Source organism: Momordica charantia (genome assembly GCF_013281855.1).
Source record: "Momordica charantia cultivar OHB3-1 chromosome 3 unlocalized genomic scaffold, Mcharantia_2.0 BLBB01000003.1, whole genome shotgun sequence".
Taxonomy (NCBI): Eukaryota; Viridiplantae; Streptophyta; class Magnoliopsida; order Cucurbitales; family Cucurbitaceae; genus Momordica; species Momordica charantia.
The window spans coordinates 871,927-1,009,411 of record NW_028275161.1 but is presented as its reverse complement, the minus strand read 5'-3'; the positions used below and the strand labels follow the sequence as shown (position 1 = coordinate 1,009,411).

The 137,485-nt window shown below is 34.0% G+C and overlaps 7 protein-coding genes, 1 long non-coding RNA gene and 3 other non-coding genes across 13 annotated transcripts; 5 read left to right on the top strand and 6 right to left on the bottom strand.

Moving 5' to 3' along the window:
* Positions 1-11,055: 11,055 nt before the first annotated feature.
* Positions 11,056-13,748, top strand: LOC111018994 (CHUP1-like protein). Its single transcript, XM_022295280.2, has 5 exons — positions 11,056-11,692; positions 12,616-12,932; positions 13,018-13,129; positions 13,268-13,402; positions 13,474-13,748. Exons 1-5 carry the CDS (start codon positions 11,153-11,155, stop codon positions 13,552-13,554), a joined length of 1,185 nt encoding a protein of 394 aa, XP_022150972.1. The 5' UTR covers positions 11,056-11,152; the 3' UTR covers positions 13,555-13,748.
* A 520-nt stretch (positions 13,749-14,268) lies between these two features.
* Positions 14,269-14,866, bottom strand: LOC111018995 (uncharacterized). The gene is made up of 2 exons (XR_002602470.2): positions 14,635-14,866; positions 14,269-14,510 (listed from the first exon to the last, which is right to left on the bottom strand). It is a non-coding gene; the product is annotated as an uncharacterized LOC111018995 (long non-coding RNA).
* A 7,782-nt stretch (positions 14,867-22,648) lies between these two features.
* On the top strand, positions 22,649-23,672 carry ATL63 (TOXICOS EN LEVADURA 63). Its single transcript, XM_088121935.1, has one exon. It carries the CDS (start codon positions 22,828-22,830, stop codon positions 23,563-23,565), a length of 738 nt encoding a protein of 245 aa, XP_087978061.1. The 5' UTR covers positions 22,649-22,827; the 3' UTR covers positions 23,566-23,672.
* Positions 23,673-32,248: 8,576 nt separating this feature from the next.
* On the bottom strand, positions 32,249-32,321 carry TRNAE-CUC (transfer RNA glutamic acid (anticodon CUC)). The gene has a single exon. It is a non-coding gene; the product is annotated as a tRNA-Glu (tRNA).
* Positions 32,322-34,993: 2,672 nt separating this feature from the next.
* On the bottom strand, positions 34,994-35,066 carry TRNAE-CUC (transfer RNA glutamic acid (anticodon CUC)). The gene has a single exon. It is a non-coding gene; the product is annotated as a tRNA-Glu (tRNA).
* Positions 35,067-46,773: 11,707 nt separating this feature from the next.
* On the top strand, positions 46,774-48,520 carry LOC111018987 (putative N-acetyltransferase HLS1). Its single transcript, XM_022295270.2, has 3 exons — positions 46,774-47,175; positions 47,260-47,826; positions 47,909-48,520. The coding sequence occupies exons 1-3, from the start codon at positions 46,993-46,995 to the stop codon at positions 48,341-48,343; spliced, it is 1,185 nt and encodes a 394-aa protein (XP_022150962.1). The 5' UTR covers positions 46,774-46,992; the 3' UTR covers positions 48,344-48,520.
* A 3,371-nt stretch (positions 48,521-51,891) lies between these two features.
* Positions 51,892-54,602, bottom strand: LOC111018988 (SAGA-associated factor-like protein). Of its 2 annotated transcripts, none has more exons than XM_022295271.2 (4): positions 54,445-54,602; positions 53,981-54,055; positions 52,359-52,670; positions 51,892-52,251 (listed from the first exon to the last, which is right to left on the bottom strand). In XM_022295271.2, exons 1-4 carry the CDS (start codon positions 54,574-54,576, stop codon positions 52,069-52,071), a joined length of 702 nt encoding a protein of 233 aa, XP_022150963.2. In that variant the 5' UTR covers positions 54,577-54,602; the 3' UTR covers positions 51,892-52,068. The 2 variants fall into 2 exon arrangements, with proteins under 2 accessions (XP_022150963.2, XP_022150964.2); XM_022295272.2 differs by having other exon boundaries at positions 54,433-54,586.
* A 55-nt stretch (positions 54,603-54,657) lies between these two features.
* Positions 54,658-54,729, bottom strand: TRNAE-UUC (transfer RNA glutamic acid (anticodon UUC)). The gene has a single exon. It is a non-coding gene; the product is annotated as a tRNA-Glu (tRNA).
* A 934-nt stretch (positions 54,730-55,663) lies between these two features.
* On the bottom strand, positions 55,664-58,713 carry FOLK (Phosphatidate cytidylyltransferase family protein). Its single transcript, XM_022295277.2, has 6 exons — positions 58,238-58,713; positions 57,176-57,243; positions 56,947-57,078; positions 56,295-56,410; positions 56,060-56,174; positions 55,664-55,959 (listed from the first exon to the last, which is right to left on the bottom strand). Exons 1-6 carry the CDS (start codon positions 58,571-58,573, stop codon positions 55,782-55,784), a joined length of 945 nt encoding a protein of 314 aa, XP_022150969.1. The 5' UTR covers positions 58,574-58,713; the 3' UTR covers positions 55,664-55,781.
* Positions 58,714-83,160: 24,447 nt separating this feature from the next.
* LOC111018969 (uncharacterized) lies at positions 83,161-88,734 on the top strand. Of its 2 annotated transcripts, none has more exons than XM_022295245.2 (6): positions 83,161-83,217; positions 83,373-83,722; positions 84,192-84,282; positions 85,332-85,458; positions 86,102-86,269; positions 88,335-88,734. In XM_022295245.2, the coding sequence occupies exons 2-6, from the start codon at positions 83,376-83,378 to the stop codon at positions 88,487-88,489; spliced, it is 888 nt and encodes a 295-aa protein (XP_022150937.1). In that variant the 5' UTR covers positions 83,161-83,217; positions 83,373-83,375; the 3' UTR covers positions 88,490-88,734. The 2 variants fall into 2 exon arrangements, with proteins under 2 accessions (XP_022150937.1, XP_022150939.1); XM_022295247.2 differs by having other exon boundaries at positions 88,338-88,730.
* Positions 88,735-90,865: 2,131 nt separating this feature from the next.
* On the top strand, positions 90,866-135,993 carry LOC111018925 (Rab3 GTPase-activating protein catalytic protein). Its single transcript, XM_022295183.2, has 22 exons — positions 90,866-91,194; positions 91,435-91,478; positions 91,847-91,910; positions 92,512-92,626; positions 92,715-92,782; positions 92,869-92,966; positions 93,214-93,385; positions 93,888-94,107; positions 94,419-94,545; positions 100,535-100,644; positions 100,730-100,822; positions 101,310-101,432; positions 101,600-101,733; positions 102,965-103,054; positions 103,167-103,240; positions 104,294-104,480; positions 104,637-104,708; positions 105,740-105,779; positions 123,474-123,754; positions 134,808-134,985; positions 135,073-135,284; positions 135,555-135,993. Exons 1-22 carry the CDS (start codon positions 91,135-91,137, stop codon positions 135,849-135,851), a joined length of 2,859 nt encoding a protein of 952 aa, XP_022150875.1. The 5' UTR covers positions 90,866-91,134; the 3' UTR covers positions 135,852-135,993.
* Positions 135,994-137,485: the final 1,492 nt, after the last annotated feature.

The window sequence follows — 137,485 nt, the reverse complement described above, 5'->3', positions numbered from 1 at the left end:
AGCTCCAAAGTTCAAGTCACTCCAAGTTCGATTTGAGGTAGGTGTTGTACGGTTTAGAATCCTTTGTGCAAGTGTACACAATCGTTGTAGCAAGTGATAAAAAGATTGTATCCACATGGATTCATAACTAAACACTTCAATATTTTATTTAAGAAAACTAAATAAACTTAGCAAAAGTATGGTTGAATACAAAGACTTTGGAATTTAAATGAAATAGTGCATAAAAAGCTTACTAACTAACTGAATAGAAAACAAATGAATACAGTTTGAATTAAACGGGGTTAACTATTGATGTAACAAGGGTAAGAGGGAAGAGTTTATGTGACTTTTTCTAGGCTCATGTAAACAATGCTACCACATTAACAATGTTGATATACTGGCCAAACAGACATGAAGTCTTCCCAGACGTCCCAGATTTTCTACTATTAAGGTTTTTAGACAAACTCGACAGCATATCAGTTCAGTTTATAACCTTGCTAGGTGAGTCCTATTCCTAAGTACCCACCCTCTAATTCAAGTAGATCTAGCATGAGTTGAAGTCAAACACTCTCTTTACAATTTTCCAAGAGTTAATAAGAAGATATCCCAACATGTTGATCAAACATTATTGACAATAAACTATTGAAAACAACTTCAACTCAATATTCTTCATCATTCCAAAGGTGTAGAAAGGGAGCTGAAGGATTAAGCTCCAAATGAGTTTTCTATCTTCTTTCCACCGAAGCTTCAGTGAATCTCCTTCTCTTCTTGTCTTCTTCGAACACTTTCAGAGCTTTCTTGAAGTGAGAGTGAAGTGATGTTTCCAAAAAGTGTTTTGAGACCTTCCTTCAATGTGAGTATTTATACCCCTTGATTTTTAGGGCAACAACAGATAAAGTGGCCCCCAGCTCTCACTTCCAGGTGATTCTCCGAGTTACTGCAGTAACTCCCAGGGTAAAGTCCTGTCACTGTCAGATTTGTCGTTTTCTAGCACTTTTTTTATTCCAATACTGTAGAATCAACAATGTTGCAATAAAATACTCAAAATTAGGTCATTGTCCCTAACTTTCAACATAATCAACAAATTTTGGAGAAGATAACAAAATCATGTAATCTTTGTACAAAATCAATGTAGAATGTGTGCTAGAGAGGCTTTCCTTAACTAATTTTCATGAGATTTTAACCTCACATAACTCTCTTTTGGAGAGTTATCAGTAGGTCGGCATCAGATAGAATTGCATACTTGAGTCATAGGATATTCCAACAAGAGGTTAAGTGGTTATAGGCTGTCGAATTTGAGGTCGGTGTCCCTTCAACTCGAATGTGCACGCTTAAGAAGAATAAGTTGATCCTCTAGACTCCTTCAGGTCGGTCCTTCTTGGTAGGTCAGAGGTGATCTTTGAGACATGTAAACCCTATCAAACTTATATAATTGGTCAACGTACCATGTCAGTTTTTACCCTCCAATTGTTGTTTTTCCCCCTCTTTTCCTAATGGTGAGGTGCCAATTTCCTTTTTCAATTATTTGTATTATACTCATCCCCAATATACCTTCATGGGCTAGACTATGTTACAAATCCTCCTATAACATAAAACTAACCCATTAATAGCCAACTAAATTTAAGGAGTGAACTTGTAAGAAAAAACTACAATAATTATAAATTATAGAGGGTGACGGTAGGAATGACTAAAATAAATAAGATGTTTTAAAAAATGGTCAAACCACAAATGATTAAATTGATATTTTTTTTAGAATTTTTCTGAATAATATTTTAGACAAATATACCATTGTAACAAATTAGGTATATGTGCTTAATTTTAACGATTTTAAATAACTAAAATCTAATTTAAAAATTAGATTAGCAAAAACATAATTGTAGGGAATCAATTGTAACTAAATAATGAAGAATGAAATTTAAACAACTAACATCTAATTTAAAATTGATGTTCAATATTTTGAAATCAAAATTTGAAGATAGATAAATAAAAAATTATTAAAATTTTGTTAATGTAGATTTTGAAATTTAATAGTTTTTCTAACCTTTAAGATTTAAATTTCTTAGGTGGAAGGAGATAAATATGATTATTGGGTCTCTAACCTTATCATTCGAAGGGTTTCTTCATCTTCTTCCCATATTCTCCTTTTTGCACACGAGGGTTTCAAAGGCAACTCTTCCGATACAAAGAGCAGCTCCAATAAAAAAGTATTTGAATTTGTGTTTGGCGTCAACTTCGTGGGTTGTATATGTCCCTCCTTTGGTAAATATATACACATATATCGAAATTATAAAGTATGATAAATGAATGTATATACGGTACCTTGATTCTTCTCCACTAACTTTGTTGCGAATGATGGAATGGATGCATATGACTATTCAAATGACCCCATAATTGATTCTAAGGTCTTCTCTCTTCTCCCCCACGCTTTGGAAAGCAATTTTTTTAGTGCGAAGTTGGACGAAAAATAATAAATGTAAATTGGATCCATACTTTGATTTCCTTGCATTAATGGGTGAGTTGTGGCCAATATTGGTGTCGCTCTTCAATTTATGGGGTCAATGACATATCTAATGTGGTTTGCACTGGTGTATCACTCTCATGTCGGTATCTACAGTGGTTTGCAGTGGTGTTACAATTTTATTTCTGGGGTTAATGTCAGTACTTACAATGGTGGTTTCGCACCCCTATTTATGGGGTCAATATCTGTATCTACCGAGTAAGTATCATCAATGATGCAACAATCGCTTCCCAACTCATTTAACAGAATCGTTATAACATGAATATGAATTGGATCTTTTACTTCAAGTTCCTTGCGTTTATGATGAGGTGTGGTTTACACGATATCTCACTCCCATTTATGGGGTCAATGTGAGCATCTACAACTGTCTGCACTAGTGTCTCACCTTCATTTATGGTATCAATATGAGTATTCATAGTGGACTATACTTGTCGCACTCTCATTTCTAGGGTAAATGTTGGTATCTACAACCTTCTGCAATGGTGTCCCACTTCCATTTATGGTATCAATATAGATGCACTTGTATTGTATTCTCATTTCTATGGCAAATGTCGACATCTATGGAAGTGATAAGCTTGAATTAAAGGCTAAAAGTGTCATGTTGTCATGCTTATTTAAGGACAATTAAGGTCTAAAATGCATGTTCATGCATATAAATTAGTGAAAATGTGCATAATCTGTGTTTAAAGACTCATGCACTTAGACGTAGGTGAATACAGGTCAAATGATGCAAATATGGTTGTTTTGTAGTAAAAATCAGGATTGTTGATCAAAATGCGTCAAGTGTCACGGTCGTACATTTTTCAACCGTGCGGCACCGTGATCTAAGCTCGACCATGGCCAGCTTTATGAGGAACTCTAGCCCCAATACACTTTTTGCGTCCTTCGTGGCTTCGTCGAATCTTAGGCTAGGTTCTTTCTTCCTCAACCGAGCTTCACTTGCATGTAGAATTCTAACTTGTCTTGGCAATGCACGTCGCCTATACGTGCATTTCAACTCTATCGCGACTCTAGCCGGCTTGCCTCTACTCTAGGCCAAGCCCCACGACTCTACTTTGCCTCTACTCTAGGCAAAGGTCCTGAAAATACGACGTCGCAACTTATTTCTAACCATCTTGGTTCTCGGCCACTCGGTCGTCCTGTTTCTACAATGAGCCAAGACATTACTGGGATGAGTTCTGACTTTTAACGGGGTCAGAACGAGCTTAAAACGTCAATCGAGTACTACCGGGAGATTCCTGCAGCTTAACTATGTCAAAACTAGCTTATTAGGTCCATCGGACTCCTCTAAGACTATTCCTGCTGATAAACTAGTCAATAACAGGCTAAACGGCCTTACCGGATACTGTCGGGATGATTCTTGTCGAGATCCGAACAAGGAATAACTAAACTTGACAACCGGGATGAGTTTTGCCTCTTACCGAGCCAAGACTCACTTTTTCTCACTTACCGGGTGCCCACCAGTACTGTAGGATGCCACCTCGAGCATCGGGATGTCATCGAGCTTCGCTGCTCACTTGGACACGTATACCGAGAACTGACCAATGGACTTGTATTTATGATCGGGACCTTTCAAACATCCATCCATCTGGACATGATCGACGCACAATGACTCTTGTGCCTGTGCTTTGTCGTTCAAGCATACCGTACCGCATAACGGCCCTTATGTGCAATCTTAAGCTCATTGGACAAGATGCAATGCTGGCACACCTATGCCGCACGACACTGTCCTTAAGATTACCATTCTCGAAGGAAGATGTCCAAGACCTTGGTCTTGCAACACTCGCCCACGTCATGACACACGCATGTGTCATGGGGTAGCTCGCTTAGGCCAAAGGGCCAAGGGGTGATGGAGAATTGACACCATGCCTCCCCCCTATAGTACATTCTAAGGCAACCTTGGTCTGGTAGGCGTGTACGTGCAAAGTGGCGAGGAGTCACTCGTCACCATAGAGTGCACGTCTAAACTCTGATTGACACGAAACTTGGCATGCTTGTATATCTCACTAACATGCATCTAACTCTAAAGTCGCCCGTCCAAACTCTAGACGAAACCCTGAATTCTAGTATGTCTTCGCCTTACATTCTCGTATGTCTTCTTCTAACATTCTTGTGCACATCCTTGGGGTGTGTGATAGGTGATGCACCATCCTCCTTGATCGCATCACTGCACTACTCTCTCGGCCCTAAACATGACCCGACGGGCGACACATTAGTGTCGCCACCACTTGTCTACTACGTGGGCGTCACAACCTACTCCTAACGTCCCAGCTTATTGATCAAAATGCACCATACACATTTTTTTGAGATACTATGTTGCACCCAAAATACGTCATTTCTTGTCCAGATTGATAAAACATACATTTCAACTTATTTTGACCAAGCATTTGGTGAAAATCACATGCCCAAGTCATTTTTACAGAGATGGAAGTCAACTTGTGTTGGTTCACAATATCTTCTAAACTCCCCAAGTTCTCTCCAGCAACATTCCAAAGATCTCTCCAACGAAGGTTAGTTACCAACTCATGAATCTCTCAACAAAATGCAATCTCCAACCTTATAAATACAAGATTCCGAGAGAATTCACCAAACACTTCCAGTTTTGTTCTTTCTCCCTAAGTTTTTATCAACTTTAGTTTTCTTTTCCAGCATTGAAGCATTGAAGCTTTGTTTAGTTCTTTATTTATATTTTTTTTCCAAGTTAATGAAAATAAATTGTTTTGTTATTTTCTCTTATGATTTCTCTTTCACCCTCTTACAAATGTCTTAGTTTCTTATCTTTCTAAATTACATCTATCATATCATTCCTGACCAACGGCAGACATCCTAGCATCTGAAAAATTTTGATATTGTTATAGACATTTTTTTGTGCCAGATATCATCATATTTATGACTAGTACACGATCTATTGTTGCGAAGGGAAGAGGTAGCTTAGAAGAAGAAAGACGGTAAAATGATAGTTGCAAAGAGAAGAGCTTAAAAACAATGGCAGATTGATGACGGGAACACCTTGACATATATTTTATAAAAAAACGTTTAAATTAATTCAAATTTACACCCAATTAAAGACTAACCTTTAATTTGTGAAAATATATTTACAAAACAACTAAAAATTCCTTAAATGTTGGAAAATAAAGTTGGTTTCAAATCCCTTAAAATGTGGTGGGTGGTTGCAAATGAGGTGCACCAAATTGATTTGTGCAGAGGGCATCATAAGCATTGGACATCTATACTATATTAAAAGGTAGGACGTAGGAAAAATATTTTTGGACACTTTTACCCTTTACTAAATTTACAAATTACAAATTATATCATTAATATATTATTACAAATATTAAATTAATTATTAATTATCCGTACTATAAATGCATGGAATATAAAAGGTTAGAATGCAAAAAGTTTTCCAACAACATAAAATTAATTTTTTCTTTAATTAAAATTCATACTAGAATTTTAAGAGTTTTAGAATTTGAAAAGCTTTTGTAACGTTTTATCCTCTACTACTATAAAAATAGGTTTCTTCTACATGTTTTTCACAAGTTTCAATACTTTTTTATTCTTAGTTCCTTCAAACATCTCTCAAAGATGATTCAATCATGAAAACATCTCGAGATATTTGTGACATAGTCATCAAGTTGCAAGGGAGGCATATGTTGAATCTACATATCTCGAATACTAAGTTTGTGACATTACCATTCCACAATTTTACAAAGTTGAATAATAGTATATGTCAAGCAATCTTCAAGAATGATCATATTTACTCTAAAAGATGAGTGTATAGTAAGTATTTGGATTTTTTTTTTGTTACTATTGTTATTTTTCTAATTAGTGTGTTTTTTATTTGGAATGTTTCTTTTTTTAGCAATTTTATTTAGTTTAGGATTTGAATTTTTCTTTTTCTTACTAATGTTTTTTTATTGTTTAGTGTACTTTTTTATTTGGAATGTTTCTTTTTTGAGCAATTTTATTTAGAATATTTGTTTAAAATATAGATAATTACAAGCTCATGTTCTTGTTCTTATTGTTGAAAAAAAAAACAATCATAGAAGTCAATACATAAAAAAATGTTTAATTAATAAATTAATTATAAACAATAATTTGTATAGAATCTTAAAAGGTGGAATATAAAACTTTTCTTCCTTTTATTTTCTAATAATACAATTTGAAGAATTTTTCTTTAATAATTTTAATTATAATATAAAATTAAATCAATAAAATAATTTATATTTAGTTAAAAAATTCAACATATATTACAAAATGTCAGCTCTAAACAAATATTTAATAAACAAACAAAATATTAAAAAATAAAATAAAGGACCCATATTAGGTTGAAATAATTTAAAAATAAAAATATTAAAATACCTATTTACTTTATTATTAATATATAATTTTTTCCTTTACTTTTAATTTATTTATTTACAAAATATATCATTAAAATGTCCAATACTTATAAATAGTACATTTTATTATTAGTAATTAGCTGTCAATAATAATAAATATATATAAAAATTAATCTTAATTATTTTTAAAAATAATTATACTTAAAATATTTTACTTGAAATTATATAAAATTTAAGTTACCTTATAATTAAAAAAAAAATTTACGTGCATTGCACGTGGTAATACTAGTTTATTAAAATGGCCCAAATCTAGCTACCCATTTAAATTATCAAATTATAAATTGTTTTTTTATTTATTATTAAATAGTTATTAATAATGATAAATGATACGATTTGGTTACTTCATATTTTGGTTACTAATTCATAAATCATTCACTAATCAATTTTTATATATTGTCATCAAATTATCAGTATTAGTTATTAAATTATTTTCACCATATTAATTCACCTTCAAATGGTCATCAAATTTTTATATTAAATTTTCTAAAATTGTTAATCACCAAATGACACTATGTGAATTTGCCAAAAGCGAGTATAGCTCAGCGCTAATTGACATATATCTCCAACTATAAAATTGTGAGTTCGAATCTCCTCCCTAACATGTTGTACTAACAAAAATGACACTATGTGAATTCAACATATTTATTATTTTCTTGAGTCCTTTTCTTTTAAGAAGAAAATTGCAATTCAATTTTTTTAAAAGTGAAATTTTATAAATAAAAAACTCGTGACAAGGTATATCAGTTTTCTTCATATCTGGGATTCATCGAATTCTAGAATGCGTTGTCTCAATACAGCAAACTTGAATCTAGATAACTTAGTTAAAACATTGTACGTTAATGTCATCTGTCCTAAATGTCAGATGTTCAAATTCATGCCCCCACTTTGTTGAGATAAAAAAATCATCATAAACTTCTCATTTCAGCTAATGACTCACTGACTTAACAAAAAAAAGTCAAAACGAGCATAGCTTAGTGGTAATTGACATACACCTACAACCATGAGATTGTGAGTTCGATCTCTCATTCCCATATGTTGTACTAAAAAATACACTTAACCAAAAAAAAAATGTTACATTTTCTAGAACCTCACTCATTTTAATGAAAATCAAGCCTTGCCATTATGGCATAAAATTGACCATTGAATAATTTTGTCAAAATTCATAAATTTCAACAAAAAGAAAGGGAGAAAAAAAACTAGCTCTTATACTATTCTTTCTCTAAAATTCTATCAATTTTGTACTAAACACATCTTTTATAATTCACATCTTTTATAATTCATTAAGCGCACGTAAGAATATTATTTTAGTGAATCTTCAAAAAAAAACATATTAGAAGGTAAATTTTACCACAATAATCTAAATTGATAGTAAATATGGTAATGTTTTTTCATAAATCTAAAGTAGAGATTGCAACACTTATCCAAATTTAAGGTTTAATCGATAAAATTGAGAGTTTAGAGTAAAATTGCATACACCTCATCAGATGTAAAAATTGATTTGTTTTCAAACGTATATAAATTTCTTAAATGATTACGGTGGAATTGAATGGGATATTCTGAACTAATTTATGTACTCTCAATATTTTAAAGACATTAAAGAATATAATTTAAGCAATTGACATTAAAAATTAAAAAAAAAATATATATATATATATATATATATATATATATATCAATAGAATTTGCGCTCCTTAAGTATTCTGTATATAGTTTTTGTATTACGTCGAATTAAGAGGAGATATTTTCCCCTCCTTTCTTCTTTACTCTGCCTCTAATTTAAATTATATATTAATTAAGCATTCAGATCTTATTAATTTTTTTAATTCAATGAGAAACAAGTAAATGAAAATAAATAAAATATCATAGTTGTTCCACTAATTCTATTTGGTATTATATAAGGAAAATACTTGATTTCTTATCCCGCCGTCATTGAAAAATTGCCAACTTATTTATTTTTATAAAAAGTCTCTAGTTTTTCATTTCTCTCTCTTAATTGTCGACATTTAATTGTGGTAAGAAAAAAAAATTTCCTAACTATTAAAGAGGCAAGTATTTTCTATTATATAATATATGAAGCATTTGGGACATACTAGAATTAAATGTAACAACACCCACCAAGAAATTTTGTTGATTTTCTTGGTTTGATTCTTCATACTTCACAACCTTCAACATTTAATGATTATGAGCTTTCCCTAATTGATGGGGAAATTAAACCAAAAAAAAAAAAAATGCCACTTTTATTCCCCATGTGCCCTCCAACAAAGCAAAGCAACCTCTCTACAATAATATTTGCTCAACTAACTCCTTCCAAGATGTGACACTTTTTACTTCAAAATTATGACAAACCTGAAAATAAATCATTTTTACTTTTCATAATCATTCAATTATTTAGTACTCCTCATTTTGAATATGTGAAAATAGGAAAGTCTCAATCATGGTATTAAATTTCCATCCTCGATATTTTTAATTTTCATGTATTCGATATCAACGAAAATGGTCAATCAACATTTTCATAGTAACAAAATATTATTTTATTTATTTGTTAATTTAATTATTTATAATGTTATTTTTATAATTTTCTAAAAATACATCTATGGACATCAACATTGATATTTAGAACTTTGGTTCGGCTTCACAATTTTGAGACAAACGCGCCCTTCAATTTGACACCTAACCCGATTAAATAAAACAAATTTGGGCAAGAAGTAATTAAAAAATTTCAATTATTTTGGTGACATGTAATTATCCAAATCATTTTCTTTTACTTTAATATTTCACTTTCAACAATCCCTCAGTGCCATTCAAACGTTTTTTCTCTCCTTTTTCCCCTTTGCTTCAGGAGTAAAAAAACTTGGCAAAATGCAATTTCATAACCCACCAAAATCTAATCTTTTCGACTCCCGTGTCTTTGAGGAACCCCTAAATTACTTGAATTGATCAGCGATGGAAACCTAGCAAAAAAACGCGATACAACATTAAACTACTTTTGGAAATCGGTCACCAGATTTATCGTTCGAAAGGTATTTTGTAATTTAAAAATTAAATTGGATAAACAATTAAACCCGACGAGAGGAGTACAATATGTGGGAGTGAGGGATCGAACTTACAACCTTTTGGTTAGAGATATATGTCAATTACCACTAAGCTATGTTCGTTTTGACACGAGAGATATTAGAGTTGGGAGAGGAAGTTGAGTAATTATAAGGTAATTAAACGAATGTTATAAATGGTGTACCTAACTTAACAAGTCTTGTTAAAGACAACCATCACTATTATGGCATGCCAGAAAGGGCAGGGAACTTGTCACCTACAATGGCCATGCATTCAAAACTTCAATTACAGTCTCTTTTTTTCTTTTTTCTTCTTCTTTAAATTATTTCTAAATTTAAGATAAAGTATCTGTTTGAGAAACATTGATTAAGGTAATTTATCTGGACAAAGAATAAAAGTATCTTATTTATCTTCATGTTTTTTTTTTTCTAAAGATACGTTTGTTGTAGCCACAATTCTTGGGAAACTTTGATTAGATAGAATGTTTACAGAAGTAAATACGAATATGGCGTATTTTAATTAAATAATTGTGAGCGTGGTATTTTTTGTTTGATGAAGGCTTCTCGACAAAGTGATGAGTCAACTTCTGATTCGAGGTAAATGTCTAGTCAGTTGAGATGATGACTTTGCAAATAAAATCTTTGCTTGTTCGAGCTCGTGTTGAGCCAAAGTTTAGTTAGGTTTCACAGAAACTGCGTATCTTTATGAGGAATGGATCCCGCCTTTATTAGGAGAGTTTTTAGAAGTGTTGTGTTACCCCATATTCAGGCACTTCGTACTTGATGTTCAACAAAATTTACGTTTGTGATGTCACTGTTTTCAAGTTAGTGCGAGCTAGGTTTTCTGAGGGTCTGTCGGGGTGACCCCGCTTGGCCCAATGGGAATAAAATCTTTATGGCACTTTTCTTTTTAGGTCCTTTCAGCGGGACAGAGGGTTCGAAATGTCAAAAATACCCTTCTTCGTGAAAATCTTCTCTCCCATTTTCTAGAGTCAACATTGCGATAAAAATTTTAGTGAAGGGCATTCCATGGAATATTTTTTCACAGAAACTTTGGCGCATTGTATACCATCCTTTCTCTGCAAGCAAGAGATTGAAAATTGAAATAAATAAATGAGACCAAAAAATCAAGAAAAAAAACTGTATGATGTTCCTGTCTCATTTATTAGAGAAGGTCGGTGAAAATCAAGAGAAAATATAATATAATGCCGCAGGAAGAAGATGAAGAATTGGCCATGGAGATCACCAGCTTGAGAAAAGAACTGCAAATTGCTGTGGACAAATCAGATTTTCTAGAGAAAGAAAATCAAGAACTCAGACAAGAATTGGGTCGTCTCAAATCGCAGATTCAGTCTCTCAAAGCTCACAACAATGACAGAAAATCCCTTCTCTGGAAGAAATTTTACAACTCCATGGATGCAGAGTCGCCGCCGGCGACTGACAAACGGGAGGCGACCAAATCATCGCCGAAACAGCCTGTTTGGGTCGCCGTGAAAGAGAGCCAGAGAATGCCGGAGGGGGCACCGGCTCCGGCTCCGGCGCCCCCGCCGCCGCCGCTTCCGACGAAGCTGCTCGCCGGATCAAAGGCAGTGCGGCGAGTACCGGAAGTGTTGGAGCTGTACCGCTCGCTGACGAAACGAGATGCGCAAAAGGAAAACAAGGCCGCTCACGGCGGATTTCCGGCGGTGGCATTCACCAAAAATATGATCGGAGAAATCGAAAACCGGTCAGCGTATCTCACTGCGGTAAGTATTTACTATTTATTCCCCCAATGTTTTAAAGATCAAGAAATTTTTTCCTCAAAAAATTAAAAAATAAAAAAAACTCAAGAAAATTGGATATTTTTTTAATAATGTTTGAAAAGAGTCGACGACGTGCTATTCTTGGAAATAGTTTGAGGGTTATATTTGAAATAAGTTTTAATTAAAGCATTATTAAAAAAAAATCTCAAGAAAATTATACTAGGTGCAAAACTATTATATGTATTTTTCAAAATATCGTTACTTTTATTTTTTAAAAAATACAAACATAAGCTCTTTTTTTTTTTGTCGGATGGGATAGTTTTTTCTTATTTTGCAAAAAAAAAAAAAATTAAGAAAATCTAACTCTCTTAAAAACTTTTTTTTTTTTGGCTAAATACAATAATATTTCGGAAAATTTTTTATTTAGTTTTTATTGTTTAAAAGTTTCACTCTAATGCTTGACATTTAAACTTTTTTTTTTTTTTTTGCGTTCGTGCCTTCTCTATTGGTGGGCGTGATAACTAATATGGTATGATAATACCAAGTTGGAAAAAAAATTAGATGAAAGAAGTTTTCAACTCCAACGAATATAACACAATTGAGAAATTTTATAACATAAGGAGCAAAATTAAAACATTTTAAATAATTGAGATGAAATTAGAAAAAAAATACTCAAAAGGAATTAAAAGATATATTAAGGCAAAACAAATTATTAGATAATTTTCGGTTTCGTGCTTATCCTTCATATTAATGAAAGTAATTTTAAAAAAAGATATCTCCGACTAAAATATCAAAACCTTGCTCCCACTTATTACATTAAAAAAAACCAATTTTAGACATAATTAGTGAATCGGCATACTTGCAAGCATTAAACAGACTTATTAGAGACAAAATTAAGTACTCTCCAAAACGAAAAACCCGGGCAGATAAAATCAGAGGTGGAAACACACGGAGAGTTCGTGAACTGGCTGATCAAGGAAGTGGAAGGGGCAGCACCAAGGGACATAACAGAGGTGGAGAGGTTCGTGAACTGGCTGGACAGAGAGCTGGGGTCGCTGGTAGATGAGAGGGCAGTGCTGAAGCACTTCCCACGGTGGCCTGAGGGGAAGGCGGATGCACTGCGGGAGGCAGCATTCAGTTACAGGGACCTGAAGAGCCTGGAGAGTGAAGTATGTTCCTTCAGAGACAATCCGAAGGAGGAGATGGGTGTGGTACTGAAGAGGGCTCAGGCGCTGCAAGACAGGCGAGAATGTACAATCTGTGGTGAGCCTATTTTTGGAGGTTGAGTGATAAGTGAGAAGTGATGAGAATTTTTTGAAATTTTGCAGGCTGGAGCAGAGTGTGAGCAATGTGGAGAAGACGAGGGAGTTCAGTTGTAACAAGTACAGAAATTTTAGAATACCCTGCGAATGGATGTTCGAATCTGGACTTGTCGGTCAGGTGATTTAAACCTTCAACGATCCAAACTCCTGCATTTTTAATAACACTTCATATTGAAATGTAACCCATAATCTCCACTTCTATTAAAACAACTTTGTTAATTTACATGGACATAATGATTCTGCCTATTGGTTGCAGATGAAGTTAAGCTCATTGAGGCTGGCCAAGGAATACATGCGAAGGATAACAAGAGAACTCCAATCAATCGATAACACGCAACAAGCAGATAATCTTCTTCTTCAAGGGGTTCGATTTGCTTACAGGGTTCACCAGGTAATAGAATGGCAAACTAATCTAATCACATGTTAGTGCACAGTGACTAACACAACTCGGAACCTATTCAGTATGCAGGCGGTTTCGATTCAGACGCTATAGCAGCATTTGAAGGACTGAAGAAAGTTGGGCTGAGTAGTCAAAGAAAATAGACTTCTGGGTTATAGATTATAGGCTTTTACTAGAAATCTGTCAGCTGTTGGCAACTTTACTAGAAAACAGCTCTTGTAAGAATCAGCATTGTAGAGCACATTGTAGAAAATGATGTGTACAAAATGCTTGATCAAGACAATTGAGGGTTCTTCTATACCTAAATCAATCCTATCCTATTGCAACTCTTGCACAATCGCAAGACAAATAGCATAACAGAATAACTATCTTAGCTATAAAAAAATAAAGTCATTAAATTGATATAACCCTCCAAGAGCAACAATCCAACTTTCATAACAAAAAATATGAAGAACCTAAATTATCAATTGGACAACTATTTTTTAAAAAAATGGTACAAGTATCCCCACCCTCAGAAATCAAAAAACCCTGTATTTTAGTTTCCTAAGGGCTCAAGGGTACAAAACTCAATGCAAATGAAAAATCAAGAAATCAAATTCCATATCCATGATGACATGATTATGATTCAATCAAATGGTTTGTTCTGAACCAAATGAATCTATGAGAAAAGATCTAGAAGACCTATTCATGGCACCTTCATCTGCTACATTTCCAAATTGAGCACTTCCAGAAATTTCCCAAGGGTTCATGTTTAAAGAGAATAGGATAGATATAACGCCGCAAGCTTAATAATAACACTACTGCTGCAGAAAATAAGGAATATTGAACAGTATATGAAAATCACTTGATAAAAACGATTAAGCTGATGAAAATCCAGTTCTCAATTGAAGACAACTAAATGTTTCTCGATCACATAGCAATAAATAAAAAAGCATTTCAAAATGGTAACGCGACAAAAACGAAGATAACATCAAGAAATCTAAACAGTAACAACAAAAACCCTAGGTCGGAGCAATCCATCAGATAATGGCCCCTACTTGGATCTCTGCCTCATCTTTCGGCGCTTACGCTTCAACCTCCTCATTCTCTTCTTCTTCCACTGCAAAACAAAACCAAAAATGATCAGAAGCCTAGAATTCACGCATCTGTAGGTCAAGCATCACTAAAAAGAAGTAAAAGTTGAAAACGAGTTCAATCTATTGATGAATCTTCAAATGAATTACCTTAGCTCTCATGGCGACGGTGTGGAAAAAGTGCGACTGCTCTCTGTCAAGTGCTGCGGAGGAACGGCTGGAGGAAGAAGGTAGGGCAACGTAGAATCCGCTAACTTGAGGAGATGATGCACTACTTATATGAAAACCCTAGTTCTAATTGGGCCTGAATTGGGCCTCAAATGGCAAACAGATTGAAGAATCGGGCCCATTATGAGTCGGATCCACTGAAGATAATATACATCCCCAGACCCCAAATCATGTATAGATATTAGCCGTAAAAAGGATGATTTGTTTTAGAAATAGCTAATTAAGAAAAATTATAAGTAAATTATCTCTCAAAATTTTAAAAATAATTATTTTAACTTCTAAATTAATTATTTTAGTTTTTGCTATTATTTTATCACTTAAAAATTTAAAATCCATTTTTTTTCCTTTTTAAGTGTAGGTATATTATAGATTTAGGCAAGCGGCTTTGCACCTCACCAATTTTATCATTTTCTTTTAAGAAATAAATATTATTAGTTACTAATTATTTTGGGTCACTTGCTCATATACCAACTACTTTTATTATTTGCAAATATAGTAAAGGGCGAGGCCCAACCCAAACAAAAAAGGAAAAGTCAATTATATCGTCAATAGAAAAACTCTCGCATGTGATATACCTAATAGAAAGTATATTACTAATATATGTAGTGTGATTGATATATTTCATATTGGTATATCAGTTATATCAATGATATACTCGATATATCAATAAGAAATCTGTGATGTTACTTAAATCAAACTCTCCAACTCGGATATTATTTAAACCAAACTCTCCGACTCGAATAAGATTTCTCAGTGTGATACTTCCTAAGATAGATAATATACATGCCCATTGTCTAGATGATTTATATATTAGCCGTAGAAAAGATGATTTATTTTTAAAGTAGCTACTAATTCAGAAAAATTATAAGTTTACCCCTAATTTCTTAATTATTCCATTTTTTTCGTTTATGAGAATGATGCTTTGTTTTACTCACATGTTTAGGAATTAATTTGAACTCTGAGTTCAATTTCAAAAATAGAAACAAGTTTTGGAAACTACTTTTTTTTCTTAATTTTCAAATTTTAGATTCGATTTTGATAACATTTTTAAAAAATAAATGCAAAACAAAGAAATATATAGGTAAAGGTAATGTTTACGGTTTTAATTTTAAAAAACAGAAAATTAAAAATAAAATGGTCATCACCGTTTAAACTTTCAAAATGTCTATTCTAATCTCTAAACTGTAAAAATATAAAAATAGTCGTTACCTAAAATCGACTCGTATGAATATATGTTGAGGGGGTTTTATACCCTCTAATTCTAAACAAATATTATTAGTATTAATTATTTTTCTATCTATTTTAGTAAAGTGGGCTCATGGGCCATTATTGTTGTGCATGCCTAATGCACCATTCTACGTCGTCCTAAGTTTCATTTCTTCCTACTCGCATTTTTTCAATGTTTATATTTTTGCCAAATCTAATATCTTTTTAGTCTTTAGAAATTGTAGGTGCTTTCATGCATGGTGGAAAGAGGGAGGGGTACGATTCTCTTCGTTAGTTGCTCAGCTCCTCTAAATGGCCTTAATTATTGCTGTGGTCGTATTCTCGACAGGTTCTGTTATTTTTAAATACAAATCAATTTGAATGTTAAACCGAACACGAACAGGGGGAGGAAGAAAGAAGGAGAAAAAAATGTCAATTAGGCAGAAAAGAATAAAGAATAATAAAATTTGGCAGCTCGTTTAAAAAATTAATATACATCAACAACAATGTCTAGTCAAAATATGTTGGCTATCACATTATCATTCAATTAGGTAAATTAACTCTGTAAAATCAACTTAGGGACGAACTAGAAACCAAATTCAAACCTCAGTGACCAATTAAAAACTAAATTCAAACTTCAAGGACCAAACATGTCACTTTTAAAACTTCAACGATGGAATCAAAACTAAATTTAAATCTCAGAGACTAAAATTGATAGCCTTTTAAACTCATGAACTAAATAGAAAACGAGTCCGACCTCAATAATGAAAAATGTATTTTATCCCAAAAAAAAAAAATTATCTTCCTAAAATTTCACTTTTTTGTTTAGTAGGAGTTCGATGTTAATTTAAAAAAAAAAAAAAAAAAAAAAAAAAAAAAAAAACCTCTATCCTAAAGTTTGTAGTTTACATTTAAGCTTTTAAGTGACACAGATTACATGGCAAGTTGGTTTAAGACGATTTTTTTGATATATGTCCGCTATGAATCGCGGACGATGGCGAAGACGTGATGGTCACGGGAAAATGGTAAGAGAAAGAGAGAGGAGAGAGAAAGTACCATCTCCTACATATATTATTTAATTAATATAATTTGCCACGTCAACAGTTACAATAAATAATTTAATTACAATTTACCACAGTAAAAAAAATCAAGTACCATTTAGAACTATTTCTCAAATTTTAGAGATCAAAAGTGTTCATTTGAAAACTTTAGTGACCAAGTTGACACCTAATTTAAACCTCGGGGACAAAAGTGTTTATTTTAAAATTTGAGGATCAAATAGACACCTATCTCAAATTTGAAGGACAAAAAAATTTTGTCCCATAATAGACTATCTTTATGGATTGGTACATATCACGTATGATATTTCAATTGAGTGAATCTACTTTCAATTTCATTACTTTGAACTCGAAATTTGAGCACTTTTTGTTGTTTGATTTTGTGGCTAGATTCTAATATTTTCGTAATTGAGTTTTAGCATTTATTTGACATAATTTTTAATGTTTTTGGGTGAATTTTTTATGGTTTATTGATTGATGCTAAATAATTTTTAAATTTAGTTTTGAGAAGGTGTTAATGGTAACACTATTCAAATGGATGAAATAAAATACAATCTTATGGTTTAAGTTGATAAAATTGAAAGTATAAAATTAAAATGACTCACTCTCTCACGTTTATGTTTACTCTTACAATTTTATTAAATAAATTATATAATTTTTTTGAAAAAAATACATTTTTTGTCTCTTAGGTTTGATGTAGGTGTCTATTTTGTCCCTAAGTTTCAAAATAAACATTTTTGGTCCTTAAAGTTTGAAAAATAGTTCTAAATGTTCCTTTGACCGCTAGGTGGCTTTCCATCCCTCTTCTCTTCCTCTCTCTTTCTCTCTCTCCAATCTCCGACCAACAACAGCCGACCATTTTTCCTTTTTAAGTCCAATACATAGCGTGAGGGTTATTGATCATTTTTTTATTTCTCTAAAACGAGGAAAAAATTATTATATGAAACTATTGGTAGAAGAGAATTTAATTGTTCTAATAACATTTTTGGTGCCTCCATTCGCCATCGAAGATGAGAGAGAAAGAGAGATGAAGAGAAGAAGGATGGAAAGTCAAATGACCATTTAGAACTATTTTTCAAACTTTAAGGACCAAAAATGTCTATTTCGAAACATAAGGACTAAATAGACACCTACACCAAACTTCTAGACAAAAGGTTCGTTTTGAAATTTCATGAATCAAATACACTTACCTCAAATCAGGGACCACTCAAATCTCAGGGACCAAAAATATATTTTTCCCTAGTTTTTTTTTTAAATAACATATATAAAGATTCATTTTCTCATCAAAGTAAATATCTTTTTTAAATTAAAATTTGAAACCACGTTAGTTTAGCTCCACCGTAATGCAGACAAGTTGTCAACCATTTAAAAGAATAAAATAAGGACAATTTTATATTATTTGATTTTTAGTTATTTTTTTCTAGGGTCTTCTTTAATTGTATTTTTCTTTTTGTTTCTTGATATCAAATATCAAAAATATTATTGACTTTTGCGGGAGATTATTTAAAACTTTTTAATGGTAGATAAAGAAACAGGAAATTATTTAAAACTTTTTAAGTTTTTTTTTTTAAATATGGTTGTAAATGAAACTTATTTTAAAAATATAGTTATTTAATTAAAAACATTAAAAATAGGATAGATTTTGAAATTTATTTTAAAAATATTGTAGTTTTAAAAAATTGAAGGTATGACACTATGTAAATTTTTTTTAAAAATTTGAACGTAGAGACCATCCAAAATATATAAATTTTTATATTATATATTATATAGTAGTTTTAGTGTAAAAAACCTGTCAATATAGTGGATATACTACTACTTTAATATTTTTATACATTAAAACTACTAAATAATATATAATATAAAAATTTATATATTTTTTTTCAAAAATAAACCGATCGGATAGTCGTCTCTTGACGTTCAAATTTTAAAAAAAATTTACGTGGCGCCACGTCTAAATAACGACCAACCTTCAGTTTTTTAAAACTACAATATTTTTAAAATAAGTTTCAAAATCTATAATATTTTTAATATTTTAATTAAACAACTATATTTTTAAAATAAGTTTCATTTACAACAATATTTAAAAAAAAAAACCAAACTTTTTAATGGTAGATAAAGAAAATACAATTCTAATAAAGTAATAAAAAAACTTCATGAGTTTCGAAACATGATTGTTTTTTATTTTCATTTTTTTTTTTGAGAAAAATGGTTATCTTACTTTTATATATATATATATATATATATTACCAAATTAATATCAAACAATATATAATCAAACCATTTATTAAGTAAACTAATGTCAAATATAATGGTTTATTATAATTTAATTGATAATATTACAGATAAATTTTAATTAAACTCGCCAAATATAGTTCTACGATAATTGATATATATGTCCAATTAAGAGATTGTAAGTTCAATCCCCACCTCTACATGTTTACTAAAAAAAATAAAATTTAATTAAACTCATCGTTCACAGCATTAAAAGATTGAACCAAACTTGTGATTTTTTTTTAATATAACATGTGGAAGTGGGGGATCGAAATCACAATTTCACAATTTCTTGACTGGAGGTATATGCCAGATATTTGCACTAAAATTTAACCATATCGCTTTCAGTCATTCCGGTGATATTTTAATAGTTTATGTTATTTTTATTTTGTATGTTTGTTAAATATATTGCTATAGTATAGTATTTTTTTTAGTACAACATGTAGAGTGGGGGATCGAACTCACAAACTCTTGATTGGAGATATATGACAATTACTGTTGAGTTTTGCTCGTTTTGACATTGCTATAGTATAATTAGTAATACTTTTCGTCTATATTTTGATAATATATATATATATATATATATTTTGATCTAAAAAGATAAAAATTCCTTTTTATTTTTTAATGTATAAATATTAAATGTATAGCCTTCCACAATTTATCATTACTTAATTTTTGTTAATTATGATATTATTAGAATCAAGTTAAATTATAAATTCGGTCTTCAATTCTATATAGATCCTTGACTTATTGAATGCTTTTTAAAAAATTTTTAAAATTTACAGACCTATTAAACACAGAAGAAATTGAAATGTCTAAATTCCTATATAAGATATACAATTTAAATTTCAAAAAACATATTAAACTTTTTAAAGTTTAAAAGCATATTAAACACAATATTGAAAGTTAAAGACACATTAGACCCTTTTTGTTCATGAAACTATTAGACACAATCTTAAAAGTTCATGGACTAGACTTATAAATTAATCTTAAAATCAAAATTATTTTTTAATTATCTTATGATAAAAAAAATAAAAACATGGAACATGGTAGTGTATATAGACGAAATCACTCTCGTTCATGCTTGCTACAACTACTCATAAGAGGACCAACACATATATCGGGATTTTTGGGCATTCCTAATTAGAATGTGAATTCCCCTTCAACATGGAAACCATCAAATCTCTCTATATTTCTACAATGATATGAATATTGTACATTTTTTTTGTCTAAATTCTTATGACTGTGTTTTACTTTTAGTTTTACCCTCAAAATGTCTCGTATCAATAGAAATATAATTGTCCTTATTTATACATCTGTAATCTTCCCCGATCTATTCAACTTTAATCTCACTCGCAACAATATATCTATCACATTAATAGTAATCAAAGACCGTATTACCCTCCCACCTCTACTATGACTGTATTATTGATGCAATTAATTAATGACATATGCCAAACAAAGGAGAGAATGGGCAAACTCTCAAGCTAGAGGCAAATCTATATGCATTAGGTCCTTAATTGAAATGAGAGTCAAGCTCAATAATTGTGTACAAAATGGTTGGGAGAGAGGTTGGTTTCATTCACATGACACCCATGAAATGTAAAAGATTAAAAAATAAATAAAAATAAAAATATTTAACTATTATTTTGGTCATTGTACCTTCGATGGTGATTCATTTTAGTTTGTGTACTTTTAAAAATTAATCATTTTGATTCTTTTTTTTTTTATCTTATTTTTAGCAATATCGAAGAATTTTTGCTGTGTATAAAATTTTATGTTAATATTTTACAAATAGAGACTAAAATGACCACTTTTAAAAAGTACAGAGTTCAAAACTGATATTGGGAAGATAAATGACTCGAATGAACAAAAATTTGAAAGACTGGGAAGTTAAAGGACTCGAATCAAAATAATATTTAAATTAAAAAAATAAAAAAAAGGAAATTAGAAGTTTGAAGGGGAACGAGGGTATTGGGATTTTCCCCCTCGTCACATTAATCTAATAATAAAAACTCACAGCCACCGCCCACCGCCGCCGCCGACCCGCCACCGCTGTGGCTGCTTGCCGTCGCCTTCACGAGTCCTCCATTTAAGCCACTTTTCTCTCTTCCTCGGATTTAGGGATTCTTTTTTTGACTTTAAATTCAACTCTCTTAAGTCTAGAGAGAGAGATGGATTACTAGAACACGCAAAAGTAGAGGAGAGAGAGAGTCTCTAAAATCTAAATTATTTTATAATAATGTTAAAATATTAATTCACTCATAAATGTAGTGTAATGTAATAAATGCGTCGACATAAAAAAAATTACACCCTTTTCAATGTAAATAAAACAAAGTTAATAATATAATTTTGGTACCTATTTTCTAATTTCATATTTAAAACTAAAAAAATGAAATTTGAAAACAATATATTCAATAATAAAAACAAATTAGTGTTTGTATTTCATGTTTTTAGTTTTTTTTAATATGTGTTTAGCAAATAAATCTCAATCTTTTAAGTTGTTAAAAATTCTGTTTGGTAACATATTCATATAGGATAAAACTTTTGTAATTACGGATAAAATATTTAGTTGAATCTCCAATATTATTAATAGTTTTTTATAACAAGTTAATAATATTGTTTTTCCATAGAGTTGAGATACTAAATATTATTAATAGTTTTTTTAACAAGTTAATAATATTGTTTTTCCATGGAGTTGAGATACTAATTTTATTTTATTTTTTAACACAAATGAAATGATTCTATTACGAAATTTCAATTTGAACAATTATCCGCCGTAGTTCAGCATATATCTCCAATCGACAGTTTTAAATTCGATCTCTCATCCCATCTATTTAATATTATGAAATCATTGCAATTAAACTCTACTGGTGGTTATACTAAATTGCAAAGATTTAATTAATTCGATGATATAATTCTAACAATTGCTTGAGTAGTAGAATAAAAATATTTTTTAATATTGTAAACCAGAACCTAACTTAAAATATATATCATCTAATAAAATTCAAGGTTATAATCTCCACCCCACAAGTTAAAAAATAATTTTAATATTAAAAAATATATAAACTTAAAAATTATTTTGGTCGCTCTTAAAAAAAATTATTTTAGTCATGTATTTTTTCTATTCTGATTTAGATTTCTGCACTTTCAAAACATCTATTTTGGTTTTTCTACTCTCAACATTTTAGTCCACATACTTCAAAATATAGTCGACTTGTATTTAAAGATTTATATTTTGTTAAACTTTTGTAGATGGGGACTAATTTAGTCACTTAGTCATAATTAAAAATAAAAAGACCAAAATGAAGTAAAAACTAAAATATTATTTAAACATATAAAACCTAAAATAAATTTTAAAAAGATTTGGGCATGTCAAGTAAATGTTACGTTACCCGCAATTTAATTCGAAAATCGAAGACGCATTTTTCAACCTTTTCGTTCACGGAAGCAAAAAATAAATAATTAATAATTAAAAAATAATAATAATAAAGATTGGTTGCGTTGCCGCTGCCGTTGCCGTTGCGATTGAATAAATTGGTTCTTTCCTCTGTAACTCGAGTTTCTTCCGGGACTGAAAATGGCGTCCGTCTCGAGTTCACTCACCGAGTTCGCTCAGAGCATTTTCTCCTACAACACCAACATCATGCTCGCCGCCCTCATTTCTCTCCTTCTCGTCGTCCTCTTCGTCCTCCTCCTCCACGCCTACGCCAAATGCTTCTTCCCCCACCCCCGCCCCCGCCGCCGCCGCACCCGCCGGAGCTCCGTCGCCGTCTCCTACCTCCTCCACCCCTCCCGCCTCTCTCTCTTCGACCTCGCCGGCGCTCCCCCATCCAAGGGCCTCGACCCCGCCGCAATCTCCAAGATTCCTCTGTTCGTTTACGGATCGGAGACGCCGCGTGCGGCGGCGCCGATGGAGGAGTGCGCCATTTGCTTGAGCGAATTCGAGGACCGGGAGCTCGGTCGCCGCCTCCCCAAATGCAGCCATGGATTCCACCTCGAGTGTATCGATATGTGGCTCGATTCGCACGCCAATTGCCCTGTTTGTAGAGCTCCGGTGGTCTGCGACGCCGCGAATTGTCCCGACGCGGCGGAATCCGGACGCGCTGGGGGAATTGGACCGGAAACGGACCGGAATTGTGAGATTCAGAGCAATGAGGGGCAAAATGGTCAATCTCTTCCTTCTTCTTCTTCTTCGAGTTCTTCGTTTGATCCGCCATTGATGTCGCTTGGAGCATCTCTGAAGCGAATGCTGAGCAAGAACGTATCAGAGGGGAGGATCTTCCCCTCCTCCAATGGCGTCGAATTGGATGTTTGACAGTCAAAGGAGATGGAGAATTTGAATATCCGAACATTGGGATTCCGCCATTTTTGTACAGATCACTTTTCACATACATTTCATTATATCTACTGTTCTTTCATCAATCTCTCACTTTGAGTTATGAAATTAGCGTTTTAAATTATTAATTCGTTAAATACAGTGTTTCGACCCAAAAAAAAAAAAAAGTAGTAGAGTGATGAAAAGAAAAAGATTGATCCAAAATTGTAAGTTCATCTTCTCGATCCTTTAAAAGTCAAGAATGGAATATGAGAGGAATAAGTTGGATTCGATTCCAAAAGTTTCTAATTCGTCTCATTTCTCTTAGGGATTCAGAACTATTGATTAAGATATATGTTCTAAAAATGCTCAACTCAAAAAATGAAGGGATGAATTTAGAACTAGTCCTAAGACTTTAACGGAGTAGCCTAGCTCACTTAGTTGACATATATTTTTAACTAAAAAGTTATTTTTTTTTTGTTAAAATTTCACTATTTTGTTGAATTAAAAAAAATTAAGCAACCTAGAAGGTAAAATTTTATATTTAAATACTATTTTGGTCCTATTGGTTTTTATTCATTTGAGTCCATGTATTACGAAAACATCCATTTTGATCCTTATATTTGTTCAGTTTAGTCCAAATACTTTTAAAAAATTGATCATTTTTGTCATTGCATTTTTATTTTTATCTCATTTCTTTGGATCGTAATTTTAATATGACACTTTAAATTTGTACCAGAAGCTTTCTATTGTTTACAAAAATTTGTGTAGAGATAAAAATTATGGTCGATCAAAATAAATTAAAATATAAAAATATATGAAGTAAAGTAGTATTTAAGTCAAAATTGTATAATGGATATGCAATCTATGGATACAATAATTGGGTAGAGTGAGAATGGTTTGATTAATGAAGGGGCAAATGGGAGTGGAGAGTTTGGACTGTGAACTAAGGCTTAAGAGAGAGAGAAAATATATTAACTAAAAGAAATAAAATAAATCAATAATTTTGGACTGTTCCTCCTTCCATGTTTTGTGGTCAATGTTTCCAGCTTCCTGCGGTGTCGTTTTTAGAGCAGAGTCAACAAAAATATGACTTAATGGAGGAGTGGGCCCCACTATCCTACGACCCCAATTTTTGTGTTTATTTTCTTGACTTTGCTGAGCCCATTGCCATTTACCATAACCCAACTTATTTCTCTCTCCTCTCACTAATTTTAGGGAGTTGCGGTTAAAATAAATATCGTAGTTTTTATTGGTTATTCTAATTTTAATTTTGATTTATTTTAGTCATGTTGGGACTACATGTGCGAGCCGCAAAAGGCTAGACCGACCGAGCCGCAAAAGGTTGGGCCGACCACTGCCTCTTAAGCCGCTCAGAAGTCGACCCGCCCTACTTGTTTGAGGAACAAACCGGTGCCTATCTTCCATCTTTGTGCATGTTGTCGCCTCCCCCAAACTTCCGAGCCTAAAATCTCGCCCATCCCCTGTTCGCTGGTCACCCAATCCAATTAAACCATCCGGTCCGACCGGGCTCCCATTTTATGCTTCAATAAGTTACATTATCAAAATTTTTGCTTTGGCTCTTATTGTGACACTTGAGATGAGATGAGGGCACGTGAATGAATCGATAATAATAGAAATTTTGAGATCATGGAAGCATGATTAAGAAACGAAAGAAGCATGATTAAGAAACGTTTAAAAGAATTGATAGTTTTTTTTACCCAACAAGTACATATTTATTTTCGTTTAGCCTACTTTAGTTGGACTCTCACCTAAAGTGACCATTTTGGTCTTTTAATTTTACTTTTAATCTTTTTTTCCGTAACAAACACGACACTACACTTAATATATTTTTTAAAACATAACATTGATTTTATATTAAAGGGTTTTCGTTATGTCTAGAATTTGTGTTAAAATTTAACAAATAAGGATTGAAATTATTATCTTTTAAAAGTATAGAACCAAAATGAACTCTTTGAAAATAGAGGGACCAATTTTTACCTAATTAATTTAGGTGTGGAAAGCAAAGTAAGTAAAGTAGGTAGGGATCTGTTTGATTAGAAACTCGAATTCTACTTTTTGTTTTCAGATTCATTGAATCAAATGAATTTAGTGAATACGCGTTTGGTAGAATTTGAAAGATTCATTTTCGAAAACTGTTTTCGGATTCTGTGATCCAAACCATAGAAATTCTGAAAATGACTTTTTTTATGTTTTTAGTTCTTTCAGATACATAATTTGAAAATTTTAAGATGCAGCATTATATTAAAATGGATAAAACTTTGATAAATATATTACTTCATATTATAAACTCATTTCATGTTTGTTAAAATTAAAACATATAAAATATAATGTATTCTAAATTATATAATATTGTAAAATAATAATTATACAAAATAACAATTTTTTAAATTGAGACTCAATTTTCTATCGTAATTCACACCCAATGGTCAAAAATGATTTCAGCCTTCAGCAACCTTTTAGGGTGGTTCAAAGATCAACTTGATGGAGGAAATTTTAACTATTTCCTAATTATGGTGTGGGCTGTTTGAAACCAACTGTAAACTACTTCTCACCTCGCCAATTGGTGATATGATATCAGAGTCCAAGACGCTCAAATGAATAACTCATCAAAAAATGGGATCTAACCAAGATCGATGAGTCAAAAGAACCACAATCTGGGGTATGTTGAGGATCCGACTACTCCTCTCATTACTGGCTTTTGGTTGGAAGAGGTAGTGGCCGCATCGTATTAAATCTAACCACCTGTTTGCTATTTTATCAAAATATATATATATATATATATATATATATATATATATAATTTTTTAATAGTTATTTAAAATTACAATAGATTTTAGTTGATATATTTACCAAACAACCAACTACCTGACTTATTTATCAAATATTGATTAGATATCTACTACTCACTTATTAGTATATATTTGATATCCGTAAATTTTCAATTAGAAAAAATGATGTAATTCATGGTTGGATTGGATATAGTATTGGAGAAATTTTGTAATTTCGCTAAATTGAGCAATATGCATGTCGATATTTTTTATTTGACATGGTGGAAGTACTATTATACCCTTTCACAAATTATTATTCAAATACCATTTAATATGAAGCAAAAAAATAAATAACATATTTAACATAAAAAAATTAATAATAATAGTGAGTTATTTTATTTGTCTCAAAATGAAGAAATGAGAATTAGTCTCAGTTCTCATCATTGTTATGGTTTACTATATGAACGGTCGTTTGTTTCGTGAGAATCAAGATGTTCATTGGATGGATATCTAGATTCTCACCTTTGTTTTGCAATAATATAGGATATTCGAACATCCACATGTCCATATGGTAGGAATCTAAATGAATTTTGGATATCATTTTGAAACATGGGTTTCCAAAATTCTCGTGTTGAGGATATCCACTCTTTATATTTTTGCACTTATTTTTTTCATCAATTTTCTTTATTTTTTTCTTAAAAAAATTCTATATTTTATTTTTATTTTTAAATTTAGAATTTAAAGAAATTAATGTACTCCGCTACATTTACATATAATATAAACTACAAATAAATTATATAATATCTCCATTTATTATCAATATTTGTTTGTCTCATGGTAGCCTGCTCTAGTTCCCTTACAAAACTTTCGTTATTAGGTTAGTCATACACTTCACATGTTATGAAGGAATTATATTATTAATAATATTTATTATCATAAATATATAATTTTAAAACAATTTTTTTACGATCGACATACCTGTGATATTTTTCCTCTTCAAAAAAATATAATGCAATGACAAAGATGAATAAATTTTACCAAAGATAACACCAATTATATGATTGTCTTTTTTGAAAAAAATATTAAAGTTGAAAATGAAATTTATATTAAATTAATATGAATTACTTTGTTTTAAACAGTAACATATAAAAAAATAAATATTAAATTAATTCAAATAAATCATAAATTATAAATTATAAGGAACCTTCTATAAATTTAATATATTCTCTTATCCCTATAAAACAAACGTAACTATCCAAATACTCTTAGATATCCTAAAATTTTCTACAAAACAAACGTGGCTATTTGAAGAAGCGAACATCTAAAATTTCAGGCATCTGCTAAAAATACCCCTTGAGAGTCCCTTTAAATTGATCTCCATGGGATAATCTATTGAATTTAATTAAAAAGAAAGTGCTTGATGAGTGTGTTTTTTCTTATTTGTAGTGTTTGATCAAAATTCTACGGAGTGGTAAAAAAATTCTTTGAACTAATATAGAGTAATTTTTTAAGTTTTCAATAATTAAATTTTTTTAGTACAATAATTAAAAAAATTAAAATAGATAAAAAGTAGCATATAATTAGCTTTTTTTTTTCCTTCTAAAGTTCTTTAAATAAAAGTATTTATCTTGAAAATATGTTGGAAAAGAAATCATAGACATCACGAACCTATAACAATTGTTTGGATTAATGAAGACAAAACTAATTAAACATATAATTTTTAGTTGAATATGAGTTTGTACTAACCTATGAAAAACCAATTGAAAGAGAAATAAAATATAAAAACATGGTTTAGGCTTTCATTCCCGTGTTTTTAAAGCTTTAAATTTAGCTTGAATTTGGTCCCTATGATTTTAAAAGCTTCAATTGGTCCCTATGATTTAGGCTTAGTTTCAATTTGATCTCTATGATTCGGTTAAATCTCATTAGTCGTCATAGATTGCGTTTTACTTACACTTGAAAAACCCACTTTTTTTTACTCAACCATAATCCCGAATAAACTCACCAACATGAACATAGCTTAAGTCATCTTGCTTGTCTAGAAGTTAGAGGTTTAATCCTTCGTTCTCATGTTTGTTGTACTAACAAAAATAAAAATAACAAATCCTAATAACCTCAATTAACACTAGTACCCAAATACAAAAGTTGTTACAGGGAAGAAAATAATCAATATAATAACGATATAAACGATTTGTGAAGTTTGACTAATCATAAGAATTTCAAACCATAGGGACTAAATCGGGACAAAATTATAAACAAAACTATACAAATCAAAAGAATTAAATTACAACTTTTAAAAGTATCGGACCAAATTCAAATTTTACTCGAACCATTAGAACTAAATTTGTAATTTAACAAAAAAAAAAAAAAAAAACTATTTTTACTATTTTCTTTGTTTGATCTTTTTCTCTTGGATGTGGCCCAAGCCCAACAGACCTAAAAGGGAAATCTTCTGAAATGTTCACAGGGCCATTTTTTTTTTGAGACATTAATAAATAGTCGGCAATCTAGCTTTATAAATAAATTAAATTGATACACAAATATATAAATACTAGAAGTAATGTAAATAAGAAAATCAAGATTTTCACATAATCAAATTTTATCACACAAAATCAACAATTACTCTATCAAAACTTACAAATTAAAAAAAAAATACAGCTCTATTGGCATTTTTCTGTAAATTATCCTACCAATTCTGTGCCAAATATATGTTTTATAATTCATTGCATGCACTTGAGAACACTTTTTTTCAAGGATTCTTCAAAAGAAAACTTATTAGACGATAAAAGTTACAAAACTTTTAAAAGTTCAAGGTAAAGATTACAACATTTTATCTCCATTCTTAAAACTCTCACTTTATTTTACTGCTCTTTCTACTGTTATTAAGAAACAAATGGAATTTCGGTTGATTTTCTTCTGCGGCATGCATGTTCGTCATTTTTGCTGTAGCACGTTTTCGTCATCTTCGATGTCGCACGCCTCCCCGCTTTTGTCATTACTCATTGTCGTTGCGGATGCACTACTAATTCCGTTCCTTCTACTGCATGTCTCCTATTTCCATGGTGTTGTTGGAAATCATCCTAGCGGGCCCTAGTTAGAACCAATCTCTACACAATATATAAAATTTGGAAAATGAGTTTTTTGAGTTTGTTTGAAGTTAGTATTGTTATATTTATATATTCTATTAGGAATTTGAATAGTTATAGGTTACATTTTGGTAATTACAATAATAATTTTTTATTTTTTTTAACTGAATTTGTCTTTAACATAATGACATTATTCAAAAATAATTACTTTATTAATAGTGGCAAATTCATTGGCCGGTGGTTTGGTTTAACGGATTTCTAAAATACATTATTAAAGTGGAGGCTGTAATAAAATAATTATAAATTAATATTAATAATTTTCAATACATCTGTTCTTAATTCTTGCGAAAATGGCACCTCTGTAATTTTTTAAATTAAAAAGGGTGTTAATATTTTTAAAAAATCCTTACTTTTTAATATAGTATAGACTATAACTTAAAAGATTGGTTCTCAAATTTCATTTTTTTTAAATTAAAAGGAAATAAAAGGTGGGCTTTTTAAAAGTTATTATGCTTAACCCAAAAGCCCAACTCATGGATACAGATCATTTATTTGAAATCGTCTCTACGCCAGGGCCCTAAATCGTCGGTCTTTTAGGATTCGTTTGGTAATGTTTCCTATTTTTTATAAAGAAAAATATAACTTCAGGTCCAACAATTTAAAGATGATCAAACAATATTTATATAATTATATTTATATTTTGTAACAAATTGGAAATTGAAACAAGAAATAAAAAACTTGTTTTGATTGTTTTCAAAATCTCTATACAATTTTAAGAATGTTTCCAAGAATAACAAACAAGAAATATAATTTTTTTTAAGAAAGAATAATAAATATAATTAGTTACAAAATAGTTAGGTTTCTTAATAAAATTAGAAATGAGAACGTTACCAAACGAGCTATTAATGTTCAACCAATGTTAAACTGGATTATTAATCAATAACATTCACTAAATTACTTAATAATATTTCATTTAAGATTTATATGGTCTCTTAATAGATGACTTGTACCTATTTTTAACATTATACCCACGGCACAATAACTATATTCTCATCATATATAGTCTTTTTTTTTAAGTAACATGGTCATGTCGTTTTCAAGAGACGACATATAATGTCATGTATGTAGCCATTGAAGTAGACTAGCTGTTTTTTTAGTAAAATCTATATAACTTCAATATATATCAAAGTCAATATTTTAAGATACGTAACTCGCTAGCATAAATAAATATATTTTTTTTTCAAATATAGTAAAAAAATTTAAAATTTTACAAATCAAAGTCAAATGTAAGGTAAATGACATAAAGAAAATTCAGACTTATGCTATATTTAAAAAATAAAAATAAAAGTAGTGACATTTTAAACTTAGGCCACTTGAAAATGGGAAAAACCTTTGCTTCGAGATACCAAATATCAAGTATATTAGTAATTTACTCATATAGAAAAAATTTGTAATGTTACTTAAACCAAAATTTTGAACTCGAAAAAAATTTATGATATATCTAATATGATGAGTATCATCCATATATTTAATGTAACTAATAGACTTGGTATTGGATATATTAGTTACATTAGTCATATAATTTATATTCGATATATGAGTTCTATAGTTGCTATACCTAAAATGAAATATATCACTAATATTGAATTCTTTACCGATTTTCAGAAGCAATGATGGCAAAATCGGGATAGTAAAAAAAATGAAATTTTATCTCAACTTAAGATCTCATTTACTTACTAAGATTCATGATAAAATCAATTGGAATGGTAATTTTATTTCTTACGGATTGTTTATTATAAATTTTATAGAATTTGAACTTTTTTTATTTGTTTGTTTATAATGATCTAGAATGAGAATATTAATTAGATATATGTCAATTGCTATATAACACCTTTCTTATTTCTAGCTAATTACAAACTGAAAAATGTGTTAGTATTATTTTAATTGAAATAATAATTTATTTATTACTATCTTATTGAAAAAGTCTTTATTATAACAATTTATTTAATATTAAAAAATAAATAATTAAATAAAATGACATCACATTATTGGAATTTTTGCTAGAAACACTATCATTAATATAAGATATTATTAAATTTTATTGTTATAATATTTGATAACAATTCTATTTCAAACTGAGAAATGTGTTAATATTATTTTTAATTGAAATAATAATTTATTACCTTTGCAAAAGAAATTTTTATTTATTACTATTTTACTGATAATAAAAGTCTTTATTATAATATTTTATTTAGTATTTATTAAAATAATAAATAATAAAACAAAATTATTAAATAATAAATATTATTTTTTTTAGAATTACTTGTTGTTTTATTTTAGAAGAGAAAATAAATTTTAATAGGTAACATTATTTAAATTTGTTTAAAACAGAACAATTTTTGTTTTATTGAATAAAAAGGAAACAAAAAGTGATATAATAGAAAATTGAACCCAAGATCTCTAGATTAAAAAGTAGATTTAGAGACGACATGCCAGAATTCAAAAAACAAAAAACACCGGTGCCATGCAACTAAAAAAGCGTGAAGTGGCATAGTTGGTCTCTTCAAAAGACGACAATTTTCCAAACATTATTCTTAGAAATAGTTTGGTAGGAGTTATATATTTGGAATAAGTTTAAAATAAAATATTATTAAAAAAATCCCAGAAAAACTATCATTAATATAAGATATTATTAAATTTTATTGTTATTATATTTAATAACAATTCTATTTCATTTATAATTTCACCAAGCGTTAATTTTTTTATAATCTAAAAAACTTTTAAATTTAAAAAAGGAAAAAGAAATTCCGTTGCCGGGACTTGAACCCGGGTCTTTCGGGTGAGAGCCGAATATCCTGACCAACTAGACTACAACGGATTTTTGATTTGTAATCAGAAATTATTTTATTCGTACTTAATAAATAAATAGTTATTTTAATATAAATTTTTTGAAAATTTTTTGACAAATAAATTTTCGTTTTTAGTCTGCTTGATAATTATTCTATATTAATTTCCTACATATATATATATATATATATATATATTTTAAAGTATTAGCTTATTTAGTACCCATTTTCTTAATATTTGAAATCTTTTGAAGGTCTTAGAAAATTTTCAACGGATTCTCGTTTCCTTAATTCTACTTTGTACTATAAAATAATTTACATTGATGATAAAATAATTAAGCTATTAAAAAAGATATACTATGCATAAGTAGTTGAAAATTTGTAACATTTTAGGAAAATTCCGTCAAAGTATAATATTGGCAACTTTCTTATGCGTATATAGTTCAAAAGATTGTTCGGAACAAAAAAAAATGTATTTTTAAATTATAAAGATTAAAAATCTAAGTCGAGGTGAAATGTTGAAGGATAGAAATTACTACAAATTCTAAAAATTCAATCATTGCATTTGCATTTTAACATGCATTGACCAAGTAATCATTAAGTTCAAACTATTGAAATTAAATCATTACTTTATTAAAAGTAGAAACATGGTCTGATGCATCTAAGTTGAAAACTATATTAAATATATATATATATGTAACAAGCACGGTAAAAGCATCCAATATATATTTATTAAGCACGGATTTGGAAATAAACGTGGTCTCTCTATTTAAAGGTCTTAGGATCCCCACATCGTTTACTGATCCGTTACGTAATGCTAATGAATATCGACTCATCTATTATGAGGATGAATTGTTGAAAGCTCCATAGGTCGGTTTGAACTTTATGAGATTCAGACAACTAATCTCATATACTTCGGCCTGACCTTTAAGAAGTGGTGAGCTATTAATTTTCATTTTCAAGATTTGTTCTTCAGGCAGAGTCATTATGATGTCTCAACGTTTCTGATCAATAGAATGTTGACACATGGCAATTGAGAAATCACATTCAACCGGTTGAGTTTAAGTATTTTTTAGACCCAACCTAACTATTCAGGTGGTAAATTTCTTCAACTCAAATAGCCCATATTAAATAATAGACTGAACTCAAGCCAACCATAAAATATTTGGATTGTGTTATTCGAGTGGCTCGTTTAAAATATTGTATAACAAAAAGAGTAAATGGTAATATCTTAAACATTTATTTACGTACTCCCAATATTACATCAAGATTCATATGTTCATGTTTATTTATATGGTAAAAAATTACGAAAAAAATTTAAAAAGTTATTTTTCAAAGTTGTTGAAGAATAAAAAAAAATCATAAAAATTAAATAAAATTAAAACAAATATATCCATATAAATTTGTAAAAGAAATGGTTAATTTTTCGTTCGATTTTATTCGGTTTAACTCAAATTCATTTTAGGTAAAGCCTTTAACCATCCAACACAAACAATATTATAACTCAATTAGTTTGGGTTAGGTTGATCGGGATTTTTCAGATCATGAGATTTTTTGAACACCCCTATTTACTGTCAAGTTCACTCAATCTTGTGTCAAGTATTTCATTCATGAATTAGTAATCTGTCTTATCACGAGAAACAATTGTTGTCCAGATTGCTTTAAGAAAACAGTAAGATATTTTCGCTCGGTTCGTATTAAGCAATTTTTTTTCCACTTATTTTTCCTATTGCTCAACAATTAAGAAAATAAATTTAAAAGGGATCACAAGCAAATTTATTTTGATCCTTTTTCAAACTCATCATAAATTTGGCTGCCGACAAGCTTTTTTCTTGACTTAAGTTGATCTATATGATTAGATATTCTTAACCTTTTTTTTATGCTTAAAAAGTGTGTTTGCCAGTTTGGAATACTTTAATTTTTCCACTGTCTGCACTAAAAGCAGTACCAACCAAAAGGGCAAAAATAAAATTTGATAAATACTTTTAGTTTCTAAAAATATTTTTAAGATATTAAAATAATATTTTGAAAGGACAAGAAAGAGATAATTAGTTACAAATATAATAAATTCTAGATTTGCTTATATAGCAAAGACGGAAAAAAAATTCAAATCAAATTCACTCACTAAAAAGATATAAATGAGTAATATACGAGGATAACTACGTAAAATATTTAACTAAGCATGTAATAAATTTTTAAAAAATTTTCATATTTGCAAAATCATAATCATATTGTTATATTTGTAAATATGAAGACGTGAGTTATCCCCTAAAAATCTTCCTATACATAAATTATTTAGACCTCTTCTCGACATTTATTTAATTTTTAATTGTCAAAATTTTACGAGTGGTTTGTTTTATTCCATACAATTTAAATAATGTTAAAAGTACTTCGCTAAAATTCTTTTCAAAATTAAGGTGTGACTCATCCATATTTAGTCTTTAAAGGTAATTTATGACATTAAAAAGCACGAACCTTTTATTGCAAATATTCATGAAAATGATATCTTTCTTTTTGTAAAGCTTACCAAAATAAAGTATCATTGAAATTACAAACTATGATTTAATATTTTTAATTTCACAAAATTGACTATAGGTTCTTTTTTCCATTTTAAAAAGAATATAAATAAATAAAAAGTCTCTTCTTCCTGGAAACAGCTGGCAAAAAATCTGAAAAATAAACGAAAAATGATAAGATAAAAAAATTCCGTTGCCGGGACTTGAACCCGGGTCTTTCGGGTGAGAGCCGAATATCCTGACCAACTAGACTACAACGGATTTTTGATTTGTAATCAGAAATTATTTTATTCGTACTTAATACATAAATAATTATTTCAATATAAAACTTTTGAAAATTTTTTGACAAATAAGTTCTCGTTTTTAGTCTGCTTGATAATTATTCTATATTAATTTCCTACATACTTATTTTTTTAAAAAGTATTAGCTTATTTAGTACCAATTTTCTTAATATTTGAAATCTTTTGAAGATCTTAGAAAATTTTCAATATATTTAGTGAATATTTTTAAGAAATAGTAATCAAATAAAAAACACAGGGCGTAAACTACTTTATTGTTGAAAAACACAAACTTGAAAGTCCTTTTATAAATAATTTTAAAATTCCATGCCCTTAAAAAAAAAAAAATCTAACCTAATATCTGATCATTATCTTTCTCATCATGATGAACAAACATAAGCTAATTAGCTTCTAACTTGGAGAGGAAATGGAGAGTTGATAAGGTTTAAATATGTGGTTAAATTAAGCATGAAATCCATGAAATTAAAATATGGTTTAAATATTATTGCTTTCTATTTTTATCCCTATACTTTTAAAAAAATGTCCATTTTAATTATTATACTTTCAAAACTCCTATTTTGTCTTTTTTTTTTCACTTTTAAAAAGTGACAATTTTAATCTCTATTTGAAAAATTTTAACACAATTTTAATGATTTGAGTTTATTGGACTCAATACTATATAAGTATTTATGGGGATCCATTTCACAGTTATAAAACTTGGCCGAAGATTCAAACCTTTTATCTCTAGAAAAATATTTTAAAACCAATTAAATTGTACTCAAACCGATTCATTAAAAAAATTGAGCCAAACATATTTATAAATTACACATAAAAACATATCAAACGAAACAAAAAAATAGATAAAAAAAATATAGGAATTATAATTAGGATACCAGTGACATCGAAGGTGGACTTTGTTATTTATAAATAGATAAGATATATGTTGAGACATACACACAACTCCACCACATATTCGATATATAACCAACAATTGACATCGCACATAATGAATGGTTGGTATTCTTAGATAAAAGTTTGTTAAGATGTGTCGAATTAGAAAGACTTCAACACGTGCTCAAAATCTATAAACTCTACAATCCTTCACTAAATTATTAGGAAGTGATGAAATGCTCGACAAAGATCTTCGTGAGAGACAACTCCTATGATTTGGTTCAACATCGGATGGTAGAGATTAATTCGATGTGACAAACAAACAAAAAACTAGAATTAGAATTAATATAATTTGGATAAAATTTCAGGGACACAACAAAGTTTTTTTTTTGTCTGTTTTTTTTTTTAGGGCATTTTCCCTTTCAAATTGTAAAGTGTGTATGGGGTACCCTATCCCCTCTCCCCTTCCCCCAATCCACATATAATATTCCAAATTTGCAGCTTTGCCTTATAAAAACTTTATAAAATTCTAAGGCTTTTTTGTCCATTTAACTTAGTATAAGTGGCAAACATTGAATTGAATTTATTTTAATTATTTTAATTTAATTGTAATAGTTTTGGACCACAGACACACACTGTTTTGTTCCTTAAAAAAAACATAAAAACTTAGGTCTTTTCTTTTTTGCCTTAATACCCTCAAATGACACCTATCCCTTTCTTTTAAGTCTTTTTTTTTCCTGTCTTTTTTCTTAAAAGGAATAATGTATCAGATATTATTTGGTAGAACTGAGTTTTTTTTTTTTTTTTTTTTTTTGGGATACATTGATAGAACTAAGTTGTTTAAGAGAGTCACTTTTATTTGTTTAATTTATCCAATCATATGATATTTTAATACGACACGATACGGATTGTTTTGAATAATTGGATTTGTTAATTAAGATTAAATTGGAAGATATTTTATAAAATAGCTTCATTTTTCTATTTAAAATTTGTGATTGAATGAATTATAATATTTGATATTCTTTATCTGCTTGAGATCAATAATTATTTTATGTAACAACAATTTCAATTATTTTTTTTAAGGCTTAAGGAAGAAAAGGGAGGGAAAATAACTTTAAATATTTTTTTTCTTAAGTAAACATGATTATTCAGACATTTTTTCTTCTTAGTTTTTATTCTAAAAAATTGTGAAGATTATAACTCTTAAATACCTCTTTTAAATTTATTATTTTCTCCTTTTGTGAAATTAAAGGAACTGAATTGAAACCAAAGTTTCAAATTAATATGTTCGTAAAATTACGATATACATCTTGACCTAAAACAGTGCAAGTAGTATATATTATATATAAACCATTCATGAAAATAAATTAACAGAGAACAACTTTAAGTAATCTTTGAAAATTGAAAGATAATAATTTAATAATTTAAATATATTCTGTTACCTAACTTTGTGTTTTTGTTAGTACAATAAATTCGGGGGTATAAAAGTCTTTTAATTCAACATGTGAGGTGGGGATTCGAACTTACGACCTCTAGGTACCTCAATCCAGTTAAGTTTCGGCATCTCACAGAGTATTGGTTATATTATATATGTTTAAACAATATTTTGTAGATTAAACCTTTATAGACATACATCCTATTGATTTCAATTTTAATAATCATTTGAAAATATATTTTTTTGTCCTTATGTTCTCATTTATTTATTCTCCTTATTAATTTAAAGGTATAACCAATTGAACCAACAAATACTTTGTTTGATCCGAAAAAGATGAAGGCCAGAATCCACGAAGTTTGAAAGAGAGAAGCTGACGTCCAAAATACCTGCCAGACAAGATTAGCACTCCGATGGGTAGTAAGTCAGTCTCAGTCTGATTTATTACTCAATGTGACAATAGTTTCGCATACCTTACTTGGGAGGCAGAGATCTCTATTTATAGAGATGAACTCCTGAAGGATTCCCGACAGTGCTCTAACAGCTCTCCAGCAATCCAAGAAATCCTGCGTGTTGTCAGAGAACATCTTGTTGCCTTTGCACTTGTGGATGTTCTTCAAAGGTCGATTCGTACCTGGGACAGGTCGGCCAGTAACAGAATAATTGGGCTCGGTTGAATAATACGAATTAAGCTGGTGAGACTTGCATCGATCCAGAGATATTCCGTTGAATCATTTCCTTAGATGTTGACATGTTGCAGGTGATAAATGACCTCCAACATACTTAATAATTATATATGATTCATAAATTTACAAAACATGTTAAAATAATAAAAAATACTAATTGTTCCTCTTTTATATCGTTATAATATTTTGAAAATTTTGATAAAAATATAAAAAATATCAACAAAATATCACTAATATAGATATAATATTAATATTAATAATTTTGAACTTACTTAAAGATGATAAATCGCTTATTTATTAATTTAAATATTCCCCATAGGAAAACAGTTTCTAGAGAGAACAAGACTAAAAAATATCTCGTGGTGTGGGTTGGAGAGAAACGAATCAAAAAGAAGTCTTTGAAAAAAGATATAATTATGATATTAAAAGTGAAAATTCAATGAATTAATTAAAATTTTATGATGGTAGTTGGAGCATAAGGGAATTAAGAATAATGGTGGCATCCACGGAGGAATTAACGACACATCAAATAATTATGAAAAGGATGTATCTCACTAATTTAATTTAATTGTTCCAAACAAAATAATAATACCTTGTTTGGTAAAAATGAAAAACCTTTCCCTCCAAAAAGAAAAATATAATATAAAATAAAATAAAAATTAAGCGGTTCCTCCAAAACCAAAAAAATTAAACTCCTCCAATCCCACAAAGGACACACCATAATTCATGCAACGAAATTTTCCCAACACACATTAATTAATTTAATTATTATTTTTTATTCTTCTTTTTAATTAATTTTTTTAAGTAATTAAAATACTAACTTAAATATAACTCAACTATTAGAATCGATATCATGGCAAAAGATTCAAATCTCCACTCCACGTGTTATTAAACTCAAAAGAGAAAAAAATGAAGTTATAAATAAACGTGTCTTTCTTTTAAATATTATTTTAGTGGGGAAAGATGAATCTCTGGTGGGGTGGTGGGACGAGCCACCAGACCCTCTGGTGGGCGAAAGAGAGAATTTTTTACATGCGTACCATTTGTAATTGGTGAATGGAGCATGGCAGAGGAAGAAAATTGATCGATAGATCGTGTCAGAACTAAAAATAAATAAATAAATAAAAAAGGATGGTTCATTGGAAAGTGATCGACAGTGAAATTACTAGTAGACCCGCGTTTTTTAGTTTTTAACTAGTTAAACTAACAAAAGTATGATATGTAAGTTTAATTTTAATATATTTTTTTAAAGGGGAAATAAAATAGTTTGGCCGACAATTGGAAGAGAAATATGAAAAGGAGGAAAATGATTGATTGTGATGGGTTAGTGTGAGTGGCTTCTTCTAAGTGTGTTTTTAAGTGAAATGATGAACTTTAAATATAATTCATTAATTCAGTGACATAGGTTTGTGCATTTACTGTGAACTATTTGTTACTTTGTTTTTTTTTTATAAATTTTTAAAGTAATATCTTTGTAGATAATGTACCAATCATACATATTTGATATGCAAGTCCACTCAAAAAAATTTAAAATTCACACGTTAAAAAATTAACAAAGAGTTGGGTTGTTCGCCAATTGAAACGATTATAATTAAAGCGAATCAATTTGTATTTAATATGTTTGTACAATGCTAGTGCTCACTCATGTGGACTTTGATATTTAGTTCGATTTATGAAATCCAATAGGTGGATAATTAATATATGAAATGAGCTAGAAAATAACACTTTGTAGACTTGTTATAGGCGAGTTTTTTATTAAATAGATAATAGTATACAACGATCAACGGTTAGATTGTGATCAACTAGATGGAGTACATTGGGAGCCAATCAAGACCAATAATAGACCAGATACAATCATGAGACTAAGTTGAGTCAATCAAATCAACTCAGTCCACCAGTTAACCCAACACAAGCTCGGCTAGAGTTGAGCTATGTCTTAGCACAAGACACACAAGATGATCAGAGATGGGTAACTAGTTATGTGTACCCTAAACTAAAAATGCCAAAGGACCTAAAACATGACAAAAAGGTATCTTGAGAACTCAAGAAACTAGAAATGTGCCTCAAATGAGCAAAATGAATCGAACTTGCTCTTAAACTCTTCAAAAGTAGCATTTTGGACATCAAACCAGTTAAAATGTTCCTAGAAGACATTTCGAGTGAACTCAAGGAACTAAAAACATGTCTCAAAAAACCCACTCCTAAATTGTTCGAAGGTAGCATTTTGGTCCACAGAGTAGCCAAAATGTTCCTAGAAGGCATTTTGGAACCTTGGAACAAAAAATGTGCCTCATGGGAACTAAAAGCGCCTAACCCAATCTAGCACTTTGTGCTTCAAACTAACTAAAAACTAAACATAACATGCCTAACCCACTCCCCAATCGCTAGCAATTTAGACCTTAAAAGATCAAAGTTAAAAACATTTGCTTCTTCAATTTCACATTTCCCAAACACACAATCACTTTCAAATTTCAATAAAAAAAAAAAATACAAGAATTAACGTGGAAAACTCTAAACGGGAGAAAAAAACTACGACTAGAGAGGAAATTCCACTATATGAAAAATTATTACAATCATATACACGTCTCTCTCCGATCCTAATTACACGAGACATTGTCTCAAAGTAAATATTGCTAACTAAAGTTGATATAGGAGGCTCAAAGTATTTCAATTGGAATGAATAAATCCAAGGTCATAGGCTCTTTTTATAGCAGTGAGCACACTCCCTCCTTGTATTTTGAACAAACTTCAATTCTAAGATTTTGTCAAAATCTAGCAAATTCCACCTTGACAAGATATTGAAGAATTCATAGCTTCAACTACATTTATTCTTCTTCCTTTTTTTTTTTTTCAGTGTGCGCGGCTCGCCTGCCTTCCTGACCACGAATAGGCTACATGGCTTTGCACTTCGACCCCTGAGAGTACCACATACAAGGTGATAGGATTCGAACCTATGACCCTTTGTACCCAAAACAGATGCGCTGAATTGTCTTCACCGACGATCATAATTCTTAGTTCAAAGAACTATAACCTACTCTACCATAAAAGTATACCACTTGAGTTATCGCCTTCCAAGATATTTCTTCCTCATTACATGTCGATAAATCTAACTAAACTTTATGGTGCAACTTCTACCTACTTGGCTCATTTGGAAGTTCTTCAACCATCGACATAACTTCCACTACACACACCCTGCATAACCGCCAAGCTAATGTTCACGTGTAAACTTGTGGAACCGCTAACATCACATCATCTATCATGGTAAAGCAGACATACCATGAGGATGAATTCTATCTATTTTTTAGAGGAATTGATCATCATCTCTCATGGCGAGAGAAACACTGTCAACATCCGACCCATAACTCTTTGATGAACCGACTCTATTTGGACAATCTTTCTTCATGTGCCCAGATTGTCTGCATCCCCAACAACCTTTGTTTTGCATGAAATTTTTCTTCTTCTTCCCGTTGCTAGCTACTAGTGTTGAATCTTCACGTGAAGTACACCCTTCACTCTTCAACCTTCTTTCCTTTAACAATAGTTTACTAGTAGCATCAGAAAAATTTAATGTATCATTCCCATACATCAACAAAGTGGAAGTGACAAGATGAGCCTGAGTGCCTTATCTTCGTCATCTATCTCACTTCGATCGCCTACAACTCAAAGATGATGCTATTGAGATTATTTAGATCATCTGAAATTTTTGTACCTTCATTCATTCGCAGCCTATGAAACTGCTCAATCAGGTACAACTGATTTGAGATGCCTACAACGCTTCAAGTTTCTCCAAATTTATTTGGCAATCAAAATTCCATGCACGTTTGCAAGGACATTCTTAGCGAAACTTATTCGTATCATGCTTGCATCTCCTCTCGATCTTCATCACTCATGCTGGATTTCTTAGAACCTCTTCTGGAACCACCGTTGGACTCTACTGGACCACCATCACAGCTTAGCTTTTCAGAGGCACCTTCACTCAATCTTCTCTTCAACGCCTTGTGTAACCTAGATTGTATCAACACATCCTTGACTTGCACTTGCCACAAGTTGAAGTTGATTCTTCCGTCAAATTTCTCCACGTTAATCTTTACTGGACTCATAAAGAATGACATATCTGCTTCACACTCCTAGCGAATCATGAAATAGTTAACAACCCACACTATTCACAAAACCGTAGCTTGTTTCAAAAAATCTTTTTTGATGTAGAAATTCAGATAATGTTGCAACCACAGAGCATACTTAGAAAGTCAAGAAACTACAAACCTAAAGATCTGATACCACTTGATGATAAAAAAAAACCCTACTTTTACCGTACGAATAAGTAGAAAATAACTGAGAAATTTAAAAAAAAAATAACAACAATAAAGAAAACACAACAATTCACATGGAAAACTCCAAATCGGAGAAAAACCGCACCTATAGAGAAAAATCCATTATGTGAAAAAATTATTACAATCACACAGATTTATCTCCACGACCCAAATTATAAAAAATACTCTCTGAAAGAAAATACCACTCAATTAACTTGAACTCGTATACTAGGCTTTCAAAACCCTAATGGATACAAAAATTTTAGAAGAAACCTAGAGGTCTGATACATAATTCCCGTCGTTGGCATAACCCAAAATTTTGTCTCAATTGTTTCCCACCAAGTGGAGGGGCATGGCTAAACTTTCTTTCCCAATGCATCACAATTTTGTTGGCGTAGATCACTTTAGCCGATGAAATCTGGTTGCATCAACATGTTTTCCAACAAAATTCCTATTTCGTCAAGTGTTTTGTCGTCGGATTCAATTTTCGTCGAGAGTGTTGTAAAAATATTCAAATTTTATTAGCAAAAGTGTTCTATGCCAATGAAACTCCTCTGCGTCAAGGAAAAATTTTACTGTGATAGCTTAAAGTTCTTGCAGTGTGTCTTGACACTAGATGATATGATTGATTGCGTGTCCCATCCTACAAGCTTTCAGCTACCTAGGTGAAAGTTAGCCATACGAAGGACCGACCACTTCCAAATTTAAGAAGATACGAAAGAAGTTCTCTTACCATATTAAAACTTTGCCAAATTTTAAATCCATGCTAACTTAGGTATGTTGGAGTGTATTTGGCAAACACAAAGCTTTATGCCCAACACCTTTTGTCTACAACAACACTTGCGTTCGACATTATTTCTACCTCAGATCTAACCGAGTTGAGGTGCATACAATCACATCATCTCGTTGTTTGTTTAAAATCATACCACGACAAGATTCAAATATTTAAGTTATATTACGATATGGTAAATTTCATTTGAGGTATACTCTCGGCGATTGAGAATATGTATGAATGTGAGAATGATAGCTTTATATCCCACCTAAGATTTTGTTGGATTGGAGTTTATCCTAAACACATGTCTTTGTCCAACTTAGAAGATGAATTTTAGGGGAAAAGTCATAACCGAATGAGACTAATTTGATATTGAAGTCTAAGGGTTTAACTAACATTTTTTGTCAACTACTTGAGATAAATGAGATAATTAAGCTTAGAGGTTAAGCTTGTTGGGAACTAAAGAAACTTTGTATGATTCTAAAGTCAAAGTCAAAATTTTCATTATGTGCCCTACATAATTAATTAATATATATATATATATATATGATTGGTTTAAACCAATTTTAAAAATATTATATAATAATGGTATCCTGGTCTAGTGACTTAATGGTCTCAAATTTAAACCTGTAAACTTAATACGAAAATCTTTGATGTCTCTCGGTTCCAAACTGGGCAGGCACAAGCCCCTAGCTATAATAAAGAGCTAAAAGAGCTTCAATTCCGTATCATTCTAAAAATAACAAATTAGAAAAATCTCTTTAACAGACAAAATTACCAGAATATATTAGGGCTGAAAAGGCTCAAATGAAAAATAAATAAATAAATAAAACATCGAGAAATCAAATTCAAAATCAATTCTAATAACAAGTAACAATCGGTTCAATTTTTTTTCCTTAAGAACTAGGAGTCGGAGCTTTGCTCCCCTATATTCAGGGGCACCCGCGTCCGCCCCAAGACCCGAACCTTAGAGACATCAAGGATTTTTTGGCGTTAAGCTCACCAAAATGTTCGAACTTAAGACCTCAAAAAGACAGTATGACTAAGAGAGCTCAAAGCCAATATGACTAAAAGACTCCAAACTCTTGTCAATTGAGCTGTTACTTTGCATAAAAAACAAAAAAATTGATCATATTTTTGGGTGATCAATTAAATTTTCACACCGGCAAGGATGCTTTTTTAAATCTATATATATTTCAATTTGGCATAGTTTAGCCAAAACGAAATCAAACAGAACCAACCCACTTACGCCTATAGATATTTAGATAAGACTCGATGTTTATAAATAAAACCAAAGGATAGGCCAAAGTAAGTTCTTATTGTGTCCTATTTTTTGTAAATGATCCTAACAGAGAGGTGGGCAAATTGTTTTGATACATTACAACTCATTAAGTTGACTTTTAAGGTAGATAGTAAAGGCATCTAGCTAGGTTCATAGTAAGAATGGGACAGTTCAATACGTCTTTTTGCTACAACCAATATATGGTATTGTTTTCTTTAGCTGCCAAAATATATAAGAGAAAAGAGAAACTTGTAAAGAGATTTAATCTTTTACAAGAAAATTTAGCCCCACCAAACTTACGTGTATGGTAAATATTCTACTCAATAAAAACACGTACATATCATCGAAGATATCTAAGTAAATAAGATGAAATTTGAATTTTAAAGTATTCATAAACTTTAAGCTTTTAACCGTCCCTCTGCTCTCCTTCTAAAAAATTTGTTACAACCCCATCTTGAAATTTTTAATTTGAGCGGTTATTTCTTAAAGTTGCATTATTAGATTTACTTGCAACGGTAGAGTTTAATTGCAACAGTATCATAAATTTAAGGATATATTTTTCAAATTATAAGTGGTAAGAGTGCAATTGTAACAATGGATATAGTTTGGACTAGGATGTTCGTGGGGCAAGATAGGGACAGGGAAGGCTTCCCCATCCCCACCCCATTTCATTTCTCATCCCACAAAATTTTGCGGGAATTGGGTGGAGACTCTCCATGGAGAATTTATAGGGATCGCGTTTCCTCGTGGGTATTTTTTTCCCGTTTAGGTGATGGGAAAAAAGTTTTCCTCATCCCATCCTGCCCTATAGGAAATTTAAATGGGGATTTTACGTCCCGTTTAGGCAGGTACCCACGGGGCTCCATCGCATTAAATGAACCTCCTTAGTTTGGGCAATGATTTTGCATATTTTTCCTATCTTTTCTTAATATATATCCACACATAAGAGATAAATAATGGGTTTTTAGTGAGTGTTATAATATAAAGCATAATGGATTGTGTGATACTTACTGATTTGTCGCATGTGGTTAGATGGCGCACGCTCCAAAAGCCCTACAAAGAGTATATTGTATCAATATTTACCACAAATATACATATTCCATTCGAATTATATATAACAAAGAATTAGAGAGAAAGATATAGGCATGGGTTTTAGTGGGGCTTCACTTTCATTTTCGAATCTAATTTTATTGTGTGTATAAAAGGAGAGAGAAAAGATAAAAGGACCACTTAAAGCCTCACACCCATGTTCATACATACAAACAAATCCAAGAAAGAGACTTCACCCTCCATCCAAATACCCCAATTATAAACTTTTTCACTAAACTTTCTGGTTAAGCTTGAGAGTTCAATTCCTCATCTTGACAGACTGTTACCATCTCTAAGTATTGTGTCTATTTTGTCAATATACTATCAAATTTACTTGATATTGTAAAAGGTGGATAGATATTAAGAATATGCAATGTCTAAATTGAAGCATAATCTAAAATTTAATGATATAATTGAATTATGCTCATCTACGAAAATAATGATATTTACTTAATTAAATAAGACACTAATTAAATCAACATGAATTTAGCTCAATCAGGGTTGATACTTGTTTCTAACCTGAAGGTCTCACCCCACTTGTCCTGAAAAAAAAGAAGGCATTAATTAAAGAAAACTAATTAATCCACAAGCACTTTGCTTACAAAAATCATGCACTAAATTTTAGGCCACGATGGGGAGAGAGACTGGTTTTTCTCTTTTTCCTGCCGGCAAGTGGCGACAAACGAGAGATGGATCCAAAAAACCAAATTCTTTTAATATAAAATTTGTTATATTAAACCCATGATTAGATTCTTAAGTAGTTTACATTACATCCACACGAGAGAAGAAAAGAGAACAGGATTTTATTTTATTTATTATTATTTTTTTAATCTGGACTATGAAACACGATGAAAAACAATACTATTATTATCACAAAGAGACATAAAAAAAATAATAAAAATTAAGGCTTTAACCAATGAATAAGAGACACGAGAATAACATATTCTTGAGGGGTGCTCCATGGCGTGAGGCTGAGGTTATCCTAACGTTGTACAAACCTCATTAATTTGCTTCAAAAATGGCAAACCTTACAAAACAAAAATCACAAATTCAATCAATAAATCTGTCTGAATTTGGAACCCCCTCACTCTTGTGTTTTTTTTTTTTCTGTAATAAATATGTTGCTGTCTGATGAGAGAGAGAGAGAAAAAAATGAGAGAGAGAGAGAAAGAGAAGGATCCCACAAATGGAACCCCACCAAATTTTGGTATAAAATGCCAATCATCAGACTCCAAAATTTCCAAGCCCCCCAAGTTTTTTTCCCCCTCCACAAAAGAGAAAGCTAAGTAGCTAGCTGCTAGCAATATACCTTTAAAAGGGTTGATTGAACTTGCAGTGTGTGTATATATATGTAATAGCTAGAGAACTGCTGTTTTTTTTTTTTTCTTCTTTTCTGTTTTTTCTGTTTGTTTCCCACGAAAAGTGGGGAGATTTTTCTTTTAAAGAAATGGGATACGGAGAAGAGATTTTGATAATAAGAAGCTACGATGGGCAATCTGCAGATAGAGCTAGAGTGGAAGATCTAGAGAGAAGATGCGAGGTAGGCCCATCTGAACGAGTTTTTCTCTTCACAGACACCATGGGTGACCCCATTTGTAGGATCAGAAATAGTCCCTTATACAAGATGCTGGTATTCCTCTTCCTCTTGCCATCCGTTACGTGTTAAATATACCCTAACCTATCAACTTAACTCTTTTGAGTTCGTTTTCATTAGGTGGCAGAGGTGGATAACCAAATAGTTGGAGTAATTCAGGGCTCGATAAAGATCGTTACGGTTCACCAAGCGCCCAAGGGCCGGGCCAAGGTTGGGTATGTTTTAGGCCTTCGCGTTGTTCCGATGTTCCGCCGCCGAGGGATTGGCTGCAGCCTTGTCCGACGATTGGAGGAGTGGTTTGCTGCCAACGACGTGGACTACACCTATATGGCGACAGAGAAAGACAATGAAGCCTCCGTCAAGCTCTTCATCAACAAGCTCGGGTACACCAATTTTAGAGTTCCGGCGATCCTCGTCAACCCGGTGAAACATTACCGCCCTTATAACCTCCCTTCCAACATCCAAATTTCCCGCCTGAAAGTCGATGTGGCCGAGTTTCTCTACGGAAAATACATGGCCTCCACCGAGTTCTTTCCCCATGACATCGACCGCGTGCTCAAACACAAGCTCAGCCTTGGAACATGGGTGGCTTATTACAAAGACGATAAATTCGAAACAACTGGCAGCGGATCAGAAATGGCAATTCCAAAGAGCTGGGCAATGCTGAGTGTATGGAATAGTGGGGAGGTAGATTAAACCACCACTTAACAATTAATCACATAAGCTTAAGTTAGTAGGGTATGATAACTTTAATCTTTTGTCAATCCAGGTGTTCAAACTGCGATTGGGAAAGGCACCATTGTCATGCTTGATATACACAGAGAGCTCGAAGGTGATGGACAAGATCTTCCCATGTCTGAAACTTCCCTCAATACCGGACTTCTACGAGCCGTTCGGATTCTACTTCATGTATGGGGTTCACCGGGAGGGGGCAGCATCGACATCAGGGAAGCTGGTGAGGGCACTGTGCCAGCACGTGCACAACATGGCGGCGGAGGCAAGGGACTGTAAAGTGATAGTTACAGAGATTGGAGGAGAAGACGCACTGAGAGAAGAGATTCCACATTGGAAATTGCTGTCATGCCCTGAAGATTTATGGTGCATAAAGGCATTGAAGAAAGAAGCAAGAAATAGCCTCCATGAGTTGACAAAAACCCCACCAACTACAAGACCAGCCCTTTTTGTAGACCCAAGAGAGGTATGAGAATATCAAAATCATATCAATATCAATAATAAATCCAAACTTAATTACTTAATCACAAAACGCAGCAAGAATCCAACATATATCAATTACTTAATCCCTTCTCTTCTCCAAAAAATCTCACCTTTTATGTACATATCATCATATATACACCAATAATAAAATGAGTTGACTTTTGAATTTGCCCCTAAAAACTCTTACTTACCTTACCTAATTGTGTTTTAAGAATTTTGTTCAATGAAGGAGAGGACCATAAAGGAAAGAACCAAACAACGATATTATATGAATTAAGATTTAAACCTAACTTACTGTAATTAAGATGATCCTTTTTTTCTACAAATGGAAATAACTAGGCTACACACGAGTGAGTAAATAGGGATCTTATTCGAGAGAGAATTAATGGTGGATGGCGTGGGAAAGATAATTGGGTTGAAAAGTGAAAGTGTAACTTTAAAAGAGGGTTGGGGGAAAGTGTTGGGAGAGGGATTTAAACCCCACCTCATGTGTAAATGTAGCTTAGATAAGTCTATATCCAGAAATCCATGTTGAGTCGAGTGGTGGGAGCTTTTATGTTGTAACTTTCACAACGGTGACAAAAAATCTTGAAAGATTTCCCTAATTAGGAGCCACCTTCGCAGTGTCCTCTGCAACTCTAAATAATAATACTTTTCGGGACAACTCAATCATCAGCCCAAAGGTGAAAGGTGGTCCTTTCTTTATTATTCCACCTGGCTCCTACCCTTTTTCTTCCTTTCTTTCTCTCTTTCCTCTCTGCCACTCAGTAAAAACTATCATACTCAGCATCCCATTCACACTGGAAAAAAAAAGAAAAAAAAAAAAAGAGATTTTGAGAATAATTTCATCTTGTTTTCTGTGCTGCTTCTTCATGCTCATAGTTTCCGTTGGAGCTGTTCATAATAAACAAAGTAGAGAGAAAGGCCAAAGAAACTATAGTAACTACATGAAACCAAGTTTTTCTATCCTTGAACAAAAAATTGATCACATTTTGGAGTGATCTCGACTTGAGTGGAAGTATGATGTGTCTCTAAAAACTCGAGATCTAGGTTGAATCTAACGGGAAGTTCATAAAGTATGGAGGAATTCTAAAATTTAAAGGAAAATAATCAATGGATCATATAAATTTCAACCTACGTACTGTAGAGCAACAAAAAAGTTCAGTTTTGAAGAAGACTTGATAAGTTTGTTTGAGAGATACAATGCCAAGACCCACCAAATAGACAACAATAATTTGATTTTAGATAATTTAGAATGCGAACAAATATTAGAAATAATGTCGAGGACTATAAATAATTTAATATGTTACAAGCATGAAGAAAAAATGCTTTCTAATTATCCGAGGCCAAACGAGATTCGATGTTTGTACTTGATTTCTATTTGGTCTCTAATGTTTAAAACTATACTTTTAATCCTTGAGGTATGGATTTAGTTTTAATTTTATCCCTACAATTCCAAAACTAAACTTTTGATACTTGAGATTTTAAGTTTGCTTCTATTTGGTTTCTAAGCTTTAAAAACGACACTTCAAAAGCGACATTTTTAATTCGTCGTTGAGATTTGAATTTAATTGCTATTAGTCTACCAAGTTTGTGGATCATTAGTTGACTTGCCAAGGAGATGACGTGTCAGTTAATATTCTCAATAAAATTTGTAGGGAATGAGAAATTCTTGGTCGGCGGCAAGTCCATCGACTTTTCTTGGAACATATTCAATTGAGTTGAGAACGACGGACCCAACAATAGTGACACATAGGTTAAATGATCCAAGTCAGCATATCTAACCTCAACTCAACTCAAGCATCAAAGAAAAACCAAATCATCAAGACCACAAGTGTCACTTTTGAAGCCTCAAAGTAGAAACAAAACTTAGACCCCAATGACCAAAAGTGTTAGTTTTAAAATCTCAAGTACCAAATAGAAACTACGTCCAAATTTCAAGGACAAAAATATCATTTTTTTAACTTCGGAGATCAAAAAGAGACAAATTCAAACCTCAAAGATTGAAGATGTTCTGTCCTTAATCATATATACTGATCAGAAAAAATATACACCAACACTCTCAAAAGTAGCATAGTTTATTTCATATTGTTATTTGTTACATTACACATTGTTATTCGTTACATTACAAGGAGAATATCAATTTCATGTACGTTATTAATTTAATCCTCTAACTATATATATTTTTTAGAGATCCAAGCAAAAAGTGACCTCTAGCATATAATATCTAAAAACTAATATGAAAATAGGGTTTATAATATATTGGAGCAAAGCCAAAATAGAAAATGAAACAAAAGCAGAAAGAGAGTGAAGTTTGTGCATAATGAATTACTTTGTGTTCCTGCCAAGGAAGGAAATCCACTTCCCGCTTTTTAGTTAGTGCTCATGATAACCTTTTCAAATGAGAGCATGTGTGCCAATAGCTATAAGGACTTCATAAAGTTTCTAATCATGATTAAAATGAAGATAATGATGATACCTTTGGTGTTTGATGATGTGTTTAATCCTGCTAATTCGAGAGAGAGAGAAGCGCAGATAGAGGACCCTTTTTTCCTCCAAATCTCCCAAAGAAACTACTTTTGCTAAGTGGAGCACCTGCACTTCATTAGTGGTGAATTTGTGGTTTATATCAATTAAAGAAATTAATCATTAGAACTTGTATTTAAGCTCCCGTTTTTGAAAATATGTTTGGGGGAGCCGCCACTTTTATGACACTTGGATGAATAATCAAAAGTATTTTGCAATTTCTCTCATACATCTAAACACAAGTGGGTAAGTTTATGGAAGCCATTATCAAACACTTTCTTTGCTATTAGCCTAAGAATTGAAAAGTTTGGCAGTCGAAAATTAAAAACAATTACATGCCAGAAATAAGAATGGTTTGTGTGAGAGAGACGTATCTGAGCACAATTCTTGTTCAATTTCCACATAGAAGAAATCAGCCATTCAGGTCTCATAAGCTTCCAAGCACTGCGCTATGGTCCCTGTAATCAGACTTGAAATCTTTGAGCAAATGGAAGTGGAGCGTGGAGACCACTGATGCAGACTTAACTAACATTCTATTTTTCAGTGGTTGAGCATAGATTGGGCAACCTTTTGGACCACCTTCCTGCAATTTGCCTTCATAAAATTGTTAAAAGAATTTCTAGCAAAAGAGCTGAATATCTTGGGAACTGTCAGACAATAAACGCAGCAAGAGTTTAAACTACCTTTATAATCTTTGTGGCCCCTTCCAGAGAATCTAATATGACAAAGACTCGGAGTTTTATGGAAACAAATTACAATATTTGAAATATTTGGTGATAGAGCGACTTCTAACTGATCCATAAGAACTACTTAATCTTTCAATATTTGAAATATTGAAGAAAAATCATATAATACGAATCCTTTAGGTATGTTGCCATGAAGAATAACTCAGACTTTCTAATTACATTTCAAGATTGAAGATATGCAACTAGATTTAGCATTTTTAACTTCCTTTTGCACTTCTTCTGTACAAGATCTTCAGCATCAAAATTTAGAACAGTAGAAAAGTAATGAACTCATAATACATCCAGATTCCAGACATATTCTTCCCATGTAATGATAACCCATACAAAGAAGTCATGTAATATAAAACTCAACATGACAGGAGATATCATCAGATTCCTGCAAGCAAATTTAGATTACAGTATGTTTTCCTAAAATGAAATAATTCGGTCATTGCTTTGTTGTTCATGGGTCTTCGGATGTACCGTTTGAGTACTCCTCGCCTGCAACACCGGACATTCCATTAGGTAACCGGTTTGCGCCAGGGGAACTAGTGTAAGGGGAATATGCAGGAACAGGACTGCCTCGAGAATACCGGCCCTGTGCAGCTGTACTACTTCTTGTTACTTTGAGACGAGCCTTTCTACCCTATAGTAGAGTTAGAGAGTTGATGAGACGAATTTAAACGAGATTTAACAAAATAGAAGCAGAATTTGTATGCAAAAACATGTATCAATCAAGGGACAGAGAGTTACCCTTCCCATGCACTTCTCTAAATGAGGGGCAAATCTCCCAGCCATGATTGATCGACCACAATTCATACAATCAAATATTTCATTCGCAACAGAAGGGTGAGTTTGTCCAAAAATATCAACTATATATTTGCCGTTTGCTTCACTACTATTGCTAGAATCAGCTACTCTTACTCGTGCCTGTGCTGAAAGTCTTAATTCTTCTTCTTCCTCTTCTAAGTTTCGATCAAGACCTAACCTTGCTATTCGATGACACTCCGATGCAACATCAACAATCACGGAATCCAGGAGATCCCCAAAGAAATTAGATGAAAGCTGCAAATATAAAGTGGAAAGCAACAGAAGTACCATTTCTATTAGTTCTGTGTCCTCCTCTCATAAGGAAGTCAAAAGTGACTACTGATTACTATACTACCATACTTGAGTTTTCATGGCAAGTTTCACGCATTACCCATAGTTAGACTAAGCCTTTTCTCATATATAAAAATAGTTAGACGGAGCTTTCGAATAATTCATTGAGTTTGACATGTTGGTTTGGGTGCTGAGAAACCACTGCTAAAAAGATCTTTCAACAAATCTAGTCGGATGTACCTCACTCTTCCTAGCAAAATCTCAGGAGAAATATCATATATTGTACACACAGAGCACAGGCCAGAAGCGTGACATATTAAGATCTAAAAATCTAGGACATAGGCATGAGAAGGACACATTTATTATAATATACATTTTTTTATATACATATTACTTCTATACATTTTAATGATTCTCATGTTCAAAAAATTTGTATTAGTTTAGGATGCTTATGCATTTATGATAGTTTCGTGTAAAAATATTCAAAATAGTTCTAAACCAGGTAGCAACTAATCAATTTTCTAAATGATTTAACATATTAATGAAAAGGAAATGTAGTCAATAATCCTTATGCATTTATATGAATTTTACTTTGGTAATGCTCATGAATGTTCAATGCATGCTTATTGTGCTTAACAAGTGTCCAACACATTTCCACAAGTGTCTAAGCATCCAACATGTATCGGACATGGAGACATTACCCAAATTGAAGTGTTCAGCTTCATAGTTGTACACACACGATTTCGGATTTTTTATAATTCTATTTCTGGAACATACTAACAACGATAAAGAAACTCTGCTGCAAAGAGTAAATAAGTAAAATATTAGAAATCCTAATCTTTTTCCCTTTTTTTTAATTGAAGTAATTCTAATCTATTTTCACAGACACCAAAATTAAACTCTCTGCCTATTCCTCAAGAAATGCTCTGGTGCAGATTGAAACTCACAGATAATGAAAATGGAGTTCAGGCTCTTTCTTCATTTCGAGCAAACAATTTGGTCTGAGTGTCATCAAACTGATGTAGGGGAAATCTGTGAAAGATAGCTTACCGGTTGCCGGTTGGGTAAGTTATTTGTGGTTAGTAACCGGTCAGACTGTTATACAAATCATTGCTCTCTTGTAACATACATATTCCATATCAATAATAATTCAAGATTTGGTTCTACACCATAAACAAAGCCATTGTAAATGTAACCTACATTTCTCATTCTTCAAATACTATGGTGCTAAATGCAAATAAGAACAAGGAGAAAAAATATAAAAAGAAAGCTACCTGGGTATGCGAAGACGCATGTTCCTCATTAGGCATTGACATGGATCTAGAAGCAGGACGAGTTCCAAAATAGGCCTAGAAACATGTCAACCAGGACAAATTTTCATTAAGCACGATGACTTGACAAATTTCAAGCAACATAAAGATTTCTCGAGGAAAATGTAGAAAATAAATCCGATTTCAAGAATCATCATAGAATTCAATAACTGATAGTGAATAAGAAACCAAACCGAAGTGCGCTTAAGGATCAGTACAAAGATTTACGTTCTTAAATCAATCAAACTTTGGGAAGCTAACGATCAAACCAAATAAAAAAAGAAAAAAAATCTCCAAAGATTATAAAACCTAGGAAACCGGCATCAAACGCAGGCATTTTTAGGAAATTGTTTATGCAAAAATTTTCGTAAAATTTGGTAAATCAATAGCGAACAGAGAAAAATGCAGAATATTACCGCGGTACTTACTGGAATGAAATTGAATTCGTAGCAAAAATCGATAGAGACTACGAATCCACACAACTTGGATCCAACCGCGCTTTGTGAAGACTGCAAAAAGAGGGGGGAGAGAAGGAATGAAGAAAAAAAAAATAGGTTCATCGAGGAGAAGAAGAGGGCACTGAAAATGTTGAACAGTAAAAAGTGTGAAAAATCGAAAAAAATTGAAAAAAAAAAAAAAGTTTCCGTTGCCGGGAATCGAACCCGGGTCTCCTGGGTGAAAGCCAGATATCCTAACCGCTGGACGACAACGGAAGTTGATGTATAAATTTATATTGAAATAGATTTATAACTTGTTTAAAATGAGTTGTCACCTTTTTTTTTTTAATTAATTTATGTTCTTATTTTTAGTCTATTCACCCGGTTTGAGCTAGAGTGAATAAAGAATTCTGAAAAATCGATCCGATCACTAAAACTTACCCAATCGACGTTAGTTGAAATTGATTTTGTAAGTTACAAAATCGATTCACATTAATCGATTTGATCGAAATAGTGATTTCCTACCGAACTTCAATTTGTTCGATAAAAAATAAATTAATGTTGAGACTACAGCTGCCTTGGAACCAAAGATCTCATTAGTGAGATTGCTGGTTTTCTTTTTCTTTATTATTTATCCAATGTTATTCTTTCTCCGCTCTTAAATTATAGACTTATTTATTTCTAACTTTCCCATCCAATCCCTGTATCTTCTTCTTCCAATCTCACTTTTGCCTCTCTCTATTTCCTCTCAAATCTCGAGTCTCTCGGCTTCTTTTCTCTCACTCAGGCATGCTAGATGCCATTCTGTATTCTTCGATTCATCTTTAGTTCTTTCTTTAGTTATTCGTCGCATATTTTATTATTTCTCTTTATGTTCTCCAACAATGATCACCTCTTATCTAAGCTATGTTCAAATCTACAAAAGCATTACTATTATAATGTAGATTTAAATATTATTTTGATCCCTATACTTTTGGTTTTGATTCATTTTAGTGCCTGTACTTTTGAAACTTTCATTTTGGTTTCTAAATTTTTAAAAAGTGATTATTTTAGCCTATTCGTTTAATTTTATGTAATTTATTTTTATCAAAATTTTTAATGTAGTCATAAATTTGTATTAAGAAGTTTCCATTAGGTATATAATTTAAGTTAAAATTTTGTACATATAGACCAAAATAGTTTCTTTTAAAAGTGTATATACCAAAACGAATTTGATACAATGGCTTCAATAGAATTTCATTAGCAATGTCTAATAGTAGTTGGTTCAGCAAAATCTATTCAGTTCATACAATAATAATATTACATGATTTGTAAGAAATCCCCAAATACTAAAAAACAAGGCTCCCCACCAGCAAAGAAGTGAGGGGAACACTGAGGTTGTCATCAATCTCAGTGCTTATGGGCAGAGACTCTACCAAAGCTGAGGCAACAGACACAACTAAGAATCCCAAAATCATTCTGCTGCTTCCCTCAAGATACCCAAATGAGGAAAAGTAGTACATATACCTGCCATACACAACACAACTTCTTATTACTAAACAGCCCAGAAAGACTACAAAGGCGATGGCTCGGTGCTCAAGTCGGGAAATGAAGACACAGAAATTACCCAACAGATGCAAGAAAACCAGCAGATGCCATTGCCACACTGCCAGCTAGCGACTTGTTTTTGTTGTAAGAGATCTTTCGACTTCCAAATCGTCTTCCAATGACATCGGCCAACCCTGAAATAGAAAGCAATAAAAATATTATGAGGCCTCGTTGTTGCGTCGGGTAAGCTCTAAATATCAAACCTTGGGGAGAGGTATTATTATTAAGTTAATGGACAAAAGTGGGAGAAGTACCATCTCCAGCACATAAGTTGCACACAAGGGCAATTGAAATGGGGGAGGTCCTCCAATATATTATACAGGCTAATGTAATTGTTGTAACATAATATAAAGGTCCCTTCAAAAGCTCCCTGAAGCATGAAACGATGCAGGTGAGATTAAAAAATAGAGTATGAAATGGGAGATTTCACTCTATACTTGTATAAGATATCAAGATGTGCACGTAAACGCTTGCGAGTCTTGACCCATGTGTGTATGCAATGCAATGGATCGTGTTCTTCGGTATTCTCTCGGAGGAGAACTTTTGATGTAATACTATTATTCGGGACATTGCACTCCTGACCATTAAATTTCAGCCACATGGAACTCGTAAATGATATTATAATTGACCAAAAAGAAATTTCAAACGGCAAACAATGAATGAAAGGAGAAACAAACAACTGGAGTATTGGATAGTTTTGCCTTTGAAAGATCCAACTGCAGAAACCGGGGCGAAGATAAGCTATTTCCTTCACTTCTAACTACCAAAAGACTCATAATAGCAAGCAGATGACGTTCCTAAGAGTATATATAGTCAGAGATTGATCTTAATTCAAAGCTCGAATCGACTAACACACAAGCACGCCAGTAACTTATTTTCCTTGACTATGTTCTCTCTGAGTTGTACCTGTAGTCTCCATATCTGCTCATTGACTTCACCGTAGCCTCATCTTTCAATATTCCCAATCCCAAGACAAGCATTCGTATGATATTGACTCCGGGAATTAGAGACGCCAATAGAGCTCCTCGTTGACCAGAACTGCAATAAGAAGTAGCATCATTTGGTTCAAGCATATATGTGCGTGTCTAGCAGCAGGAGAAGGCTCAGAATCAACTTTTTTTCGGCCTAAGTTTACCTGAACATAGGCCAGCAAAGCATGAAAGCAAGCCCGATGCTTATATGAACAAGCTTCCTGTTCAATTTCTAAACCAAGTATAGGTAAGTACACACCTATGATAGTAGATCAGAAATGGAAAGTTGGATTCCCACAATTAGATGCCTTGATATCACAACGGATAAGCACTTTCCAATCCAATATCAGAATATGCATAACATTGATTATTTATCAGCATTGTACACAGAATATGCCATTTGTTGAACTGAGCCAATAATTTTCTTATGGTATAGCAGTACTAATGCTAAGGTCAAAAACAGAATATGAACGGCCATAATTGATTTGGGGGAATCCATTTGACCTTCTTTTTTCTTTTTCTTTTTTTTTTGATAATGGGTAGTTAGAGCTTTGTTCCTCTATTATCAAGAGCACCAGTACCTACCTCAAGGACTGTATCCAGAAGACATCAAGAGTTTTTGGTATTAAACTTACTAAAAATTTCGAACATAACACCTCTGATCTAATCTAAGCCAGCATGATCAAGAGACTCTAAGGTCTTGCCAACGCCTTGGGCCAATCATTTGACCTTCTAAAAACTCCCAGTAACAAGAAATCTAACAAGATACTTTGGGAGAAGGCCAAAAATCCACAGAAGCTATGTTTGAGAGTGCTTTAGATATGACCAAACCAAAAAAGCAATAACATAAAAGTGTCTTTGGAAGGGGGAAAAAAAAGTGGTTTATGCGAAAGCAGTTCCCAGAAACTAGAGTGTTATTGTCCCAAAAGCAACAGTGAAATTATCTAATTTTACTTAAAAATCCCTTTGATTGAAACACCCCTTCTAATTTTAGCTCAAGATATTCGAACAAAACCCCAAAAGCTAACCATTAATTAGAACATTTCTCTTGCAGTTTTGAGTTTGTCTCATTAGGATTCCTTCCATGAATAATTTCCCCTCAATTTCTTTCACTTCTCACAAACTCCTTGTGGTGTAGCCCATAAAAATTTCCCCAAATAAACCAAGCAATCGTCCAAGAGAAGAAAAGGGTAAAAAGCAGATGAGTGAGAAAAAAGAAATAGAACCTGATCAAGGCCACGTTTCGCCGTTTCCTGCCACAATCGAAGCAAGGATAAGGCGATTCCACCCGCGACGGCGGTGGCGCAGATGTCGGAGACCACCGGATTATCAGGCAACAACATAACTGCCGCAACCGGATACTGATTCCGGCGGATTTTGGGAGCACTGGTGGAGCCAAATCTTAAAACGAAGCGATGGCAGCACAAGGTTGGCGCAGAGATGGGGTTGAAAGAGACAGAAACAGGCTTGAATTGGGGGAGAAATTTTGGGAACCGGGCGGAAAATGAAGGGTCAAAAAGCCCAATTGAGGAGCGGAATCGGACTTGAAGAATTGCAGCCATTTTGGGTTTGCTTGGGAGCGGTCGATGGGGTGGGAGCTATGGCGATAGCCATAGCCACAGCCATAGCCATAGCCACAGCCATAGGGGCTCAGCTCGAGCGCTCGAGCGCCCGCCAGTACTTTCAATTTCAGGCAAAGGATTTAATGAACTTTCTGACAGTTTACGGCCTCGCTACGACGCTAGTTTGTCATGTGCGAATTTTGTTTGATTAAATTAAATTCCCAATTTGGCTTTCAACCATTTAAAATAAAAAATAAAAATAAAAAAGTTTCCAGTTTTGGACACTCATATAACTGTCCGTTTGGTAACTTTATTTTGAAAGATTTCAAAATCATACCACGTGATTTCGCAGGATTTATTTAACCTTGTTATTTTAATTTCTAATTAATAAATTTAGATTAAAAATATAAATCAGCAAAATTTTTATTAGAAATTTAATTTAAATCATTTCAATAATTTAAAATCATTTCTCACCTTTCAAATCATGAAATTTAAATCATTTTTTTTAACTTTCTTGACATCAAACAGATGGTAAATCGGTCGAAAAATGAAAAGATCAAAATTATCACTTTTTGAAAATATACGAACCAAAACGAAAAGTATTTTAACCATAAAATAAAATAACTTTAAATTTTTAATTTTGTGTCTAATAATATTGTATCTCGAAGAATATAGAGAGGTCTAATAATTATTTTAAGATATCAAGAAAATAATTATCTAATAATGTTACTTAAATCGAGGGAATTTTAAAATTACAAATTTTAAGATTGTGTTTATCAAGGGTCCGTAATTAACTAAGGGTGAATATTACTAATTAGTGATACTAATTTTAAAGAATCTAAATTTTAACGAAAATTATTTCAATATCAAACAACAACAAAAAAACACCTAAAATTGAATACAGTAAATGGAAGCACCTATATACAATCTAAACAAATAAACGTGAATTAGTATCCATATTTACACTAAATTATTGAATAGTGGCAAAAATATCAAAGGGGTGAAAGAAACTAGAGTAACTTTTTTACACGATGGCTAACGAAATAGAAGAAACGTCTATATGATTTCTTCTAAAGATATTGATATAGTGATTGGATCTTCAATGGTTCATTTTACTGCATTTTGAAAGAACTTCATTTTAGTAAGAGATAAAAAATAAAATGTTTGATGTTATAAATCAATATGATACTTTATCACGATGGGATGGACTCAATAATTAATATGTTTTTATCATATCATATGCTTGCTTAAGTTCGAAGAATCCACTAATGTATTTAACATTTATACTGTAATTTCTTTTAATACAATATATATCTATTGAATATTTAACAATTACAATGCCTTCTTAGGAACCTACGTCGTGTATGTTCTACTTTATTTAATATTTTTTAAATCAAAGAAAGATTGCATTAAAAAAAAATCGGATCGCTAAGAGTTACATTAGAAGAGTGGTGACCACAACAATCCAGAAAACAACTATCTTAAAAGATAGACAAACGGTCAGAAATATCACACATAGCCAATAAAACAACTTGCATGTTCAAAACACAAGAAACATGAACAAATTGTTGGGAGACAAATGAATTTGAGAAACTCATGGATACGATGATGGATGGAAATTGGTTGTGCAAGTCAAGATACAAGTGGTAGGTGTAGAGAAGGAAGTGGTGTTTCAAGTATACGTGGGTGGCCAAAACATTTTTGTATTTTTAATTTTAAAAAATTCAAGTTCTATTTTTGGGCAACTACATGAGTATAAATAAGGGTCATTCCCTACCATTTTTCAATCATCACATTATTTCAAGTTCTCCACCACCACTCTCTCTTACACTGTTCTTCAATTTTTCACTTCTCTCCACTACCTTAAACTGAACACGAGATTGATTCCAATCTCATTCCAACGAGTGCACGTCTGAGTTGGATGTTGTGTTAACTTTGGAGAGATGCCGGCAATAAAACGATTTAGCACCGAGGTCGTGTTGATTTTGCTTTCAAGGCAGTGGTTCCACCCACAGTACAACATTTTTAGCTCCTGGTTCCAATTTTGTTCTTTATTTTCCAACAATTTGAAAGCAAAACTCATCTACCCATGGCTGCTATCCGATCTGGAAAAGCCTTACTGGACTTGTCAAAATTGGAACCACTCGACGGATCCAACTACTGCTGATGGTCACAGAAGTTACTGATTTTCTTTGAGCAGTTAGAGATCGACTACATCCTCACTGCTGCTCAACCCGTCGCCATTGCCACCGCTGCAGCCATTATCACTATCGTTGCTACCACTACTGCCACTACCGCTTCCATCAATGCAGTCGCCATTGATCCACCTGCCATTGTTGTTGCCACTGTTTCAACTATCGCTGCTGATCCAGGGACGTCTACTGCAACTGTCGTCGAAACTGACAAATTCGAGAAAGACAACAAAATGGTCAGTGGGCATATTCTCAACCATATGAACAACTCTCTTCTTGATCTCTTTGTAGTCTAAAAATCTGAAAATTTCATTAGGGACACGTAAGAGTCTAGATATGGCTGGGACGATGCAGGCAGAAGAAAGTAAGTCGTAGTAAATTGCTGCAATTTCAAATGTCGGATGACAAATAGGTGAAGGATTAGGTTCATGAATACAAGAACCTAGTGGCAAGTGTATTGTTTGAAGGCATGAAGATGTACGAGATTCTTCAAGTCAATGTGTTGCTCGAGAAATTTCCTCATTCCTAGAGTGATTATCGAAACCACCTGAAACATAAGAAGAATGACCTGACTCTGCAATAACTGATAAGTCACGTGCGCACGGAGAAAGCCAACAAGCTAAATGATAAGCTTTCTTCTCAATCCCTAAAATCAGTTTAAGCTAATTTAATTGAATCTTCTAGGGCTTCCAAAGACGGGTTCAAAAACAAAGGGAAGCAAATTGCAAAGGATAGAGCTCAAAATAACCAAGGTCTCCAACCCAAAAATACTGGTGGAAGAATCGAGAAATCGAAATTGGTATACTATGTCTACGGAAACCCCAGGCACAAATCCTATTAGTGCACCCAGAGGAAAGATAGGAAAGATCAAAGGGCTGCTCCACAAGCCAACCTTGCAGAGACGGACGACATCATTGCCACTGTGATTGTGAAGAAAATCTGGTAGATAATAAATCCGACTGGATTCTTGACACAAGAGCATCTAGACATGTTTGCTGATGGCGAATGTATTTTTATGAGGAACTCTGTCACAGCTGGAGTACTTGGGAAATGGAATGTTCTCTTGCAACTCACATCTGGCAAAACTTTATCATTAAGTAATGTGTCGTATATTCCTTCCCTATGTAGGAATTTGGTGTTAGGAGATCTATTGAACCGAGCCGGACTTAGGATTTTATTTGAGGCCGTCAAAGTTATCATCACAAAAAATGATGACTTTGTTGGTAAGGGCTATTTAGCAGATGATTTGTTTATTCTCAACACTACTTCTTCAAATGAAACTAATTCTATTACTGCTTATATCGTTGAGTCTCTTGATGTGTGGCATGGTAGATTAGGGCATGTGAATATTGCATCGATTAAAAGGCTTAGAACTTTAATTTAATTAATGCTTCTGATTTGCCTAAAACTGCAAAATGTCTCATCTGTGTAGAAGCAATGTTTGCTAAAAAAATCTTTTAAATCTGTCATTACAAGGTGTACTGAACTCTTAGAATTAATTCATTCTGATTTAGCTGATTTCAAAAACACAAAAAGTAGAGGTGGAAAAAATTACTATATTTCCTTTGTTGATGATTTTTCTAGATATATGAAAATATATCTCCTAAAATCTAAAGATGAAGTTAGTAGTATGTTTTTTAAATTCAAAGCTGAAGTAGAAAATCAATTAGACAGAAAGATAAAAAAGATAACATCAGATAGGTGGTGAATATAGTGATAATTCGCTTAGAGATTTTTGTGAATCAAGTGGGATTATACATGAATTTACTGCTCCATATTCACCTCAATAGAATGGAATAACTGAACGGAAAAATAGAATTTTAAAAGAGATAATAAATGACATGCTATTAAGTTCTGGTTTATCTATTGATATGTGGGGGAAGCTGCACTTTCTGCCTATTTTATTCTTAACAGGGTCCCCTCGCAAAAAGTTGGATAAGACACCATACAAGCTCTGAAAGGGGTATTCGCCAAACCTGAGCTACTTGTAGGTGTAGGGATGCTTGGCAAAGGTGACATATCCAGCATTCAAAAAACCAACGGTTGGATTTACAACTTTTGATTGTGTTTTCACCGGTTATGCTCAAAATAGTTTTGCATATAGGTTCATGAGCTTGAATGATAAATCAATATGTGAGTATAGAGATGTTGTATTTTTTTAAAATATCTTTTCTATGATTAAAACTGGTGGTGAATCTAGTGGTATTTCAAAAACTGCATGCATGTCATTGCCCTTCACTTCTGTTGATATGATAGACCTTGAACCTAGATCCGATGATGCAATAGATTATGAACCTAGGAGAATTAAAATGCAAAAAGTTAGTAAAAGCTTCAGACCTAATTTCCCAACTTCCTATCTGGTAGAAAACTTTGACAAGATAGATGATCAGTTCACCTGCATGTATTTGATAGACGAAGATTCTAAAACCTACCAATAAGCTATAAATGCTTTAGATTCTAAGCTGTGGAAAGAAGTTATTAAAAGTGAGCTAGACTCCATAGTTATGAATCAAATCTGGGAATTGGTAGATTTACCGGTAGGAAATAAACCTATTAAGTGTAAATGGATCTTAAAAGAAAAATGAGACCATATGGTACGATAGAAAAATACAAAGCTAGACTAGTGGTTGTAGATTACACACAAAAGTATGACATTTATTACTTCGATACATACTCTCTCGTAACTAAGATTGCCCACAATTAGATCTTTGATAGTGTTGGCGGCTATTCAAGGCTTAGTAATACACCAGATGGATATAAAAACAACTTTCCTTAATGGCGATATAGAATAGGAGATCTATATGACACAACCTGAAGGTTTTCTAGCTACAGATCAAGAAAATAAAGTATGCAAGCTCAAAAAATCTCTCTATGACCTAAATCAAGCTCTGAAACAGTGGTATGAAAAATTTAATGGCACTTTGGTAAATAATGGTTATAAAGTAAATTGCTCTGATATGTGTGTTTACTCAAAGTTGTTTGAAGCTGATTGTATGATAATATGCTTGTATGTTGATGACATGCTCATTTTTTTGTTCAAACTTAGATATCATTAATGAGACCAAGTTGTTCCTTTCTTCACATTTTGAAATGAAAAATTTAGGAGATGCTGATGTAATACTTGGTGTAAAAATAAAGAAAAAATGATAATAAGTATTTCTTATGTCAATCACACTACATTGAGAGAATGCTGAAAAATTTGATCACTTTGATAATTTACCTGTAAGAACATCTTATGATGCTAGCATAAGTCTTAAAAATAATTAGGACGATAGTGTATCTCAATCCGAATATGCAAAGATCATAGGTAGTATCATATTTTTAATGAATTACACTAGACCTGATATTGCATATGCAGTAAGCAGAATGAGTAGATACACTCATAACCTTGGTAAAGATCACTTGACTGCTCTACATCGGTTGTTAAGGTATCTTAGGGATACAATGGACTATTGTTTGCATTTTAACAAATTTCCTGCTGTGCTAGAAGGATAGTATGATGCAAACTGGGTTACAGATAATGATGAAGTGAACTCCACTAGCGGGTATGTGTTTACTTTTGACTGTGGAGCTATCTCATGCAAATCGGTAAAACAGACTTGCATTGCTCGCTCTACCATGGAATCTGAGTTCATAACACTTGAACTAGCAGGTCAAGAGACTGAATGGCTAAGAACCCTTCTTGGAGATGTGCCACTGTGGGAGAAATCTGTACTTGTATCCATACATTGTGACTCACAGTTGCCGTTGAAATTGCCAAAAACAGTATGTACAATGGCAATAGATGCCACATATGTCTAAGACATGGAGCTGTGAAGTAGTTGCTGAAAGGTGGAATTATATTCTTGAAGTATGTGAGGTCTGAGAGGAACTTGGCAGATGCTCTCACCAAAGGCCAAACAAGGAGAGTAATTCAGGGGTCCTCATGATGATGAATTAAAGCTATGATGCTCAATCCATAGCCCTTCTTTTGGGTGGTTCATGTATGGACTTAATGGATGTAGTGAAGCATATGTGAATCCATAGTCCTTCTTTGGGTGGTCCATGAATGGACTTGATGGATACGGTGAAACATGTGAATCCATAGCCCTTTTTGGGTGTTTCATGCATGGACTTAATGGATAATATTCAAAGTCTTCATAGCTCAGTTTTTTAGTGGTTTATCTATGATAGACTTAATGAAGCGACAACGTGACTGTGAAGGTGAGGCCACATTCTATGAAAGAGTTGTGGAGCCTCTTTCTAGAGCTTTCATGATGACCTAAGGTGTATGTGCATGACCACTAAAAGCACTTGACAACTATCGTTGAATCAAAATCGAGGATTCGAACGTGTTGTGGGGGTCGTCTCAACTATAAATACTAGAAGTTCAAGAGGTAACTCACTTTCATTATTTAGGTCGTTGTCCTACTTCACTATGGATTAATTCAAATCGAAAGATATTAATGCTTAAGTTTTTATCTTTTGCTCAGAAATTCAATCCTTATTCTTCTTACTTCTTTTTACTATTTTGTCATTCGTGGGGATTGTTGGGAATGACAAATGAATTTGAGAAATTCATGGATACGTGGATGGATGGAAATTGGTTGTGGAAGTCAAGATACAAGTGGTAGGTGTAGAGAAGAAAGTGGTCTTTCAAGTACACGTGGATGACCAAAACATTTGTGGATTTTTAATTTTAAAAAATTCAAGTTCTATTTTTTGCCACTAGATCAGTATAAATAAGGGTCATTTCCTACCATTTTCAATCATCCCATTCAATTTTTCACTTCTCTCCACTACCTTAAACTGAGCATGAGATTGATTCCACTCCCATTCCGACGAGTGCACATCTAAGTTGGAGGTTGTGTTAACCTTGGGGAGCATACCGACAGTAAAATGATTTAGCACCGAGGTCGTGCCGATTTTGCTTTCAAGGAAGCAGTTTCGCCCACGACACAACATTTTTAGCTCTTGGTTCCAACACAAATTACGTTCTCCAAAATCACAACATTTTCAACCACATTCAATGATCTCGGAGGAGACTCCTCAATTAATTGAGGGATCTTGTCAATTATGACACCCCTATTTAGGATTTTACTATAAACTAAGCATTTGATTTTGATTTTGATTTTGGAATTGGTTTTATTCGTTTGGAATTGATTTTCGCATTAATTATGAGTTTGTTTTTTAATTGGTCCTTTTGATTTTGCAACTGGTTTTGGGTTCTGCATTGACGTTAGTGTCAACATCAAAGTCTGTATTATTGATTTTTTTAGCATTGGTCTTGGCATCAACGTTATTTTGCAAACTCTCATTATGGTGAGTTTAAGATGAGATGTTAAATTATATAATTAAGTTATGTTATTTGAATTAAATATAGTTTATATTATATTATTTGATTTTGATTTTTTGTAGGATTATATTAGTATAAATAAGTATTTGGGTTTGTATCTAAAGTAATAAAATTCTAGTGTCTATGTAACCTCTGTATTTTCATTATTCCTCCTCCAAAATTAACCATCTTAATTCTAATATTCTTTTATTTATTAATCAACGCCACATGTCATATTAATGTTTAAATAATGGTAAGGAGATTATTAGGATCAAAATGGAAAGATGATCATAGGAGCTAGCCAAAGACAACCATCAAAGCTTAAAAATTAAATTTATGATGTTTAGGTTTCTTTTTTTTTTTGGAAAAAAAATGAAAGTTCAAATTTCAATTTTTTTAATTTGACTCCGGTTGAAAAATATATTACCTAAATAAATATATTAAAAGCAAATAAAATTATTTTTAAAAGAGGACACGATAAATTAAGTTGGAAATTGACTTTAGACTTAGATAAGTGTCGGTTTATCATTGGGCTCGAAGCCTAAATGTCAACCCAAGCCCAGCCCAAGGCCGACCCAATGTCAACGTTTGACCGACCTAGCCTAACTCAACCCTTTCATCAATTGGATTGGATATGGATATTCATTTTTTAAATTGAGCCAGCTCATGGGCTTGTCCATTTGAACTGTATTTAGATCGGTCTGTTGGGCCGACCCAAAGGATCGATCTAATCATTATTAATATTATATTATAATATAATAATATATTATTTATTTGTTTATTATTAAAAAACCTATTTAATAAGCTAATGTTTGGGATTTTGAATTCGAAATTAATTAATAGAGCGCAAGTATACACCCTCACAAGTAATAAAATGAAATGAGTATTTCAAGTATCGGTCCACATGTGCTAATGAAGCCTTTTTGAATAAAATGATGATGCGTTGTTGGACTAACCTATGGTGTGTTCCAGCGAAACGCCGGGTTGTCGGTAAGGAGCGTGAGCGGGCGGGGGCTCACACAAGTAAGTGATATTATGTTGGGTTTTGTGCCCTTAACTCGTGTGTTTGTAATTAATAAATGATTTATTTCAATAAATAGTTATTTATTTGCATTACTCGTATTCCAATAAACTAAGATCCAAGGTTATTTTATGTAACTGGAACAGTATATAACTGTTATACAATATATATTTAATATATAGTGTATATATTTGATATACAGTATATATTCGATATGCAAGTAGATAATGTTTCAGTAATAACCTAAATGGTATATAGTACATGGATAAGGTTGGGTACCTTATCATGGTAACACTATGGATACAACCCACTTTGTAATAGTTACAAACGACTCTATCCAAGTCGTTCATGTGGAGACATGCAAGCGGGGGTATCTTATAAAATAAGTTTGTATAAAACCGAACCGCAAAATAATTAACCATTAGTTTTAACACAATTAGCCAATAGATTGATATTTCATAGAATGATCATGTAACTCGATCTTAATCTTGAACGAGTTATGGACCCCGACCTATAAGGGATCATCATTTGATTTGTATGGGTGAGAGTAGCCCGAGTTGCCGACTCAATAATCCTACCATTTTGGGGACGAGACCGAGTGAGGAGCTGAGAACATAGTTATGCAAGATGGACTTCACTTCTTCCCAACTTTAGGGTAAGTAGATGAGTGTTCTCTTAAATGCTGATTGTGGGACTTGAACAAGGCACCTCACCCTCTCACTGGCCCAAAAGGAACTTCTATTTAATGGTCTGACCATAAATAGGTTGTTCATTAGAGGATCAATGATACTTAAAGTGAAAGAGGTAACTCAGGGGTAAAACGATAATTTGACCCAACTGTAGGTTACGAACACTCATAAAGGATTGACTACTGTTAATGGTCAAAATCCGTGGGCACAAAATATTCTACAGTGAAAAAAATGCAGCTGTGGGTCTTTAGTGGAGTGATCCACAGCTAACGAATGTTGATTAATATGGTTAATAAGTTTAATCAATTAATCTCGTATCGTTGGAGCTGTAGGTCCATTAGGTCTCCTTGCTAGCTCACAACAGGTAAAACAAGGATCAAGAATTTTGAAAGAATTTGAAATGTATATAATGATATAATAAATATATATAGTTTATTTCTTACCCCACGTCACTTTTTGAAAAAATTGCAGAAGGGTGTTCTGCAGTTTTCTTCTGCTTCCTCCCCTGCTGTGAAAAGTAGAGAACTCTCCCTTCAATTCTCTCAATCCCTGCATCCGTTTTGGTTCCCACAAACTGGTTCATCATCGGAGATATAGCAGGGAAGATCGTGTGGAGGTGTCTTTTGGTTTATTGTAAAGAAAGCGTTCTTCAAAGTTAATATAAATTTCCCATGTTTTGTTAGTTTTCTGTGTTTTTCAATTTCAAAGTAAAAATCAGAACACAAGCGATAACTCATTTCCACTGAGGATCCAATCCCTTCATATTGAAGGTATAAATCTATTCCTAATATGTATATTAGAAAAATGAACTTATTTTAATAAAAACCAACTGTACGTAACCTTGAGTCAAGGTCCTATGTCTAGGCTACCCAAGTGAAACCTTTACGTTTAAAGTCTTTCTCTCCAAAATTAAATCATTAATTTGTAAAAATGGCTCAACTCTTTCAGTATTGAGATTTTTGTTAAATCATTTATTGGTCAAACTATATCCTTAATTTGATAAAAATACCTTTAAGTGATAAAAGAAGTGAGAAATAGTTAATTTTCCATAACTACGTCAGGACAAACTAATTTAGCTCATAATTTTATAGGAAAAATAGAATTGAATGAAGTCGTAAATGAAAGACATTAATAAAATGCAATAGAATAAATGATAAGCTGTAAAGTTGAGGAAGTAATCCCAATGAACCTAATCCTTTCTCATTCTGGAAGCAATACTCATTCAATTCCATAAAAGTTGTATGACTACAAGAACCTCTTCACATAACAAGGAAGAATGAAGAATAAACTTGCTGAATTTTTTATAAATAAAGATTCAAAATTAAACGAGCTGGAAAAATGTTTGAGTTAAGCACAAACTTGAAAGGACTAAGTTTTAAAATAACCAACAAGCTAGAAACCAAGTAAAATTGAACTAGACTAAGAAAGAAAGTTAAAAGCTATGAATTTGATCACTTATAAGATGATGAAAATGAGTGAGGAATATGTTGTATTTATAGGGAGCTCCAAGGTGGTTAAGAAGTTGAGCTTTTCATGGAGAACCATTGCTTCCTTTGACTTCTTTTGTTATTGAATGAGCATCTTCTCTTGCATGGATGACACGTGGGGGTTTAGGAGAGATTGTCAAACACACCAAACGCTTATTTACTTTTTTGTTTATATTAGTGTTGGATTGTTGTTGTTTTTGTAATAGTATTAATAGAATGGAAATATTTTTTTTTTGTTTATATTAGTGTTGTGATTGTTGTTGAATGCTCTTGGTGGAGGAATGAGTGGTCCTATTTGTTTTTTTTTTTTTTTGTGTTGAAGGGTGTTAATCATTAGGGGTGAGCATCGATCGGTCGAGGTCGGTTTTGACTGATCCCGAAGCTAAAAACCGACCTAGTCAGTTTCTCATTAAGGAAACCGATTTCTATGTCGTGCTATCTTACACTGATCGACCGATTAGTCGATTTGGCGGGTTGATTTCGTCGATTTTAGAACAGTCTTCATGGAGGATGTCGGTACCGGAGCTCTGGTGGCCAGTGGACTTCTGTAAGAAGTGAAGAATAAAAAAGATGAAAAATCGACGATCTTGAGAAGGGAAGAGAAAGAAAGAAGAAGAAGATGAGGTAGAATAGGATGGGATGAGATAAGAGATGAGATGAGAGGAAAAAAAAAGAAATGGAATAACAAGAATGAGAGAGAAGGAGTGGATGCGTGGAGAAGACAATACAAAAAAAATGTGAAAACATAAAAAAATAAAAATTAATTAATTAAAAAATAAATATCTTAAATAGTCGGTCGGTTTGGTCAGAAATCATTTTCCGACCAAACCAACAATAAAAATTGGTTTTGGAATTTAAAAAACCGATTACGACCGATTTTTCGATCAAACCGACCAACTGACATCAGTTCGGTCGGTTTTTATCAGTCGGATCAATTTTTCGGAGTTTTTTGCTCACCCCTATTAATTATATATGAAAGTTTATATATAAGTATTGGATTATTGTTCCTGAATGTACTTTTTGGAGGAATGGGTGGTTTTATTGAATGTAGTTTGTGGAGGGACCAGTGGTCTCTAGGGATGGCAATTGGATCGGGGGGTCATCCCTATCCTTGCCCTGCCTTCAAATTTTTGGAGGCGGGGACAGGACAGGAATTCCCCGATCGATGATGGATTCCCAACGGGAAACCCGTCACCGATATATATATTTATTATTTATTATATATATATATATATATATATATATATTATGGGAGTTAAAATTGAGGTAAAAGTAGCTAAATAAGAATTGGGCTTGGGCTTTTTAAAAAAAAATTTAAAAAAATTTATTAAAATTAATATATATTAATATTATTATATATATATAATATAAAAATTAATAAAATATTAAATCGAGCGGGGTCGGGGTACGGGGCAGGGAGACCTCCCCCGTTCCAACCGGGGACCCCGTTTTGGATCCCCGATTTGACCCCCCCTCCCCCCGATCAAATCAAGAATTCCCCGACCCGACTAGATTGGGCACTTAAGGGGATCAGGTCTTGCAAGATTTTTTGCCATCCCTAGTGGTCTCATACGTATTATGTATAGAAGGATGTTAATGATATGTTATTGCATTTCAAGTTAATTTTGGATTATTCTAATAAAGGTCATGTCCAAATTTTAAATTTTTTGTTTGATGAATGACAAAATACTCCTTTCCTAACAGGGCTCATGGAGTAGCATATTTCGAAAAAGAACCCAAAGAAATATTCCCATAATTTCGGGCCTTCGTTTCTACATCATGCACTAGTATAAAGTTAGTCTTCCATGACAGTTGTGAACAGTAAACAAGATTTGATGAAAAAGACTGTCATAAAAGATGGGGGCACGTTTTGGCGGGAAAAAACGCTATTTTTCGGATTTTGTAAGTTTTACAACAGTTAAAAACTGTCGTGAAAATCGAAATTTTTGTTGAAAGATTGAATGAGGTTCAAAAGTTACATACATAACAACTTCAAAAGTAGCTAATACATAGTTCAAGAAGAAATTGAACGAGGTTCGAATAGAATGGGACAACTTTTGTTGAAAGATTTGTGTAGGCTTATTTATGGATTCGTTAAGTTTGTTTTTTTGATGTTAAGTAGTTGGGTTACTTTTTGTCTCCATAGAATTGAAATACTTAGAAATGTTGGATATGTTGCTGAATGTAGTTTGTAGAGTATAAGTGGTCATATTACAATTATATTACGTATATAGAAGTGTTGGATGTTGCTGAATTTAGGTTTGTGAAAGGACGGGTGGTCATATATATAATATTGTTTGAAATATATGTAATATTGTTGCTGAATATATGTAATAATTGAAATACTTAGAAATATTATTTGATAACTTTAAGTTCAATAGTTAGATTACTCGTTATGTTGGTTGATGCAGCAAAGATTTATTTAGTTCTTTGCGAAAATATTTTTAAGATTTGAGAATTTAACTGATTTTCCTAAAATCTTATTATAGGGGAGAAATAGATTGGAGGAGCATTAGAAAGGAAGCAAGCTTGTGAAAACTAAGCTTGTGACTCTATTCAAGGTTAGTACATGAAGATTGTTGTTTTGAAAATTAAACTAGTGTTTTTTGTGAAATTATTGTTCTTTTATTTGTTTGAAAAGATGTGTATGAAAGTTTAATGTGTGAGAAAGTGTATGTATTATTATTTATCTTTATGTGTTTATATATTGATTTATTCTTATATTAGAATTATTTTTCTTTTTTGTAATTTAATAGAAAAAGTGCATATTGACAAGAAGAAGTTGACGAGGTTCAAATGGAATGAGCAGCCTACTTATGGATTCGTTCAATTTGTTTATTTTATATAAGTATTTGGGTCGAGTTACTTTTTGTAATAGTATTAGTATAATGGAAATACTTTGTTTATATTAGTATTGGATTGTTGTTGTTTAGGTAGTAGTATTAGTAAAGTGGAAATACTTTTTTTGTTTATATTAGTGTTAGATTGTTGCATAATGCACTTTGTGGAGGAATTAGTGGTCCTATTTTTATTTATTTATTTATTATTATTATTATTTTTTGTATAGAAGGATGTTAAATATATATGGAAGCTTATATAGAAATGTTGAATTGTTGTTGAATGTTATTTTTTGAGTAATAGTATGCTTAATCTTAAGTTTCATTTGGTACACATTGATATGGTAAACTACTTCAGTTTTCTAGTAGTGCAATGCCCATTTTTTTTCAGTGAAGGGTTCCATCAAATACTTTTGGGCAATACCCTCAGCATGAACCACATATACTGTAACGATATATTGAGGTATGGTTCTCGGTCACTGTTAACGCCTCATGTTATTGACTATATTCTTGAGCTGAAACATATCGTATGATCTTGAGAAGCATGTTGGTCATAGTAGAATTATTCGTTGTGTCATTTACCACCCCATAAAATTAGTTAGACATTATATTTTCATGTCTTCTGAAGGAATGAAGAATGTATATATATAGTTTCCGTTTGTGTTTGTTAAAGCTATGTTGTTTAGATAGGTGTGTTCATATCTTGTTTCTGGTTGTCTTTCTCTCCAGTTCTGGCTACTTATGTGGTCTCTTTTTGTGAATATCGTGCATTGATTTTAGGCTTGACTTGCTTATGTAAGATTGTGCAAGTAGCCAATTAAGACTTTGTATGTGTCATGCATATAGTATAATGTCTCGTTGGATAATTGTGTAGTTGAAAGTTTAGTTGGATAATTGTGTGACTATCCTGCAGCAAAGATAGCCAATTACGATTTAGATAAGTAGATTGTTTTTGTTTGTTAGTGTTCAATATCTGTGTTGTTCCTAAATCAGTTTTATTTGGGCAAAGTCTTTAGTATTTTGAGAATTTCAAAAACCATTTGATATTGCCTTTTTGCTCCTTTGGTTTTGTGAAAGAAGGATTTTGTATGAGTGATTTGAAGAAAGAAAAATATCTTAGGTGTGTATTGTGATTGTTAGCTCTCTGGCACTGCATAAAGGCTATGAAAGTGTGTTAATTCCGAAGGTCTGAAATACAATTTTCTTTTCTACTATCCTAACATTTACAAATGAGTAGAAAGAGGAAGTAAACTCAATGTAAGAGATTTGAAAGTTTAGGTTCTCCACTTTTGTGTATGTTTGTCGAAGTTAGATTCGTGTTTTCTTAATTGTTTGTTTTGAATATGTTGTTCACCATGTGGGAGCGAGGGTTGAAGGAAGCAGGGCTGAGTGTTTCTGTAATATGTTAGCTACATTTTGTAGTTTGACATTTCACGTTTACACGGTATGAACTCTAACAACATATAATAGTAATATGTTAGCTACATTTGTTGTAGTTTGACCTTTTACATATACTGTTGTGAAATATTTGAGGTTTTTGTCCATTGCTTAGGTCTTCCAAGAAGAGCCTAGAGAACCACGACGGGTAGCTACTTTGAATATCTAAAAGATGATTGTTATGCCATTTTTTGTTGGGTTAGTATTTACTTGGTATAGTTTGTTTATGTACGGGGTTGATGGACATGAAAAACCTTTGTTCATGTAAATATAATTACGATATGTATACACTTTATATTTGTAGGTGGGTTGGTGTACTAATGGATATATGTTCTTGTATGTAAAATACGTTCAATTGACAGGTACAGGTACAACTATGGAAAGCGATTTTTAGAAACATTTCAAAACAAGTTTATATGAAAAGTTACATTTATAAATGTCAACAAAATAGGTTTCGTGACAAAAAAAAAATTAATAAAATTATTTCTTGACAATTAAATGTTGACATTATCAAGTACATCATGATAGTTCTAAATTGTCGTTGTAAACCTTTACGTGACATTTATCGAATGTCAGTATTTAATGTTGCATGACATTTTTAAGTTGCCATTATATAATCTTTCGTTATTGTTAAAACTGGCAATATTGACTATTAAAACTATCACTACAAAAGTTTTCATGACAATTATAAATAATCGTTAAAAAAAATTCATGTCAATCTTTAACTGTCGTTAAAAACTAGTTCATGACAATTTATAAACTGTCGTCTTTAGGTATTTATTGACAAAATGACAACAATTTTTTATTGTTTTAGTGACACTTATAAATTGTAATTAAATGACTTTCCGTGACATTTATTAATTGTGATGGAAAATCTATTCATGACAAAGTATAACTTTAGTTAAAAATGCATTGATGACAATTTTTCAAATTTGTCACTTCTCCTCTTTCTTGATGCCTTAATAGATGACAATTACATAATTGTCATGAATGATGTTAATGACAGAATTTAACTATCATTGAAGACCGACGTTCTACTAGTGATGATCCACCTAATATAGGTCATGGGACTAGCATATGGATTTTGAGAATGAATTGTTGGGAGGTGATTGATGTGGATTTATGAAGGTGGATAAGGGAAAACTAATGTTCGGAGGATTGTAGGAAAACGAAGGCGCTACTTGGGATTGGAGGAATGTCGAACGCATTGTTGCAAACATGTCAGTGGATATGGTTTCTACTTCTTGGATTAGTCTTCCCATAATCTTCTCTAACCTAGTCAAATTAAGTATAACTAATTCCGAGGTTGTCGTGCTTGGATATAGTTTGTGGAGAGAGAAGTGGTTCCATAAACTAGAGTCTTATTATATATGTTGTTATTGTATTTCAGGTTAGTTTTGAATATTCTAGAAGATGTCTTGTCGAAATGTTAGAAAATACAGTGTTGAAAGTTTTAGTTGTATATTAGTTTTTAATTGCAATACTATTGAGTAGGGGTGTACATCGGTCGATTGGGTCGATTTTCAGGCTGAAATCCCCGCTGACCGACCGACTTGGTGATATTTTTTCCGACAAAACTTACAGTCGGTCGATTCGGTCAGTTTTCGACAAACTATTGATATATATATATTGCATTTTGTATCTTCCATAGACACTGAATTGTTCTCTCCCTAGCCTTTGCATTAAAAAAAAATTATATTCATCATCATCGTTGTAAAGAGAAAAGAAGAGTTGAAGTTGAGAAGAAGGAAAGAAAAGAGGAGAGAGTAGGAACACAAACCTTAAATGAAAATGGAAAAAGAAAAAAATACATATGAAAGTTGAAAGGGGAAGCAAGAAGATAGGATTAGAGGAAAAATAGCAAATGATGAGAGAAAAAAAAAGACAGGTTAGAGGAAAAATAGAGAAGGTTGAGAAAAGGTTAGATAGAAAAATTGAAAGTAATTTATAAATCAATAAAATAATAAATTATTATCTAAAATAATTATAAAAAACAAACAAATATGTCATTGACGTGAATGGCAATTAATGTCACGAAATTCGTTTTCATGACGTGTTTTAAATGTCACAAAAACACGTCAAGAAATTCGTTTTCGTGAAATTTTTTAAATGTCATAAAATAAGTATTTTGTGACGTTTTTTAACCGTGGAATCAATCTTTCGTGATTTTTTTAATCGTCACAAAATTTGAAACCGTAACAGTTTCCCTTTTATCATGATGTTTATTAAACATTGTGGTTTAACTTTTTTCGTGACGGTTTTTAATTGTCACGAAATCATTTTTTGTGACGTTTTATAACCGTTACGAAAATCTACTCTTTTTGTGATTTTTTTAAATGTCACGAAATCCATTTTTCATGACACTTATTTAAATGTCACGAATACCTTCCGTGATGGGGGCATTGGTGACGTCGTAAAAAACGTCATGTAAGGGTTTCATAGTCGAATTTCTACTAGTATTTGGGTGTTTCAGCAAATAAGGAAATATATTTGGTTAGCCATGTGGGCTACTAACTATTTTTTTTAATTAAATTACTCACCAAATAATGATAGGTAATGTTCGTCATGAAAAATATAAAAACGAACATTTCATAACATACATTTAATGACACACATACCATTACACGCATACAATGTCGGACATAGGCACATACAATGACGCACACAAACCATGATGCCCTAACAATGACGTACATATAATGTCGGGCTAGGCCCATCATTAAACGCAGCCTGTCATTGAAGAGAAACAAGGACACTGGAATAGATGTCGGGCGCTACATTCTTTCTCTTTAATGACGGGCTATGAAGCACCTACAATGACGGTTATTCAATGATACCACAAACCATGATGTCCTAACAATGACGCACACATAATGTCGGGCTAGGTCCGTTGTTAAATACCGCCCGTCATTGAAGAGAAACAAGAACACTCAAATAGATGTAGGGTGCTAACCGACATTGCTTCTCTTCAATGACGGGCCAAACTCGTCATTGAAAGGCAGATTTGTTGTGGTGTATATGCATGTATAAACTAAGATGAAACAAAATGGAAGATTTTTGGGTAGTAAACTAAGTTTAAAACACACTTTCTGAGTATAAAGTTAGGGAAGATATCACCTATCGAGCTTCTTTTTAGCTTGTAAACAAGAAAAATCAGCTAACATGCAGACAACCATAGCATTTGTCAACCCATTTAATAAGTTGACATCTTTGAATGAAATTTCATTCATTCCCGTAATCTTTGTAATTGGTATAATTTTTTCTTTTTTAAATCTGTTTTCTAGAAAGTAAAAATTTCTTAAATTTTAAGGTTGCTCCTATTGTTATTTAAAATTTTTTTTAACCCTTTTAAAGACCTTTATTATTAAAGTCAGGTATTACTTTAAACAAAATTTATTGATAATATTTGTAAAAAAATACGAAAACAAAAATAAAAACACATATTTTAAAACTTTTTGGTTCGAAAAATATTTAAAAATAATTTTTAATAATTAGAAATAAATTACTCTATGTGACAATCCAAAACCCGATTCAAGTTCGATACAACTTTGGTCTATCAAGTTAAACTCATGGATTAGGCTATGAGCTTAAATTTGAATTGTTGGGCCAGCTCTAGATAACACTTGAGGCCCACAGGGCTTGGACCGTTGCTTCTTATAGTGATGATAAGTGTTGCAATTTTTATCACGTATTCAATTTTCACTAATTCACCTTCTAATCTTAACAAAAATTAAGGTAAGAATCTCAAAAAGTTCACTAATTTCAATAAAATTAGGCATTACACAAAATTAAGCATTCGTTACAGGTCGAAAATTCAATCTCCCAACCTCCAAAAGTCTTTACATAATGAGTTTATACTTTCGACCCATAGTTAGCATGTATCTCTCCAAGTCATACTTGACGCATCACATCTGTTACCGATCCCTACATTTGTTGTACTAAAAAAAGTTATAGTATCGTATTTCTTGAAAATATATTAATTTTATATTAGACCTATGTTAATAACTCATACAAGGCACACGAGAACACTTTTTTCTTCTTTTTTTTTTAATGATTCTTCAAATAAAATCTCATCAGAAGAAAATTGCAACACTTTCTCAAATTTAATCAAAATTTAAGTTGCAATTCTCTACTGTAAATATGGTAATGTAAATTCAACCAAAATCATTGTACCTCTATACATATTAAAGATTTGGCATCAACGTAGGTATAGTTTAACACTAAAGACATCGAACTCTTTCTCTTAAGATCGGAGATTCAAATTTTCTTTTCTCTATATTTGTTTGTAAAAAAAGAGATATTGGCTCATTGTAGTTATCACTTTGTTGAGAAGGACAGGTTGGCATCTTAAATGAAGCTTTTGCACAAATCAGCTGTCCATTTGCTGGTTTTTTTTTTCTCTTTCAATTATTTATTTATTTATTTTTTTTTTTTTTTTTGTCTTTAATGAATTGAGGCGCCCCCTGGTTTCCCAGAAACTATTGGGCAAAAAAGGACACGAGACATGCTGTTTTTCACCTTTTATTTTTAGGGTAATTTGCTGTTTCTAACAGAAAATTCAACCAACACCAATTTGAGACTTAGGAGACTAATTTGTAATTTAATTTTTTTTTACATTGAATTATTTATTTTTATTTGTAAGTTAAAATTTGTGCCAGTGTGGATATCACTCTCTTAAAAATTCTATAATATGTGATAAAAGTAGATAACGATAATTATAATAACAATAATAATCAAATAATGATAATTATGATGTCTATTAAGTTTTAATAATCAAATAATGGGGATGACAATATACTTTTAAAAGCACAACGAAAACAAATTTAAACAATGAAAACTAAAAAGTCAATTTAAACCTCACTTTGATTCTTTTCCAAATTTGGACATTCAGAATTTATGAGCATTAAATATCTACAAACTACCATGCCTATGAATATTCCCTCATAAAATTCAGAATTTTGAAAAGATATTTGAAATCATTGAGTATTTTGGTTAATTTACAAATTTTTTTTTTCTTTCGAGTAAAATATATGGTGTGAGAATTCAAACTCACAATATTTAATCGGAGATAGAAGTCAGTTTAACTATATTCAAGTTGACGGTTAATTTATAAGTTTAGAACTTAACTTTAGAGTTTTAGAGTCATATTTAATAGGTCAATGTACTTTAAAAAAAATGTCTAATAAATTCATAAACTGTCAATTTTGAATTTTAAAAGTGTCTAATACGTATTTGAATTTCAATTTTATACCTAATAGATCTAAGTATTTTTAAAAAAAAAAACTTACAAACATATTTAAAACACAAATTGAAAAGTCATAGTTCTACTAACACAATTTAATTTGGTGTGCAATAGATCCACGTATTTTTTAAAAATATTGTTGATTAAGTAAGAGACTTGTTAAACACAAAATAAAAAACTTTGCAACTTATTAGATACAAAATAGAAAGTTTACGTACTTATTAGACATATTTAAAGTTTAGAAATCCTATTAAGCATAACCTTCAAAACTTAGTTGACTAAATTTGTAATTTAACCAAAAATTTGTTTTGATAATAAAACCACATTTGATAATTTTTTTTAATATCAAATATGTCGCTCGGTAGTTAAAAGACGTTTGTACTTTCTCTAAGAGTTTGTAGGTTGTAGGTTTGAATACGCATTCATATCTTTTGATTTATTTCCTTATAATTATGAACAATTATCAAATCATCTTTCATATATGTTTTTTTACATTATTAATTTTAAAAAGAAAAATTGTGAATGAGATTAGTGAGAGAAAACGAAATCAATTCCCATTATCTACTGAATTGAATTATATGCCATATTAGTCACTTCACCAAAATGTATCTAAGTCATAACTTTCTTTTTTATTGTTTTTTTTTTTTATCATATGATTTATGTTGCAACAGAAAAAATTTCACAGCTTGAAATTGAGACAAGTAAAAAAAATTATAGACAGACTCAAATAGGAACAAAAAAACAATTCCAAAAGCTGAAAACAGAGAAAAACAGAAGAAACAAAAACCAAAACTAACTGGGAGGTCCAAGGCTAAACCAGGTACCAAATCTACTCCTAAAAAAAATTATTCAAAACCACTGCTAAGGAACTAACAATACCGCCTCCGAGTCAAAAGATATATATATTCAGGTGGTTATCGTACTTATCTTTGAACTAGCTGCCAAATAAAAATATGACAGCTTTTTAATTTTTTAAAATATTAAAAATATATATATCTCTTTTTCTACTATCTCTTTTGTGGGAATCATGACCAGAGAGACTATGAAACATTACAATCAAAACTCTAAAGTTTCATAATTAAAATATTTTGAAGTTTAAAAACCAAAGTTAACTACTGATGATTTACAATCTAATCTAAGTTTTTTAAATGTGGGTATAAGTGTTGCTAATTATAATTTTCAACTAGCGTAATTCGACTGGTCCGGATACTATTTACCTCTTAAAAGATCAGAAGTTCAAAACTTCCACTCCTATTGAATTAAAATAATACTATTTTGATATTTTTTTTTTTGTTTGATTCATTTTGGTCCCTATACTTTCAAAACGTTGTTCTTGTACTTTCAACTTTTATTTATTTTAATCATTATACTTTCAAAACCTCTATTTGATCACCGTGCTTTTAAAAATGACCAATTTGATCTTAATTTTAAAATTTTAACATAAATTTTATATACAATAGATATCCTTTAGTACAAAATTTATTGCTACATTTAGTAATGTGTAAATTATGATCAACAAAATTGAGATCGAAATGAAAATGATAGGATAAAAAAATGGTTACTTTTTTTTTGTTATAGGAACCAATTTGAATGTTCAGAGACTTAAAATAAACAAAAGTTAAAAGTAAATGGATCAAAATAGACGGTTTGAAAGTACATGGACCAAAATGAACCAAAACCAAAAGTACAGAGACAACAAGTTGACATTTTGAAAGTACATGCACTAGTATCACGAAAAATTTCCATGACATTTTTTACGATGTCATCCATACCCCCATCACGAAACGTCACGAAGAAAGAGAAACCGTGACTTTTAATAAACGTCACGAAAATGAACCAAAGTAGGGACTAAAATTGACTTTTTGACAATACATAAATACCAAAATGAATCAAAGTCAAAAGCAGTTATAGACAGTGAACAAATATTAAAAATACAAACACCAAAACAAAAAAAAAAAAGGAAAGGTGGGAAGAAGGGGGAGTTGTGGTGTGTTGGTAAGGGGATCCCCTCGTGCATGGGGTGCAACTGTGATGATTATAAATACCAAAGTTGGGTTTCAAATTTTGTTAAGCATCTTCCTCGTGCATTCAAATGCATACACACAAATTTTGACAGCTCTTCTTCTTATCATCTCTTTTTCAATCCCCACTCCCAATAAAACCACACGCCCAAACTCAACCAAAAATTCAACCCTACACTTGTAGGGTGTTAAATTACTATTTGTACTGGTGTTAAATTACTATTTTACCCTTACATCGACCAAAACTCAATGGTTTCAATTATTATGCACTATACAAGAGGTTGAAGATTGAATAAATCCGCTAAAACTTGCAAATTTTAGTATAGATTTTGATTTTAGTGTATTGTAATTCGTTGAACATATATACGTGAAGATATTTTTTTACAAAAATTTAATTAGAAGTTTATCACAAGGTATAAATTGTAATACTTATTCCAGTTTCAGGTTCTTTGGTGGACGTAAAAATTGATACATCTTGCTAAGTTTAATTAAACAAACTTTTGAACTTTTTCTAATGCTTTAAAACGTCGGGAAAATACCAAAAAAAAAAAAAAAACTTGGAGAGTGATTTCCCCCAAGGATAAATATTCGTCGAAAAAAATTTCGACAAGAGTGCTCGGGAGAGTACACTGCCAATGTTTTTCTAGAAAACTTTGGCAAAGTTCCTACTTCTGCCTACGTTTTAAAAACATCGACATATCTTATTTTTAACCCACATTTTCGAAATATTGGCAGACATATAGTTCTACCGATGTTTTAGAATCGTCGACAGACATAAGCTTTACCAACGTTTTAAAAACTATGCAGACGTATAAGGTCAAAATTGATTTTTTTTCCCTTTTTATTTAGGTATACTTTCTAGAGTAATGCGAAGAAGAAAATTTCTTATTTTAATGGAGGACGAGTTGGATAAAAGAGTGCTTGTGTACCATATAGTTAAATTGTGCAAATTAATAGAATTTTCAAAAGCTTTAAAGTTTATAGCTTGAGAAGTGGGTTTTGTCACATGGATGTAGCATTCAAACCATATTATACTTTTTACCTTTATATAATAAGATCAATGTTTAACGTTTTAGTGTGTGCATATGTTAATATATATAATAACATCAATGTTTAATTAATTTTTTACTTTGCATATGTTTTATTTATATATATAGAGAGAGAGAAATATTTTTCAAATAATTAGATATATATGCACCAATAATTTGAGTATTTATGTATTCTTAAAAATTAAAAAGTAAAAATTTGCTTAATTATTTCATAAATAAAACAAGCCGTTCACCATCCTATTTTATTTTCCATAGTTGAATAATTTATTGATTAAAAATTAAAAATTAAAAATTATGAATTAAAATATTGTATTCAATACAATTTTTTAAAAGTTTTTTTTAGTATAGCAAATGTGAGAATTGAGGATAATTTTCTAAAAAATTATTTAATGTTATGATTGTAAAATAAATTGGAATTGTTAATTATTGTGGTATATTAAATCATATTATATTATAACTTATAATTACATATTTTTTTTTGTTGTTACACATTTTGTATTTTGTACTTTCTATATGCCCAAAAAATATTTAAAAAGCATTGTAATCCTTAAAAAACCTTGAAAATAATTTAAATTAGTCATTAAAAGAATATATGTTAACTAAAACAGTTGTTCAACAAACAAAAAAAAAAATGTTTGAAAATATGACATAAACAAAACCATATTATTTATTGACAAACGTATGGGCTAAAATATAGGTCTCACGATGGATACCTTAAAATGACTGAATTTTATTCATCGAATCGTCGTCAATGATTAACATATATCAAATTTTTATACATCGTTTATCAAATAATAATAATAGCAAAAAATATTTTCCCATAACGGTCTAATGATAACAAAATATTTTCCCATAACGGTCATCGCGATCGTCGTTTTCTTCTTTTCTCTCCCTTTTTTTTCATTTATCCTAACATGTTAAAAATTTATATATATTTAACATCTTCAATATTGTGACAAAACATATAATTCTACCCTAATAAATTACTCTAGAAAAAAAAGACCGAAAAGAAAAGAAAGATTTCCATTCTAACACCTTAATCAATTCACTTAACACAGTTGAATTAGTGTAAGAATCAAGAAATCAAAAGTATACTTTTATACAAAATAGTTTTAAACAAAAATATATATGATTTTAGAAATGATATATATAATTGGGTTCATGTATATGTATATGATAATTAAAATAGAATATGAAATTGATGAGCAATAAAAGTAATTACGGAATATATGGTAAAGTTTAGTGTATTTTCCCTTTATAAATGAGGGCCAGACAAACACCTTATATTACATACCCTCCATTTTTGTTCAAAATTAAAACTCTCTCTCTTTGGTTTTTCTGTGGGATTCAGATAAGTACGAAGAATTTACAAAACTCACACTCTTCACAAACCACTCCATTTCTTTAATTCAATCAACTTTTTTCTTTTTTTCTTTTTTTCTTCCTCTTAATTCTTGGCCATCATGTTCAATTTTGTTTTCGATTCTTCTTATTCTTCGGCTTGTTGCAGATCATGGAAGATTATAACTTGCAGCAGAATAATAACAATCCATGCAGCTTCCAGGAGATTATGGAGCTGTGTTCTGTTACTGTTACTTCGCCGATTAACGTCGCCGCTCCCTTTTCCGTCTCCGACTCGGTTCCGGTGTGGCGGAGATCCTTCGCAGCGGAAGATGATGAAGCAAGCAGCGGGGCGAAGGCGGATGGGCAGCGGAGTAATAATGCCTTGCCTCCTTTTGGCAGGATCGGCGCGGGAGGCTCCGGTGACGGTAAGGGGAACGCCACCGATGGGGGGAATTCCGACCAGATCTTGCACGGTCGTAACGCAGACCCTAACATGGATCCGAGAAAGCTCAAACGGTGAACCCTAACAAGCGAAGCACAAAATTTTTTACATTCTAACTTTTCTATATATATATATATATATATATATTATTTTTTATTTCAAAAGTTTAGATTTCGTTTGAGAATTATTTCGTTTCTTTTTTTAAAAATCAAGCGGGTTACTTTGTTTTATAGTTTTTATAAACATTTTTAAAACTTAGGTCAAGTTTTGAAGGAGAAAAAAGAATAGTTTTCAAAATCTTAGTTTTCTATTTCTTAAAATTTAGCTAGAATTGAAATATGTTTTTAAAGGGATGAAAACTTACTAATAAAATTGTACACAAACAAACACAATTTTTTAAAACAAAAAACTAAAACTGAAATGATTATCAAACGAGAAAGCAAATTTGAGTTGAACGGTACAATTGAACCCTTTTTCCTGCCTAATAATTTTTTCTTTTCGGTTCTTCTTTTGATTTAGGATTTTTTTTTTTTTGTTTTGTAGAATAATGTCGAATCGTGTCTCAGCTCAAAAATCCAGACTGAAAAAGGTTCAATATGTAGCGGATATGGAAAGGAAGCTTAAGGCTTTGGAGGTATGCTTTCATAGTTTTGCTTTCATCTCACATACATCTCTCTTGAATCAAATGATTTTTTTTCTCAAAAAAAAAAATTGTTGCTACGGTCGATCTCTTCAATTAGTTATACTAAAGAAATTAAATGTGAAATTTTTATATTTTTTTTCTACCCAGTTTGCAATGTCGATGGAAATGTTAAGCTTTTAAACATATGGAAAGTGTTTGATATTTGAAATATTATCTTAGGAAAAAATTATGAAAACTAATTTTGAATTCACCATAAATAGTATTAAGGATATCACATTGGAAAGATAAAGAAACCTAACAATATTGCTCTTATTACCAATTAGTTTTGAGATGAAACTATGAATATTAATAAATAGAAAATTTAATTAATTGTTGTTATTAAATAAGTTATACACATTCATCAATGGTTTATTCTTACCTTAAAGGTTTAGATGCTATAGATTTTGGTTTCTTAAATTTCAAACCTCATTAATTTTATCATTTTCCATCGGTTAAGATGTTTTTATTTCCATTTCCTAGCTAAAAATGATGTCAATAATCTTTAACCGTTAAATAGTTATATAGTGCATATAGTGATAATCGACTTGCCTTTTGAGACTCAAATTATGCATCGGATCTCGTAATAATATTAAGTTTAGGCTCATTAACTTTCGAAATTTTGCTGGTAAGAACCATTAATTCGAGAGCTTTTATGAAAGTTTAGATCAAAACAAGATACGACAATCGAAATAAAATTAAAGGCGATCAATTGATATATCAATATAGAAATGTATTTAAACCTAAAAGTAAATTCATCCCACGACACATTTCTAATATTTTCAAAATTTTTGACATTCGTCTACTTCTTCCCGGGTTTGAAATGTCATTTGAAAGAGTATTGAAAAGTACTTCTCACACGTTTAATACTTTTCAAAACTTTCACGAACGTGCTTCTTTCAAAAGTGTTTATAGAAGAAGCGTTTTCACTCAAAGTAATTTAATTTTTTCCAAATATTGATAGAATATATTGACATGATAAAAAAAATAAAAATAAAATACAGGCACACATAGCTGTTCTATCTCCTCAAGTGGAACTGTACAGGAACCAGCAGCATGTGTTGCAGATGGAGCAAAAGAGGTTGAACCAGAAGATATTGAGTTGCTCAAGGAACAAGCTGTTGAGAGACGGTGACGTTTTGAATATCCATTTGTTTGAATTTAACTAATTAATTAAAATGGCCTAAGTTTCATACATTTTAAATTCCAAGTTTAGTCTAATAAATCCCGTGAATCCCTAATCTTTCAATTTTTTGTGTTTAATAAATTCTAAACTTTTAATTTTGTGTCTATATATTATTTGACCTATTTGACAATTTTAAAAATACAAAGACATATCAGACACAAAATTGAAAGTTTAAGATTCTACTAGAGACACAAATTCGATGATGGTCACCTACTTTAGAAATTAATAATTCCTATATGTTTCATGGCACTAAATATTGTAGGGTCAGATGATTGACCCGTGAGATTGGTCGAAGTGTTCATAAACTGGCAGCTCGAACACTCACGGATATCAAAATATATATATATATATATATATATATATATTAAGTCTAATAAATTCGTTGATTTAAAAAAACATGTCAAATAAGCATCAGACACCTATAATTAGATACAAAATTGAAAGTTTAAGAATCTATATTAGCAACAGCAAAAGTTGAGAGATTGTATTAGAATTATATAGAAGATTTGGAGTAAAATAATTGGTTTGTGGATTTAGGGTTTTGAGGTTAATTAGGGTTTGGATTCAATATGTTTTTGGAGTGTGCAGCTGAGATTGAAGAGAACAGAGCTGAAGTGAACAGGCTGAGGGAACTCCACTTGAAGCAGCAAAATGAAGCCACCGCCGGCTGGGAAACTGCTTTCCAACTGCACCAATATCCTGATGATCTCCATCCATCTCACTTCCACAACATGGTCTCTCTCCATCCCAACCAAGGTAATTCTATTTCTCTATTTTCCGCTTTAAAAAGTTTCTAATAGGTTCTTCGAGCTTTAGATTCTAATACCTTAGCCTCCCGAGCTCTGTCAATTTATTGTTGACACTTCGATCACACTCTCAACCGTCCTAAAAAACTCTGAATCATCATGTATCACTCAATTTATCTTAAATGATACATCTGACATAGGTGTGTATGTATATATATATATATATATATATTTATTCGTGAGTGTCCGAGTCAGCTTACGCCACCTTTGACTAGTCTCACGGGACAACCGCCTGACTCTATAACATTTGGTGTTGGGAAACACATAGGAATTACTAATTTATAAAGTAGGTGACCATCATGGAGTTTGAACTCATTCCCTCTTAATTAAACTCTAGCCCCTTTAGACCAATGAATCACCCACGATGGTTACCTGACATTGGTATATTAAATTGACGGGATCAAGAATAGAAGTTTATTAAATACTGAATTTTAAATTGACAGGATCAAGAATTAGAAGTTTATTAGACACATAAAGTTAAAAGATTTAGTACGTCGAGGAACTGATCCAAAACTTTTTAAAATACAAAAATTCAAGGAGATGCAACCTCAAGAAACACTCCTCCCTTTTCCCTATCTAAATATAGGTAAATATATATAGGTTTTGAGTTTAGGATTAGGTAAATGAGATAGAAACTATGTAATTTGGTTTTTTTTTTTTTTACCTTTGAGATTGAATTAAATAGATTAAGTGGTCCTCGAGCGATAGTTGGGTGTGGCTTGGGGCCTCAACGAATATCCTTGAGGTCTTTCACATGGTCGGAATGCAACTCCACCAAACAATGACCCCTTGTGTATGTATGGATATAGGACAGTAGTGCGCATATCCTCCACATATAGGGGCATAAAGGCCAAAAGCAGCTGACTCTTGGATAATAAAAAAAGATTAACTAGATTTAGTGAATATTGTCTAGCAAATTTGTTTGGAATGTTTTGAGTGTCTTCAAATTTTAAATTTAAAACTTTTGAAATGTTGAATTACATTAAAACATATAAATATTTTGATAAATATATTTTTTAATGTTATAAACTATATATACTGTAAAATAATAATTATACAAAATTTATAACATTTATATTAATAAATTAAAATATTTTAGATTGAATCTAAGTATATATCTGGTTGGTACTCGTTTTCAAATATAGTACCAAACACACATTTAAAAACATTGAAAATATAGAATACAACACTGTTTTTCATTCAACTATCTTATTTTCAAATTTTTGTTTTCAAATCACCAAATAAACACACCTTTAGAGACTAAACAATTACTTGTAGGGCTAAACTTAGTTAATAATTTAACCCCCTCATTCAAAATTGAAAAAGAGGTCTTTCAGTCAAAACGAGCATAGCTTAGTAGTAATTAACATATATCTCCAACCACGAGATTGTGAATTCGATCCCCCACTCCACATGTTGTACTAAAAAAAATCTTTCAAACGTACCACCCACTGAAGGATAAATTAAGTGTATTGAAATCAAAATGTCTAGAATTTACTTTCACTAAGTTAAATACTTACTTAAAAGATCAAATGGATAGGGATTTTATACTTTAGAAAATTATGCTACTTAATTGTCATACACCTTTTTTTTTTTGCAAGATGGTTGTCAGACACTTAATTACGTACCTCATATTCGAAGAAAGTGTAAAGTTTGTGACATTATTTTTAAATATTAAATTTATGCTATGGTATGAAATTCTTCTACAAGGAGAAAAATAGTCCATGTAATTAATCTCTCTTTCACACAGAAAATAAATATTTGGTTCCAAAATAATTTGTAATCTTATTATGTGAGATCCATGATCTTAGTCAAAGTCTTAGTAACCTTGATTATAGATAAGAGGTACAAATTTCTACCTTTTATTTTAAATGTGAAATAAATGTGAGTGGCAATAAACATGATAAATTATTTTTATTATAATGTAAAGAAAAAAACTATTTTTGCTATATTACTTGTTCTTCTTTTCCATTATGATATTTTTTTTTTTTTTTAATGTGCTTCTTGGGCTGCAGCAGACAACGGAGAGAGAACGGGGGGAGGAAATGGGCCGGGCCGGTTCAACTTAGCAGCCCATCATAAAATGGTCGAGTACAAATGGATGCCAACACCTGGGCTTCGTCAAGTTTCCGAGCCCACCTCAAACCAATTGGGCCGACCAGGAATGTAAAAGCCCAACTAAAGCCAGTTGACTGGTTACTGGTTGAATATGAGAAATTGAATTGAGAACTTTAAGGAGAAAATTGTTAAAATACATTTAAATATACTTCAAAATCTGTAACTAGATTAACAAACTGGCATGGTATATTTCCCATTAAAATTGTAACTATTTTTCTCTTCTTCTTTCTTATTATTATTATTATTATTATTTTTGGTTTTTCTAAAACAGATATTTCATTGCACAGTCAAACAAGTTTAATTATATGAAGGATTAGGTCTAAAGCTAAGATGAACAAATTATGAAGAATTGGTCCAACAACTTTAATTTCCAACCTGTAAAAATGTGTAATCTTTTGGAGTGATAGTAAAAGTTTTACGGCGTTGCATGTCGAATGATTTTCTTCCTTTATATCGAGTAGTTTTTCAACATAAATCTTTGTATTCTTGTTTTTGTGCTTACTAAACAATAAGCTTACAATGAGAACATTTGGTGCATGTCTTTTAATAACTCTATGGCAACTCTTGCTCATATGCTAATTCTAAAAGTTTGTGAATAGCTATTTTAAGCTTTACAAATTTTGTTGTAGGTAATGGTTATTAAGGTCTAAAGATTTTTGAATCTGTATCCAACCGTCAATATGAGACAGTCACATTGTGACACCCTCATTCAATAATATTTTTCTTCAGGAGTTCTGGATCTTGGGTGCTTATATGTACTATATTATTTGAGACGAGACTATCGTTCTCTTTTTTGGGTGATTATTCATAGTGTTTGTAGATTCCTTTTATGTCCAAAAGGAAATATTCCCTAAATTTAGAATGAGAGTGATTTTGACTATTTATTTCACTACTCTACTTTATAAACATTTAAAAAAAAAGAACTCTTATTTTCATTATTTGTATCTTTTTCTCTAAGGAGTTATAAGTATCTAGACGTTATAAACATGTGAAAAATATTGGATTTTTATTGTGGCACTCTGTGTTAATTGTTTAGATGTCCAAAATCGATTATACATCTATCTTAAAATGTAGATGTTCGAGTTTCTAGGTAGATATTCGAATTTCTATCCCATATCCAATGTGGTAGTGAAATGTTTATATTTTGACCTCATGCCCATCTTATTGTTCAGATTTTATTATTTTAACTATGAAAACATAGAATCATCTATTAATGAAATAAGATGTCTCTCACTGAGGTGTTGGCATACCGGGTCCGACTCTTCCTACAGGTTTAAATCACCTTTATACATTATTTTCATATTATAAACTAATTTGATTTTTTGTTAAAATTAAAATACGTGAAACATAATATTATAAATTATATGGGTAGACAAATAATTATATAAAATTCATAAAATACGTGTTAAATGGAGGAAAAAGGACATAAAATAAACATGTATTTATAAAAATATCATTATTTTGTTTTTGTTCTTTTTAAATGCCGTAAACGTTACTTGTTTAAAATTTATGTATTTTTGTCCAAATATTAAACCTGATATATACAAGTACATATTTTTTTGGTACTATTTTTTAACTTCCTCTAAATTAATTACTAATATTTTAGATTAAGCAAGCAATTAGTAGGTTACCATGTTAGCTTACAAATATATTACAATTAAAATCTAGTAGTAAACACATAATCGAAGAAATTTAAATCATAAATATAATTTTATTTTCATTTTTTAGTATAACATCGTGGGGTGGGGATTCGAACTCATGAGTTAGATATAGGTGTCTAAAATCTGAACAAAATAAACGAGAAAATCAAATAAACCAAAATAATATTATGTTAAAAATAAATCAGAAAATTAAATTAACAAATGACCTGAAATTTGCTAAAAATGATGTTAAAATATTATTTTGATCTTTATACTTTGAACTTCAATTTATTTTGGTTCATATACTTTCAAAATTTTCATTTTGTCTCTGTATTTTTAACTTTTGTTCGTTTTAGTAATTATATTTTTAAAATGTTCGTTTTGTTCCCTTTATTTTTAAAAGTGACAATTTTGATCTATTAAATATATTTTTAATCTCATTTTTTATATCACAATTTTAACACGATACTACTTAATATATTTATTAAAATATAATAATAACTTTCTATTAAACGGCTTCCGTATGTGTAGAAATTATCGTAAAATTTTATAAATAGAAATTAAAATGATCAAGCACACGAAGATAAAAATAAAAATAAACTAAAGTTAGAAAGTAAAAAAATTAAAATAAAAAAATTAGAAAGCAAAAAAAAAAAAACAAAAGCTAAGCTGAAAATCCAGTAACAAAATGAAACAAAGCGGAAAGCAAATAGTATTTTACAAAAGGAAAACAAAAGAAAATAAAAAGAGAGAGAGAAAAAAAAAAGAAATTACCTGAAAAATATGTCCAATCCAAGGACCAAACCGAGGGAGCTGCAGATTCAATGATTTTGAAAGCAGTTAGATGATTAAGAAAGATACATATTTTATTTTATTTTCTTTTCGTTTCTCCTAAAAGCTTGAGGCGAGGGGAGAGGTTATCTGAAGATTCTCTTCTTTCAGCTGAAGCATACCTTTAATGGCGTATTGCAACAAAGCATGAGAAATCCATACAAATCCTGCATTCATTGATATAATTTGCATGATTTGAGCCGCGCTTTACTTCGTCAGATCTCTAATGGCGTCCTCCACCAATATTGAATCTAATGGAGAGGATGAAGCCCTGGAAGACGAGGAGGTATCTCTTTCTCTACTCTTCCTCTGTAAACTTCTATTGCACCAACTTTTTCACTATCAAACTCCGTAAATTGCCTCCACACGCTCCTGCTTAATTTTCTTCACGCTCAATAGCTTTTGATCATGGCAATTTGGCTTCGGTATTTCGATTATTATTTTTTTTGAGGCGCTCCGGAGTTTGTCACTATCTTTAGGAATGTACTGACGTCGAATTTGAGCCGTTGATTTGGCATTGGTTCAGGTTGAGCACTTCGATGATTTTACTATTGCGTCGTCTTGGGAAAGGTACCTTCTCTAACATCTTAATGAATCGAGTTTATCCGCTCATTAGGTTTTAAGTCCGGATGGAAATAAGCCGAACTTTAAAATCGCTGAGACTTTTTTCTATTTCGGTTATGGAAAAATGTACAAGTAGAAGCTTTCTGGTCTCTGCACTAAAGCTCTTTCAACTTTTTGAGTAAACTCTCCTTCAACTTGAACTGAAGACTTTTTTTTTTGCTTATCAAGAGAGCTTGGCTTCAATAGAGGACAATTTCTCAATGGGATAACATATCGAGTTGCAAAATAAAAGTAGAGGATATTGATTTAATTTACCTCACTTTTTAAGTGTATTGGTTCGAACTTGTTCTAATTCATGTTTACCTTCTCTTAAGATTCATTTCTGAAATAGAGGCAGTTTGTCGACAATGGATGGCTGATGGTCCAAATAATTTGTTGGTAAGTAATTTTCGTCTATAGGACTTGCATTTCCACCATCTTCAATCTTTCTGAAATTATTATACTAGAATACGTTTCAATTTCCTGCAGACGGGTCAGGTTAGGGGATCTTGATATTGGGAATTTGGGGGTGGAGAGAATGTTCTTCCTTGAACGTGCTTAAAAGCTTCACTTCTTTTTCTTGCCACCTAGGATACATATTTTGTTATTATTATAATTATTCTGTACATCTTTAATTTCTTCTTTGCACCTTAGATGGAAGGGTTTTCTTAATTTTTAAATAAATTTTTAAAATAGGAAATCAAATGAAAGTGTAAGGTAACCTAGTTCTAGTCGGGAGGTTATTCTTTTTTTTTTCCTCCCTTAACTTTGTTGTTCATTATGATGGTTAATATAATATAACAGAGTATTCAAATGAGTTTTCATGAGATTTCTGTCCACCATGTTGCATTTTGTGTGCTATTCTTACCGCGCGTCCGGCACTTCTTGTACTATACGATAACTGCATGCTATTTTCTCCTGTATTTTTTTTAATTATAAAAAAATTATTTATCATTTTTATTTTTAATAGTTTCATTCTATTTGTACTACTTGTCTGCAGGAAAAGGGTGCAACCCAGTTAGAAATCTCAACTAACCTATATAAGGTTAAATACGATCTAAAGTGTGATAATAAAAACTATTCCATGGAATACTACTTTGGAAATAGCAATCACGGTACTAGGGAATTTCTCTGTAAAGTTTTTAAGTTAAGTTTCATGTATGGAAGAGCCATCGTTATGGATTTTTGATTTCTACTTGACAGGCAAACTCGTCGACTGGGAATTAAGCTTGCATGAATTACAGTTATGCTTTGGGGTACAAGAGTTTTTGGTACGTCTGAATTCACATCTAGCAATTTGTATGAAATATTAACGAGTTCACTTTTCTTAATAGATATTTTATGCATATATCACCAGGTGATTGCTCCTCAAAGTATCAGTGGTGTGATTCTTGATTCACCTGAGGCCAGCAAGCTTTTAAGTGCAGTTGCCATTGCTTTGACAAACTGTTCCAGGTGGAGTTCTGATGTTCTTTTTTGCAGAACTCTTGGTGAAGTGTTGGAAAAAAAAATAACTTCTTATGATCCAGTAGATTAATAAACGCTTAAGATTACAATCTTGTAGTAATTTATGGCTGCAGTTTGTTTCCTATTGTTTTTCCTGCTCTTAACATGAGCCTGTGATATTTTGTTAATGGATAACCATGCTAATTTCTAGAGTGTCTTAAATAATACCTATTTCTTGTTTATGTCCACTCTGCAGTTTTTGGCCAGCTTTTGTACCGGTGCATGATCCATCTCGAAAAGCATATATCGGTATCCAAAATATGGGAACAACTTTTACTAGGAGATTTGAAGCAGATCGCATCGGTACCCAAGTGCCAATAAAACTTATGCATCTGGAAGGATTATATGAGTTGTTTGTATCAAAGTTTGTAAGTTCTATGGATGCTTGTGTTTTTTGCTATTTTTCTTGAACTATTACTTTAGTTCTCAAATTTTACTATTGCACCTCCTCATTTTCTTCGCATATTTCTTTATTTTTTTCTTTGCTAATAGTTCTTCTTGGTTATACTTATATCTTTTACTGCCTATGCATTAACTCAATAAAAGCATGAATAAGAGATAGTTAAGGTATAACATAGATTTTGGACTTAACCAACCAAATCTGGTTTTATAGTCATGCCTCAAGTATTACAACTTATAAATTATTCCTATCTTATTTTTTTCTCCTATGAAGTAAAAGTGAATCATGATGAGAGGTGTATGTATCCATTTTTCCATGTAACCTCCTGTAATTAGTTATATCAAAATATTCATTCTTGGAAATATTTACGTTTTCTTCATATTTTTCTTTTGCCAGTTGCTCCTTAGAAACTAGAGTTCTTGATGCAATTTTAAATTTTCCCAAACAATATGATTTTGCTCTTTTTGAAGGCCTACTCCTCAGTGGACATTTCTATGAATCTCTTCAAAGTCAATTTTACTATGAAGCTTACCTTCAGAGTCCTCCTGTCTGATGATGATAACATCCCCAGAGCTGATGCTGAGATGACAGAATCAGAGCATGAAAGTGCTGTTGGTACTCGTGGTAAAGTGCAATGGGACGATGACTGCCCATGGAGCGAGTGGTATTCCTCGGAAGATCCTGTGAAAGGTGAAAATATTTCAAGATATCAACTCTCTTTACCATTTGAGGTTTGTGTATAGATGATCACCTGATAAAATTACCTCTAATATGCTAACCGTATTACTTCTTAAACAGTGAACAGAGTTTAGAATACCTAATAAAAGGGATTTCACACTCCCTTCTATTTTGTTTAATTTATTTGAAGTTTTACGAGAATAAATGTTCAATATTACAAGTTGATAAATCTCCCCTCATTAGGCAGAAATAAAAGGAAATGAGAGAATAATGTTAAACGGTCGCATTTAATGTGGAGGATAATAGCTCTTGGATGTGCACAGGATTTGAATTGATTGCCTCATGGTCAGAGAAGATGGTTGAGAGCTCCTTGGAAATGGCTGAATTGGAAAATTCTTCTCCTCATGAAGCTAAGAAATGGATTTTGTTTCCAATTCTATCACCAAATATGTAAGGAGTGCAATGTTTGGTTGGATATATAAAGTTCCATTTTGTAAAACCATGAACACTCTGCTTATAAACATACTTGTAAGGTACACCGTTATTTTGAAAGCTTGACAACATATGGAAAAGAAAAAATCTTAGCTCTTGACAAGTAGAGAGGAGCTCCTATTTTGTGACATTCTCATTTTTATGTTTATATATCATGATGCAAATGTGTGACAATACTAGAGTTTAGTTCCTCCTTTTTTTTTTTCCAATGAAAACAGGTTTTGTAGAATGAATGAAAAATACTAAAGAATAATCCAAGGGGATTTACAAGAGGAACTATACAACTACTACGACGAGAAGCCACAAAAAATTACTATCCCAAACTCGAGGAGGGAAGATCCACCCGCATGGAAGGTTCTTTTATTCCATTTCCTCTTGAGCAAAACTTCCCACAAGGCCATTAAAACAACATTTAAGCAAGTAATTTGGCCTTTCCTCAGGCTGCAAGAAATATGGTGTAGAAACCCAGTGATCATTCTAGGAAATGGTTCGGCCAAAACGAAAGTGCACTGCAAACCTCTCGAAAATTGTAGGTTTTCGAGGCAGTTGAAGAGTCGAAGACTGCTCAACTGTTTCTACACATCAACATTAATTCTGATGAAGGAGAGGATACTATGGTTTCTTGCTTGGAATTCTAGAAAAACTATTCAGACCCCTCCTAAGTACCAAACTCCAAAAAAAAAAAAAACCTTTAAAAAATTTTCCCCCCTATATGTATGTTTCAAATATCTTGTGAAATACAAATACTTGATTTATGAGAGTGAGTCTGAAGAAGAGTGCGGTCCTTGATTGGGTTATTGATCAGTTTTTGTTGCATCTTTAGGAGCTTTGGTACCTTTTCAGAGTGTTGGAGTTATTTCTGATCTTGACCTTGCCTGAAAAAGCATTCAAGTCTATTTTGCCTACGCATATATTGCTTTCCTTCTTATCTATGGTTGTAATGCACTTTGTTAGAAATTTTCTTTTGTTTGTTTCGTTTTTTTTTCTCTTTTTCTTTCACTCCTTTTGGAGTATGTATTCTTGAACTTTTCTCCTTTTCATATATCAATGAAAAGTTGTTTCTTGTTAAAAAAAATAATAAAGTAACATAAATTTGAAGAAATAACATTCTCCATTGTAGTTAACTCCTTGGGTGACAAAGAAGAAGATAGCAACCAAGAAGAGTCATAAAATTGGATCCTGGAATCTGGTTGATTAGATACTTGCACTTTTCCAAATTCTCCATCAAAAGTTCATTCTACTTCAGGATCAGTCAAATTAATGAGGATGTAGAGACCAAAAATCCTTAAAAGTCATTCCAACACTCAGCTACACCCTGATATGTCTTATTACACACAACAAACGGTTTAGGATTACAGATCACTGGTGGGTCCTTCCATAATTTGAAGAGACTCATTTCCAGGGGCAACCTGAATTTGTCCTTTTAACAGATTGTTAACACTGAAATAGTTGACTTCCAGGGGATCTGAATTCTATCCTCCAGAAGACAACCCTACCTTACTGCAATATGTTATGCCACAAATGTCTCTCTAAAGAAAGCACAACTTCATTTCTTTTCCTCAAATTGCTAACGCCTAGCCATCCGCCACACTTATGAATGTTCATCATATTCCACCAAGTCGGGTGGAACTTTATAAAGATTTTATCATTTATTAGCCATGCTACAAGGGATTCTGAACACAAAAAGGTACTAGGCATGAATGTTTAGAGGTTGATTGCAGTAGAGTGACCCTTCTCCTTTAGGCAAAGGAAAGCCCTTCCACTTACGAAGATAACTGGAGATTTTCTCAACCAAAGGATCCAAAAAAGCTTTAGATTTGGGGTTTCTGTGTTAAGGAAGTAATTGAACTACCAATCCCCACACTAAACAAAACCTTTCTACTTGATAAATGTTTTGTAATTTATAATTATTTGTATTATTATTAGCTTTAGTTAGTTAGATAGATATTGATAGTTGGGTTAGCTAGTAGGTTTTTATTTTGTATTACTTTTGGTTGGTTTTATTGTTTATTGTTAATAACTTTATATTGTACATGAAGCACCAAAGCTTATAAATAATGGCTTGGTCAACTCTTGCAGGCAGATTTTTGAATATTAACAAAATTGGTAGACCAATTTTCCTGAGCTCCACCACCAATCATTAAACCAACCTCCTATTTAGAAAAATTAATATCAATAACACAAAACTTTAAGAGGCTAATGTTCCATTCAAAAACTGCTTCTGAAGTCATAATAACACTCCACGTATAACAAATTTTGTGTGATTAAAGGAGTAAAAAATCAGGCATCCTCGAAAATAAAAGATGAGAAGCTGGTCATTTTTTCTTCCAGCCATACCGTCCACCACTCTCACACGTACCTAAATGGAATTTTAAATTTTGTTCTAATCAAAGTAAAAATATACCCTAGAAACCACCATGGTATAATCTCTGGGAATTTTGTATGCAGCACCACAAGCCACCCTAGGTTGCTTACCCTAGTAAGTAGTTGACATCAGAAGGATCAAAACCCATGTTGGCCCCTACTACCTCAACAACACGATTGATACCGGGGCCTTCGCTTAAGGAAAATACTTTGTTTTAACAACAACTAAGTCTTCCTTTTTCTTCGCATTAAAAGCTTCACATTCTTCAGAACCTTTTCCTTCACATTTAACTCCAGAGAATGGAATGCTTCAGTCCTTTCAGATTGACCATGGGGTAATCTCTGAAAAGGTGAGAACAAAACCATACTTTCCTATTTTTGCTTGAAGGAACAATGAGATAAGTCTTTCTACCATTTGACTAGGCGTGATTAGGTTACCCATTTGCAGTATGCCGACGACGTTTTAATTTTCTGCCCAACTATGATTAGCTAAAAACGTGTTGGGACATTTTGAATCTGTTTTGTCCGGGTCAAGTTTGTCTGTGAATGCCTCCAAAACCTCCCTTATTGGTTTTTTTTCCTTAACAAGAAACAAACTTTTCATTGATAATATGAAAATGAAGAAAAAAGTTCAAGGATACAAGCTCCCAAAGGAAGCGAAAAGAGAAAAAGAAAAAACAAATGGAACATAGAAACCAAAAACCTATGAAAAAGATGAGATCTGAAGTCCAAGAACAGATGCTGAAAACTGTTATCAATAAAGCTCGCCAACTCAAAAGGACTGAATACCGAGTAGGAAACCAAAATAATCACTTAAAACTGAAACCTCCCTCCACCAAGAGAAGACACAAAAGCGATAATATCTCAACCCTCAAAACTGCTGCAAAGCGGAACCAACCAAAAACCTGTTGCCCATAATTAAAGCCTACCAATTAAGTGAATGGAACTGGGATAAGACCAACATCTTCAAAAAATTTAAAAAAACTTTGATTATCTGCACAAAAATCTTTTTCGACTACCAAAGTGAGGTTAAGTCTTGGGCTCTTTCACTAGGTTGTAAAGTGGAAGCTCTCCCTTTTAACTATCTTGGATTCCCCCTTGGTGGCAATCAAAAAGCTCTTTCTTTTTGGGAACCCGGTGATTGACAAAATCAGAAGCAAGTTGGACAAGTGAAAAGGCCTCCTTATTTCCAAATGAGGAAGACTAGCTCTTGTGCAAGCTGCCCTAAACAACATTCCCATGTACTTCTCCCTTTTAAAAGCCCTGGCCAATGTGATTCAACCATTGCAAAAGATGATAAGAAATTCTATTTGGAATGGAGGGTCAAATTCTGAAGGCAGCAATTTGGTCAAATGGAGTTGGTCTTCTCTCCCTATTTGCCGTGCGGGATTAGGTTTGGGATCTCTATCGCAAAGGAACACAACCCTTCTCTTAAAATGGCTTTGAGGTTTCCTCTCGAAGAAAATAGGATTTGGAGAAAGGTGATAGTGGCCATCTACTACCTTGAGAAGAATGGGTGGTTTGCAAAATGCGCAAAAGGGAGTGCAAAAGACAGACCTTGCCACCTTGGGTGGAAGTTGACAAAAAACAGAGACAAATTATTGAGCTCAAGCTGCAAACGGTCAGTGGATACATTTATCCACTTATTTTCTTGAACATATGCAACAGATTGTTGGCTCTCCTTGCTCCATATGTTCAATATATCTTGGGTATTGGATGTGGATTGTATCAAAGATTGTTACTCAGTTGATGTTCAGTCCCTTTTTATCTCCTAAAGCGAGCCTTCTTTGGGTAAATGGTGTCAAAGTTCTCATCTCGGAGCTTTGGTTTGAGAGAAACCAAAAAGATTTTTGAGGAAAAAAGAAGACCTTCAGTGGAGTGTTTCAACTTGGCTAAGTTTAAAGCGTCCAATCTTTTTGCTCATTATTCTCCCTACATGATATATGCTAATTGGGGGCAATGGGGGGCTTTACTTTTCCTATTTAGATATGTACTGATACTCTGCCTTTATATTTTTGTTATTCTGGATTGTATTTTTGTATTTTTTGTTTTTTCACTCCCTTGAGAGTTTGTATCTTTGAACATTTTATGTTCCTTTTCATTCATCAATGAAAAGTTTGATTCTTGTTCAAAAAAATGGTCAGTGGATACATTTATGGGAAGACCCATGGGCCAAAGAAATTCCTCTTGCCACTGTTTTCTCTGAGTTTTATGTCATCTCGAATAAAAAGGAGGCAGTTATTGGTGATTGCTGGATGGTGTCTTCGCAGACGTGGAATTTGGGCATTAGAAGGGGCTGAGTCAATAGAAAAGTTAGATGATATCTTGGGGGGGGGGGGGGGGGGGGGGGGAACTTTTTACAGAGGGTTGAATACAGCTGAAAAGCTTCAAAGGAGATTCCCTAGATGGGCTTTATCTCCATCTTGCTGCTGTCTTTGTTTTAAGGAAGCAGAATCTTTAGACCATCTTTTTCTCTTCTGCCCATTTGCTCAATCAGCATGGTTTTCGCCCTTTGATACTTTTGGTGTGGTCAGTGGTGTGTTGCTTTCCAGAGAGTGGATCAATGGCTTTTGGAGTTCCTTGAGGGAGTCTTATTTAAAGGTAAAGATAAAATTCTATGGGGCTGTGCCGTGAGAGCCATATGGTGGCTCATTTGGAAAGAGAAAAATAAGAGAATTTTTGAAGATAGGATGACAAATAGAGATTCTTTTTGGAGTAGTGTACAACATACTCCCTCTTGGTAATGCTCAAACCACAAGAAAATCTTTTGTAATTATAGCATCCTCATGATTATCAATGATTGATCATGTAATTTCCTCTTGGGCAGGGTTCTCTACCCTGGCCCCTAGGCTGTTCTTTGGCCCTTTTGTTAATATATTCAGTTGTTTCTTAGAAAAAAAAGACTGCACGATTAGAAATGCACGAGAAAAACCCAAAAGGTTCCAACTTCCAAACCCTTTTATTTTATGTTAAAATATTAAAACACTTGGGTGTTACAAACTGTTGCTAGACACGAGGAACTTTTTTTATGGAAAAATCATTGGAGGCTACATTGTCCAACTTTTTTCCGCAAAGGGTATTTGGTGCTAATATATTAACTTTCCTAGGATACCAAGGGTTTCATAGAGGTAGGCAATTGCCTCAACTAAGAATTCGAAACGATCAGTCATGGCAGAAAAACTACTCATTTATTTTAAATGATGAATTATACATATGTTGTGCATGACATTTTTCTCATTACATGCTAGCTTTTGCAAAACGTTTAGTATCATTTTATTGTTAATGATCGACTACATTTTGTTATACATTAATTCAAATATGAAGCTTTTATATGGTTCATCACTATCCTATTGGTATATTCTGATGTTTCCTTGTTTAACTCGTGAGTATCGATTATTCACCTACATTGTCTATGTTGCACCCAGTTACTAATCCTAAATGAATGAAAATTTGATCAAGAATCTGATATATAAAGTTTCATCTGATGGCGTAAATCGTATGTGATGACTCTTATAATTTTTATTGTTATCTTGGAGTTATACTTAGTCTAGAAATATTTTGTTTTTTTCCCCATGATACTTAGAACTGATAGCACCATGGGAAACATAGTTGGATTTGCTTCTCAGTTGTATCTTCTAATTGATGCGTTAGATGTGTCCTTCCAAGCACAATTTATAGAAGATTTCGTCTCAAGTAAGTATTCTTCTTAACCATCCATTTACATGTAAATATTTAGTTTTAAAATACGTTCACTGCTCTTCTCTTTCTGGTTTGGCAGTTGAGAACCCAGGCTCCGATAATTTGAAGTCTTCTACAGTACTACCTCCACCCACAGTTATTGATCGTGTGCTCAAAGAAATCTTTCATGAAGGTATTGAACTGCCTTCTCCCCGTTAGGATATTAGGTCTGTTTTTGTGATGTCCAATGCATGAATATGCTCATCACACATCACAGCATCCATGAAAATCTTAACCAATTGCATCTTTCAGATACCCTGTAGCCGTTTATGGCACTAGTGGTCAGTGATATTCATCTGCCCCTTTTATAACAGTCATTTAGAATTTTCTCGAATAGTATTTTTGAACAAGAAACAAAATTTTCATCGATAAATGAAAAGAAAGAAAATGTTCAAAGTTACAAAATCCAAAAGGAGTGAATTTAGAATTTTCTCAAATAGTTTGCAGCTCATTTATCAGTGTTCAGTGTATTTTGCCATTTGGGGGCTGCAATGGAGATACATTACCATTTACTTTACTGAGCTATGCGTCTAAGAACATCTTAAGACGATTAGGAGGATTCAAGTTGATGCTTAACAGTAATGGCGTATGATAAATAATCATCACGTATCCATGTGCAGGAAAAAAATCCCCTTCCAAGGGTGAGAATAGGACTTCTCAAGCAATTAAAGCTGCACCACTTGATTCTCTTTTCACACGGTTTTGTTTACAGGTTCTATGGTTTGGAAACTGCAACATACGTGGTATGATTGACATACTGGCTCCCTTTATTTGGATATTGATAAAAGTTCGCGTAAAATGTAGTGGATAGGAGAATCACTTCTCGCGCATTCAGTTGTTGATATGTTTCTTCAGTATATTGATTTCATTGTTTTCTTGTTACATATGCACCTCTGTAATGAATTTACAGCAATAGCTACGCTGTGGGTTGAGTTTGTTAGAGAAGTCAGGTGGTGTTGGGAGGAGGTACAGCCCTTGCCGCGAATGCCAATTAGCAGTTCAATTGACCTTTCTACTTGTTTAGTTAACCAAAAACTGCAGATGGTAATTATTAATTTCACCTTCTGAAGACTTATTTTAGGAACTTTTTCCATGCACTATTTTACAACATAGCATGTTTTTGCAACTTGCATGTAACTTTGTTATTTGCGAATGTGACTCCTTAGAAGGATGTGTTAAGCCATCTCAGGTGACATCATCTCTGTGGGTGGTAGCATGACTCTAGCTATATGTTGTTTCTTGTATACGTTCATGCAGGACAGAGTTGGGTAATCTATTGAGATTAGTGTCTGATATTTAGTTTGAAAGTTCTGGAAATTTTAATGAGGTTTTGTGCAGTTATAGTTTCAATTTCGATTCCTGGCTACTGTTTTTAAGGTAAAACAACAGGACATAAAAAGAAATATAAGAAAAACTGGACAATCTGCTACCACATGTAAGAATTTGCCCAGGATTTTAAAACTGGAATCCAACAAGCCTCAATGCAGAAAATATCTGTTGTAAATTGATTAAGTTATAGCTTACTATTCATAATGGTTGCTGGAAAAATTTTACAGCAGTTGCATTTAAAGAGAAAAAAGAACTTAATGTCATCTAGAACTTGACTAGGACTTCAAATCTCATTTGAATTTAATTACAATCAGGATTTCAAGGTGCTCAAGACTTATAATAGAACTAAAAATAGCTGTAAAATTGAACTTCTAAAAAAAATTAGTTGATTTAAAAGGAACTAAACTTTGATAAGAACTTTTGATCATTCCATAACTTATTTTGTTATCTGTTCGGACTATTTTTCGGCATCCCCTCAAGTGCATCCTAATTTGTAATTATAAAATACTAAGCTGGGGTACCTTTATCTCTTTTTGATCCTGTTGTGGTCCTTGGCCTATATTATTCTTTTTTCTTATCTTTAGTTGTAATGCTGCTTGTTGAACTTCTCTTTGTTCGTATTGTTTCTTTTTTATTTCACTCACTTGGGAGTTTGTATCCTTGAATTTTTTTCCTTTTCATATGTCAATGAAAAGTTGTTTCTTGTTAAAAGAAGAAAAAAAATTATAGAACACTAAGTTGGCCATACATGCATGGTCTTGGATGGGATTGGCTCTTGGGCTCTTGTGGGGGTATACTTGTACATTGGAGTGATCCTTTGTATTGGTACAACGGAGGAGTCCCCACCTCTCCTTGTCTTCAAATTGGTGCATGTTGTACATGGAAGCTGCTGTCACTACATAAAAAAAAAGGGAAACTAATGTCAGATTTTTTGTTGGCTCTGCAGCTGGCTATATGCATTGAGAAGAAGCATCAGTCTAGTGAGGAGTTTCAGGATTGTCTTGGGAGCCAGGATCCTGATTCTCCTCGTGATGAGGTCACAATATTGATTTTTGCTTATTGTTATTTCAATGCCATCAACTTTCTATACTATTCAAGTTGCTCCTGTAGTTGACTTGGAAGAAATATTGAAGTTACTGTACTGGCAGGAAGATAGTCTGGTTTCCGAGGACTTCTCCATTATGCAGACGCCTGGTGAAACTTTTGATGGGAAATGTGACAGGTGAAATAAGAAGTGAGAGTTCTTTGTTTTACTTAATTGAAAAATATATACTATTTTTCTAAAAATCTAGATGTGTTTTTGTTGAAAATTTTAAAATTATACCCTTTCCTGCCCTCATCTTTCATTTATTACCGGCACACTAATGCACTAGACAGTTAAACGTGCAGTTACAATGTATGGAAGGTTCTAAATCGATGTTGAGGGTTACATGGAATAATATTTAGGATTGTAATTTTTTTTGAACAAGAAACAAACTTTTTCATTGATAATATGAAAAGGAAGGAAAAAGTTCAAGGATACAGGCTCCCAAAGGAAGCGAAGAAAGAAAAAGAAAAAAGAAAAAGAAAAACAAACAGAACACAGAAATCAAAAACACACGAACAATGTGAGATTTGAAACCCAAGAACAGATGCTGAACATTGATAACGAAAAAGTTTGCCAATTCAAAGGGACAGATTGCTGAGGAGGAAACAAAACCATTACTTAACACAAGCTGATCGCTAGAAGAAAAGAAACTGAAACCTCCCTCCACCAAGAGAAGACACAAAAGCGACCACAAAACAACTACAAAGCAGAACCAACCAAAAATCCGTTGCCCACAATAAAATCCTACCTATTCAGTGATTGGAACTAGGGTAAAGCCAACATCTTCAAAAAAGGAACTAGGGTAAAGCCAACATCTTCAAAAAATTTTAAAAAACTTTGATTATTTGTGCAAGAAGCTTTTTCGACTACCAAAGTCTCCTCCCGAGGAGGAGAAGGAATGAAATCCATTTTTGCAGAAGAATGTAATTTATCCTCTAAAAAAAGTAAATTAAATTCCTTTGCTAGGGAAACCTCTAGTAAATCTTCATTAACAACCTCTTGCTCTTCCAAATATTTAGGATTGTAAATTGTAATTGATACTGTCAGAGTTGAATAGAGAGAGGGATGAGAGTTTATGACGTTATTGGTTAGGTCGTCCAGCTAATCTGTTACATTATCTACATGAATTCTTGGAAATGTAGTTTAAGTTAAAGCAAACTTTTTATTCTTTTTTGGCAAACTATGCAGCCATTTGTCTTCAGAGGATGAATCTGAATCAAAAGCAAATCTGTTCAGATATAGTACTAAGTCTGAAGATGTGATATCAATTACTGATCAAAAGTCTCCAGATTCAATGAGACGAGGTTCAGCAGGCATGGTAGGAACCATGATGCTTCTCAATTCATACCAAAGCATGCATGCTCCATTCACACAGGTTTTCCGAGCTTCTATTTCGAATCTTCGATTCATACATATATATATACACATGTATGTACATATGTATATTTGTTACACCCACTCTGAAATCTTATCTTCCACCCAGGTTGAATAAATAATTAGTTGTTTTATATTTTTAATTTTGTTATTGCAGAATGCACCACTTATGACGGAGGACATGCATGAAGAAAGGCTCCAAGCTGTGGAGGCCTTTGGTGATTCATTTGTGAGTGCTACTTACAAGATTTTAGCTAATGCATCATACGTTTTTTCCTCATAAATTTTAAAGATGACATCTCTGTGTATAACATTGGCGTGATTGGCATCACTGAGGAGAGGCTTTTTTTTTTCTCTTCTTCTTCTTCTTCTTTTGAAAGAGAGTATTTCATTAAAGAAATGAAATGTGAAATGTGAAAGATATTCAAAAGGAGAAGAACATCCCAAACCAAAGGAGTTACAAAAAAAGTCTTCAATTGGTTAAAAGAGAGACAAAACTATAGTGTTGAAAAGTAGGAGAACATTTGCACCATGATACAACCAATGACACTATGGATTCAAAAAGGCTGGTGGTAGATGCCTCTTTTCCTTGGAAGATCCTACGGTTTCTTTCCAGCCACATGGACCAAAGCATGGCCTGAATGAAATGCATCCAGAGTGCTTTAGCTTCGTTAGTAAATGGATGGCCGAGAGCAGAGGATAGGACGGAGTCTATGTCTGTCGGGAGGACCGTAAGCCATCCAAATGAGGTTCAGAGAGAATCACCTAACATGGAAGAGAAATTGCAAGAAATGAAGATGTGCCCCAAGGACTCGCCATGTTGTTTACAGAGAACACACCCATGGGCCATGAGGAGAAAGGCTCATATGCTGCCTGAGGAGAGTGAACTGCAGATGTAATAAATATTACATTGCAGTCCAGAGCTATTAAATAGTTTTGGCAGAAGAAAATTCAAGATTAACTTTAAGATAGTAAACTCCTAAACTCCTAAACTGATCTTAATTTGAAATACTATGTCTAAATTGTCAGTGATCCATTTTCAAAGATGTTGGTTTTACATCAGCAAAGTTTTTTCTGCGACTGTCATTACTTGATGAAATGTTTTTGTACATATTTCCGTATGATGAATTTTTACACTGTTATGCACCAAAACTTTATTTTCAACCACAGTAATGCCTTAATCTGTTATTTATTTTACATTAGTTTACTTGTGTTATTTTCGAGGATTCTTAACCAAATTATAGTTGTATTTTGTGACAGGATTTTTCTGCACAGTTGGAGAAAGATATCCTGTCTTCAGGTGATAACTTCTAATGGTTTTCTTTTGTCATGATCATTAACAGAAATCTTGGGAAAAAATCCCAATGGAGTTATATGTTAATAAGATTTCACTAGAATTTTGAGAAAGAAATAAAATTGTTATATTTCTTCTATCAATTGAATCAAATACAAAGGTCTTCAAACAAAAAAGAATGAAAAAAAAAGAGAAAAATTAACACATAACTATGGAAAACTAATATTTACAATGAATATTAAAAGAAATCCAACACTCCCCTTAAGCTGATTTAAAGATGTCTTCCATAAATATTAACATAAATATGGAAAACTAATATTTACAATGAATATTAAAAGAAATCCAACACTCTCCTTAAGCTAATTTAAAGATTTCTTCCATAGTCAGCTTAATTAGGTTGTCAAATTGTCTTTTTTAAAGACCTTCTGTTAGCATATATGCCGTCTATTCTGTTATTGGAAGATATGAGAGATATTATACTAATATCAATCTTCTCCTTTATAAATTGCTTGCCAACTTCACATGCTTTGTCGTATCATGTAGAACTGGATTATGAGATATAGCGATAACCAAAAACAACCTTATTGTTGCAGTAAACTTGTATACGTGTCTTTTGATAAAATTTTAATTATTCTAGTTTACTTTTTGATCCATATTCTACCCAAATTCCATGTGCTAAGGCTCAACCTCAACACTGGTCTTGGCTACTTCATTTTGTCTTTTACTTCACCATGTAACTAAATTCCCTCTAACAAAAGAATAGTAACCAGAAGATCTTCTATCCGTAGTACTTCTTGCCAATTTGCATTAGTATAAACTTCAACTCAAAGATGATTATCTTTCTTGAATAATATACCGTCAACTTTAGAAGAAAAATAAAATTGCTTTTCTTATTCCAAATAAAACTCTAGTCACCTTTAAACAGGGTGAGAAACTTTCCTTAACAAGGAGACTGTTAGAATCCATATAAACGAATTAAATTTACCCAACCCATCAGCTTAAGCTTTTGGGTTGAGTGGTGGTTTGTTCCTTCTTAAATTGCTATCAGAGCGGGAGGTCTTATATTCGAACCCCTGCATTGTCGTTTCCTCCCCATTTATTATGATTTCCACTTGTTGGGTCTTGATGTTGTTTTCCAAGCCCACAAGTGAGGGGGAGTGTTAGAATCCATATAAACGAATTAAATTTACCCAACCTATCAGCTTAAGCTTTTGGGTTGAGTGGTGGTTTGTTCATCCTTAAGTTGGTAAAAACATAAACTCCTAATTACACATAATAAAGGAAACTATGAATTCCTATATAGAAAAGGAAAGAGTAAACATGAATAGACACGAAAAAGTATTTGAGTAAACTTCAATTCCTCAAGTAGCCTTTTAATCCATATACCTTCACAAATACCATGAGCTAAAGCTCTAAACTCTGCTTCAACACTACTTCTTGCTACTACATTTTGTTTTTTGCTTCACTAGGTAATTAAGTTACCTCCAACAAATGAACAGTAACTAGATGTAGTGTGTCTGTCTATATCACTACCAGTCCAGTATAAACTTCAACTTGCAAATGATCATGTTTTTTTTTTTTTTTTTTAACAAGATACTAACTTCTCATTGAAATAATGAAAAGGAACAAAATGTTCAAAAATACAAATTCTCGAAAGAGTGAGAAATGAAAAAACAAAAATTAAAAAGGTACAATACAGGCTCCCCAATTAGAGCATATCAAGCTAGGGGTGTAACTTTTAAAAATAGAAGATAAGGAACACCATTGAGAAACTTTGAACTTAGCTATATTGAAACGCATCTCCGGAGATTGCCTCTTGTCTTCAAAAATTCTGAGATTCCTTTCATACCACAGCTCGTAGAGTAATGCCTTTGTAGCGTTAAGCCGATGAAGGTTGGCTTTAGGATTAAAGCTTGGCCCGAGAAGAAGCATTCGACCTATTGCTTCGCATCCCCCATCAGTTTACTATGAAGAGCAAAATCAAAAGGATCGAACTACCGCCAAGTATCCTACAAAAAGACTCCCGAGAGCCAGAAGTATTGAAGGAATGGCCATGATCCAAGATCTAAAAGAGAAAGGACTCAAAATTCTATAAGAATGAATAGAAATGGCAAAGCCAGAAGCATATCTAGTAGCAGACGCAAAGAGAGCATAGCCGTTTCTCACTCGGTTTATTAGGTTTTGGAATCGAAGTCTCCAAGCTTGACCCCTCCCACACAGGGGCGACTGGCTGGGGAAAGAACCCAAAAGCAATAATAGGAGTCCCGGTCCGCTATGAGCAAAGCGAATAGAGGAAGGCCCGGACCGTTCCGGGAGTACCAACTACCATGTAATGTCGTAGAAACTATGTTGTAGTGAGGGGTAGTTGACTTCGTCATGTATTCTTTCGGGGGTAGGTAGTTCCTTTTGAGGGAGCCGGGCAGGCGTCAGCCCCCATACATGGTCTTACGAGCCATGAGCAGGTTGAAGAGAGCTCTAACAGGCCTTGGAGGACCGAACCCACGTATGTGGCAAAATACGGGGATGACTTGTGGCTAGGGGTGAAAGGCCAACCAAGATCGGGCTGGATGTTGGTCCAGCCTACTACGAGGATCTGAAAGATATTATCAGCATCAATGTTTCCAAAGACCCACGATAATTTAAAAACTTCAAAGAGAAGATCTCAACATTGACGAGCAAAAGGGCAAAGGAAAAGAATGTGAACCAAGCTCTCTTCATTGGAATGGTAGAGTGGGCAAATTGAGGGCAGGAGAACATGACCAGACAACTTCTTTTGTAATACCTCTGCTGTGTTAACTCTTCCAAACAAGAGAATCCAAGTGAAAAAACTCTGATTTCTTTGGACTTTTGGTCTTCCAAATAGCTTTAAATAAATCTTGAGGCATAGGAGCATTTGAGGAAAACTTACAGAGGGAAGCCAGTGTGAATTCACCTGAATTATCCAAGGACCAAATCCTTCTATCTGCTCCATTTACGTGGGAATATATATTTAGAAGTGGCAGTAGAGAAATATATTCCTCGATCTCATCATCCTTCAAAGCCCGACGAGAAGTAATTTTCCAAGACGTCTGTGGATCCCAAAAATCAGCAACTGAACCTGAAGGGGACAAGGATAAACGATAAATTTTTGGAAATCTGACCAAACGTCTGTGGATCCCAAAAATCAGCAACTGAACCTGAAGGGGACAAGGATAAATCTGACCAAGAGAGGCTTGTCCTCTATCCAGATGTGGTTCTTGAAAAGAATATTGGAACTTGTTTTCTAAATAGTATACCTTTGCCCAGAGTTCCTTTCAGATATTTTAGGATCTTGTGAACGGCATGAAAATGAATTGAACCAGGAGGGTGCATGAATTGGCTTACTACACTTACAAAAAAGGCAATATCAGGAGGTGTGAGACAAATAAATGAGTCTACTCACAAGTTTTTGATATTTCTCCTTATCTTTTAACTTCATCATCTTTTGCAATTTGTAATTTTAAATTTGGTTCAACAGGAGTTTCAGCAACCTTGCAACCAAGTAAACCTGTTTCTTTAAGTAAGTTAATGATGTATCCTAAAGCGAGTTTGAGGAGTTTTCAGCCTTGATAATGTGAGACCTCCCATAGTAAATACCTACACTAAGAAGAAATACTAGAACTACCAAGTAATTTGAGGTACTTGGACCCTCCCCTCCTCTCTTGAGTATTCTTACTCAAGCCTAAACCATACTCACTCCATTGGATACCTTCATCCTTGCACCTCCATTCTATTTATAACAACACTCCCTAACCACTTTCCTATCTAATTACTAAGGTACCCTCGATACTCTAATAATATCCCTTTATTACCCTAAGGGTGATTCCTATCATTACCCGCCCCTTAAAACACACCTTGTCCTCAAGGTGTGGCTAAACAAAAACTTTTTTTTTTTTTTTTTTTTCAACCACAAAAATTGGGATTCAGCCTTCAACAAAAAACTGCAAAAGAAATCCCTAGTTGGTTCCGCGGCTACTATGATGAAGCGCTGGTGGTATGTCGATGTGTGGGGACGCCGGCAGTTGAAGCTTTGGCGATGCGGGCTAAGGAAGATGGTGGCAGCGGCAGTGACATCTCCACCGGTGCACGGTATCTGACAGTCGGGGGCTGCGGTGGCTGGCGATCGGTGGTGGTGTGTGGCCGGCTGTCGTCGATGACAGATCGGCGTAGTGCAGATGCCATGGGTGCCGATCGGAGCAGGCGATGGCTGATGGTCGGTGGGTAGAGCGACGGCGGAGGAAAACAGTGACTGGGTGTCGTCGGTGGTGGAACGTCGTCGTACATTGGGCGTGGATGAAAATAGTAAAGTGTGGCGGCTAGGGCTACGTCTCGTATGCGGGTAGGTTGTGGCCCATTCGATTTAATTTCCGGGTTTAGAACCAATGACACCTCGGCCCAAAACCCATTTGCCAAATCCACTATTTTGGCCTTTATAAATAAATGGGCCTCAATAGCTGCATCTGCATTCAGATCCGACCCACGTAGCCCAAATACTCCATCATTTTCAACCCCTTGATCCCACTTTCTTCTAGAATCCTCTCCAATTTTAGCATCCACGTAATTAGGGATCCTCCTGCCTCCTTTTTTCGTGACCCGTACTGTGATCCGACCCATGTAACACTTTCTGGCATTTCACGAAGCTTCCATCGATGCCTCCACCACGTCTCCTTCTCCGACCACATCCGCAATTGTCGTCGGCGATGGACTCCGTCGGCCATATTTCTTGCTTTCTTACCCTCTTCTTCATGATAATCCGCCTTCTCCCGAGCTTTGCGACCGTTGAGGCCTCGTCTTCTACAGCATCTTCCTCTCCTTCGATTCATCACCTTCCGCCATAAAATCGATAATGGTCCTCGATTTTTCTTCGGAACTCTAGTCTTTCCCTCATCTGACGTCGTCCAAGTCTTCTCATGCTCGATCTTCGAATTCCAGTGACCTTCCTTCAATCGCAGCCGATCAGTTCGTTCTCTCTTCTTCCTTTTGCAGGCATTCTTTCGCAAGTACAAGTACACTTTCTTGAACGATCTGACCTTTTTTTTTCTTCGTATGATTGATCCAGGTAACGTTCGATCATCATTTCTCATACCACGATTCTTCTTCCAATCTCTATGTGGTATTTCTGGAATAATTTTCACGGGTGTAATCTGTACTTTTGTTCCCACTCGAGCATCTTCCTCTCTGTTTTTCAATGGAGATTCAAACGCTTCACGTATGGCTTTGCACCCCTTGTCCATTATATTCATCATGGATTCTAACTTTTCATCCATGTTCTTAAAGATTCGGTGCAACTCTTCAAGTAGGGATGATTTCTCATCATCAACCTCCATGGCCAGAAACGAACTGCTCTGACACCATTGTTAGGACCCAAACAAGAAATACTAGAACTACCAAGTAATTTGAGGTACTTGGACCCTCCCCTCTTCTCTTGAGTATTCTTACTCAAGCCTAAACCATACTCACTCCATTGGATACCTTCATCCTTGCACCTCCATTCTATTTATAACAACACTCCCTAACCACTTTCCTATCTAATTACTAAGGTACCCTCGATACTCTAATAATATCCCTTTACTACCCTAAGGGTGATTCCTATCAGGTAACGGGGTAAATTCACCATTGGGGATGTCAAAGGGGAGGACTTTTGTATGGGTACTATTTAGGTTTTTGTGTTCAGCTTGTTATGGTATGTTTTGTCTTTTGTAAGGTGTGTCCTTGGTAGGAGAGCTCCCAACCCTCTTGAATGGTTGGGCACCTTGTAAGCCTTTGTGATGTACCTATCAATAACTACTTTAGTTAGCCTTGGGTAAATTAGTTAGTTAGATAGTTAAGTTGTTAGCTTTTCCCCTATCCCTTGGATTATTCCTATAAATAGTTGGCCATTTGTATCTTTTCCTACGCTTCAATACAAATCTAGTTTCCTCTCAAATTCTATTACACCAATTTGGTATCAGAGCAACCAACGTCCTTGGGTATTTGTCAATGGCGGGAAGAAAGAATGCTCCGGTAGGTGGAGATTCTTCACTCGGTGACAAAGAAGCGGAACCAACTACCGCTCTCTCTCCACGGTCATCAACCATTCGCTTTCTGATGGTTGAAGGAGCTGTTGAAAATTTACAACGGAATGTGGTTGAGATCAAACAAATCTTGAACGTTTTGGTAGACAAGATTGATGGCTTGCAAGTACAACAAGAACAACCAAGAAAGAAGAATGACAAGGAGGTTCAAGAATAGGGGGATTGCTATGGGCTGTGAAACACAACAGCAACTGCCAAGAATGCTTAAAGATCCTGTTCCTCTCAAAGAAACCCATCCTACTCTTCGTCAACATTCTGAAATGGCCTATAATCCAAACCAAGAACCTTATCCCAGAACCCCTTCTAGCCATCAAGAACCATACTATGCCCTTCCACCTTATCAAGAAAGACAGTAAGAACAGCGTGCTCGTCATCAGTATGATCACTGCCCTCGTCGACGGCAATTCCCTGTAGATTCATCTAGTGATGAGGAGGATATGCCACCTTGGGATGGCCGGCGACAACAGCAGTACAATCCCTATCAACCCCGCGAGCCCAGTGAGTACAAGATGAAGGTCGATCTCCCTCCGTTTGATGGCAGATTAGATATCGAAGGCTTTCCTGAGTGGATCAAGAATGTGGAAAGTTTTTTTGAGTACTTTAGGCTGTTTTTTCTTGCTGAATATCATATTTTGTGAGGAAGATACCTTACAAATTGGTATTAGAGCCATCCATCCTGTGGAAACTATCCAAAATGACCCAGAAGAAGGTGGAGGAACGCTTCGAGAGCAATGAAAAAGAAGTGGAGAGTATTAAGGAAAACTTGAAAAGGATTATGCACCAACTGGAAGAACAGGGCAAAGTAGTAGCCATGTTGGTGTCGGAGTTCGAGGCCTCTAAGGCTAAGGGGACGTGGTTGGTTGTAGGAGAAATGTCCCAACTGAAGAGGAAGTTCTAGGAAGGGGAAGATGAGACCAACAGATTTAAGAACATGGGAGATAAGGGGGATGAGGGTCAGTACGACCGCAGCAAGTTCAAGAAAGTAGAGATGCAAGTATTTTCCGGCGATGACCCGAATGGGTGGCTGTCTAGAGCTGATAGATACTTTCAGATACACTGGTTGTCGGATTCGGAGAAGGTGATCGTGGCGGTGATAAGCTTCGAAGAAGCAGCGTTATCATGGTACCGTACCGTTAGGAAACACGAGAATAAGAATTCACAAATTGGCAGGACCTTAAAATCCGACCGTTTGTGAGATTCCAACCATCGCAAGAAGGTAGCCTATGTGCACGATTCCTCGCCATAAAGTAGGAGTGGATGGTGGTGGAGTACTAGCGACTGTTCGAAGAGATGGCAGCAGCGGTGCGAGGTTTACCGGACGATGTTCTGGAAGGGACATTCACAAACGGCTTGCACCCCTTGATTTGGGCCAAAATATTGAGCAGAGAAGAAGCAGGGTTGGACCGTGTCATGAGGACGACCCAGTTAATCGAGGATTGCAACTCAGCGGTCCAGGAAGGCAACGTTAGTCCCACTTCCCAATCTAGTCAAAAACGGCAATTAAGCCCACTAGCCTAATTCTTGCCATCCGTACAGTAACCATAGAAGGGAAACCTTCCACGTTTCCCACGACGCCGCAACCTACGACTCTTACAGCTAGACAAGACACATGTGTCAAAAAACTTTTTGAGACAGAGAACCCTGCACGCAAGGAAAAAGGACTTTGTTTCCATTGTGATGAAAAGTACACAGTGGGTCACAAGTGTAAGAATCGAGAACTGAGGGTTTTAATGGCGCACAGATGAAGAATAAGATGTAACCCTAGAAGAGAAGGAAGACGAAGTTCAGGCGATGGAAGAAGTTGGAGAAGTGGTGGAACTTTCACTCAACACCGTAGTGGGGTCATCTCGGGTACGATGAAGCTGAAGGGGAAGATCAAGGAGTCATCGGTGGTGGTGCTGATCGACTGGGGGGCTACCCACAATTTTCTTTCTTAGAAGGTGATTGAGACCCTTCAGTATGTGACGATTGTGACTTCCAACTATGGAGTCGTGATGGGTACCGGAGTGGCAGTCAAGGGTAAGGGAGTGTGCAAGGGGGTTGTTCTCAAACTTCTCGAGATACCAGTGGTTGAAAACTTTTTGCCCTTGGAGCTGGGAGGTAAGATGTTGTCTTGGGGATGCAATGGCTGCGCACGTTGGGATCTATGGAGGTGGATTGGGGGGTGTTGACCATGACGTTCCACAAAGGAGGAGCTCGAGTAGTGCTACGAGGGGATTCCACGCTCACCAAGGCAGAAGTCTCATTCAAAAGGATGGCTTGAAGCTGGGGGCACATCACCAAGGGTTCTTGATCGAATTCAGGGCCTTTATCGGAGAAACCGCTACTGATGCTGAACCCTCAGCCACCCCACCGCAGGTCATTACCTGTTTGGTAGAGCTTTTATTGGACGAATATCAGTCCATTTTTAACAAACCTGGTGGCCTTCCACCATCGTCGGTCATTCCCCAGTGAACGTACTGTTAGGCCCCCAATAGTTAATACTTACCATAGGAAGGGTAAAAGGGGAATTATACTAGGGAACAAATGATGTAGGGGAATGTTAGGGGTAACGGTTATCAACTCCCTTTCATAAACTGATTTGAATTGCCCTTGTCGTGATAGGGTGTGGCTGAAATAGGCAATGGGATGTCGCTCTTGCATTAAGACAGCTCCTAACCCTGTCCCCGAGGCATCAGTTTCCATGACAAACGGTACGCTGAAGTCGGGTAGGGCGAGCACAGGCAGTGTCACCATAGCCGTTTTAAGCTTTTGGAAAGCCTCAGTGGCTAATTCATTCCAAGCAAACTCATCTTTCTTCAGGAGTTGGGTAAGGGGGGTGGCCAGGCTACCATAGTTTACTACAAACTTACGATAGTACCCCGTTAAGCCTAAGAATCCCCTCAGTTCTTGCAAGTTCGTTGGTATAGGCCACTGGAGCATAGCTCTGATCTTCTCAGGGTCCGCCTCCACACCTTCCGCAGAGACCCAATGTCCCAGATATTCCACCTTTTCTTGAGCAAAACTGCACTTCTTGAAGTTGGCATACAAAGAATGGTCACGTAGCAGATTAAACACCACTGTTAAGTGAGTGATATGAGAATTTAAATCGGGGCTATAGATTAGTATGTCGTCGAAGAACAACAGAACGAACTTACGAAGAAATGGCTTGAAGACTTGGTTCATCAATGCTTGGCAGGTGGCCGGTGCGTTGGTTAACCCAAAAGGCATCACCAAGAATTCATAATGGCCTTCATGCGTTCTAAACGCTGTTTTTTGGACATCCTCCGATGCCATACGTATTTGATGATAGCCTGATTTCAAGTCAATCTTGGAATATATGCGAGAACCATGGAGTTCATCCAAAAGCTCATCTATCACTGGGATTGGGAATTTATCCGATACGGTGGCATTGTTTAGGGCCCTGTAGTCGACACAGAAACACCAACTTCCATCTTTCTTTTTCACTAGAATGACAGGACTAGAGTAAGGACTTACACTTGGCTGTATCAACCTCTTTTGGATCATCTCTCCGATCATCTTCTCGATCTCAGCCTTCTGCACATGGGCATATCGATAAGGTCTTACATTGAGATACCTCCAAACTTCAGGCGACAAGTGAGGGTCCCTTACCTCCAAGTCTGTCATCTGCCCTGTTCCATGGGCTGTGATAGCCCGTAGTTCCACGAAGTACCCTTCATCGGTGTCTTGCCACGACTTGGTTAGCCGCTTAAGAGATACCTCCAAACGTGCCAGAGTAGGGTCCCTGCACAGAACAATCCTTTTGTCTCCCCTTGTGAACGACATGGTTAAGGCGGGCCAATCGGTTTCCATTTTTCCCATTGATTGCACATTTCATCCCTAAGATCACATCAAGGTCGTTCAATTCTATAGTCAAAAAGTCTTCCACCACTGTGATCTTCGGAAGTTCAAGCACTATGCCACAGCATATCCCTTGCCCTTTTACAGCCGCACCTGTCCCAGCAATGATGCCATAATTATAAGTATCGGATTGAGGAATGTTTAAGTCACTAACCAGTTTTTGTGAGACGAAGTTGTGTGTCGCACCATAGTCTAGCAGAACTACAACCTCCCGGCCTAGCAATACTCCCCATATTTTAATCATTCCCGGAGTTTTTAAGCCCACGATCGTGTTCAAGCGACACATAACGACTTTTCCTTTTTCCTCAGATCGATCGTCGCCTTCTCTGAGTGGTTCGTCCTCCTCTGGTTCTAACTCTTCATCATTGTGTACCACAATAACTCGCAACTGTTGGTTCTTGCACTTGTGCCCCACAGTGTACCTCTCCTCACATTTGAAGCAGAGTCCGCACTCTTTTCGTTTCTTGTATTCCTCTTCTGTTAACCTTTTGTAGGCGGTTTCCCGCTTGGCCGTTGCTAGGGGCGAAGTCACCGGGGTAGCGTTGGACTTACTGGCCAGGGTAACCGTTCGGGTTGGGGTAGTCTCACCCGTTTTGGCTGTCGATTTCACCCCATTGCTGCACCCTTCGTATTTCGGTCCCAGGCTCCTTCCCCTGCCTCTTGAACTGCGGTGGCTATGTCCTCTACTAACTGAGCTCGTTTCATGATTTGTTCCAGGCCAATGGGCTCTGTCGCCAAGACTTCCACCCGTACCACGGGGTCGAGGCCATTCAAGAATGCACACTCTAAGACTTCATCAGTGAGATGGGGAAGAGGTGCTGACAGGGCTTCGAACGTATCGATGTAATCGGCGATGGTTCCTTCTTACTTAATCGCGAGTACCCGCGCGCATTGATGTTTCTCCTTGGCCTTCCGGAATCGCATCAACAAACGGCTCCGCAGGTTTTCCCAACTAGTGAACCGATTCCGCTTCTCATGGTAACGATACCAAGCCAAAGCCACACCGTCAAAGCTTATCACAGATACGATATGCTTTTCTTCTTCAGTAAGCTTGTGGATTTCGAAATACCTTTCAGCGCGGAATAGCCACGAATCTGGATCCGGGCCCATGAAGATGGGCATCTCCACCTTCTTGAACTTATTGCGGTCGTATCCTTGCTCCTGTATCTGGATGACCCTTGTTGGTTCAACCGCTTGCTTCTCTTTTTGTAACGAAGACTCCCCCAGCTGCAACATCGAAGAGGTATTTCCGCCGGTGACATCTGCTATGAATCCTTCCAACATCGCTTGGATTCGGTCCGTCGTCTTCTGCTATTCATCCATCTTACCACACAGGGTCGCGACCACCACCTTGAGGTCGACGATTTCCTTCTCGGTTGTTTCACATCTGGATTCAAGTTCCTTCACGGTCATCTTCGAGTTTCTTATCCCGGTATCGAGCTGCTCTGATACCAATTTGTGAGGATAAACTTCACTTTTGGTATTAAAATTCACAAGAACTGCCCTTAGGCGTTACACAACTGACCCACCTATTCGAGAGGGTGGGTGTTCTCTCCCTCACAACCTTTTGGCACTCAAAACTCGACTGATCCCCTCTTCCCCCTACTCGTCCTTTTTCTACCAGTACGCACTCACCCAAAACACTACTGGGGCCACTAACAAAACCGTTACCCCTAACATTCCCCTACATCATTTGTTCCCTAGTATAATTCCCCTTTTACCCTTCCTATGGTAAGTATTAACTATTGGGGGCCTAACACGTACGCCCTTACCGGTATCCTTCAGAAAACAGAAATTGAACGTTTGGTGAGTGAGATGCTTACTGCAGGAATTATCCGACCTAGTATCAGCCCCTACTCGATCTCGGTGTTGTTGGTGAAAAAGAAGGACGGTAGTTGGTAGTTTTGCGTGGATTACCGTGCCCTAAACAACGAAACCATACCTGACAAATTTCCGGTCCCTGTGGTAGAAGAATTGCTGGACAAACTCCATGGATCACAAATTTATTCCAAGATCGACCTCACGGCCGATTACCATCAGATCCAGGTCATCATGGGAGATGTTGAGAAAATAGGGACCCATGAGGGTCACTATGAGTTCCTTGTTATGCTATTCGGACTCACTAACGCACCAACTACTTTTCAAGCTCTAATGAACTGGATATTTCGACCTTTTCTTCGTAAGTTTGTACTTGTTTTCTCTTATGATATTCTAAAGCCCTGATTTGCAGACACCCCAAACACTTAGGAGTGGTTTTCAACATCTTGAAGGACCACTCGCTCTATGCCAATATGAAGAAGTGTCAGTTCGCTCGGGACCAAATCGAGTACCTCCACCATTGGATCTCAGCCCGGGGGTAGAGGCCGACCCGAAGAAAGTTCGGGCTATGATCCAATGGCCCATTCCGTCCAATCTTAAAGAATTGAGGGGCTTCCTGGACCTCACAGGGTATTACCGTCGGTTCGTGGCCAACTACGAGGCAATTGCTGCCCCCTCACACAGCTCCTCAAGAAGGATGCGTTCGTTTGGTCAACCCAGGCCATCGAAGCATTCAACTGCCTAAAGAACGCTATGGTAACCATCCTGGTGTTGGCATTGCTAGACTTTCACACCCCTTTCGTGGTCGAGACCGATGCTTCCGGTTCTTGTTTAGGTGCCGTTTTGTCTCAACACAACTGCCCAATTGCCTTTTTCAGCCAAACACTATCAACTCAAGCCCAACTGGAGTCTGTCTATGAGCTGGAACTCATGGCTATTGTATTGGCAGTTCAATGGTGATAGCTGTACCTATTGGGGTAGAGATTTCTAGTCCGAACCGACCAACAGGCGCTCAAGTACTTGCTGGAGCAGCGCGTTACTCCCCCAGAATACCAGTGATGGGTTGCTAAATTGCTTGGGTACGATTTTGAAATTCAGTACCGACCAAGTCTCGAGAATAAGGCGGCAGATGCCCTCTCCCTCATGCCCCCCATGGTGTAGTTGGCCACCCTCATAACCCTACCTCTGTTTGATATTGAAGTGATCAAAGCCGAGATGGCCAAGGACCCAAATTATGTACGGATCATTCAACAGTTGGAGACCGATGAGGACAGTGTTCCAAAATTTTTCGGTCAGCCAGGGTAAGCTATTATACTAAGGCAGGTTAGTGTTAACCATAGATTCTATTCTTATTCCCACTATTCTCCATACATATCATGACTCAGTTTTTGGAGGCCACTTCGGATTCCTGCGGACTTATAAGAGGCTGACCAGCAAACTTTACTAGTCGAGCATGAAAAATGACGTAAAGGCGTATGTTGAAAAATGCTCAACTTGCGAGCGCAACAAATCCTTATGGCCGATTGTGACCAAGCCCTCAACTGCTTGAAGGTTCACCTCGGTAATGCACAGGCCCGTATGTAGAAATTCGCTGATAAACACCGGCGAGAAGTCAAGTTCACCGAAGGGGACCAGGTGTATCCTGCCCATACCGCCAGCTCTCCTTGGCGAAATGACGTTGTGAAAAACTGACCCCGAAGTATTTTGGTCCCTACGCCATACTGTCTCGTGTGGGCCCTATGGCATACAAACTTGACCTTCCACCAGAAACGATGATTCACCCGGTCTTCCATGTGTCCCAATTGAAGAACACCATAGGCCTCGACCACACTGTCCAGTAGCACCCGCTAGCTCTTTCCGAAAATTTTGAGTGGGTGGCAAGCCTGTTGATGTGCTAGGCCTGCACAAGAGCCCCGACACTGATGAATGGGAGATCCTCATTCAATGGCGTGACCCTCCAGAACACGAAGTGACTTGGGAGAGCGTTACTACCATCCGTCGTCAATTCCCTCACTTCCACCTTGAGGACAAGGTGTCTTTCTCCCCAGGGTTAATGTGAGACCTCCCATGGTAAATACCTACACTAGGAAGGGTAAAGGGGTAAATTCACCATAAGGGAGGTCAAAAGGGAAGGACTTTTGTATGTGGGTACGTTGTATGGTACTATTTAGGCTTTTGTGTTCACCTTGTTATGGTATGTTGTCTTTTGTAAGGTGTGTCCTTGGTAGGAGAGCTCCCAACCCTCTCGAACTGTTGGGCACCTTGTAAGCCTTTGGGCTGTTTGTTCTGGCTGAATATCATATTTTGTGAGGAAGATGCCTTACAGATAACCTTACTTAGTTCAGTCTCGGTCAGTGATGATGTTGATAGAAGGTGCTGGTCCTTGGAACCCTTAGGGGCCTTTTCGGTAGCCTCTTTATGTAGGCAACAAAATTCTACCTCATTGCCAAAGGATTTTTTTGATGCGTCATGGAAAACAAAAAGTCCAAAGAAAGTTAATGTCCTAGTATGGATCCTTCTTTATGGCAAAGTTAGTACGACTGATGTCCTACAGGAAAAGAACCCTTCAATGGTTCTTTATCCCTCCATTTGTTCATTGTGCGGCAGTTCTTGTGAGTTCCAGCAACATATATTCTTCCATTGTTCATATTTTACTTGTTGGAACTATTCTTCGAGATCTTTGAGGTCTCTTGGGCTTTTGACTTTGATGTTTCAAAGGCTATTCACTCTTTGTTAATTGGTCCTAGGCTTGCACAAAAGGCGGGTCTTCTTTGGTGCAATGGAGTTAAAGTTTTGCTGTCCGACATTTGGTTTGAAAGGAATCAAAGGATTTTTTAGGGGAAAAGAAAAGCTTCGGTTGATGTTTTCAACTTAGCCTCCGCCGTCCGCCGTAGCGCTCTTCCGTCGCTTCCTAGGGTTCAGCCGCCGCCGTCTAGGGTTCGCCATCCTTTCTCTCCGCCGTCTGCCGTCGCCGACAACGGTCCAACGCCTAGGGTTCCGCCACCGCCACAGTGCAGTTTTTTGTGTTTTTTTTGGGTCTTTACATGAAAATCAACCGTTGCTGTGTTGAGAATAGGCTTTTCTGCATTTGGGTTGAAGATGAGTGCTTTAATATCGAAGATATGTCGTAGGGAGGTGTTGCCTTTGGAATTTGGCCATTTATCTTGGTTTGAAAATCGGTTGGTTGAATTACTGCAATTACCTGTGCATGAATACTTCTTTGCACATGAAAGAATTGAATTCGGTACTTGCAGATTGAGGAAATTCAGAGCTAACCGAAGAAGCAGCATTGAATGCATGGTTTGACCTTCAACTGGGGGAAGAAGAAATCTTGTTATTTCTTCGGGACCAAGGAAACAAGTTGGTTAGCCTTTTGGGATATGCTGAAGGTTTGTTTGGTTCGTTCTCACTCTGAAACCCTAAAAGGTAAGGATGCCTTCCAAGGTAGGGTTGACACTTTTTTGATGGAGAATACGGGGGATCTCTTCTACAGGTCCTCTAAAGCAATTTTGGGTTAGGAAGGATTCTGATGTCTTGGAGATTGATTGGGACAATATGATGGTCATCACGAAATTTTATGCCTTAGACAGCTAGAAGGATATAGCTTTGGCACTTAAAAGAAAAGTTCTCTCAGGACTGTCAGATTAACCCGTTTTTGGCTGATAAAGCGCTTTTAAGGTTTGAGGACGATAGATTGTTGAACTCAAAGTGGGCTAATGGCTTGTGGCAAAAGGTAGGAGAGTTCCATTTGAAGCTAGAGAGATGTAGCTTTGAAGACCATAGCAAGAAGGAAGTGGTGAAATGCTTTGGAGATTGGGTAAAGATTTGTGATTTACCTTTAAATCTTTGAAATAAGCAATACTTTGAAGAAATTGGAGCTCAACTTGGCAGTTTAAAGAGGATCTCCTACAAAACCTTAAATCTTTCGGATTGTGCAGAAGCCTTGATTCAGGTGGAAGAGAACTCGTGTGGATTCTTACCAGCATCAGTTAAAATCAACACAAAGTTTGGCAGCATTGTAGTTCGTGTGAGGGAGGTTGAGAGTGTTGAGAAAAAATAGAGTTTGATCTCCAGTAAGATGTTGGTTGCAAGATCTTCAAATGTGATAGATATTCGACGACTTCATTTGTTGTTGTCACATATGAAGAGCCTTCTCAAGGATTTTCATTTGACAAAGATACTCTAAATATGAAGTTGGTTTGAAAATGTAGAGGGCGGCCCAAATGTTCTACCTATTTTGGTTAAAATTTCGCCGAAACTTTTGTCTGCTCAAAGAAACGAATTGAGAATTGATCCTCAAACTTTAGAAGGTGCTAAGGAAGCCAAGACAACTGACGACCAGATTGATAGTAGCCCGACTCTTGACCCAGATTTACTGCCGCCTAGGACTATTATTCCCACCACCTCCCCCGGCCATTTTTTTATTCGAGGAAAAAGAATGACTCTTCGAGGCAAGCAAAGGAAAGAGGAGGGTACCAGAAGGACGTTTCACCTCTCAGCCATGGTATCATCAATTATACAAGTGAGCAGGCCAATCTTCTTATCAAGGATAATGTTTTGTCTGATGATGAGATTTCAATGTTAGTGTTAGTAGTGAAGAACCAGTAGAGTATTTTGAGAAGGAAGCGGTTGTTAATAAAGATTTATCAGAGGTTTCCCTACGAGAGGAATTTAATTTACTTTTTGCAGAGGATAATCACTCTTCTGCAAAAATAGATTCCATTCTTTCTCCTTCTCCGAAGCAGACTTTGGTAGTCGAAAAAGCTTCTTGGGCAGAAAATCAAAGGTTTTTAAAATTTTTGAAGATGTTGGCCTTACCCTAGATCCAATCACTGATTAGGTAGGCTTATGGGCATCAGGTTTTTGAGGGTTGAGTTTCTTTCGCTTTTGTGTCTTCTCTTGGTGGGGAGAGGTTTCAATTTCTTCTCTTTTGGCGATGTGTTAAGTGATGGTTTTGGTTTCCTCCTCAGCAGTCTGTCCTTTGTATTGGCGAGCTTTCCCGTATTCAGTGTTCAGCATCTGTTCTTGGGCTTCAGTTCTCATATTTTTATTGGTTTTTGTTTTCTTTGTGCTGTTTGTTTTTTCTTTTTCTTTTTTCACTTCCTTTGGGAGCTTGTATTCTTGAACTTTTTTCTTCCTTTTCAAAAAAAAAAAATGGTGTGCTCTTTCTAATTTATTTGTTGATTATTCCTCAAGTATGATTTGTTCAAACTGGGAGGCTTTTGTAACTCCCCCTTAATTTTTGTTTATGTTGTTTATTGTTTGTTTACATTCTCACTCCTTTGAGGGTTTGTATCTCTGAACAATTTTCTGTTCCTTTTCATTATATCAATGAAAAGTTCGTTTCTTGTTAAAAAAAAAATTGGTGAAAAGGCCAATATAAATTAATAGGGGTGTTCACGAGTTTTGGGACCAACCCAAATTTTCAGGTTGGCCATATATAGGAACTGTTGGGTTTGAATTGGATGGTCAACCCAACCTGACCCGACCCAATATTTTCCTATAAGGCTTCTATAGTGGTCACACCATTATATATATATATATATATAATGGTGTGACCAATATATAATTTATTTTTTTTTCATTTTAGACCGCTACCAAATCAAGGTGATCTCATCCCTCAACCTATCTTAAGATAGATATTATAGGAGTATGCAGTACTCAGGATTGCAATTTCAGTAAATGTTATATTTATGAACGGAATCCTGATATTTACTGCTCTTATTTCAATTGATCTTCATTCGGATTGTTTTTCATACTTAGTCTCTATGGACAATACTACAAGACGAGACATTGGAGTGAGGAGATCAAAAGGCCAATTATATTGTTGATTTAGTAACTTTTTTATTGTCATGCATCAAATATATGATTCTCTATAGTGTTGCGTAACTGCAATAGTCTAGTTAATAACATTTGATATTTTAAACAGACATGTCAGCATTTAAAGCAGCAAATCCAGATGGTGTCTTTGAAGATTTTATTCGGTGGCATTCACCTGGAGATTGGGAGAAGGATCCTGATTCCAAGGACGAGGGTTTACCCAATGGCTCGGCAACGGAAACTTCAAAAGAAAATTGGCCTCCTCGAGGACATCTTTCAAAAAGAATGTCTGAGCATGGAAATTTATGGCGACAACTATGGAATGACGCACCTGCCTTGCCTGTTTCTGAACAGAAGTCCCTGCTTGATCCAAATAGAGAAGGGGAAAAGGTATATTTGTTAGATATGTAAATCAACTTTTTTGCTTTCTGAATTGCGATAGATTGTGGTTGGGGAGAAATAGATTATTATAGTACAATGGAAACAATCAAGTTTTTTAAAAGTTACTTTCAAGTTTCTAAGGATTTATGAGTTATGACAACCAAGGAATTAGTAAAAATCAGTGTTTTCGAGGCGCACCCAGGCGAGCGCCTCAGGCGAGAGGCGAGGCGATTTCGCCTGGGAGCGCCTTAAATGGTGCTAAGGAGAGCGCCTTCAACCGGGCGCTCACCTTGGTGTGCCTCCCTGTGCCTGGGCGCGCCCTCGCCTTAAGACGAGGCGAGTGCCTTGTTGAAGCGAGGCGTTTCACGTTGCTTTTTTTTTTTCTTTTTATGTTAAAAACCCACGAAAAGCAACCCTGAAAACCGAATAACCACAGCCAAAAATCAAAATACCCACACTCGAAAGACTTTTTCCTTCGTTGTGACCACCACTTTCGTCCTTGAATTATAAGTTTTTAGATTTTTCTCTTCGATTTTTCCTATGTTTGCTTCAATTCTTCTTCAATTATCCAATTCTTCTTCGTCAATTCTTTAATTGAGAAAAGAACCAAACAATAGAAGAATTAAAATTTAAGAAAGAAAAGAACCAAACAATAGAACAATAGAACAGTAGAAGACAAAGAAGAAGAGTTGGAGAAAAAGAAGAATCAAGGAAGAAGTTGGAGAATAATGGAGAAGAATCGAAGAGAAATTTGAAAAACCTGCGAATTGAAATCATGTCGCTTCAGTTCTTCTCTCCTTTTCTTTTTTTACATTTCCAAGCCGCTCTCCTTTTCTTTTTTTATATTTCCAAGCCACACTAAACAAGTGCTAGTGCTAGAAAATACACACCTGCAATAAAATTGCCATATGGTGGCGACACTTCCCAATGACAATAAGCACTCCCTACTTTAATGCATGGTTTAATTTAAATTCAAATGTTTTTATATCTTTCTATTTAACCACTGTCTACTAATTTTTTTTTTAGAATTTATATTTTTAATTTTTCTTAAATATTTGAACTTAAGTTTTTAATTTTCTTAATTATTTAAGTTAAACTTTATTTGCACATTAAATGGTTGTACAAATATTTGCATCTAGAGTATTTTATTTTTTACTAAAATTACTATAGATAATATTTATTTATTATTTTATTAAGTACGCCTCGCTTCAGTCGGGCGTCGCCTTTTTATAACCTCTCGCCTCAAGGCGATCAAAGGACTTGTCGCCTTGAGGTGCGCCTTGCGCCTCCAAAACACTGGTAAAAATAAAAGCTATGTTTTAGGTGTTAGCAGCTGCATCCAAATTGCACACGAATTGTACAGTTAGTAATTGGTCTAGAACCAAGTTTAATGAAGGGTAAGTTCAAAGCAGCTTCTGAAGGTTTAGGGCAGGCCAACATTGGAAAATTTAGCATAGCCGTTGATTTGATTTCAGTTGGAGAATGGTTCATTCAAGTACTATTATTGGTTTGTATATGTACTTTTGTTTTTTTTAAACAAGAAACAACTTTTTATTGATTGATGAAAAAATACAAAGTGTTCAAGGATACAACATTCAAAAGGAGAAAAGCAAGAACTGACTATCATCTGAAGAAAAAAAAGGCCAAAAAAATGGACCCCGAAAAAGAACCAAACCATAAAACGAGCCAAAACACCAACAAACTAACCAGAACCAGAGAAAAATCTAGCCTAAAAAAAGCTTGACAACACATTAGCAAACCAAATCCTCGGAAAAGAAGTGAAACTTAGTTTTTTTTTTTTGGAGTTCTGGACACAGGAGGGTTCGAACTTGGATCTTGGGTGTCTAACACCCAAACCTCTTGCCACTGCGCTAACACCCGAAGGTGCAAGTGAAACTTAGTTAAGAACAAATTGTCCTCTTGGAAATAGAAGCTAAGTTTTGTCTTGTGCTTGATAGGAACAAGAGTAATGCTCACTTGAAATAATATGATAGATCTCTTTATGAAAATGATTAGGGGTCTTTGTACATTTGCCAAATAACTAGCCATCTTTGGTAATTAAACAAGAGTTTTCTTTTATTATCAACCTCATTGAATAGAGAAGTTAAACAATCTTCAAAGAAAACATCAAAACCGCTAGCGCTTGAGTCTTCAACAATGATTTCTCTATCACATGAATTATAACTACTAAGACTAATAAGGGTACGTTCACCGAATATAAGTAATTTGATGTTGAATAATAATAATTGCTTATAATAAAATCAACTGAATTTGTGCATGTGGGTTGTGGAAAGCGGGAAGCTGTAATTTCATGGTAGTATTGCTAAGTTTGCCTGCCTTTATGCATACACAAACTCTTAATTTTGTGAGAATAAAAATATTTTGCTATATATTAATATGTGCAATAAGGTCTATTTAGGAGAAAGACCCATTGCAATAGGAAGAAAAAAAGACAATAAAGATGATAGGAATGTCTTTGGGTAATTAGGGATATTAATAGAATAGTGTTGAAAAAAAGAAAGTGATAAAAATAATGCGGAAGCAATAGTAAAATTCTCGATGTTTGATGAACAATGAGGAAATATGAAATGTGAGAGAGTAGAAATCAATGGAAGGAAAAATCAACTTCTAATTAAAGTGATACAAAATTGTGAATAAACAAATGAAAGTACAAATGTTGGTGATACAAACTTCTCATGGAAGTTCACCTTTATATAGGTGTACAAAATACATAACTTAAACCAAAATTAAAATGGAGAAACTTACCATTTATAAAAGTGAAACTTAAAAGATAAAAAACTGAAAATTAAATCTAACAATTAAAGAAAAAAACTTAAAAGAAAAAAACTGAATTTAAATTTGAGTTACAAGAAAAAACTCATAACTCAACAAATAGTAAGAATATGTTGGTAATTAGTTAAGAAATTGGTTAGTAGAGGATTTGTATAAATAGAGTGAGGGGGAAGGGATGAAAGTCGGGAATTATTTAGTGTGGCTTAGGCTTGAGTAAGAATACTCAAGAGAGGGTAGTGTCCGAGTACCTCAAAATTTGATGTAAAGACCTCCCATTAGTTCTTGTAACTAAAGCCTAAAGGCTAGTCTACTTAATGGCTAGTTTAAGTCTGGCCGTTGCCCTCTTTTATAAATAGAGCCTTGTGCTCCTATTTGGTCGATCTTCAATAATACAATTTTTGTCTTCTTTATTTGCATCAAAACTATTTGGGAGTTATTGTAGTTACTCTATCTTTTATATTTCAATAATCATTATAGTTTGGGTTAATGCATCCCACAGTATGTAGATCCTTGGTTGATTTTTTACTGGAAATTCAAAATTCTGGTTTATGGCCAAAACTTACAGCCTCATGGACAAATCTTTTGTTGGTTTATTTGCGAATATTAATTGTAATTAGGTGTAAATATTAATTATTATTCTATCCTTATTTACATTCCTTTTATGTGTTGAGCCTTTCTCCTATATAAGAAGGCTATGTATTTCTTACTTCAATATATATTGGAATACAAATAATTTTATTCCATCAAAACTAAGTTGGTATCAGAGCCAAAATAAACCCTAATATCTTTAGAAACCCTAGTCACCATCCCTACCTTTAAACCCTAGCCGCCGTCATTGCCGTTGCCGGAACCCTAGCTACTGTTATCCAAGAACGGCACATCCTACTTCCGGCACGGTAGACCACTATTCCGGCATTCGTCTTCTTCGGCAGTGGTGTCGTTCGAAGGTCGTCGTTCGGGGGGACCTTCACGGGTTTGTCGAGGAGTTTTTTGGGCTCTGTTGATTCGAAGGTCGTCGTTTGGGGCCGTCGAGATCGTTGCCGTCTCTGCTGTACGAGCCTCACCCATCTGTTCCGCCACTGCTTGCTGCTGTTCCGTTCGTCGTTGATCGGCTGTGCATCGCCGTTTGCTGCTGTCGGAGCTGCCGCCATCCGCTGCTACTTCACAGATTTGCTTCTAAGGCGTGGATCGTGAGTCATACATCTGCAATTGCCGTCTGCTGCCTCACTATTTCGTGGGTTGTGGGAGCCTTACAAACCCTAGATCGGTTTTATTGGTTCGTCTTATCCGGTCCGGTTCATTTGATTCGGTTCGGCTTGGTTCACTCAGATCTGCTTGGTTTGCTTAGTTCTCCCAGATCAGTTTGGTTCGTCTGGTTTGGTTTGGTTCGGTTCACCTAGTTCGCCTATTTTTTTTGATTTGGCTTTCTTGGTTATTTGATTATCTCCTCTCTAATATCAGTTTGTGGTCTAGTTTGCTTCAGTTAAAGTACTATCATGGTTGAAGAAAGCGTTGAAATGACTCAAAGTCTAGCAGAAAAGGAGCAAGTTTACACAAATAGTGTTGAATCAAATCCTTTTAATAGAGAGCATCTATCACAACAGCTAGAGACGAATTTGTCATTTGGTAATCTTTGTATATCCTTGTCGCAAACAGGTAATTACCCTAGAGCACTTTCTTGTTTTGGCTCATCTCCATGGATTATTGATTCTAGAGCTTCTGACCATATGACTAGCTCTTCTAAGATATTTGAATCATATTCTCCTACATATTGCAATGAAAAAATTAGGATTGCCGATGGTAGTTTCTCTTCTATTGCAGGCAAGGGAACCATTAAATTAACCGAAAATATTACTCTTCAACCGGTTCTTCATGTTCCTAAATTAGCTTGCAATCTTCTATCAGTTAGTAAACTCTCTAAAGATTCTAACTGTCTTGTTACTTTCTATGCATCTCACTATGTCTTTCAGGATCAGTCCTCGGGGAAGACGTTTGGATGTGCTAGGATGCTGGATGGCCTCTACTACTTTGATGAGCCTTCTGGTAGTAATAAAATAACTCAGTGCTTTAGTAGTAATAGTTCTCTCTCTGTTAAAGAACAAATTATGCTTTGGCATTTTAGGCTAGGACATCCTAGTTTCTTCTATCTCAAATACATATTCCCAAATTTGTTTAAAGGGATTGATTGTTCTCAATTTCATTGTGAAAATTGCATCTTTGCAAAACACCATCGATCTACATATTTGCCAAAACCTTACAAGTCCTCCAAACCATTCTATTTAATTCATAGTGATGTTTGGGGTCCTTCTAAAGTTTTAACTCATAGTGGTAGACGATGGTTTGTAACTTTTATTGATGATCATACTCGCTTGTCTTGGGTTTATTTATTGACAAACAAATCCGATGTGAAGGATATTTTCAAAGTTTTTTACAATATGATTGAAACCCAATTTCAAACTAAAATTAGTATTCTGCATTCTGACAATGGAACTGAATATTTCAATGAATATTTGAGTGAGTTTTTGAAAATTAAAGGCATTGTTCATCACTCTACTTGTCGAGATACTCCTCAACAAAATGGTATTGCTGAACGAAAAAATAGGCATTTATTGGAGGTCGCTCGAGCCATAATGTTTTCTATGAATGTTCCTAAGTACTTATGGGGGGAAGCAGTCCTCACGGCTGCCTACCTAATAAATCGGATGCCCACTAAAGTTTTGAAGTTTAAAACTCCTCTTGATCTTTTGAAAGAAAATTTTCCAACAACTCGTTTGAACTCTGATTTACCTAAGAAAGTTTTTGGGTGCACTACTTATGTGCACATTCCTAGCCATTTTCGGTCAAAATTAGATCAGAGGGCCATTAAATGCGTTTTTATGGGCTACGATTTTCGAAAAAAGGGTACAAATGTTTTGATCCTCAAACACGAAAACTTTATGTAAGTATGGATGTGTCCTTTTTGGAAAATCAACCCTTTTTTACCCAAAATTATATTCAGGGGGAGAAACTAAATTTAGAGGAAAATGATGATAATTTTTGGGATATACCTGTGGATATACCTGCCCCCCTTCCTAATGTTATAAGTCCCAACGTTACTAGTCCTTCAATGCCAAGTGTAGAAGATTCTCACTCAGGGGGAGAATTACTACAAAATGATCAAATTGATCCAAATCCTGGGTTTAAGTTTTATACTAGAAGAAAACTCAATCAAACAAATGAGGACCGGATAGCTGACTCATCACAAATCCAATCTGCAACTCTGAGGGATGATCTTGAAACTCCAGGTAATCCATCTTCCACCCTTGTTACTCCGAATATTGAAAATGTCTCATCTGTTGTTTCTGATCTTGATGTCCCTATAGCCTTAAGAAAAGGAACTCGAACTTGCACTAAATATCCTCTTGCAAACTATATCTCTTATAAAAAATTGTCAAGTAGTCATAAAGCTTTTACATCTAGGATAACAAACTTGTTTATTCCAAGGAACATACAAGAAGCCCTAAATGATCCAAATTGGAAACTAGCTGTTATAGATGAGATGAATGCTCTAACACAGAATTGTACATGGGAGATAGTAGATTTGCCAAGAGATAAGAAAACTGTAGGGTGCAAGTGGGTCTTTACAATCAAGTGTAATGCTGATGGTAGTATTGAAAGGTATAAAGCTAGATTAGTTGCAAAGGGATTTACTCAAACCTATGGGATTGATTATCAGGAAACTTTTGCTCCTGTTGCTAAAATCAACTCTATTAGAGTACTTTTATCTCTAGCTGCAAATTTAGACTGGCCCCTTCATCAACTCGATGTAAAAAATGCCTTTTTGAATGGAGATCTCGAAGAAGAAGTATTTATGAGTTTACCACCAGGTTTTGAAGCTAACCTTGGGAAAGGGAAAGTATGCAGGTTAAAGAAATCTCTACATGGGCTCAAGCAATCTCCGAGAGCCTGGTTTGAACGATTTGGTAAAGTGGTTATGAGCTATGGATTTCTTCAAAGTCAAGCTGATCATACCATTTTCTATAAACGTTCTGGAAATAATAAAATTGCAATTTTGATTGTCTACGTAGATGATATTGTGCTTACAGGTGATGATGAAGTAGAATTGGCCACTTTAAAGAAAAGACTTGCATGCGAATTTCAAATCAAGGACCTAGGAACGTTAAAATACTTCCTAGCGATGGAGTTTGCAAGATCTAAGAAAGGTATCTTTGTTAATCAAAGAAAATATATTCTTGATTTACTTGAAGAAACAGGTTTGCTTGGATGCAAGATAGCTGAGACTCCTATTGAACCAAATTTGAAATTGGAAGCTGCAAAAGAAGAAGAAGTAAAGGATAAGGAACGATATCAAAGCCTTGTGGGAAGACTCACTTACTTATCTCACACACGTCCAGATATTACTTTTGCAGTGAGTATGGTAAGTCAATTTATGCATTCACCAGGACCAGTTCACTTTGAAGCTGCCTATAGAATTTTAAGGTATCTGAAAGGAACTCCAGGAAAAGGTATATTGTTCAAAAAACACAACCATTTACAGGTTGAAGTTTATACCGATGCTGATTGGGCAGGAAGTATGATAGATAGAAGATCTACTTCAGGTTACTGTTCGTTTGTTGGAGGTAACTTAGTCACTTGGCGAAGTAAAAAGCAAAATGTAGTAGCCAGAAGTAGCCCTGAAGCTGAATTTAGGGCCTTAGCCCATGGTATTTGTGAAGGGATATGGATAAAAAGATTGCTTGAAGAATTGAAAGTCTTTCAGAAGACACCCATACGAGTTTATTGCGACAACAAGGCTGCCATCTCCATAGCCCACAATCCAGTCCAACATGATAGGACTAAGCATATTGAAATTGACAAACATTTCATAAAGGAAAAAGTGGACACTGGTGTGATATGTATCCCTTATCTCCCGACAATAGAACAGACTGCTGATGTATTGACGAAAGGACTACCAAAAGTACAATTTGACAGGATGATTGACAAGCTGGCAATGGAAGATATCTTTAAACCAGCTTGAGGGGGAGTGTTGGTTTATTTGCGAATATTAATTGTAATTAGGTGTAAATATTAATTATTATTCTATCCTTATTTACATTCCTTTTATGTGTTGAGCCTTTCTCCTATATAAGAAGGCTATGTATTTCTTACTTCAATATATATTGGAATACAAATAATTTTATTCCATCAAAACTAAGTTCTTTCTTACCAAAAATATTTGTTCTATTTCCACCTAGCCAAAAAAACCCTGAGCCGTCATTATGGTATTAGAAAAATCTCTATCAACAGTAGTGGGATGTTCAGTTGAGCAAGATTCAGGACCACGTGGGGTTGACGGGCCACGTGGGTTTAACGGATAGGGTGGGTGTGACGACCTGGGTGGGTTTGATGGGTTTGTTGGGTTTGACAGGCTATCTTGATAACGTGGGACAGGAGAATTATCCCTCCTTCATCTTCCACTCAATTCAACTCTTGGAATAAAAGTTGGAAGTGTTGAAATACAACACTAACTATCTAAAAGCTTATTGGAGTTTTTGACATATTTCTCGTAAATGTAATAACTAGTCTTTCTAGATTGTTCTGGAAGATTGTAAATAAATATCTAAAGAAAGATGCTCTAGAAATATCTTAAGCTCCAAGGGATTCTAGAGAATTCTTTTGGATAAAGATAGATTAAGAAGTATCTAGGATACTTTGTAGAGGGATCTAGAATAATCTATTTATTTGAGCTCCAAGGATCCTTCTCCTATAAATAGGAGAGATGTTTCCACATGTTTGACATCAAATGAAGAGAGTAAATCAAGAGTAGTGAGTGAAGAATGTGACGAAAGTTAGAGTGTAAGAGAGCTTTCTCTCAAATAGTGGCCATTTGTATACTTTCCTAATAAAAGTTTATTTCTTCAGGGGATTGTCTCTTTCCTTTTGTGCTAATTTCTTCTACAAGTGGTAATCGAGTTACACTAATTTATTCAACAAGTCGTATCAGAGCTAAATTAGCATAGCTTGTTTTGTGGAGCTTCTAAAGATCACAGACAGTCTGGGACTATGAAGATTGTTGTCTGGGACCAACTTTTTAGTGGAGTGAATTCATCACTACAAGATGATGGGAGGAGACCTTCAAATTATTGGAGGAACCAAGAAGCTCAACATGCAAAATTACAAAACATGGTCCACTCGCATGGAGTTGTATCTCCAAGGGCAGGACTTATGGGAAGTCGTTGGAGGCAGTGAAGTCACGCTACGGGAGGACTTATGGGAAGATGATGGGAGGAGACCTTCAAATTATTGGAGGAACCAAGAAGCTCAACACGCAAAATTACAAAACATGGTCCACTCGCATGGAGTTGTATCTCCAAGGGCAGGACTTATGGAAAGTCGTTGGAGGCAGTGAAGTCACGCTACGGGAGGATGCAATCATGCAACAACCTTTATAAAATGGAAGGTAAAGGCAGGTAGGCCATGTTTGCTATCAAAACTACTATTGATGAAGAAATGTTGGAGCATATTAGGAATGCAGAGACTTCTTAAAGTGGCATGGGACACGTTTGCTTCACTCTTTTCGAAGAAAAATGATGCAAGGTTGTAGCTTTTGGAGAATGGGTTTCTTTCATTTGCTCACAGGGAGATGACAATCAATCAATACTTCAACAAGGTAAAAACTCTCTACCGTGAAATCTCTGAATTAGATCCTAGCTACTACTTCAAAGTCAAGAATGAGGAGAACTATTATTCATGGCGTTAAACCTGAATATAAAAGCTTTATTATTGCTGTTCAAGGTTGGGTTAGTCAAACCTTCTCTTATTGACCTAGAAAATATGCTTGCCGATCAAGAAGCATTGGCCAAACAAGTGTCAGGGGTCACATTAAAGAGCAAAAATGAAGAAGTGCTCTTTATTGGTCAAAGAAAAGGTCATCCAAGGTATCAAAAGAAAGTAGGATCAAGAGGAGATGAAGGAACTTAGGAACGCTCTCAAGTAGGGGGAGCTAATAAAAATAATAAAAAATATGAGCATAGAAGAAAAGGTGAATGCTATAAATTATGGAAAAATAGGCCATTATGCTCGAGATTGTTGTCTACCGAAGAACCCAGAACAAAGCAATGCAGCGACCTCCCAAATGGAGAGCATTAGTGAAGAGGAGTGGGATGCAGAGGCATTCTTTGCACTAGCGGAATCTAACTCACAACCAACATCTAATGCGATGGAGAAGGAAGATTCGGCTCTCCATCCAAAATAGGTAAATTATGAGAAAAATCAAATTGGCGATTCAAGCTTCTCTAACCATATGATAGGTGATAAAAGGAAGCTGCATAATATTGCCGAGTACAAAGCGAATCGAGTTGTAACTGCAAACAACTAAAAAATATCTATAATTGACGTTGGCAAGACTGTACTGCCTTGCTTTAATTCCAATCAACTTGAGTTAGAGAACGAATTTGAATCCCCAAAAATATGTTTAGAATGTAAATTGTTGGAATGGAAAATGTTTGGAGTGAGAAGATACAATAGAGGATCATTATGCTTGACTTGTTGGTAAAAAAACATGTTAGATCACCAACGAACTCAAAAGTTCAAGCTGATGGTTAGGATAAATTTAATCATTTATAAGATATCTAATACTCCCCTTCATTTGTGGGCTTCGAAATTTGTACAAGACCCGACAAGTATAAATCAATATTAAATTGGGAGCCAGGGAGGTAAGGATAATATAGTGGTTCGAACATAGGATCTCCTACTCTGATACCATGATAAACATGTTAAATCACAAATAAACCTAAAAGCTTAAGCTGATGGGTTAGAGTAAATTTAATCATTTATAGGATATTTAACCATATATAAGTAACAAGTTATTCTGTGAGGGGCTGAAATTATGGAATGAGTGTATTGGAATAACAAGGATTCCCATGAAATTAAGGAGATGGTTTTAGGTAGGTGGTTAGTTACTAGGAATTAATTGTTGCAATTAAAGAGTGATATAAAAGGTAAACAAGTTCAACAAGCAAAACGAATCATTTATATAAAAGAAGGATAAAAATGTGGGATTCAAACATGCTAGAACAAGAGCGAGATGGAGACAACGAGAAGAAATGGGTTAAAAAAACTTATTGTACTTGTCTTTAAATGTTGGGAAAAATGTACAGTGTAATAAAGAAAAAAATAAAGACCAAATATTAGCTCATAATATTAATAAATATTAGAAATTCCAACCAACCCTGTACTTCCATCCGTGAAGTACATAGTTTCTTTGCTCATGACACCTCAAATTCTGCAGATTCTCCACTATCTGGAGACATTACGACCACATCAATTACTTGAGCAAATAGTTTGTACTGCCTTCAGAGCTGCAGCAGATACATTAAACCAGACTAGCTATGGAGGATTGAAACTGATGAAAACTAAAATGGATCAGCTTTACAGTACAATGGCGTCTGTTTTGAAGTTCTTGCAAGGTAGACAAAAACATAATCTTCATGTTTTTTATTATAATCGTTTTTTCTTTTTGAAGCCCATGTTTATGCGTTGCAAGTATACTGCAGGAAATCGTTTGTCTGCTGAGAGTGAGGTTATTGACGACCTAAGACGACTGTGTGTTGTTTTTGAACATGTGGAGAAGTTGATGGCTCTTGCAGCTTCTCTCCATCGAAAATTATTACAGGCACCTCGTCTGTCTGAAGCAATTTTCAAAGACTACTACGACTTTTACCTACCAAGAATGGGAACTGGCTCGTCGGGAAACAAATTTGAAACGGTAACAATCAGTTTTCAGGTTTTCCTGATTCTTTCATTTTATGAATTATACTTGAGAAACTTTCCATTTAAGAGAAGTCAGAATTCATTATTATGGTTTTTGGGGATTCAAATTTAATATATATGAAAAACTTCTCCAATTGAAGTCGAGTTTACCCGTGCTCGCGATATGTTGGTAATAAACCCTCATTACAATCGTCCTGGTTATAATATTTTGAAGCTCAGCTGGAGCCTGGGACTGACTTTCATTTCTAAATATGATCATTCATAGGAGTTTGACAAGCAGCAGGTAGTAAGAAACCATGAAAGAGAGGCGGTATCAAGCATGTTCACTCCTCCAACAGCCAGCCAGTTATGGAGGAGGGTCTTGAGCATGGGTAACCTTCTCAATGGCCACGAACCAATCCTCAGGGAGATCGTCTTTTCATTGCGAGATCGTGTCAACGAAAACCATTATGCAGACTCTACTCCTAAGGCTCAAGGTGAAGTAATAGAGACACATCGAATGTACATAAGCGGTACTTCTAACGATCTCCGCGTAGCTCTCTCTGTTACTTCATGTGATTAAATCCTCTTTTCTATTAAAAAATTTTAAATACACAGTTATACTATTTACCTCCCTTAAGAGAAGAGCTGTATTTGCACTTACTCCAGGTGATTTTAGTGGCTGCACAACGTTTTTGTGTGTGAATAAAGTAGCTTTATTTAGAGATTGTGGGTGTAGGGAGTTGTTAGGTGGTCATATATCTGAGTGATAATATTTAAAATTCCTTTCATAAAAAGATCCCTTCATTATTTTGTGGGGTCCGGTGGTGCTGGCTTTAATGGCTTTTAGGTCAGCATCACAAGGAAATAGATCCTTTCATCCATGGGAGAAATCTGGACATGAATGGTGGGTGGGGGTAATAAATAGCACAAGGACATGTGTGCACATTTGAGGTTCATCAGTGCTTTCACACAGGATCATGCCCCACCCACCCTCTTATATACCATTCTTTAAAGAGGGATAGCATCGTCCCTATCATGAGTTGGCTTAATGGCCATTGGAGCAATCGGGCAAGTGAAAAAGGTGAAAGGACTTTGATAGAACAGGTTCAAAATCCTTCGGTGACCATCTGCCCAGAATATCATCTACAGGTTTTCTCAAAGCAGTTGTCATGTGATATTAGCCAAATAGCCAAAAAGTGAAGGACTTAGATGGAATGAGTTCAAACCATGATGTCCACTTTTTGGAGATTTTATATCCTGCGAATTACCTTGATAATTAAATGTAGTACGGTCAGACAGTTGTACTAGATACTAATGATTGTCAAAAGAAAAAAAAAAGTTGTCTCGTAGATTTAAAAAATCAATGGCAATGTCGAGGTCGGATGGAATGTCGATGATGGATTGAAATCAGTGAAAAGTTCCATAGCCATGATTTAGTATTATTTAGGGAGCTAATGCTTAGGATATCTGATCTTCTTAGCTTTTGGGTCAATTTCTTAAGCAAAGATTAATAATTGAAAGGAATCGTTGGTGGTGGGGCGATGGGAATAGAAATCTCTATTTAAATCTTAAATTCTTTTAAATAAGGGTTAGGAGATTTGATTTTGGCATCTTCTTTTTTCTTTTTTTCTTTTTTTCCTATAATCTATGCTGTGGGAAGAAAGTGCATAGGGGCTATGACTATGAGGCTATAAATTAAATATTTTATCATAAATTTAATAAAATATTGATTATTATTGTTATTATTATTATATAAAAACTGCTAATGATTACATCAACCGTACGGCTACTTCCACTATACGCATTCTTTTTGTCAATTATTGATTCCATTTCTTCTAATTTACTTGAAAAGATAACGCAGGTTTTGTCCCATTAGATGATGCATGATGCCCATGCCAACGACCATGTAAAGCCATTTCTCCCCATTTTCCACCTAACTTCTCATCGCTATATCGGTATTTTTATCGACATTATCATGTCTAAGTTCGACATCGATAGGGCCGTTGGCATATAAAAAAAATAGCTCCCTAAATAATCAATAGAATATAAAAAAAAATAATACCAATAACCAAATAATATCAATAATAAGAATTTTTAACTTATTTGGAAAAAGTGGAATACTTATTCCTTATTTTCATAATTTTTAAAAAATATCTATTTTTAGATTTGATATTTTCACCTGCATTCAAAATCTTCTTCTAGCGCAAAATCCTT

What these genes read in the sequence shown, in the direction of transcription:
- LOC111018994 (XM_022295280.2), top strand. Translation starts at nt 11,153, where the DNA reads ATGCCGCAGGAAGAAGATGAAGAATTGGCCATGGAGATCACCAGCTTG. An exon ending in GGTCAGCGTATCTCACTGCG is followed by an intron (nt 11,693 to 12,615) that starts GTAAGTATTTAC and finishes AAACCCGGGCAG; the next exon opens with ATAAAATCAGAGGTGGAAAC. An exon ending in GCTCAGGCGCTGCAAGACAG is followed by an intron (nt 12,933 to 13,017) that starts GCGAGAATGTAC and finishes GAAATTTTGCAG; the next exon opens with GCTGGAGCAGAGTGTGAGCA.
- ATL63 (XM_088121935.1), top strand. Translation starts at nt 22,828, where the DNA reads ATGGCGTCCGTCTCGAGTTCACTCACCGAGTTCGCTCAGAGCATTTTC.
- LOC111018987 (XM_022295270.2), top strand. Translation starts at nt 46,993, where the DNA reads ATGGGATACGGAGAAGAGATTTTGATAATAAGAAGCTACGATGGGCAA. An exon ending in GTCCCTTATACAAGATGCTG is followed by an intron (nt 47,176 to 47,259) that starts GTATTCCTCTTC and finishes CGTTTTCATTAG; the next exon opens with GTGGCAGAGGTGGATAACCA. An exon ending in GTGTATGGAATAGTGGGGAG is followed by an intron (nt 47,827 to 47,908) that starts GTAGATTAAACC and finishes TTGTCAATCCAG; the next exon opens with GTGTTCAAACTGCGATTGGG.
- LOC111018988 (XM_022295272.2), bottom strand. Translation starts at nt 54,576, where the DNA reads ATGAACCTATTTTTTTTTTCTTCATTCCTTCTCTCCCCCCTCTTTTTG. An exon ending in TCATTCCAGTAAGTACCGCG is followed by an intron (nt 54,056 to 54,432) that starts GTAATATTCTGC and finishes ACATGTTTCTAG; the next exon opens with GCCTATTTTGGAACTCGTCC. An exon ending in ATGCGTCTTCGCATACCCAG is followed by an intron (nt 52,671 to 53,980) that starts GTAGCTTTCTTT and finishes TTATATTTGCAG; the next exon opens with CTTTCATCTAATTTCTTTGG.
- FOLK (XM_022295277.2), bottom strand. Translation starts at nt 58,573, where the DNA reads ATGGCTGCAATTCTTCAAGTCCGATTCCGCTCCTCAATTGGGCTTTTT. An exon ending in CGAAACGTGGCCTTGATCAG is followed by an intron (nt 57,244 to 58,237) that starts GTTCTATTTCTT and finishes TACTTGGTTTAG; the next exon opens with AAATTGAACAGGAAGCTTGT. An exon ending in AGCAGATATGGAGACTACAG is followed by an intron (nt 56,411 to 56,946) that starts GTACAACTCAGA and finishes TTCATGCTTCAG; the next exon opens with GGAGCTTTTGAAGGGACCTT.
- LOC111018969 (XM_022295245.2), top strand. Translation starts at nt 83,376, where the DNA reads ATGGAAGATTATAACTTGCAGCAGAATAATAACAATCCATGCAGCTTC. An exon ending in GATCCGAGAAAGCTCAAACG is followed by an intron (nt 83,723 to 84,191) that starts GTGAACCCTAAC and finishes TTTGTTTTGTAG; the next exon opens with AATAATGTCGAATCGTGTCT. An exon ending in CTCTCTCCATCCCAACCAAG is followed by an intron (nt 86,270 to 88,334) that starts GTAATTCTATTT and finishes CTTGGGCTGCAG; the next exon opens with CAGACAACGGAGAGAGAACG.
- LOC111018925 (XM_022295183.2), top strand. Translation starts at nt 91,135, where the DNA reads ATGGCGTCCTCCACCAATATTGAATCTAATGGAGAGGATGAAGCCCTG. An exon ending in CAAAGAAATCTTTCATGAAG is followed by an intron (nt 100,823 to 101,309) that starts GTATTGAACTGC and finishes ATCCATGTGCAG; the next exon opens with GAAAAAAATCCCCTTCCAAG. An exon ending in CTGATTCTCCTCGTGATGAG is followed by an intron (nt 103,055 to 103,166) that starts GTCACAATATTG and finishes CTGTACTGGCAG; the next exon opens with GAAGATAGTCTGGTTTCCGA.